Genomic DNA, 117789 nt, shown 5'->3' on the forward strand with positions numbered 1-117789 from the left:
TGAAAAGCCGCAGGCACATCTGCAGAGGAGTGGAGAGCCCACCCCTCTCTGGGTTTTGGTGGGTCAGGAAGGAGTTAAATGACAACAGAGGGAGAGGCTGTGCTATTGTTCAGGCATCCCTGGGTCCAGGGTGGCTGATCTCTATTCCCGGATCTGCCTCCGGCTTCCTGCACGACCTTGGACCGCTCACTTACCTTTTCTTTTCCTTAGCTCCCAAACTACAACATGGAAATCCTTCTCTTCCTGTGGTGCCTCGTTCCCTGCAGGTTTCAGGGGGGCTGAGGTTCTCTGGTGGGAGATGAGGAGAGGAATGCGTTTCCACTCACAAAGATTTAAGGAGAGGACAGCAATTTTGGGGGCATGTCCCTGTTCGTTCAGGTCCAGCACGGGCTGTGCATATTTGGGTGATATTTGGGGGTTTTTAGCAGCAAACCTTTGGTGAAAGGCAAATGTTGGTGCAGCTGCCCCGAGCGCTGCCAGCTGCAAGGAGCCTGTTCTTCACTAGATGGTGCTTTGATCAAAGATTTGGATAACCGCAGTTCTTTCTACACAGAATTTCCTAATTTTTCTTCCCCAGTCTCCATTCCTGCCCCTTTTTCTGAGCTTTAACACCACGGGGGACACTTAATGATGCTGGATATCGAACAAGGCTAATCTGCGGTACTGCAGGCTCCAAGCACCCACCAGTCCGCCGTGCTCCCGGGCTTTGGGGTTTGAAGTGTGGATCAGCGCTGCTGGGCTGTGGCAGAGAATTGAATTCTTTCCGTGTTTTCTATTCCCATAAGGAAAAGGCTTCAAAGAACAGGTCCCCTCCCCCTCTCTGCTGGTGAAGGGCATTTAGGAAAGCTGGGAAAGAAATCCAGCCCTGACAGACGCATTTATTTAACAAACCACTGCCTTTCCCTACCTTAGCAGAAGACTGGCTGCTTTTTAAAAAGGGGGTTGCTGCTTTTATATCCATTTTTGTATTCAGGAGATGGTTGCCTAGCCAAGGTCATTGCTGCTGCATGCCTGGATCCGAGCAGCGAGCCATCCTCTTCTTGAATGAGGACTGCTTTCAGTCCTAAGGAAAAAATAGGAATTAGGCTTAGATCTGGCCAGCGCAAGGTCCCGAGCTGCTGCCGGGCAGAGAGAGCCACAGGAACAGCGTCCCCTTTTCCAACGGCAGCAGAGGAGATGAATGAAGCTGTAATCAAACATTTCCTGTGCAGACATGCACGGGGCTGGGCCGGGCTGTGACAGCCTGTTCTCGGCACTCCAATCCGGCACGCACAGGGAGAACCAGGGGCTGGGCCCCCGCCACGTCTCCCTGAGGCTGTCGCCTCCCTGGGCATGGTCCCTGCAGCCTGGTGTCCCCAGTGCCTCGGGGCCAGGCTGCCGTGCCAGTGCCCGCGGGCATCCCGGCGGGTTCTGCCGCGCACAGCTCCCTCCCGGTGAGGTTCGGGGAGCATCAATGAACGGGCTGGGGAGCTGCTGTGACCCCGCAGCCACGCTCAGAGTGACAATCCGACACCTCGCTCCTGTCCCCGGCACCGCACCGGCCGCTGCTGCCAACGCCAGGGTCGCGGCTTCGATCCCCGGCTGGGCCATTCACGTTTGAGTTGGGCCCGGTGATCCTTGTGGGTGTCTCCCAGTTCGGAATATCCTGGGATTTTGTGGCTGCACGTGTGTGCTGGCGAGGCCGGTGCCCGCAGCATGCCGCTCCTCACATGCAAGGTGGTGTGCTCGTGGGACACAGCGATGCCGGACTGCAGTGTGACACAAAACTCCTCTCGGGACCGGGAGCTGACACGGATTTCTCTGTCATTCCCCTGTTGTCAGCGTCCCGCTGCATATGCATTTGTTCATCATTATTAAGATACTGATTCTGACTAAACCCTGACCCTGCATCACACAGATGAGAGTGAGAAGTGGGGACAGGGCATTTCCAAACATCTATTCCATCTGGAGAGCAAACCCCTCTCCCAGTCCTTCCTGGCTGACAGGGAATTGCATCACTTGCGCGTGCAAATTTTTTTTTTTTTTGTTTTCCCCCTGAAATGTGCTTGTTTTATTGTTTTCCTCCGATGGAATTTGCCAGCGTGTCCCAAATTACGTGGATCTGAAATTAAAAAGCAACATACCTGTGGGGGGGAAGAGAATGAGTGGTTTTCACTGTGCAAGCTGGCTCTTCCTTCCCTCCTCCCTTCTCCCCACATCCCCATGTGCTATGGAGCCAGCTGCTCCCGGAATAGTTTGGGAATGAAATGTCACCATTTGAAACTGGTGAGTCACACTTTTGGGAGGAGGGGAGGAGAGAATCTGAAATCTTGCCGTGTGGCAGAGCGTCTCCTGGTGAGTACAGAGAGATTTTTAAAACCACAGACTCCCTGATGATGGAGTTGAGGGGCTTTGAACAGAGGCTGTTGGGTGTGTCCACGCTGCTTCTTTTTTCAGGAGGATCTCAAAATCCTGCAAACTTGAATTTTCTTCCCCAACATGCCCACTGCAGCTGGATGCTGGTGCCTCCTCCAGCAGCACTGGGTTGTATCCGTCTGACAACACACCTACAGTGACTCTCTTAATTAAGTCTCCCGCACTGCTGCGAGGTGTGTAATTACAGCGAGACCTGACTTAAGCATCCACTCGAGGGACTAACAAAAGGAATTCTTTACCAGAGCAGGGAGGAGCAGAACTTCACTGAATAAATTTTTTAAAATATATTTCAGGGGAAGTTTATTAAACAAAGGAGGGTAATTCCAGTTTTCCTTTCTCCCAAAATTAGGATGATGCCTTTAATATACTGAACATTAACATAATCAGCTATTTTTTTTCCTACCAAAAGGCTACTTGAGAAATTCTGTCTTTTAACAGAAATCACTATAAAAAAGTGTCAATTAGTGCAAATGGTGGCAATGATCTTGCAAAATGAATTACCGTTTATCAGAAGCTCAGCAGTTTTCCTTCCCTGCCCAAGCCCAGTGAGTTTTCTTAGTGAAAGGGCAGCACTCAGGATTGCAGTTTTAGGGTGCTATAACCACCCATTTTCAGCACTCTACCTGGCAGCTTGGCCTGGCAGGTACCAAGAACGGTGTGTCTGGAGGTAGCTGTAACACTAATGGTGCCTCCCAAAGAGCTGCAGCAGTTCCAAGAGGATAGATTTTGGCTCTTGCTGCCCCAGCTCGCTGTCAGAGGTCTCAGTCCTTCCCCCGAGGTGGCAGCTGGTCTGTGCATCCCCAAAGCCCAGGGTATTAATCCAACCCAGCAAATTATTTCAGGTTCCTTTGCTATTTCAAGCACTGCAGTGACAGAGAGATGTGCCACCCATCCTGCAGCCCCAGTGATCTCCAGCTGAAAGACAGGGAGAAGCTGCAAATAGTAATATCAGAAATAACCCCCAGAGGGGCTGTCAACCCTCAAGTCCCACCTTCAGTGGCACTCTGAGTTCATGCTGTGAGTAAAAGTCCCAAATTGCTCACCAAGCTCGCAGCAAACTTGGTGGGGATTTTGCAAGCATAAGGCCCTGGAGGGTTTGATGCCATCTCTGTTTTATTTGGAAGACCGAGCTCAGAGCAAGATTTTATGAAGTGTGCATTTCTATCTCAAATTCTAGATAGCATTAACTAGAAACCCACATCCTCCATTGTCACTGAATTTGACAGAAATCATCCCTGGCTGCAGAAATTTGCTGCAGAGCCTCAGATTTTCTTTAATACAAAATAAAACAACCTCAGAGACAACCTTGAAAAGTCAAATCCGGGTGCTAGTCCATGTGCATTTTCTCAGCAGAAAAGCCTGTTTATTCTCTTAAGTGTACCACTGTTGCCCTTTTTTCTTAAGTCAGACTGTCACAGTGATTTTGCACCGTAGGGCTCCACAGAGTCCAACCAGCAACGCTGCAGGAGCTGAAAGTTGCAGCAGCAACGCAGGAGTGAGCCAAGGAGCCAGGTCAGAAAAGAGAATCCCCTCTGGGTACTGCTGCACCCTCAGGTGTGAACTTGGAGTTATTCCAAACCAGTAACTCCTAAGAGAAGGGAATGTCAGTGGATCATCAGTTCTGAGGCCTAATGACAGCATTTTAGTGCTTGATGTTGTCTTACCTCTGTTCTAGCATAGGTGTCTGCCTGGTAGCTTTAGCTCCCCAGATCCCTGATGGGATTCCTTTTATCCTGCAGATAACTCCCATGATAATTCTGGGAATAATCAGTGTAAATACTCCCTATGGAAAAGCAGCTTATTCCTCAGAATGAGGTTATTGTCCTTTCAAATAGAGTAACAAAAGACAAATTTACTGAGTATACAACTCACTGAAGTACTGCGTGTTTCAAAGATATGTGATGATTTCTTTAAAACTTGGTGGATTTTTGCCCAAGTCAAAGGATTTTGTCTCATCACCTACAGTGGGATTTCCCAGAGGACCTGAGACAACACATCCTCAGTCTCTTGGACCTTGGCTAAACTTATACATAATGTGTAGAAGTGCTCCCAGCAGGAACAAGCAACCTTGGCAGGCCAAGATTACCACTGATCTGGTTTTGGGGAGGGGGAAAAAAAAAGAAAAATACAACTGAAATGACGTTGGACATTCATTAGCAAAGCATTGTCAGAACACAATAGAAGAACAGACAAAGCCAATCCAGATTCTGTGGTATTTCCTAAAGGGCTCCCTCTGGCACATGGCTATTCCCTGCCAATCCTTCTGTATTGTTTTTGATAATGAATAGAAGCTGAACAGATGATTGTTGTATTGTCCACTAAGTGATTCATTTACATTAAATAGTGCTCCAAAAGTAGGCTTTGGGTAGACTTTTTAGTCACTTCAGTTATTTATTTATACAGTTTAATTACTGTCTTTTAACTCTCCACTGTAATAATTATTTCCTTATTGCTTCAGCTAAATTACTCCTCTCAAGTCAGTGGCCCAACAAGCCCTGACATGAGAAGCAGCATCCATGCATTTTCAAAGGTGCTTAATTTTGAATGACCACCCCTAGGGAATTGCTCCTGATTTGGGAAGGTGCTGAGATTCCTGAGCACCTGCAGGTCCCTGGTGTCCCTGGTGCCTGGCACTGAATGGAGCAGAAACTTTGCTGCATAAACCACCACAGTTCCATGAATTCCCGTGTTAACCACTCAATTCCTGCTATATCTTCACTGAGGTTCTTGATTAACCCAAGGCTTCCATTGCAATTTCAGACTTTTCTTACAGAGGTCAAAAGTTTTGGTTTGGTTTGGTTTGCAGATGTGACAGATGTCACGTGTTCAAGGGCATATTGTTGGAGGAGAACTCCAGTACGAGAAGATATTTAGCCCCAAATCCACATCTAGCGCTGCAAGACCGCTAATTTGGATGTACAAATGGGTGGAGGAGAATGACACGTACTGAAGGGCTCTTTGATGTCTGAAGAATTTTTGGAAATCAACTCTCCAGGCCTTTTCATCTCCAGTTCTCCAAGAAACTGCATGACTTTGTTGAGTGGCTGAAGTTACATCTCAAATTCCCTGATTTTGTAATTATCCTCTCCTCCCTATTCCATGCACAAGGCAGGGAAGCAGTGATGCAGAGAGAAGAAGGGAACAGTCCCAAGAGTGTTGAGTTGCCCATGTAATGTGGCCTCAGTTTAAACCTCCCAAGGCAGAGCAAGGCAGCCTTTGCAGGCTGACATTTCCTCAGTCCCCTCTCCTTCCATTTGGGAAAAACAAACTTGCCAGCCCCGTGCCAAGATCCAAAAGAAAGAACAGAGGTTTGTTTTGAAGAGTTTAGATGCCTGTACCTGCCAAAATGAGGCAAGATTGACTTTTTGCAACCAGTTCCTACCAACTCCTCAGCCAATGAACACAGAGAACAGGAACATTCTGGTTCCAGCTCCTTGCCGTTCTCTACTGCTCTGGCTACAGGAACTGGGCAGAAGCTGCTGTGTGACTACCTAAGCTTTAGGTTTCTGTTGGTGTCACATTTTTATTACCCTGCTTCAGAAACTGCCTTTATGTCGACTGTGATTAAAGCAAACTACCCAGGATCTCCCTGAGCTTCAGCCTTCTGAATCTGGGTTATGTGGCATCATCATCAACCCAGATGAGACTCAGCAGACACAGAAATAAAACCATCCCTCCCTTTGCATAAACCCACAAAGCACTGCCAGGATTTCCCCTGCTGGCTTCCACTTTAACCCTGCAGCGTTGCTCTCCCTGTGTTCCGGCTCTCCCAGGGGCCTGGATTGCTCTCTGCTCAGTGGCAGCATGGAATCAAACTGCATTAGCAGCCCCATAATAGCTGTGCTCAGTGGAACCCAGCTCCCTTCATTAATCCAGAAAATGAGAGTTGTTTTCATACATTTGAGAAGCTAATTATTTAAGTGCTGGGAATTAAGGCTCATCAGATGCTGGTGACTGAGTTTGGTTTTGCATCCCAAGGGATGGAGGGAAACCAAGGGAAGCTGGTTTTGCACAGGTGAGCAGTAATACAACTCACCAGTACAGAGTTGGTGACCTGGCTACCTGATGAATAAAAGCCCCTCTATTTGTACATCTCTGTTCTTCCAGACATATCCAACGACCCAGAGAAGTTGTGGATGCCCAGAGAAGTTTTGAATGCCCCATTTCTGGAAGTGTTCAGGGCCAGGTTGGATGGGCTTGAAGCAACCTGGTCTAGTGAAGTGTTCCTGCCCAAAGCCTGGGGCTGGAACTGGATAAACTTCAATATCTGTTCCAACCAAAACCATTCTATGATCCTGTGATTCTTCCTATTCAAATAGATTTTTTAATCACAACTAATCAAATAATTCTATATATAGGGTTTTATTTTTTTCCTACCAGGAAAACATGTGCCCCACTTGAGGTTGACCTAACCTTTATATTTTGCAATAAATCAATATTGCCTTGTCTCAGATGGGTTTTTAGACAGGGAAATGAGCTCACACCATTTGTTCTCCTATAATCAGTCGTCCTTTAGCCTTACCTTTGACCACCATACTCAGAGAAGGGTTTAGATAGAAATGCTGCTCCCTGACCTAACAAGGGACCTTCCAGTGCCTTGGGAAACGGAAGATGAACTGGGTGAAAACCCCCCTCATCTGTGAGAAACCACAGATGAGGCCAGATCTGCTGTTCTAAACAAAGTTTTTACAACAGAATGACTTGCAACAGTAGATGGGTGCTTTTGACATCCTTCCCAGAAAGTGACAGAAAATCTATTGGTGCTATTGCCAATAACTATAGGCTAAGGATCAGGGACTTGGTTCCTGGATGTCACTGGATGAATCCCCTCTTCATTACAAGCAGCTGCCAAGAACAGATGTTTCATTTTTTATGGAGATAGCCAATGTCCTGTGTTGTCTTTAGAGACTAAGGGAGTGAACTGCTCTGTGCGTTCACTTAAAGCCAGATGTTAAAGTATTGTCTGGATGTAATTGGCCTGACAAATAGCAGGAGTGACATTTTAGCTCCATTCAAGTCAGTGTCAAAATTCCTGTTGAGTTCAGCTGGAGCCAAGATTTCACCCTCTGACAGTGCTGACGGGAAATCTAACTAGTGATCTTCAGAAAAATAAGCACAGGCATTGTGCTTTTCTAGGACTATTTTCAATCCATGGGCCATGAATCCTTAGTCTTGTGCACTGCTTTGAAGAGGTCTGCAAAAGATCTCAAAGACAAGGAATTTTTGTGTCAGTACCTTTAAACTTGCTATACAGTGGGCCATGATTCCAAAGGAGAATGTCAAGAGTTGATTACCAAGTTCAAAGTCAGCTTGATCCACTGAAATCCACCTATCTGTGCAGTCCTTGGACTGACACATCTTTCTGGCAGGATCCCCTCAGCTGAACCAATCCTTTGTCACAGAATGTTGTGAATTCAATAAACCACTCTGTGTCCTATGCTAAGACTGAGCCACATGGAAACCTCTGCTCTGGCAACTACCAGGTGCCATTGCCAATGGATTAGGATGAAAACAAGGCTTTTTAGAGAAGCTGGTGTAGCTGGGACTTTACAACCCATTTGGTTTTGTAGCAAGGTCAGTACTCCATGCCCAAGATAAATAACAGGTACCAATGTTTCCCTACAGACCTTCAGGTGTCTGGGGTAACTCAGCTGAACTTGAAAAAAGGCTTGAGCTCAGGGGAAGAAAAAATTCCTGAAGATTAAAAATAAGGTCATTTTTAAGAGGTAAAAGTGTTCTTTTTAGGCTTTAAAATATTTTTCTGTGTGTGTTTTGGTAAGCAGAATTCTTTTGTAAGTTCTTTTCTTTCAGAATGTGGGAGAACTTTTTTAGAGTGCCTTAAAAAAATGCAGGAGAGGTACTGAGGAATCTTCACATATTCTGTATTGGTTATTAGCGTGGAAAGCCCTTGTGCTTGCAAGAGCAAAGCTCCTGAACATCCCCCTTCAAATCCACTTGTGGAGCCAGGGGCTTCTTGCAGGTCCAAACTAAAGCCACTCCATTTGTAATGCAGGGTTATGGGAGGAATCCTACCCAAATCCTCGATGCTGCTCACACAGCTGACTGAAGGGAAAGGTTCCTGCTTACCTGAGAACTAACCTGGACATTTTAACACATATCACAGTAAAGCATGCCCAAATCATGAGGTAACAGTTGATTTATGGCTATCCAGAGGAGCCTAGAAGTGCACCTTGGGATGGCATGGATAGAAGAGGCAGTTACTTTGCTTTCCCATGTGAAGAATGCTGCTCCTCCCCAGCTGAGCTATCATGGAACGCAGATGACTCTCTGGAGGAAGACTTTGCTGCACATTTGCAGCGTGTTTTAGCTACTATCAACATTTATATTCCACTGGCATTTGAGGGTAAGCACTAATTAGCATAATCATCAATGCTTTAAAATTAAAAATTCTTCCAAGAGACACAGGAGGAATTGAAACTGTTTCATTCCCCCAGAGGTAAATCCTTTCCTAAGCTATCTGCTGCACCAAAAGGTTTTATTCTAGAAACATTCCCAAGCTATGCCCAAGAGTAAATGAAACTACAGCAAACTTGTAAACTTGTGTGTGTATGCAGCAAGCAGGCCCTGATTTGACAATTACTACCTGACAAAATGTTGTCACTATTTTCCACTCCTATTTTGTTTTGGCTGCTGCTCTCTGCTGTTGTGTCGCCTTTTGTGTGTGGGCTGCAACAATGAAGAAGTGTCTGTAGAGTTAGAAGTTTTTATACTTCATAGGAAAGATTCTTCTGTCTTCACAGGACAGAAAGAAAAGTGTTAATGACACGTGTAGAGTTTTTCCTCAGCCCCCCCAAATCAGGAGCTGGCCTCAAAAAATCTCAAAAGCCACTGTTTTCTACAGGGTTCCAAAGTGGATTTTTACTCTGGTTCCGACTTACCACAAGAACGCCAAGTTGAATTTCTAGCGTAAATTAACCCCTTTTATGGAGAATAAGGTGCCAGGGAAAGCTTGGGGGAACTTTAAGTTTGAAAGGTAACATCTATACTTTGGAAATGTCCCCTCAGAGTTCGTTTTTAAATTTCTACATTGCTGCCTTTGGGAAATGATAGTGGGTCTTACCAGGTGTGGTCCAGGACGGGTATCCTTCATGTGGGTTCTTTGTGGCTCAGAGGATATTCCTCAGCAGGGCCAGAAATCTCCAGGACAGTAATTAACTGTAACGATTGTTCTGTAAGTGGCCAGAGAGACAGATCAGTACTTTTTCCAAAGTACTCTTTGAGAGAGAACCGCTAAAAAATGTAGGTGTTTCTTAAAACAATTGCGTTTAAACTCACAATTCTTGTTATTTCTGCAAAAGACACCACACCCTACAGGGAGCAAGCATAGGGACTCTGCAAGGCACAGAAATCTCCATGAAAATTTCAGAGTCTTCAGGACATTGAACATATGTATGGTCTCTTTGGTATCCTGTTTTTTCAGCAAGATGGACTTAAATTTCATTGGCAGAAATTCTCTCTTTTATCTTTATCTCCTGTTTTGATGTGGTAGCCATGGAGAAAAGCCTCAGATTAGTAACAGTAGGTTGGTGCAGAATAAGAATAACTTTCTGCTTGTATTTAGACTGTAGCAATATTGGGGGCTTTGTTTAATTGGAAATATTGACAGAATAATTATTAGATGCTGCTAGGACACTAATCACCCATCCCATTCCCTTCTATGCACCTTGAGCTGGCAATCCTTAACTTCCCTCTTTTCTGAGGGATGTTTAGGTGGTTTTTACAGGGGAGGGGCTGTCTCTCTCTGACTCCTCCTTTTGAAAACTGGTTAATTCTCCTGGAAGTTGGATTAACATGGGAAGGATGTGCAGCACCAATTCCTGTTCCCTTCCCAAGAGGTGTAGGCTGCACTGTGATGACTTAATAGGTCTAATAATTACATAGGGTCAAAGAGAGGGTACAGCCTCCCTCTAGATTCCACTCATGATCTTCTGAAACATTCAGTGCAATTTGTGTACACGGCAGGATAATCAGGCCCTCACATGGCTCTTGGCATCTTTTTTTCCACCTGTGGGGCAGTTCCAGGTTTATCATTTATCGCTGGAGCATAATCCCCAGACTGCATAGAAGAGGGATTTTTGGGAGAGGCTAATAAGCAGTGTGAGCCAGGAGATGCAACAATTACAGGTGTCTCACACAGAAGGACAGTGTGTCCTGCTGCTGCCTCAGCCTGAGGGCACAAACCCAGCTCTTTTCTTAACCCTACTTTGCCACCAAACCCAGGTATACACAAATCATAAGCTAAGTTTCCTACTACCTACTTTGATTTCTTTTTTAAACAGCAGCATCTCTGGAGGAAATGGAAAGTACTCACAATTTTTTTTATTTATTTCTTGCAAGCTGCAGCAGCAGGTCAGGAAACTGGACACTGTATGAAAATCTGCAAGGTGAAGATTTCAAGGTTAAAGCTTCTGAGGAATGTGATTAGCACGGACTGAAAAATGGGATTGGTGAAATGTGGTGGCACTTCACCACTTATTACCTTGTTGCATAGTGCTTGCAGTGCTTGTCTAAGAAGCGTCTGCAAAGCCTCAGGTCTCTCTCTTCAGAAACCACTGCATAGTTCCCACACTTTCCCTTTTGCCTCACTTCATTATGTAACCCTATAGTGTGTGTAGCATACAAGCTGAAAAACTATGCACAGATTCCAACATTTTTCACTGTCTTCCCATTTCCTTGTATAGGAAAAAGCTGAAATAACACCAGTGCTGGTTTTACACCGCTTTTGTTTCTTCCCTTATGGAAACAGCAGGATGCAGGCTAGCGATATAGAGGGACCATATATGGTCCTGGGAGCCCATCGGAGCGCGGCGCGGAGCTTCTCCCGGGAGCCCGGCGATCCCTCTCCCCTCAGGAGATCTCTCTCCCCTCAGGAAACCACTGAGGGAACAGCGAGAGCGGCACCAGCGGATGTGACAGCAGCGCAGGCTGCTCTGGGAGGGACCGCCCCCTCCCGGCCACCGCCAATCCGCTCTCCGCTTGCAACAGGACTGACGTCGATTCCAACCAGTGATACTGCCGCTCCCACCACATGGACCCCACCTCTTATCTCAGTTGGTCAGATAACTTGTCAATCGTCAGCGAAGTCCCGCCTCTTTCCGGCGGGGGAAATGCTAGGTAGGAAGGGTGGAGGGGGAGAGAAGAAAGGGAAAGGAGCCAATGAGACACTAGAGACGGGTAGATTGACAGATGGACGGACCAATCATCGCCCTCCTTCCCCCCGCCGCTCCTTCCCTCCCTCGCGGGCGGCGGGGCAGAGGGGGCGCTCCTCCCGCACCTTCCCCGTTGGTCTATCCCACTCCGGGCCGGGCGGGCTGGGTTGAGTGAGCGGCTCGGACCATTGCTCGCGGCGGGCGGGGGGGGCGCGGGCGAGGCGGAGGAGGAAGGAGCCGGCGAAGGAGGCGGGGGGGCGGTTTAAAGGGACAAGAGCCGTGCGGGCGCCGGCGGGGGAAGCCGGAGCGGCGGCGGGCGGGGACTCGCCTCCTTCCCCACACACGCCTGCTCGCACCGCGGCCGGGGTCGCCGCCGCCAGCGCCCCCATCCCCTCCCTTCCCCTCCACCCGCCGCTTCCACAGCGGCCTCTATGAGGTAGAAGGGAGCGGCGGCCACTCCGGGGGCGGCAGCGGCCGCTACAGCCGCCGCCTCCTCCTTCTCCTCGCCTCAGAGCGCCCCATCTTTGTGTGTGCGGGAGAAGGGCGGGAGGGAGTGCGCGCTGCCCGCCCGCCGCGCTTTGTTCGGAGCCGGGGGGCCGTGGCGGAGCCCCGGCTCTATGTGCCAGCGGCTCCCCGGCGGCGGCGGCGTGAGGGGCCGGAGCCCCTGAGGGCGGGGGGGCCCCGGCCCGTGTCGGTGCTGCGGGGCGGGGGAAGGGGCCGGCTCGCTGCCCGCCGGCCCGGCCCGTGTGCGGGCGGATTGATGTGGGGGGGTCTGACATGAGTCCGCCGGCGGCCGGGTGCTGCCATGTGACCGGCTTCAAGGTGGAGAACTGGAAGCAGAACCTGCGGGCGATTTACCAGTGCTTCGTGTGGAGCGGCTCGGCCGAGACCAGGAAGCGCAAGGTACCGGGGGCGGCTCGCATCCACCCCCCTTCCCTTCCCTTCCCTCCCTCCTTCCTTCCCTCCCTCTCCGACCCACCCGCCGCCGCCTCGGGGAGGGGACGGGTCCGGTCCCCCTCTAGCCCTCCCTCCTTCCCTCCCCACGGGGCAGGTGGGCCCGAGCTCCCGCACGCGGTTCTGGGGGGAGGGAGGAGGAAGCGCTCGGTGCCTCCGGGATGGCGACGGGGGGCACCGGGGATGGAAGAGGGAACCAGCCCCGGCGGGGCCTCCCTCGCTTGCCACCTGCCCCGGCGGCTTTTCCGCAGCGGGGCTGTTCCGCAGCGCCGCCGCTTCCTCCTCCTCCTTCTCCTCCTCCTCCCGGAGGTTTCCCGGAATACCGGGGGGAGGGGAGGCCCGGGGCACCGGGCACGTCCGGCCTGTGGCGGAGCTTTGTGGAGCCCCGCGGGGCCGCGCCCGAGCTCGGGGGGCTGCGCGGAGCACAATGGCTGGGAGCGGGTCCCGACGCCGGGGGCTGCGGCTGGCTCGGTTATATGTGTGTTTTTCCTTAAGGAAAAAAAAAAAAAAAAGCTGCTCGTGCTGATAATCCACTTGGAAAAGGGGATTCCTGCTCTGGTGGGGCGGGGGGAAGGAACTGGCTCAGCCTGGAGTACAGGGAAAGGCAGGAGGGGTTTGTTCAGGGAGCTGTTGGCGCCTGGGAAAAATTCCTGTAAGCCAGGCAAAAAGCAGGAAGAGTGCTTTTCCCTACCTATCTCCTATAATAACATCCTTGTCCACATGCATGTTTCTGGAGGGCTTCTCTCTGCACTGTGCAACTAATTACTGTTTTTCCCTAGAATCAACTAGTTTTTACTTCAAAGTGACTTGGCAGATTTCTGTCAGTCGTCGCATTGGTGACTGAGGAGGGGAAGGCAGCAGCTACACGGAGCAAAACTTGGGGTTTGGGACAGCATGGATTGTGTTTTTGTTGGAGCAACCCATTGAAAACTTTCTGATCCCCGTGCTTTGCATTAAGCTACTCAGCTTATTATTCGTAATAGAACTAGAGCATGAAGGATGGACTTAAAGGGTGAGGTGCCAAACCATTTTTCTGTGTTCAGTTCATGTTCTCAAGATAATCAAATTTCCCAAATTTTACCTAAAGAGGAAAAATTGCAATCTGAGAAGAAATACGTTGTAAATTAATTTAATTATTTGATAGCCCTGCAAAATATGGCCAGACTTGTTCTTAAATATCTTATAATTCCCTACAGGTCAGTATTATGAAGTATATTAGTCAAAATCTGGGTTTATTTAGCCTATAGCATGTTAAAATGCAAATTTGCATATAGTAGATGGTGCTTTCAACTTAAATGGAGAAAAATATTGTATATGTGCTGTTGAAGTAAAAAATGGCAAGTGAGGTATGGAGGCATCTCAGACAAATATAAAGCAAGTGCTGTGTGGAAGAATGAAAATAAAATTTCATTAGCAAAATTACCTTTTTCTAAATGTGGAGCATCCTGTGTAACCTGCATACCTCTTTTGTGCTGCAACAGCTTTTTCCTTCCGAAATCTAATCTAGGGATGTGTTCATCATTGCTTGAGAAAACAGCTGGAAATACAGAATATTCCATTGTAATCAATCTGTTCTCACTTCCTCTTTGCACAACCAGGCTCATAAAGCAGAACAGGATTATTCCAAATTGTATTGTCAGCCCAGCGAAAACATCAGTTTTCCTAATACACACTAAAAATTCCACCCCCCCCTTCTTTCTTTTAAGCAGGTTCCCAGTATGAAAACAGTTGGGTTTCTGAATCCAGTCCACCTGAATTATGTGGGTGTACATGATCAATATAGGGGAACATTTTGGATAGTTAAAATGGGATTCAATGCCCTGTCTATGTTCGTAAGGATTGAAGAACGTCTATAAATGACAGTTATGGTACTTTATTCATCCCTCATGTATGTGCTCTTGAGACCTTCTTCCATGGAATTTTAATTCACTGAAATTCTCTGTTCATATGTATGCATTACAGTTTTACATGAAAAATTAGAAAAATGGTGTTTTCTGTTTGGTGGCATATTTATAGTCTAATAACCAGAAATAAAATTACCTAGATAGTCCATATAACTGGAAAACAATCCTTTGTCCTTTAATAGTTTATATACACATACATTATGTATATGTGTGTGTATATATATATATTCTAGGAGCAAGCTGTGACTCCTTAAGAATATATTTATTGGTGAAGATTCTTCTTAATCCTAATCATCAAAATTATGAGGCTAAATTAAACGTTTATTAACAAGTGATATTCTTTTTATTGCATGATCAAGGACTGTCACATTATACGTTTATCACAGGAAACATTCCATACATATAACTGATCTTCATGGAAGGCACTGGGTAATTTAGCTGTTGTTCAGATGAAGGTAGGTGTAAAAATGCCTTGGCTGTTGGTGAGAGCCAGATGTAAATGGTTCTGGTTCTACAATGGTAACTACTATCCCTCCTAAGCCTGTCTTAAAAATCCAGGGCGCAGTGGGAACTGCAGGGGGCAGAAAGGGTCCATTCTCCTGCTGTACCTACACTGTGTTCTGCCTTGGCAGACCATTTTAGTGCTGTGCTATTTGGTTTTAATACGCACCTTTTCTGTGAATAAGCTTTTACGAGCTCCAGCTCGCGGTTCAGTTTGCTTTACAGCCAGTGCTTCGAGCAGAATGGCTCTAAAGCCTGGTTTATAGTGGGAAAGCTGTCTCCTGAACGTGTATTTCAATCCTCAGTCAGAACCAAGAGGTAATTATGTATGTCTTTGTAGGCACTGGGATTCTGGTGAAGATTTTCGGAATGTGTTTGCTCCCGAAGCATTGGCTATGCCAGGATTTGAGCTGTCATCACGGTGCATTGTTGTATCCACATGGAGGAGTGAGGCTGTGACTTGCCTCATCTCACTGCATCTTGGCCAAACTCAAGTGCAGCTCTCGTACAAGCTGTTCTAGGCACAGGGCTTGCTGTGGTGTAATTGTGTTGCTGGTGGTGAAGCCTAAGCAAAGACAAAACTGTCACGCTGGAGAGTGGAACAGAAGAGGGAGAAATCCGAAGACTGACTCTTGAAATTGTGGTTATTGTGATTAAAAGTTGGAGCTAGGTTTTAGGGCTCAAGTTGTCTGCAAAGTGACCCAGAGTTAGGGTGGACTGTCTCATTGTTGGGACTTTGACTTGTAACTCTTGATTTTTAATTTGCTGTAGTTAGAATCTGTTTAATAACCTGATGGCAAAGCTTGTGTTTCTGTAGGTCATGGACTTTACCTTGAATATTTTGATTTGAAAATTACCTCACACTTAATTAAGTAGCACTCTAGAAGAGGTCCTTAAATTTGTCACCACTACTCCCCATTCAGGAATTACGGAGATGATGCTGAAAAGTCCTGTGCCAGAACTTCATGTCAGCTTTTTCCATTTTTTCTGTAGGGTCACACTTGAAACACTTGGCTTATTCCTTTAGAATTACAGATGAGAAAAATCTGTTTTGCACTGCTGAATGTAGCTTTTGTCCCCATCAGAGAGCAATTACACATGTAGATGCATCTTTGTGTTCAGGACTTGGTAAGTAATGGTTTCATTGCTGGAAGGGCAACTGAATTTATGATTAAATTCCCTCTTCCTGGACTATACACCTTGGAGGAAAACTGTCTCATTCTGAATGGTTCTTGCTATCACTGCTCTGAAAAGGCTCTTGACGATAAAAGTAAACTGGTCATTGTGACCACAGTTGTGATATGCACAAGGTTCTGTGTGGAATTTCAGAATGTTTGTTCAGTGTTTCAGCCAATAGATCAAAGAATAATTGCCTGTCAGGGGCTGTGCACTCTCACTGACAGCAGCTGCATTCTGGCATATTTCTGCCTGTTTGAGAGCTTCTCTTGTTTTTCCCATTGTTCTCTCTTTACATGGGTCCTGCAGACCAGTTGATACCCTTTCAGATATGAAGAAACATTTGCTTTTATAGGTGATGACTTTTTGTCAGGTATCATTCTCCCCATGAACTTGTGAGTTCAGTGTGTGTCTCCTTGTAATATTTTGACAGATAATCAGTTCTTAGACTTAAAAATGAAATGACTGGTTCATTTCCTAACTTTCAAAGTAGAAAAAGCTTAAAATAACTGCCGAGTCATGTTTTCAGTAGTAAGTACTGTGGTTCACAGTCTAAATCAGTGTGTCATGTTCTTGCTAAAGTGACCTTGCAGTCTTCAGGGTAAGCTGTTGGTGGAACTTCTCATCTCGTGCCTGTTGAGGCAAGTTTTCTCCCCAAGGGCCTTGCCCCATGTACTTGTCCAGGAACAGGGAGGTGTTGCTTAGGTGATTTGCTTTGTACTGTAACAGATGGGTCAGGAACCTCACCAGGCTGTGCCACCTTCACAGGCTCGGTGTTTGGATTGCTTAAATTAATGAGGAAATCTTAGCTTGTTTTTCTTTAACGTTTTTAGCGTGTGCATCAAACTTCTGGATTGCAAATCCTGTGGAGCATTTGAAAGAGGAGTCCAGGATTCAAGAAGCATGTCTCTTTTTCAGCTGCGTTCTCTGCTTTGGCTGCCTAAGTGAGCTGTCTGATTGACTCAGGAAGGATGTTCTTCTTTGCCATGTGCTGTGGGAACTGCCTTCTCCCTGAAAGCCCATGAGAAGTGTCAAAGTCAGCTGCAAGCTTCATTGTTCAGGAGGTCTCCAGTTTCATACCTGAGCAATCTTCCTTAGTTCTTAACCACTAAGGATTAAAAAGATCCTTAGACCTGCTGAAGGTAATGTTTTCTTTCCTCTCAGTGTGAAGACACGACCTTTGGTGTGAGAGACACCCAGAAATTTTAGCTCTGTACCCAGTGGAGCATTGTGTATGTGGGACATGCCAGATTGAGAATGATCCACTGAGTTAATGTCTCTGGTGTTGAAGCACATAATACGAGACCTTCCTCTTCCTAGTGGTGCTAATCCCTATTTTGTATCCTGTACCATGTTTTTTTAAAATTATTTATTGGTTTCTGGGCCAAGAATTGGGAATTAGTTTTGCACTGTGAACTTGAAGGTAGCAATTCTTAAGTTGTGGGATCTGAACCATCAGGACTTCTCTGTTTTTTAACGTGGATGGGAGAGATAGTAAATGGAGTTTTCTCCCTGCTTGTGTTAGTTCCCTGTTATAGGAAAGAAGATGGACTGCACAAGCGGATGAAGGCAAAAATAGGGATATATTGCGCAAGAGGGCTTATTTCTTTTCTTATGTAGTCTTATCAGCAGTCAAAGGTTTGCTCATAACCAAGCTGTTTGTCAGAGTAGTTCTAGCATCTCTTTAATTTTGTGTGCAGTCAATGATTTTATTCACTTAATGCTGAAAGCTTTTAAACTGAAATGACAGCAAGTAGTGTGAAGGTGAGCAGGGTGGAATGGCATTGTATGATTTGCTGGACTATCTGTTGAGCTTTATTTTAAGCCATCAAAGCTTTAAACCCCAAACAAAGGTTAGGTGATAGCCTCATTTTTGTTTCAAGTCTTAATCTGTGTTGAGGTGAAACCAGAGCTGCAAATTGCTTGCAGACTCTCCTTTCATTTGAGGATTTTCAGTTTCAGTAACTAGTGAAACAAATTTAGAGGCAAATGTTACTTACGGACTGGTAGTGGAAGTTTTCTGCTCGTGAATTGCTGACTTCCCTTCTCCTGAATTACTGCTCTTTGAATTGAGAAAAAAAAAGTTTTCCTTTGGGATGGACTCTGGGGATCCTTCTTCCTAACAAATGCTCTTGCAGCTGTTAGTTTGATTCCCAGTGGTGGCTGATTTGTTTAAACCAGAGAAAGATTAACTTGGTTTAAAACCTTGTGTTTCTTGCATTAAGTCAAGCACCTACAATTTTTCCTGTTCTTGTGCAGATCTATGAATTCTTATGAAGAAATTGGTTTCTTTTTGTCTTTTTCCTGGTAGATATAGGGCTTTTTTAATTTTTCCTTTTCTTTTTATCAGCCACACCTTTCTGTTTCACTTGACTGACAACTACTTTAAAACAATGGGTTTGGGTTTTTTATTACTCATATTTCCACGATTCTCCAAGTATTTGTAATGGGTCTGTAACCCACAGCAGCATCCAAGGTGAGGAGATACATCTGTCTTCTTATTATACATCAGGTATAGTGGCATCAGGAGAAAGGTAGTTGGAAGGTGACCCATATGCATTTCACTGTCCTGTTCAAAACATAATTACATTTTTTCCCACACCATGCAAAGAGCCACTGTTAGAACCTTTCTAGACATGGACAGAAAGAGCTGCCTAGAGCCACTGTCTTCAGTCTCTTGTTAACCTATGGACAATGGAGCAAGTGAGTGAAATGTTATAATGACATTACAGTTTATTCTCTTATCCTGGACTTGTCAGCAAGCAGTGTTGGAGCGTAGGGAGAGCCATATGTTACCCGAGAGGCCTGAATTGGGAACCTTTCCTTAGCAGAAACAGTTCTAGAAGCTGATAGATCTGTTCTGACTGGATGAAAGCTCTGCCTTGGTAGTTGTATTCTCTTACATATTGATTTGGCAGTCCTTTATGTACACTCGGCTTAATTCAAGCTAAGAACTTTGCTGCATTAGCTGGTAATGGAATCAATGTTGTAATGAGTTACTCTTTGCAAAATTAACCTGCATTCTGTTTGTTTCAAACCACGTTTTTTTCCAAGGAATGGGACCACATAATGCAACTGGCACAGCAGCTCAAGAACGATCTGTAGTTTCCTTTAGTGCTGGAGCAGCTGCCATGGTGCTGATCTTTCTGACTGAAGAGAAAGAATCATTTTATCTGTCTCGAGACCTATTTGAGGATCTGTAAAGTGAACTGTTACCAGACACCAGTTGACTCAAAGTAACCTGAGATTCACTTTATCAGTTGATAACTGATTAGCAGAAAGCAGTCTGTCCTGTCACATTCTTTTGTGTGTGGGATACAGCAAATACCCTACTTTAGATTTTCCATTTCTCTACTTAACTAGAATGTTCTTTCGGGTTTGGTTTTATTTTTTCTAAAATCTTTCAGTGATATGTAACACTAATATAAAACCCATCATTTTTTTTTTGCTTGTCTCTGCTACTTTTAAAGTTGGTAAAGAGAACTTTTTCCCCTCCTCTTATTCTTCCTTTCCTGTGTTTAATGGAGCTTGAAATTAACGTGGTTCTTCTTGTCTACCTCTTGCACAGTATCACTGGTGATGTCAGCATATCCTTGGTGGGAAGTATATCCGTGAAGATCTACAGTGCACTAAATTTGTCATTGAATACAAAAAATGGGTATTAGACAAGGTGAAACTCGAAAAAAAGTGGATATTGGTAACAATAGTTGATTGCAACACTACTTAAAATGTAGTGCCTTCTTAAGGTAACTGTTGAGGCTAGTGCAAGTTTTCATATCCTGTCACGAATTCTGACATTAAACATGACAAATCCATTAAATATCCTCATATTCAAAGTAGTGGTGAGAGGCAGCTCAATAACTGACAGCGCTTAGTAGGAAGTCTGAAGACAGTGGGATTTCACTGAGCTTAAATGGTTTTGTCCTTGTACCATGCTGGTTTTGCCATGGTTTGAACACACAGCTGAGCTCTTCTGCATGTACACATAAGATGTGAAAATACAACTATTCATACAATCAGTGAGTTGTGTTTATGTAGAATTAAGATGCAGATATTCTTAATCTGCATTTCATTCAAGAGAACATGGGAATATCTCCTCTTTGTCATTAGTGCCTTCATCTGGAGTTCTGTGTTGCAGCTCTTCCCTAGTATATTAAACCAAGTTTCCATCCATGTATTAATACATAGTTTAAAAAGTAGTATATTCAAAAATCACCTAGTTATTAGTCCCTTTCTTTTTCTTAAACACGTAAAAAAGCCTGCAGTGTTTGAATGTAGTTTAGTGATGGAGATGATGGAGTATCAAACACCCATGTGGCACTGAGTTCCATTTGCCTCGCTTGTCACTCAGAAGTTCATGCATCCAAGTAGCCTCTTTTAAATAGGGTTTGGCTTTGGATTCATCTAACTGAATTGACTGCCAGGGCTTTTATATGTATGTTTTGCTTCTGTTTTTAAAGGGCTTTTGTTTTTGCATCAAGTACAGACTTGAATTACTTCAGTGTTTATCAGCACAAGAAGAGAAAGCAGCAATTTATAAGCTTTATTTTTGCCTACCTCCCCCTTGCCAACTTCTATTTACAAAGTATCTTTCCCTCCTTGTATCTTTGTGCAACCTGATGTTATTTCACAAAGTTTGTCTAATTACAGTTTGTGCTTGTGTCCTCTGCAATCAGCCTCGTTATTGCATTGCAAGTCAGATTTGAAGGGACCTTGTCTACAATATACTTGGTAAATAAAGGTGAGATTTATTGCACAGCAGATGTATGACAGCTCAGTAAGTGCAGACAGCTGAGATAGCTGACTGATTTCAGTACCTCGTTTGTGTTAGGTGAGCCTTTGTGACCCTCTGCCCTCCAGGGACAAATGCAAAATTTGTCTTAAGCTTTTATGTTTTTCTTTGCTGTGCTTCGTTATTTTCATATTACTGCTCAGTTTTGCTCTAAATGGATCTCTGTCCTGTTGGCAGCTGGTGACCAGGGTGAAGCTCTATTCACATTGGCTTCTGTGCATTGCTGACTTCTGCCATGTTCTCTCAGCGAGTATCCCCTCCTGACAGCTTATCATTGGATGTGTTTATCTGCATGATGTACACTTGGTTCTTTGGTCACTCATGACTACATTTTGTGTTCTTGGTTGTGGGATGATCTTGATGTGGAGAACAGGATGAGAAATGCCATGAAAATAGTTTCAAGAGTTCCTGCAGTTCTGTGCATAAAGAGGAACAAGACTCCTCTGTCATGATGAGCCTGTTCCCTAAGGAAATTTATCTTATACCATGTTCAGCATAATTTTATCTCGCTGTCCTTCGTGATGTATTTCCTTGTTGCATAGTAGTTCTGCTACTTAGAACTTTCCTTGCTATGCAAATTCCTGAGTTACCCCAATAAATTAAATTTCTTTTCTGCATCTCTTTGTAATAATTAGGTCCTTACTGAGAAGTTTTGGGGAGTAGGAGATGTTTTCTTTGTCAGTCTTAGGCTGTGTACTGCAAAAATCTGACTGTAGAAAAACAGAATTCCAATTTTGCAGTAATCTGAAGAATTACTTTATTACAATTCTTTGTAAATCAAGCAGTTTAACTCTAAGCACGTTGTACCTGTACATTGAAACTGGCGGACAAGTTGTTTTATGCAGTGGTGAAAAGGATGTTAAGGAGACGTTAGCAAATCTGACAAGTTTTGAAATCTTGAATTGAAATTTGAAAACTACTTAAAGATATGGGTTCCAATGAGACACAAATACATGGTGGTATTGGTAGATGGTTTGGGTGAGAAGAATGGTAGATTAAATATTGCCTGTCCTTTACCTCAGTGGCAGAGAAAAGCAAGAGGTGTGAAATTTGGACCTTTCTGTGCATTATCATGGAGACTGTTGAGTGAGGAACATGAAATCCAGCTCTTCAGCTGTGGGTGAGCAAGTGTCTTTCCTTAACAGTGTAAGGAAATTCCAGCTCTGGGCTGCACGTTCCTGCTATTTTACCATTGCTGTGTCATGTTTGTGTGGTTGTGCCATGAACCAGGAAGAGTGAGTAAAGATGAAAATTATTTTTTTCCTCCTCTTACTGATATTTCACCAACCTGAGTAGTGACACTGAGAGGCTGCACGTGACAGCCTGAATAATAACTGCTGCTGTGCTCTGGACTGTGCCAATGACAGACCATGTGTGCTGTGACCACCTAATGGTGGCTTCTTCTGTAAAGGTCTTCTAATTACTGACTCCATCCAAAGGAACCTCTGTTAGTGCTGCCAGTGGTGTGTTTGTACCTGCTGTTCTCACAGGTGATGCACTGGCATGTGCTGAGCCCGATACATGAAACTTGTCTTATATCTGCAATTGTTAGAACTTACTCCTGTATGCAAATGTTACCCCAGTTTCCTTGTGAAAAATAAATGAATCAGGGAGTGTAGAATGCCTGTAATCTGTGATCAGCTATTACAGCAAATCCACTTTTCATATTATGTTTAATTTAATGAAATGAATAGTGTTTTTGTCACTCTTTAAATAGGCCCATCTCTAAGTTAACATTTCTGTCTTTTATAATCAAACTCTAGTAAGCTAACCTAACTTTTTTTTTGTTGGTTTAAAGCATGTGGTCATGGGGCATGTGCCTAGATCATGCTCCCGTTGCATGTAGTTGAGGATGATGGGATAATGGGACTGTAAATTATCTCTTTATGGTGCTGGTTTTCCTCTGGCCTCCTCCCTTGTGCAGTGTAGAGCAGCCCCAAGGCTGTTCTGAGCGGTGCCAGCTGGCTGGCTGGAGCCCTGGGGGCCGCTGTGCCAGATGGAGACAGCAGCACTCCAGTGAAAGCCAAATGTGCTTCCCGGGGTCGTGGAGAGGTGCAGCCTCTGCAACCCCGCCAGGGATCCCTGGGCAAGGGCTGCCCTGGGACTCAGTTACTCCTGTACTGGTGCAGCCACAGAAAGGACTGGGCTAGGGCATCTGTTGGGCCATTTTTTTAGAGTAGATTCATAATAAAATATTCAGCTATTAAACATTTTCATTGTGTTAGCATCTCCTTTTTCCTAGTTCATGCTTCTGTACTGTATCTGTGAAATGTTCAATTCTGTAGCATGTACAGATGCTCAGTATTGAGACAGATTTTTTCAATTTGATTAAGTGTGGTGGTTCCTGATGCGCTGTCCTGGTTTTTTCCAGACTAATGAAAAATGCAGTTATCCATAAGATACTCAGACTAAAAAAAGCTTATTAATGCTTTAGCTTTATTTTTTTTTTTGTTTAATTTTTATTTTTTCATTAAAATGAAACAAAACCCCAAACCCTTCATTCCACTGTCTAAAATGACAACTTCAGATATGCTCAAAAATAAAAGCAGTTCTAATCCCTTCATTTGCCTAATGTTGGCTTTTATAGTTTTTACTGAAAAAAGTCTATTTCTTAGAATACCATTGAAATTGGTTATTGATATTACTGAGTTGTATTCAGCCCTGTTGCTTTTTGTGTAGTCCAGAACAATCTCAGTGTAGCGTAACCTCATCTGTACAAGATGTACCCACAAAACCCATATGTTTGAATATTCCCATCTTGTGGAGATGAGGACAATAAATGGGTGAAACTCTTCGAAGAATCCAGTTCCCTGGTGGCTGCTCAAACAGATTTGTTTTGTAGAGGAGCTGAGATAGACCAACCTACCCAGTGTTTCTTCACTCTCTTGACTCGGAGGGTTTTGTTCTTATTGACCCATTAATGCAGCTCACACTTCTAATCCAGCAGCCCAAAATAGCTGCCAAGCCTGGATTTTACTGTGGTGGCAATTGCTGCACAGGTAGTTTGTATAACCCACCATGCAGAATTGCAGCTGAAAACTCCCCTGAGCTGAGGCACATGAGACTATTTTTGGGCAGATATTTCAACTGTCTGATTTAAATAAGGTAATAAACTCAACTTGGATTATTGGAAGAACAATATATTTTGAGTCAATTCTCCCTGGCAGTCTCCAGAACTGTTGGATATGAGTGGGAATAGGGAAGGAAAGATGTGCCTTGTAGCTCCCTTGCCCTGATGATTGTGCTAGAGGAGTGAACTACAAGGAGAATGGACCACAGAAAGTGGTAGTTACCATATTCCAGCCTAAATAGTATTTATCTCTGCTCTTGAAGACAGAATGATGGTGTTTCTGTTATCTCTTACGAGGTTTGGGAGTGATTGTTCAGGCTGGTATTTGCAAGGCAAGTGATTTAAGGCTGAGTCTATCCTGAAGGACGCACCAGCTTGAAGTAATGAAGCAGTGGGAGGAAATGTATGGTGAGAAATAATTTAAAGGCTTTAGATGCATTTCCCTGATTTCTTTACAAAGTAGATTTTTTTCAAAGTGACCTTCAGTTGCAGGAACTGTTTCTACTCAGTGTGTGCTCTCCTTTGCTACACAATATTTTTGTTACCTTTTTATTTGGTGAAGCTTCCAATGGAGGGGAATTGGAGGTAATTTCCAAGCAAGGTTGTAAAGGACTTGTAATAGATAGCTTCCTTACAAAATTCTCAACACATACTGTTCTCTTAATTCTTTCTTTTGCAGGTGTGTTATATCTACCTAGAGGTATCTGAAATAAAGCTTTTCAAGAAAAATTGTGAAATTTTCCATTTCTCGAGCAGAAAGCTGCGTTCTATGTAAATCCTTGCTGAGTGTGATGCCTGCAAGACTGTTCCTATCAATTTAAATACTTTTATATACAGCTACTACTAATAGTGAATTAGTTTTCTTTCAAGACATTAAATCCTTTTGTCCTGCTCTTCCTCAGTGCTGAATCCCTTAACCTCACCAATTCATATGTTTCAACTCGCACTGCTTAACTTCTTAAAGTATTTCCTTCAAGTTAAGGTCTTGAAAGTAGAACACATAATATATGAAATCAACCCTTAACAGCACTAATGTACTTTTCTTCTGGTTCATGAAGCAATGTTCCATTAGAAGTGAAATCAATGATTGGTGGAATCTCCAAACTATTTACTGAAAAAAATATAGCAAACCAAATCAAAGAGCAGAAGTCATGCTTTATAGTCCTATCAATTGTACAGAGCAAAAGGTCTGAGTGTGGTTAGTATTCAAGTAGGAAAGAGATTCCACTATGTTTTCTTCAGCTTTGTGTCCTTCATTACTTTTGCAGTTTCTGGTTTAAGTACTTGTGGTAAGGAGCTTTGGTTCCAGGTTTCTTCTCTCTGTGATCAGTTAGCTGGAAAAGTGGAATGGATGACCAGGAGTTGTCTTCTTTGCAGAGATGGTTTTTGATGTAATTTCTTCTCCAGCCTTCCAGTGAGGCCAAAGCTGGTTTTGAACCTGCTCTTAACTCACAAGTTATGGTGAATTCTGCTGCAGAGCACACAAGACTGACCAACTTTGTAATGTCCTGAGTTTGACTCAGTCATCATACCAAGCTTTCAGAGCCACTTATTTCATATCAAATTGGTTTGATTGGATGTTTCAGTGGTTTTGTGTTAAGCAGGAGGAATCTGGTGCATTGTTTCCCAATTTTTATTCTGTATCTGTTCTTTGGAGCACATCCTCTGTGACTGACAGTACCTTGTTTTCAATGTCTACTTTTTTCTTTTTTCTTCCATACCGTGACTTTTCCTTCGTGTTCCTACTTCTCTGCCTTTTTCCCTAGAAATTATCTGTTTGTTTACAGTTTAGACAAATACCTACATTTCTGTGCTCCTAATTTTTTAACGTGAGCCCACCCTTTCAAGCCTCAGCATGGAGCACTACTCCTGACACAGAGTCTGAGCAGACTGTTCCTCATGCCAAGGTTGTAAGTGTTAATCTTGCTGCAGACTGGGGTGATAATTCATTGCTGTCACAGCAACACATGCTGAAAGTTGCTTCTTGCCAGATTTGTTGGCTATATGCTACACTAGAGAAAATTATTTCAAGAGTCTTATTGCATAGCCAGATGCTGCAGAACTCGTGCAATCAACCTCCCCTCCCCCCTTTTTATGGCTGTTCTGACTTCAGGGAGGAAAAGCTATTATATACTGAAACACATTCCTGTATAACACTAGTGAAGATGTGGATGAACTTCTGATTGTGGCTAAGATTTCTGATTTTTCCTGTAGTGAAGTTCTGGTTTATGTTCAGGATAAAAAGGACGGAAAGCTTTTAAGGTAGGATGAGGGGAATTTAAAAAGGAAATTATCAGTGTCTCCCTTGCTGTTTCAGTTGTGTTCTCTGCCATAGTTGGCTGCTGTGGAAATTCTGTGTTTTCTTTAAGAGCTAGTGACTAGGTTGGCTCAATTCTGAAGAGCTGAAGCCTCTGCCATCTGTATCCTTAGGATCTTCCAAAAGGAGGAGAACCTTTATGAACTCTGCATATCATTGTATATTGGCACTGGCCTAAAGATGATGTTTGGTTTAGTTACATCTGAGATGCAGAGCCCTGAAGAGGAAAATAAGTGGGTTTTTGGTACAGCATCTGAATTCCCCATAACAACGTAACATTTGTTCTTACATACATGCTGTAGAAAAATGCAAGTGACAGATTTTTTTACAAGGTATCCATTACATTTTGGGCATGGTGGGGTCTGATTACTAGGGAGGTGAGATTTGACTGTTTAGTTAGACAGAAATACACTTTTCCCAGTGTATTTCCAGCATAAATCTTATCCAGTGGCTGGGCATTGTGTTACCAATAATTTTATCCTCTCTTGTATTTTAAGAGAAGGTGCCATAGAAGTTACATTATCATGAACACGTTCCCACAGAACAAAATCCAGGTAAAAATGCAGTGTTGGAGTTTATTATTATCCACACATTGTGTGTCATGCAGCGCTCCCCTGCTTTTCATTCCTTGTGCCTCAATTCTTTGCACTTACAGATCACAGGAAACACTGCCCTGAAAATCAGAACTAGGAAGGGCTTCTTTCAGACCTGAGCAAATCACCTCTTTGCTTAGCAGGGAGAGCTTTTCAGCAATTTAAGGTACTCTGAGAAGGCCTGAGGCCTCAATGCTCTCAAATGCTTTTTTTAGCAAAAGGCCATGTATTTGTCCCCAAAACACCAACCATGTTTATAACTATGGAGACAAAGCAAGAGATCAGGACTAGAAATTTGTACTGGCTCTCATGGAATATTTTTGCTCTAATCTATCTGAGATTACTGGTGATTTGCGATTATAATACTCTCCTGAAGAATCCCTTGGTTTTGCTTCAAGCTCTTTACTGGTTTTTCAAGTGCAATATACCAAGGAAGTTCTGGCTTTTGTTCAGATAAAAGACTTTATAATTCACTTTCTCCCTCATTCCCGTGTTTCCCCTTACCCCGCCCTATCCCCAGTGTTGTGGTTTGTGTTTCAGCCTTTCATTTTTCCACGTACAGGGGCTTTAAGAGCCCTGACAGTTCCTGTTGCTGGGGTTGCCTGTGCAGCTCTGGGGAGCTGAGGGGAGAAGGGTTGAGTTCCCCGTTCTGTGGCTGGCCTCCACTGCCACATCCAAATGATGGATTGAGGCTCAATCTGTGCATTATGGATGTTGAATTTATTCCTGGTACCATTTCCGTGCAGGAACAGGAATTTGTTTAGAACAAATTGACAGATGAATTCTCTGTTCTTACCAACATTCAGATTGCACTGTGGTTATTTTTAATAGCAAATACAATGTCGTCTTTTTTTTTTTTTTTTTTTTTCTTTTTAGCAATGCCAAGCACACACAAATGTCTGCTGCTATGTTATCTTTGGTGAGGGATTTGGAGCTTTGATGAGCTGCTGTGTATCAGCTAATGTTTTCCCTAAGTGTTGGTGAGTCTGTCTGAGTTTTGGAAGCTGGGACAGGCTAGATCCATGGAAGAATGTGCAAAAATGTGTCGTAATCTGCCAAAGATGATTTGTTAGTATGATCAGGGCAATAAATAATTAAAAGTTTCTGAAAACTGTTAAGGTTTGTGTGATATGGAGAATGAGGAAAACAAATGATAAATACATTACTTCCCTCTTTCCCTGTGAGACTGCAGTATGAGATCTTCAAGTCCAGTTGTTCCCTCCTCTCAAATTCAGTTACTCAGCTGGGAGACAAGAAGTGCTAAGTTGATCTGTTTGCTTGAACTGATTGATTTCAGACTTCAGTCATTTACAGCTTTGGGGCAGAGCTTGTAGAGTCCTACCTTGTGATGATGTTTTCCTGTTGGAATGCAATGTGGTAACTCGTGAGATTGCATCAGATGGATTCCCTGTTTAGGGGGAAGCTGTGGATTCCAGCAGAGCGTTTCCATGTTCATTTGGGGAGAAAACTGAAATTGAGAAAGGAAGGCAGGACCCACAGAACCTTTGCTGCTGTCAGAACATTGGCTTATTTGGCTTTTCTGTAATTCTGTCTTCAGCTTGATAGAAATAATTGCCTTCTAACAACAAAAAAGCTTTCAGTTTCTGTATAGAAAGTAACTACATGGGAAATAATGAGAGATGGAAGCCTTGTACAACATCTCATACAAAATGAGGGAAGGTGGAAGAGTTGGAGGCAAAGCCTCTTTGGTTTGGGTGGGGAGATGATGAGGGAAGAGTTTTTTTAATATGTTAAGTTGTTGGGGAAACCCCTGAAAAGTGAGAATATGGCAGGGAATTCCCTAATAACTGCCTACTTGAGTGTGGTAGGACAACCCAGAGTTCTGTTCAGGTGTAATGATCCCTCCAGACCTTAAGGAAGAAATGGGATTTCAGGCTGATTCTGTCAAGGTGGTGTTTGGTGGTACAGCTGATTCTGCCCATCCCAGCAATGTGTTCTGAACACGATTGTTAACATGAGGCCTTGGCACAGACACTGTTGGCCAAGTTTGATTCCTTCCCTGAAGGACATTGTGAAGTCAGCAGAAATTACAGTGTAGACTCAGCTCAGAGGGAAGTTACAGCTCTTTCCTGTGGATGGACCTTCTTGCTTTTTTGTCCCTTTTTAAATGCATATATTGAAATTGAAATTTAAAACTGCATAACAAAGAAACTTTCTATCAGTCTGAAACCCAAAACCCTTTCACTTGGTGCTGTAGCAGCATGTAAGATTTCTTGATTGTACCAATACTCCTTATTCTTGGAGAGTCTTTAAGTAGCATATTGGCTGATGGGAAGCCAGTTGGAAATGAGAACTCTTTTCTTCAACTGAAGAACCAAATGAGTATATCTTTAAGTCCCTCAAAAGCACTGCTCATGGTATCTAATGTCTGTTAATCATTTCTTAGGAGAAATTATGGAAATTTTACTCAATGCACTAATTCTCTACAGTGTTTCTAATTACTCCATTGATTTTTTTGAAGCGTAGATTTGTGTAAAGGAACACTGGGGTATATTTGAACAAATACAGAGCAATAAAACTGTAATTGTAATTCATGTATGTTCAACAAACAAAGCATTAATTTTATTAGTTTTTCCAGCAGTCTGTGTGTTTGAAGTGCGTGGTTTGTTCTTAAGCCTGTGGTTCATTAAACTTTCTGCACTGTTTTGTCTCATCTATCAGGCAGTCTCACATTGATTTGGTGTTTTATATGTAGGTATTTTGTAGGTAATTATTTTAAAAAGTCAAAAAATGCATGCAAAGGCTGGATTAGTAGTTACTTGTGGTAAAGTTTTCCCCTTCTCCATGGTATTGTCTTAATCATAAAAGAAGAAAAATGTTCTTCAGGTTGTTCCAATCAGTCTGCATTCAGTGACTGAGTTCTGGTCCACTGAACAGTCGCTGCTCTGTTATATCAGAGTTAATAGTACTGTGACTTCATCTATTGTTTTACTAAAAAGGCAAATAATTTTTGTAAAAGGTTATAAAATTTCTTTCTTTCAATCACAGTGTCTCATGACAGGCTCCTATTAAACTTCATCTCATATCATGAGAGACCAGAATGTATGATGAGAAAATGTGTTTTGGTATTTAGAATCTTGTAAGAGCACTCTACTTACTTCTTTTTTGTGATGTTGTCGTTGGGTGGAGCTCAGGGTTTGTTTTGGATTTTTTTCCTATATAAATGCATTTCCAGATGTTAACTTTTGAAAGTCTCAGTTTGAATTTTGAGGTTTTAATCCTTCATTTCAATGCATGAAACCATTGCAGGGGATTTTTCCTTTAAAGTTTAATTAGGGTTTTTTGGTGTGTGCATGTATGTTAAAAACCCACACACATATAGTCACTGGTAATTTGCTTAACCTTGGGCAGGAAAAGTGGAGAATGGTAATAGGAGATGCTTCAAGGTGTGTGGTATGCATATAGAACAGAATCTGTTCTTTCTCTGCCATTTTAAGCCTTGGGGTCACTAATTTAACGATCAATTAAAGAGGCTTCAAGGTCTGCTGTGTTTTGTCAGAACAGCAGAGCTAGACCATATGCATGATGTTTTTTCCCTTTATCCTTTTTTGTAATTTCTTTGGATATGTTTGGCTGTTGGTGTTTGTTGTCTTATTCTCTGATTAAAAGATGAATTCAGTTTGCGATAGGAGTTAAAAAGCAATTTGTTTCACCGATGTGTGTTCCAGTTTTCATTAGTGTCTTTTTTCTAGTTGGGACTCTTCAGATACATGATTTTTGTTTTCCAAAGAAGTTATTTAAATCACATGATTATTATATTTATACAACTGAAGTTTTCTGTGCTCTGCTTTGCACAAAAGTGCATGTGTGCCAAGTACCCTTATACTCTTCTGATAAAATAAGCTCTAAATGATATCTGAGTAATTCTTTTTCTGAAGCTGTCTGCAGCTTTGCTGTACAGATGCCCTTTTGCTAAATGAAACACTACTTATCTTAATTATTAGTGTTAATGGACGTGCTGTGGGCTCATTATTTGCTATTGTCAGGTAGAATCTAAGTTATGTCTTTTTTCTGCTTGACAAATGTGACAGAACTGTAGTTCTGACTGTCGTGTCTGAATGAATCAGTGCCACGTGCATGAGGAGTTGCTGGCAATCACCTGGAATGCATAAACAGACTGACTTCTTTTAAGCATCTTTTGCAGGCACTGTTATTCCTGAAATGCCACGTGCTCCTAATTTGTCAGGTGCATGTGTTCCAATGATGGCATACAGTTTCTCCTTCTGCTTTTTTCTCTTCTTAAAGGTCTCTCAGCTCTTACAGAATCTGCTTCTGTCCAAGGATGCAATGTGAACTATTGAATATCCATGGCATTAATATAAGTAGATGTAAATAGATGAAAGCCTCTACAAAAAACCCATGTATTTTCCCATTATACAGGCAATTCTTGTGTTAAGGTATTATTTTTAATTGAAATTGCAGTGTGTTCCTGGTAGTTGGAGTTTGCTGAATGTTAAGAGTATATAAATTGCATTCTGAAACCATTTTTGCAGGAAATTAAGATTCAGATTCTCTTTTCTTTCTTCCAAGTAGAATGGTTACACTTTTTAACGCATTATATGTACGTGTGTGTATATGTGTATATATATATATATATACATGAATTGTATTTTCATTTGAGAAGGAAGATTAATTCTTTCCAAAATGCAGTTTCCCAAGAGCCAGTGAAGAAAAGGGAACTGAGTAGGCTGAAACAATTTTGATATAAGTTGTCACATTGACTGGAGTTCTATTTTCCCTCTTTTGTTATAGTATTCCTGACATGTCCACTATGTGGATTTTTTTCTCCTTGTTGGTTTTTAGTGTTGTCAGTTGACTTGTCTCTAGCAGAACTGCGGTGATGAATTTGCTGTGCAAACACTCGTTCAAAGGGTCATGTGGAATATTAATAGATCTGATAAGTCCTTTCTCCATGAGTTTTACCTGGGAATGGTGAACTGGAAAGTCCTAATGCAGATTTTGGGTTAAATGTGTAGATATCACTGTCCCCCTGTTTCCCCCATTAGTAACCATCACTTCATTATCTGAAATTGGATGTCAGGAAACCCTGCTCTCATTAAGTCTTTTGGCACGTTAATTTCAATTATTTCATTACTGAGGAAGAAGTGCCAGAGAATGGATTTGCAGGACTGATGTAAACCACTTGAACTTGCCTGTAAAGTTTCTGAAAAATCTCCCCTCTCTTAGAGAATCTTTTCTCTGCATCTTTAATTTCTGTGTGATTAATGAAAGAATAACTGGATTAATTTATTAACTTTGACAGGCAAATTGTCTTTTGCATCCAAGTACTGTTCTAGTTCTCTGGCAATGGACAAAATTAAGTCTCTAACAGAAACCTTAATGTCTTCACAAAAAAAGAGGTGGGAAATGTTCTGTATTATGTAGCATGTTACTTTTTCTTGCTTACAGGACACAGACACAGGGGCTTGTAGAGCACCTGGAAGGTGAAAGGTTTGTACTTGAACACTTCATTGACCTGGCTCGTGTAAGGACAGGAGTTAAACCTGCTGAAGGTGAACCCATTCGTGTTTCTTTTTAAAATCAGGTCTTTGTCACTAAGCTTTATAAGCATTTTTGGTTTGGATGTAGTTTCAATATATTTTTTGACATCTTTAAACATTTTGCTTTGCTGTCTTGTAACTTGAGTTTTCGTATTCTGGTTTAAAGAGCATTTTGTGAGAATGTGAGGCAATGTGCATATTATGAGTTCTGAAGTACTGTCAGAAAAATGCACTGTGGAATGAAGAGGTGGCATCATGTCTAAAGTGTTCTGTCTTGACGGTTCCTGTTCTGCAGAACTCTGAACAGTTTCAGGAGCTCATATAGTTTTACATTTTTTTTAAAGTTCAGATTTTCAATTATTTAGGGTTAAAGCTGTGTCCCTTTTGAAAGATCACTAACAACTGCTTGGAGCTGGCTATCAGACATAGTTCTTGGAACTCCCCAGTTGCTCAGTAGGATGAGTCTTTTATGGGGTGCAGCATTAAGGAGTTGTTCTGGTTTCTGGTTTATTTGGTTTGGGTTTTTTTTTTTTTGTACTTTTCACATACTCCTGACTACACAGGATTTGATATATTTGGTAGCATAAAGGCAGATGGATTTTTATCTCACCAGGACTGGGTAGCACTTCAACTGAAATATCTTCCATTTCCATCTTTCATATTTTAATAGAAGCTTTAGAATTTCATGCAACCTAAAAGAAACTGGTATTTACACAGACAAGTTGTCTAATGCCCACATTGTTTTCATGCTTTACATCAAGGAAGGAAGGCTTGGTTTAGTTCCTGTACTTTTTAATTGTGTTTTGACCCTTTCTTCTGCAGCTCTTCCAACCCCTTCCTTCGGAGCAGCAGAGGGTAGGTGAGACAGGCTTCTCTGTAAAACATGGCAAGTCAAATGGCAAAAAGTAGAGGTACCTTGGGTTTGATTTATTCCATCCTTCAAAGAGAAAGGAAAATAGGGAGAAAGCTCTGCTGTTGATATTATGAAATAGACTTTCACTGTAATTAACAGCCTGGGAGTTTTTCTGCATGCTTTTCTTATCCTGGTGTTGCGAAAGCTTTCTGTCCTGCTGGGATTTCTTTTTGGAATGCAGAGGTGTGTTCTAGTTAAAAGCATGTGCTTTGCCTAATAAGCTTTCCTAGCCACTGAGCCCAGCTGGCTGCTGCAGTCTGCATTTGTTTTGTCTTAACTAATTTTTAAAGCCATGCTTTAAATGAAACTAACACTTTTTACATTAAATGACAAACCACGCACAATGTCCATAAATGAAACTCAACACTATAATCTACTAATTTTTGCTTTCAATCGGCAGCATTATGTAACCAAGCAGCCTACTAAAAAGGAAGATGGAAATAATACTGGTGGGATGTGAATGGGGCTAAGCTGAAGGGATCAGCCTTTGTTGGAGGAAATGTCTATGTTGAGTTAAGGGTTTAGCACTTCCTCTCATAAATACAGAAGATGAGTGAAGAGAGTGGGGCCTGGCTGGTCAGCACAAAATGTTCTTGTCAAATCTTGGTATCTTTTGCTGTAGGTGATGATGAGTGTCATCAACATGTAGCACTTTGCTGGAGTCTCCTGATGGGTTAACTTTCAGGGTTGCTGCAGTCTTGCAGCTACCTTGAGTTGATAAAAAGTGTTCAAACACTCTGAAATTCAGCCAAATCTTTCCAATTTGATCCAAATTATGAATGAACAAATGCTGGAAGGTAAAACATGAAATAGAAAGTCTGTTTCAAAATACTCATGAATCATTGTTTACAAGTCTACAGCAGTGACACTGGAATTGTTGTGCAAGTTTGTTCTTCATGAATTTGTGGAAAATAATGTTTTTGTTCTGACTTTGTGCTGAATATGAACGTTTTTCATATAGTGCTAGTCAAATATACAAAGCTCTGGCCAATTCCTGCTTGGCTGTTAGTTTCAGTGGAGCTTTTTTAATATGATGCAGCAGCTGGTTGGAAATTAAATGAAAGAAAAAACAAACCCATAACAACAATAATAAAACCACCACCAACAAAATATCTCTGTAACCCCATTTGGATATTTATTCACAGAAATAAGGGCAGATTTTTTTCTTCTAGTGAATTCACATTGCTCAGAGCTGCTATGAGCAGGAACTTCTGTTGCTGTGAGGGTGAGTGGCATCTGACCTGCACACAAATATTCTCCTGGTCCTTGCAGGCAGCTGTGTGAGTTGGGTCCAAGTGAAGGTTTGAATCTCTTTGCTGGTTCTTTTTGCTGATTTTTGAAGAATTGCATCGCAGTGAAGCTCTAGACCTCTTTTTTTTCTTTACACAAATGTCAGTGGACATATTTAGGGCCTGGATGTCAACTCCATTCACTTACAGGTTTGCCTCATGTTTATTAAACTGTGACTGATCAGAATCATGGTAAGTTTTTTGGAGTCAGTATTACTGAGGATGACACCTCAAAAAGACACAGGTAATTGCATTTGCACTATTAAAAAAAAGTAGACTTTTTCATGTGATTTAAAAGAAAAACACACTTTTTTTTCCCTTAGTAGCACTCATTTTGGTAATTTACTGAAGAGACTAATCAAACTATCAGGATGAATTTCTGACTGCTCCATTTTAAAAATCTCAATTCAGAAATTTGTCCGTTTAGGTCGCCTGATCTAAGCAGTGGCACTAATGTATAACTAATCTATTAATGGCCTACAGGCAGCTGTGAGAAGAAAATATATGGATTTTTACTTAATACTCATGATCGGTACATTAAGAAAACAAACAAACAAAGTGTTGTTGAGTGTGTGGATATTGGTAGCTAAAAAAATCAGAGAAGATCTCTTCAGATGTAGTCAACAAACCACAGTGAGGAAAGAACCCAGAACTTGCTTCTGTGAGGTTGTCATCCTACACTCTTCCTGTAACTGAAACCTTGTTAAAATACATAATAACCAAGTGGTGTCTTAACAGTCCTGATACCAGTAGGGCACACTGGATGACATTTTCGTTGCTTCTTGGTTCCATATATGTGATTCTGAACTTCCCTGTGTGGGAAGCACCCTTTCCCCAAGCCCTCCTTAACCACAGGATGTAGAATTCCCTGTGCCCTGATCTCAAGAGGCAGTCACAGTTTATCAGCACCTTCCTCCCAATGAATTCCTTTGGGAGGAGGGTAGAATGCACATATTTTGCAAAACAAGTTAATGTTCTAAATACATCATGAAGTGTTAGAACATAGTTGGCTGTACACTCTGTGAAAAAGACAGAAGATCTTTGCTAAGAATCTATCGCCCACCTTCCTACATACTTTGTGATTAATGTTTATTATATTATTGTGGGACTGCAGCAATTTGCTAACTCTTTAAACTGATAAAGGAGTAAATCCCTGTCATGAGAATGCTGCTTTCCCAGCTGTTTTTTTCTGAAGATACTTTCATTCATCTTACCAGTTTTAATGTGAGAGATCTAAGCTCCTTTTCTCTTCCAGAACATATTTTATGCTCATATTGCTTTAATAATGTTTTTTCTATGCTGACCTGCCTGTCTGTAGAGTTCAGAATATCCATCTGTCTAAATCTTGTCTGCTAAAGGGTGAATTGCAATTCTGACTACCTCTGTCTTATCTCTGTAACTTTAGGCTTGCAAATTTGCATAAAAGTTTAGTAGTGAATGAAAGACCTCTTATTTAGCTCTAGTAACATGAATTATTGATTTGTTTTGTATTGAGGCGTGAGGAAACAGTAAGCTTCAGCTTACTGGATATCAAACATTCTGTGCAAGCACATTGAGAATTTGCTTTCATTCTTTGGCTGTTCATCAGCAGTAATGTGCAGATTGGTTTGAAGTATTCCTGAACATAAATACTCAGATGCTGACTGCTTTAAAATCATAAGTGAAAGTAGACAAGCAGAATTTCTAATTTCATATATATGTCATATATTAGAACTCAGGTCTTGACAAATCAACAATAGATGTGCGCCATTCAGTGTGGCATTGGGGATTTTAAAATCAGAACTATTTGGGTTGGAAGGGATCTTAAAGGTCAGTCAGTCACTAATAAATGCTGTCTGTCATTCTACTGCTGCTCATTTTCTACTGTTCTTTTTTTTTTTTGCTGTATTTGTCCCACAAGTAAGTCACACCATGGAGAATCTGTGCTTTAGCATCATCCCATCCATCTTTCCTACCAGCAGAATTGCTTTGACTTTGATCTGGACTAATTAAGTGCCTATATTTTTATGGCAGTTTTATAATAGATAAAGAAAAGATAGCTGGAATATGTGTACTTTTCCAAATGAGCCTGTAGGAGTTTTTAGGGCTCTGATCCTATGTATCCTCAAGTTTCTTTTTTCTTTCCTTACTGAAAGGATGCTATCTAGAGTATTTCCATCCAAGTACTGTAGCAAACTTCCCAAGAGCATTCCTGTTTTCACAAGAAGAATCCCATTTCTTAGTTTTACACAGGGCAAAATGTAATCTCTGCAGCCTGGGCAGGCTTTAATAAGACTCTGCATAGCATCAGGCAGGTTTGGCTGTTTAGCTTATTCCTTGAATTGCTTCCCCTGTCATGTGCCCACAGAAGAGATCGATACATTACCTAATAGGACATTTAAAAACATTTCCACGATTTGCTGACGTGGGGGAATGGTGAAGGAAAGGAATAAATTTTGCACTCCATCTGAGCACACACTGCTGCGGTCTTGGCGAGCCCCTTGTTCTCGTGTGGAATTTGCTGCTGCAGTGGTGCATTGCAGGAAATAGATAAAAATCAACACACAGAATGTATCTATGCAATGTGTATATCCAGGGAAAGAACCATGCATTTGAACCTGAAGAAGCTTATGTGTTTTCGCAAGGCAAATAGATTTCCCACTGTTAAAAGAATCTTACTACAGAAGGACACGTGTTTTAATTTGAATAAGGTCCATTATTTAAATGGTTTAAAAACACAGTAGGCTCTTAACTGCATCTTTTACGGAGTACTTGAGAAATCATTTAGGTTTGTAAATGCTGGTGGAGTGGATGAGCACCTACCAAAGGAGAAGCAAAGAAGCAATTTCAGCATAGTCATTTGAATTCTAGAGAATTGCTTTGTTCTTGTTGAAATAGAACTTCTTACTACTGTGACTATGTACAGGAAAAGCAGAATTACATTTTTAGAACATCCTCCTATTTTTTTGTCTAGCTCATGCTGTCTTTTAAATCACACAATTCTTCCTTTCCTCCCAAGGTTCGTTTCAACCTTGAACCTGTTGCAGAATTTTGTGTAAAATAAAAAATTGGAAAAGTTAAAAAAACTACAGAGATTCAATATCCATCTCTTGAAACGACACATCATCCAGAATAAGGACAGCAGGAGAAAAATCTGTATGTAGAATTAATGATACCTACTCAGTTCTCTGTTTTGCCCCCAGACATAATTACTAATTTCATCTGAGTTACGTAGTTGTAGGTTGATTTGCAGTGTTCTCTTGATGAGAGCCCTTGAACCAAAGTCATGTTTTTGTAACTTGGATAGACTTTGGCTACAACATGGTTCTCATTTAACAACATGTCTTCATTTCAGAGTGAATTCAGAAATATGTCTTGTATTTTGAGTATTGTCCATGCATGTAATCCCTATCAGATGAAAGGGTAAAAAGTTTCTTCAAGTTGCTTTCTAGCATGTTCAGTGCTTTCCTTTTTCTCTTCCACAGTTCTTTCAGTTACAGACAGAAGTAGGACTCACTGGAATCAGCAGCAAGCTGCTCACATGGTCATAATGGTATATTTTTATTTACACTCCATTTGAGAACTGTGATGTTATTTAACAGCTTAGGCTATTTCATCTTTAATTATAAATTGTGATACTGTTGTCTTCAAACTTCAAGCAGATGGTCAGAGCCAAGTGTCCTGTTCAGTCTGGGAGAGTTGTGTAGACATCTCCTCTCTGCCTTTTTTTTTGGTTCTGCTGCTATCTAAACAAATGTTTAGAATAACCTAATTTATGAAGTTACCTGTGATTTTCTGAGCACTTACAAAACTCAAAAATTCTGTAACTAGTTCACAGTTTTACTTGTACAAATAAAACCTTTATGGGTACCCCTCACATCAGTGGGTTTGAAAATAAAATTTACAATATTGGTGGGATGTTCTTTTAAAGACAAAATTGACATGTCTAATTGGACAATATCATAATTAAGACTTGGTTGCAGGAAGTGAGTGAACAATACTTGAGTTTTTAATTATTTAAAGCTGATGTGTCAGAGCAGTGCACTGACTCAGAGTAACTGAATCATCCTATCAGCATGTGGAGGAGTGATTTATATGCCATATCATGGAGAACTGTAGAATCAATTCCCTCTTTTTGTCTCTTCAGCTCTAAGAACATGGCTTTGAAGTTTTAATTACTTAAATTTCTGACATGTCCCAGCCCCTGTACTGGCGGCTGATGGATTTGTGACAGACTGGTGTCAGGAACACAGCACAGGGAGTCTGGGAGTAAATACAGACTAAGGAGTGACAGAATTGTCGTAAGGCAGATTTGACCCATTTTTGTTACTCTTGAGGTGCAGAGTGCTCGAGAGTAATAAATGCTCTGGGCTGTGCTTTAATACTGGCTCTGTCCTCCCACAGGGCAGAAGAAACACCACTCTTGGAATAGCCATAGGGTCTCCATCTTCAGCAAGGAGAGAAGCAGTGGTTGGTTTCATGGCCTTTTGTTATTATCTGTCCTTATTTCCTTTCAAAAAATAGGCCAAGGGAAGCACACTGTTCATCACTCAACATGAGCTGCTGTGGTTGCTTTAGATCTGGAAGAGAATTGGTTGCAAGATGAATGAATAAGAATAAAAATAAAACTCTTGTGTCTAGGCTGTGATCTAAACATAGCGAGGGGAATAGAATAGGCAAAAATTCCCGGAGAGGATTGACTGTTCCTAAAATGTGAATTTTAAGGCCTGGAACACTGAATATGTGAGGAAATGTTTAAATTTTGCTTCAGTGTCTTGATATGTGGCCCAGTGATGGTATTTGCACTTCATATAAAAAAAATTCAGTCTATGGTCTCTGACTTTTCTGGTTTGGGTTTGTTTTTTCTTCTTTCCCCTGTTCTGCTGTTAAGGTAATGAACACTGCAAACCTTAAATCAGTCTCTTCACTTTTGTTCATATGTCTGCAAAGGATTAAGAATTCAAAAAAAGCAGAGTTTTATTGCAGGAACTGTCACAGATTCCCAAGGCTCTGCACAAGTGCTGCTTTCACCTTTTTTCAAATCCTCTGAAGCACAACCTTGTAAGGAATAGTTTGGCAGAGCTGAGGTAACACTTCTGGAGCACAAACACTGCTTCTGGGGAACGAAGCAGGTTATGGTGGTAAACTTAGGCGTGGAGAATTTCCCACATGTATTCTCTAGGTAGGCATATGTAGACCTGCCCAGCAACTTAATCTGAGACTGTTCTCAGCAGACTGAGAATAAAGTTGTTTCTGAAGAAGGTTTGGACTGGAAAATTAAGTGTACCCACCAGAAACTTCCAGTAATGATCATAACATGTTAGAAATTTAAATACTTTCTCTTTCTTTCTGATGTGTCCAAACACTATATGTGTTTTACACAAGACTTACTTTAAAAGATGGGGAAATAGATTTGGTTTGGGAAGCTTTTACTTTCCTAACGCTACAAATTTGTACCTGATCCAGCATTGCAGGCATCCATAAATGGTGTTTGCTTTAAGTTTGCCTTAAGAATCTCCTTCTTTGAGTTACTTGTGTGTGACAACACCTTCCTTATGATCTTCTAACCTCGCAAGCCTCCCACTGTCTTGTTAGTATTACCTCAATCATCTTTTCCCCTGTACCTTTGTGGTGGATATGTTTTGCAGACTGTGAAAGGTAGGAGGTCTTTGGCTTATAAGCTTCTAGGGAAAAACCTCTTTTCTGAAAGTGCTTTGATATATTTAGTGTGAGCATAAGAGGCAAGACTCCTAAGTACCTCAGTGGAAAACTTATAAAAAGATGTTTTCCTCTTATCATATACAGTTAAATAGAAATTGTACTTCTAAAGCTATTTCTGAAATAGCTGCAAATACAGAAGGAGAGTTTGTGATAGCTCTTGGATCTTATTGATTTTCCTGCACTATTGGCTTTGTAGGGATAGTTTATTTCCATTTCCATTGCCATTGGTTGATTTGAGGAGCCAGTATCACATGAAGTTGAAACAGGTTTGTGGGTCACACAGAGACTGATGCTCCTGCCCTGTGTGACCTTCTTGCTTTAGGTGGAGCCTGAGCTGGCCCAGGACAGCAGAGCCAGGAGCGGGAGCTGTCAGACTGAGAAGTGCAAGGGCAGAACCTCAGTGGATGTGTTCACTTTCTCCACTGCTGTTCTGATGGTTTGATGGTAAACTAGCAATAAGCTGTTCTGACAATTTGGGAAGATTTGGAGTGTCAGCACTCTAGGTTTTGACTTAGTGATGCCTGCTTCTTTCTTTTTAAACTCATTTTGTATCATGAGCATTGAGAGCAGTGTTTTAGAGGTGCACTCTTGACTTGTCTTACAGGTGACCACAGCCAGTTCCCCTGTGTGTGTGTGATGTGCTGATGTTTGCACCTTCTTTTGCTGGCCTAAACCTCCTCTATAGAGGGTACAAAACCATGCTGGGGTCTGGACCTGTGAGTTACCCCAGCCCTGGCAGCAATACAGGACATCAGTAGAGGGTGAAACTGCAGAGGGAATTGAGATGCTGTCAGAACTATCAGTAACTCTCTCTATGTGCATACACACATATTTATATTGTGCAGGACCATTCTTTTCTATCATTTAAAAAACTGATTATAATCTTCCAGAAGGAGATTCAAGGTCTCTTCTGGTTTCTGTGTGTGGTTTGTTGGAATATCTGAGCAAAAGTAAAGGGGACAGACAGAGGTTTGGTATGGATTGAAGGAAGACTGGCTGTGGATGTGAGGACAAGGGATTGTGTATGGAGGTGAAAGATGTAGAGTGGGGTACTTGAGGGTGAGGATAATACAGGAGAGAAGCAGAAAGGGAGCAGAATAAAATGAGGAGGGAGCAGCATAATACTGGGAGAGGGTGTGAAGGAAGGGGAAAACTCTTTGTCATGGATAAGGAAGAGATGTTCCTGTATCTTGGAGGAGAAGTGATAGGTTGATTGATAGCTGAAATCCTGGTTGAGTTCCCTGAAGTATCCAGATCATAAGCAAGACCTTTGCTTTTTTAAAAAGTTGAATCCTGTTTTAAAACAAGCTGGAGACTGTATGGATCCAACTGATTCTCATTACTCATTTGCAGTATTCTGTTTCATCTTAGGCTGTAGCCTCAAGAGATACGAGCAGGGGTGGGAGTATTATGAAACAAAGTAATTTGATTATTTGGGGTGGGGTAGGAGGGTGGAAGCTTTGTTTTAACTTAGCAAATTGTTTAAAAGCACAGACAGATGAAAAGGAGACAGCTAATCTGGTTTAGAATAGCCACTATGGTTTTTGATATTGATTTCTTTCTGCATTCTGTCTCTTAACCTTGTTTTTTTACAACTTCTTGAGCTATACTGAGCATATAGGAGGATGTGGATAAAATAGCTTCCTTTCAAGACATGATTGAACTTTTCTTTCAACTTACCACTAAATTTCTTATACATTCTTCATCTCTTAATCTCCACTGCAATAAAAACTCTTTAAGATGCGAATTTTCTGCCTTTCAGCCTAAAATGACCAGCTTTTACATGCTTGTTATGTCATGTGTTTACAATACATTTAATGCTAAAAGATTTATTTTTAGCTGGCTCAGTAAAATAGCTGGTTGCTGGAGTTGTTGTCATAGCAGCAATCTTAACAGATAGGCTGATCCTATTTAGCTTTTGCAGCCAACAAGCGGCCGTTAGGCAACAGTTTGACAGTTCTGCAGCATTTTTCTAAAGATGGAAATTGTGCTGGTGGTGGTGAATTTTTTTTGGCCCAACTTTAAAATATTTCTTTCTGTAGGTGTGTGGAGTTCGATTCAACATTTTCCCCTAACAACTTATGATAACTTTGAATACACAACATGTGAGATTCAGAATTTAAGTCTTAATTTGTAGGAGCTTGAAAATAAATTACATGGTGCAACATATTGCAAGCTGTTTTGATGATTTTTTTAAAAAAGCCAAAAGTATTCTGAGAGAAAAATGCCAGACTAGAGAACAAGATTGTGCATCATTTATTCAACAGTAATTTTAAGTCATGGCAGACTGGGTAAATATTACTGAAGAATTTTGTGGGTTGTTTTTGATGAAATGCACTGCCTGGGTTAGATGGTATCTTACAATTTTAGTAATCCAAATTTTTTTTTTTTTAGTATGAAGAGAAAAGGATCCTTCTACATTGACAAGCAAAGAAATAGTATTTTCAGATTAGGCTGTAAAACCAGACATACCTCCAAGTGTTCTTTGTAGCTCTCAGCTGTTACAGAAATTCAGTTGCCCTTAGACATAGGTCTGAACGCAGTTCTGAGATGAAAAGTGAATTTAATGCAAGGAATTTCTCCTGTCTGTAACTTCCAGTCAGATGGTATTGAACCTAAATTACTTTCAATGTGGTTGGGCAAAAGACTTACTCTCAAAGCTCTCTTAGGTCTCTTATTAGACAAAGTAAATTAAAAAAAATTGAAGTCATTTAGTTTAACACTAAGACGTGGGTTTGGATGCTGTTGGCTTAGAGTGCTTCAAATATGATTGAATCAAAAAGTCTGTTTAACCTTCCAATGACTTTTTTTGGTCCTTAAGCCTCACTTGTTAAAACGTATTGCTATCATAGACTGTCATATCAGGGGTGTGTATTTATTAATTTCCAATGAATTGAGGCAACTTTCCTCAGACCTGCCCATTCTGGGTAGTTTTAGGGAATAGTTCAGCCGATTGCTCAGCTCCTGGTTCAAAGCCAGTCTCAGAATGGCAAAGGCAACTTCTGTAACTCTGGCTAGTATGGATTTGATACTGCGCCACGGTTTTGTGGACTAATGTACAAAAATATAATGAGGGAATCTGGCAGAATCTTCCAGCAGAAAAATGAAATATCATACCCCCACACATTTTAATGTTCAAGTTATATTACAGCTTTTGAGTGCATCAATGAAGTTGGTGCTGTGAAAAAGCAGAGTTCTTGCTGTGGTCCCGCCACCAAAACTCCTGCCTCTTCACCACTTAACCTCTCTGCTGGGCAGCTGCTTTCCCTGGGTTCTGGTGTTCATCTGAATCGTGAGACCTGCTTCCTGATAGGAAATCTGTTGGACAAATGGACAAGTTTTCTCTGTTATGTCCAGCTGGTGTTTTTTTCACATGAGGACAGAACATTTTCCCTGCTGTTTTGTGCTGCAGAACACCAGAGGCACCCAGTGAAAGGGAAGGGCGGCCATGAGAGCTGCACCCGGTTACCTGGGCTTGGGGACGTGTTTCTGTCACTCACAATCTCTGTCTGTTTTGCTGTTTCAGGCAAAGTCGTGCATTTGTCATATGTGTGGTGCCCACCTGAACAGACTCCACTCTTGCCTCTACTGTGTCTTCTTTGGCTGTTTTACAAAGAAACATATTCACGAGCACGCGAAGACAAAGCGACACAATTTAGGTGAGTTCTCATCCCAGTGGTCCTCATCATCCTCTGTGTTATCCCTGTTCATTCCAGGCCAGTAAAGTGATATTTTCTTGTAGTTAGCTCATTGGGCAGAGAGATAATTTTATTTGTGGTTTGGGTTAGTTTAGTGGCATTATTCTAAACTTGGTGCTTAAACTTCCGTTGCATCACTGTTAAGTTTATCTTCACAACTTAAAATTTCCTTAGTATCTTGGTATTTATGAATTAATGTCATGTATAAAAATGCGAGGAGGCAGAGTTTTGGGGTTTTTTTTCCTAAGTGTTAAAAATGGTGGGTTTGATGCCTGGAACTAGAACATTTATTTCAGTAAACATTTTTTTCAGGAGGTCATGTTCACTTCTTTTCTTGCTGAGGAAAACACCCATCATTTGTATCACAAAGAAGGCTAATCAAGTAGCAATCAGAATTATTTAAACTGCTGAAGTTTGGGGGCGGGAGAGGTTTCTTCATTTTTCTCTGTTGGCATCTTGTTTCTATTAGGGTCAGTAACCAAAGTTATAAGAAAACAGTTTAATTTATATGGAGTACCTTTCCCTCAACGGTCTCAAATAATGCTGGTTTCAAGGCCAGCCAATTCTTCTGTCAGCTTTGGTGCTATTTCATGTTCAAAACCAAAAGCCTTTGGTTTTGTTTCAAATTACCTATTGTTCAGTTCAGAACATATTTGAGTTATAATGCAAAATCCTGATCTATAGTCTATGTTGAAATTCTGTTTTAAAATGGACGGGTATCATTTTTCTCCAAATCAAAATACATTCTTGATGGAGTGATGTAAGAAACAGGAAAAAAGGCATTTTTTCATCCCATAAATTTCCTCTTGACCAACATGGCCACCATTCGTAATTTAATTTATCCTAAGTGCTTATGAAACAAACTGTCTTTATTTTCCATGAAGACAGAGAAGCTCCAGAAGGCCAACAGTGCTGTGTACTCCTGTGCTTAAGAAACGGGTGTGTAAGTTGACTATTTATGGAAAAGATGATTTAAACCAGCAGATCATTATAGTTTCTTCCTCCATATGTGTTGAAAAAGATGAGGCTCAGTAGTGGTATAGTTTAAGTTTGTAAATGTCTTGAAAAATAGAATACTGGAAAACAGTACTGAAAATTCCATCATGGTATGACTGAAAGCCCTGGGACTGCTGAGCTTACAGAAGAGGCTCAGGGAACCTCATGAGTGGGTACAAATGTCTGAAAGAGGGCTTAAAAAACACGTCTTGGGCTCTTTCCAGTGGTGTCCAAGAGGCAGGGAGGACAAAGTGAAATACAGGAGGTTCTGTCTGATTATCACCTGATTGTGAGGGTCACCGAGGACTGGAGCAAGTTGTCCTGAGAGGTTGTGGAGGGTCTGTCTGTCCCCAGATATATTCACAATCTCTGTGGACATGGCTCTGGGGAGCCTGGATGTTCTGGATGGCTCCTGCTGGAGCAGGAGCTGGACAAGGTGACCTCAGAGGTCCCTGCCAACCTCAGCCATTCTTTGAAAACTGAAAATACCAAACCAACCCTGTGTAACCTCTTTTAATTGCTTTTTGCAGAGTGTGATCTCAAAGAGTTTTTAAAGTCAGTTCATTAGCTGAAATTGTTTTGGAATATTTATCAACACAGAAGTGCAAATTATTTGAGGTAAAGTTGAAGACTTTCTGGTAAAAGAGGTGTTTGGGTGTGTATATATATATATGTATAAATATATATATATATATACAAAAACAACCTTTTGTGCTAATATAAGTTTATGGCCACACTTAAGGTTTAAAAAATACTATGCTAAATTGAGACTGTCAACAGTATTTACCTGTTTATTTGTGGACGCTTTGTAAACACTGTAATATTTATACCAGTAAACTCCCCATATATTTGAAGAAATATTAAAAAAAAAAAGCTTTATAAGCTTTAAAAGCTTTAAAAAGCTTTATAATTGCACTCGTTCTCAGCTGCTGTTTGTGTGTTTGGGAAACTTTAATTCAAGTTTCTTTTTGTGCAAGATAGAATTTGCTGTTGTCTGCTATAGTGAATTACCTTCTGTTTCCTTAAAGGAAAACCAAAACTGGATGGAGGAGGGAGATTCTTAAAGATGCTGTTGCTTAAGGACTGTTGTAGTTATTGTCCTGACACTAGACAATTAAGGCTGTGTCAGAAAAGGTACTTCCCAAAAGGAATAGCCTTCAGATAAAAAGGGCAAGAGTTAATTAAGCCAAAGCACAGAATACTTCACTGAATCATCCCCAAAAGGATTCTTCTGCAGCTAAATATAAATTACTTGGTGCACAAGTACACATAATGTGAAGACTGTGCAAGTGACTGCTCGATTTCTAGTTTTGGAGATTCCTTTCTCTTTTTTTTAATGTATGTTTTGGTGTTTAATTTCCAGCTGCATGTGAAATGAGCTTTAAAAATATTTTTGTAGTTTTACTAGTGCTTTTGGTTGCTTTTCCTGCTGCAGTTTTAGTTGGGAAAATAACATCTGATAGGCAAAAACAAGTTAAGTGCTTTGAAATTTCAAAACGAAGAGGAATTATTTTAAAGCACTTGGTGACTTTTTGCTGAGCCAACATCAGTCTCCATGGAGACAGGCAGGAGCTGCACATTTAATCACAGTTGTAAGAAATACCATGGATTTCAGCTGTAACAGCTGTCTGAGCATGGCAGGGATGTGTTTGCAGCTCTCTGCTGTGTCTTTCAGGAAGCTCCAGCATCATATTCCAGAGTGGTGTTAAATACATCCCTTGCTATCTCTGCTTCCCTGAACCATCTAAATTAGGCACTCACAATCTGACCTTACAGTGATACCTGTGCTCTTGAATCTGCCTCCCTGTTCTCAATGTATATTAATAATGCTGTACTTAACTTAATGTATTCCTTGAATTGTGGATGTGGGTGATGGGTAGGTGAGATAAGATCCAGCTATAGGAGCTGCTTTTTTTAATCTCTGTACTGCTCAGTCTCTCTCAGTCAATTTCCAGGACAGTCTGATATTCCCACTGGGCTCTGTGTGTCTTTTGTGAGGAGTTGTGAAATGGTGAGAGCAAAGTCCTTACTGATTTCTTCTGGGATTTTTTTGTATTTTTGATCCTGTCAGATGTTTCCTTTTCCCCACCTCTAGGAACCTGAACTTTCTTTAGCTTTTCTTATTGAAACTCTTGTATGATTCTCAGTATCATTATTGAACTTCACTTTTCCAGTCCTACTGTGTTAATTTCTGGTGCCAGCCCTTTGGCGCTAATAACTCTGATTCTTAGTTAATATACTTTCATGATTTCTATTTTGTATTTCTTAATCTGCTGTTCAACACAAAGCTGATGCTCTTACTTGGGAGTTAAACTCAGGGACTCCAAAACTTCTTTTCTGATTGGTGGTACTTGTCTGCCTCTTTCATGGTTGGAGTTTCACTCATGGTGCTATTGCCTATTTGCTAAGTAACTTGAAATCATTCTGGAGCCATTTTGATTATCCTAAATGAATGTGTGCCATCAACATACTTTGTCATCTTCCTAAATAATCCTTCCAAATCAGGTTCAGCACCTGGGGAATCTGCTGGTGGATTCTATCCTTGTGAAAATTGATGATCTCTTCCTTATCTTTTCTACAGCTGCTCAGTGAAGGAAAATACACAGTAACTTAGTCCCAGAGTAGCAGAAGCAGCAAGATGTCTGTGAACAGTAGCTCTAAAAGAGAAGAGAGGTTGGTACTATAAAGTTCATCTCAAAACCGTAGCAGTGATTAATTTATCAGTTTCTTGATTGGGACTGAAAAATCCTGGGGAGACACCAAATTAAGTTTTAGTATTCTTTCTGAGTGAATTTTTCTATTACATAATGTTGTTTTTCTTAATACACACACACTCTTAGCTGCAGAAAACCCCACTGGTATAGGGCTTAGGACACTGTTACAAATGGCCATTCTGTGTTAGACTAGTTAATTTATGGTATCAAAGCTCTGTGTAGAACTATTTATTTAAACTCCCTGCTGAGGAGCCAACTCGTGCATGTCCATGCTGTGCCTCTCTCTATTAGAGATGCACTTTTAACACCTGAGCAGTCTCTGAAACAGCACCTCTGATGCAGGTTTTGGATGAAGTCTTGATCTGCTCTGAGGCCTCATGCTGTCGTTCAGGAATTGACAGAGGTGCATTAGCAGGAGTGAGGTTCAGTGGCTTCAAGACTAAGCAAGAAATAGTTGGAAGACTGAACTATTACTCCATTTCTAGAGATGCTGGCAAACAGTTCATTATGGACTTGGTCCTGTTAGAGTACATTCATTATTTATTAGATCACAGACTGTTACTTGAGGAACTGTTTTCTTTAAGTATATGCTGATGTAAAATTCAGTCCAATAAATACATTTGTGGTGAGAGGAACTGGGTGGGTAAGCCTGATGATAATGCTCATAGATTAAGTTGAGAATTTTTGGTACAATTGAAAAAGCTTCTACTTCCTGTAGAAAACAAATAAATTATTTTTTTCATCTGATTCAGAGGAAACATGATAGAAAGCTCGTTTCTATACTGAAGTTGGTAAAAGGGAAAAAATGTAGTTATTGGTGTTAGTGCATTCCTGTCTGAAATTTAATATATAGAAACAGAACACTTCTGTAAAGGGATGACAGTAAAAGCTGTTTAATTTTCATTTGAGTTGGAAGATATTGACTGTAGTGTTGATTCTGCCAGTTCTTTTTTAAACAGCAAAGATTTTCATTACACCCAACGTGAAAAGGGCAATTAAAGCTGTTCCCAGCACAGTTTACTGCAGTGCTGGAGTAGCAGTTTGGTTTTTCTGTTCACATCCAGGCTCAGAAAGTTGTAGAAAACATCATCTGGGAATTTTACCAGCCTCTTGATTTTGAGTTCTAATGCTTTACTTGGTGATGGTGTGGGGAGGTCTGTTGAGGAGATGAAGGTGAATAGAAAGCAGCACACAAACAGTGTTCTGTCAGAGATGGATTGTCACATGAATGTCTTTTTTGATAATATAACTGATTTTCATAGAAAAAAGGAAATGCACTGAACCTGACTTGTCGGGAACAAGTAAAGGATTTGACATTTTGCTCCTTGGAAATTATTACTTGAGGTAGAAGTGGCAAGGATCAATATGAGAATCATGGTGCATAGCAGGCAGAAAAAAGGGAAATTGATGATGAATGAACTGAAAGCAGAGTGTGTAGGACACAGACTTAACTAGCAGAACCAGTCCTGGTTTACTGCTATTTTCTAGTAATTGAGGAGAAGGAATTTTTTGTCTGTGTATGAAATTCCTGGTGGTCACAAAGTTCAGAGGTGTTACTTGTACTGAGGAGGGCTGGGTAGCCCTGTGAATTAAATAACCTCAGTGACTCCAGCAGAAAAAAATGAGGTGAAATTTGATAACAGAAGGTACAAAATACTGTACTGACATTATTCAACATAATATCCTTGTGATGCCAGCTGGAGGATCATTGATTGGAAGAGGAGGAAAAGGAGGAAAGCATTTTGGATGCATAGGTCAGTGGCAGGATCTGGCATGAACTTCCAATATTCCCGATTGCCATTAACAATATTTGCTGCTCTGGGATGTACTGTGCAAAGTATTGCAGGGAAATCCTCATTTGCTTATGTGAGGCACATTCCAGCATGACATTCCTGGGCTTTAGCTCAAGCTTGGAGCCAGACTGGGCTCGCAAGGAGGCAGCAGGAAAGTTAATTGGAACTGTCTTCTGCTGGGAGCTGCTCTGGAAGGTGCAGGTAGTGATAAGCTCCTGCCAGCCATTCCTCAAAAGCTTCTTTTTAGTATCAGAAAGGACTCCTGAAGAGTTCTCTCTATACCTGGAATATTCTTACCCCTCAGAAAGCCAACTTGCCGATTTACCTGTGTGTTACCAGCTCTGGATATATCTGCTTGCCTCAGACCCAGCCACAAACTTCTGTCCAGTTCTGGATCTTGCTACTGCTTCTACTGAAAACAGTGTTTTTAAAATAAGTCTCCACTGTTGTTCAGATGAGAATATGCAGATGAGTAGAAACAGTTTGTATTACATCATGTGCAGCAGCTCAAAACATGGTGACTGTGCTTTGGGGATTCTTCCCCCATATTTCTGAAAAAAAACCAAACCCAGCAAGTTGAAGTAAGGGAGTGTTTAACAATTTTTCTCCTTTAAACCTGAATAATATTTTGTGCGATCAAGAAGAGGTGCTGTAGCAGGAGGATTTAATTCTTCTCAGTTTTCAAAGGTTTGCTGCAGAGAGGGGAACTGTGGAAAGTTGTAGGGTCAGAGGAGGGAAGGGAGAAGACTGACAAAAGGTAGAATATATTTTATAATCGGACAGCTTAAGTACAGGAATGCTGCAGCCTCCTGTGCAGCATATTGGGGCATGCACATACATGTAGGTACTGTGTGTGTACAATCCATGTATTTCTGAATGAGGTCAAGGAGCTAGAATTAATATTCCACTCATAACAACTTAACATAAAATGGTTTGACACACTGTGGTTCCTCTATTTTAACAGTTAAAAGCATATTTGCTGTCTAGATTCCAGAGGGATACCAGGACATTTTTTCTTCATCTTATCTTTCCTGGCTTGGATTCATATGGAGTTGTAAGATGATATTCTAAACCATCACAGAGTGTACAGCACAGAGGGCTGCCCATTTGGCTCCTGGTGTTAAGTGGTTTGCAGGGTAGTATTGGGTGCTTGCCATGTTTGGATTGCAGGCAAATCAAATTTAAACATTAAAATTTTAGATCCATATGGGTCCAATAAGCATCTTGGAGAGTTCAGAGCCACAAAAACACTTCTCACCTGTTGGCTCCTGGTGTGAAAACAGAAGAAAAAGCAGCACTTAATGGAATAGTTTAATTTTGAATATTAAGAGAAGATACTCAGTGTGAGAGGGAAGGATAATGCTTGACTATGACTGTTGTTTTTAATGGGGATGAAAAGATTTTGGCAGCAGAAGGAAGTTTGGGTTTTTGGTTTGGTTTTTGGGTTTTTTTCCCCTAACTCTAAATACCTGCAGTTCTCAATGGCTGGATCATAATTTAGCAAAAGTAGTCCCTTTTCCAACTCTTTCCATACCTTCTTATCAGTTTGGGAATTCTGACCTGTGGTGCAGATTCCAGGTGCCAGGAAACTGGGAGGAAGAAAATCAGATGCCTGCTTTGTGCTGATAGATCAGAGACAAGATCCAGTGGAGAACTGGCTGAAGTTTAACAAATCACTTCTTGGGAACCTGAGCCAATTACCTGGAATGGGTTTAATGATTAACACTCAAGGTGAAAAATCAGGGAACATGACTTATCTTTGGATATCGACTTAAAATGGCCCGAAAGAATTGCTAATTTAGCCTCCTTTGTTACAGAAGTTGAAGAAAGTGCAGGTTTCTTGCATAGAGCTCAGAGTGTGTTGATTTGAGGTTGATAATACACCAAGACTGAGTCACAGAAACTCACAATGGAATTAATTTCAGTACAGGTGAAAACTGACCTGAATTCTGAGTTGCTACGGGACTCGAGTGCACCCAGTGATCCAAGGGAGATGATACCAGAACATGATTCACAAATATCTCCTATCTGATGAATGGTATTGAGTATTATGGTGAAGTGTCCCATTCCCAGCTGTGCAAAGTCAGTTCTTTTCGACTGGATGTTTCAAAAACTGAACACCCAAGGTTTTTCACCTAGATGAGATGTGCACACTCTGGATGTGGCACACTTCCCTGCTTTTGTTGAGTTCCCATCATCTCTGGTCTCTTAAACATTTTCACAAGGACATCAGTGGATGTAGTTGGAAAAGTAAAGCACTTAGGCTTAAGTAAAACACTTTACTTGGCTCCCAGATGCAGTTTGAAAACTTTTGCTGCCAGATTTCAACTTTCACCTCAGAGCTGTTGTTTTTTAAAACTTTGTGTTCCTTGCACCAGTAGATAAAATTATTGTTGTTACTGCATGATCTTCTGTGCTGCCTCCTTGTTTTTCCAGGCTGATAGTTTTATTTTTAAATGAAAAATAAAATGTATTTTCATTCCTCTCTTGGGTTGCAGCTTCTTATAATTTTGTATGTAAAGGGGTACGAGGAGGGGAAACTTGTTGTAATCACAGAAGGTATAAAAGCAAAGAAAAATGTTATATTCCAAGAGGTCTTTTCATTCTTAAATTGCTCTGCCTGTGGATAGTAGGTATTTTGAATTCCTAAACCAGGAATCTAGATTGATCAAATTTAATAAAATGACACTGTGATTTTTTTAAATTGCTTTTGGTTCTTCCTTGTGAAAGAAAAAGGTAGATTTCTACTTAATGTATATTTTATTTTCCCAGGGTAGTAAATTCTGTGTGTGTGTATTAAGCTAAAACTGAAGTTCACTGATTTCATCCCTCTGTACTATCCTGAGAGAAGGTTTGGAGTAGTTTTAGGAAAAGCAGATCCTGGAAGTTGGGAGTAGCAGCCATTCCAGAGGAGCTCCCTAAAAGAGATGTTCATCGTGAGGAATGTGAGGCATCCTGGCAGACTTGGCAGTGGGTTAATCCAAAACACCTGGGCATTATTCCTGGGTTGGTAGTTCCCAAACTTTTTATGAATTTGAGGCCTTTTTGTTAAAATATCAATGCAAATACCAGTGGTGAAATTTGCTGCATGTGCATTCTCATGCTTTACTGTTGTGTTTTTTACAGAATTTTCTGGCCAGGTGTTGCAGTTTAGGATAGAGCTTATGGCACGTTAGTTTAAAACAAAAAAAGTTTAGTCTAACAATGAGATGAAATTTGTTTCATTTCCCCCAGTCCTTTGAGGGAGAAAGTTTTGTGTGGACTTTGTCCTTTGGGTGTGGTGTAACTTCAGTCAGTGCTATGGAGTTGTGCGCTTGGGAAGTTTGTCATTAAAACTGTCCCTTCAGCAGTTCCTCTGTTCTTCTTCACCTCAAGACAACCAGCATAAGAAAGTCTAAGTGTATTTCAGTGGAAAAAATCAAATTACATTAACCTGAAACAATTAACTTCCAAGCTTTCCTAATGGACTCTGTGCCTGAGCAGCTGTGTTCTGGCTCCATGAGAAACTCCTGCCCTTCCTCCATGCTGTGGCCAGGCCTGTGTGGCCACCTTGTCACTGGTGCTTGAGATAATTTGTCCAAAACCCCTTGCAGTCATTAAAAAGACATTGGAAGTGTTGGCAAATGTACAACTGCATTGTTCCCATAAGTGTGCTGGAGAGAGGATATTTCCTCAAGAGTCCTTAATCAGGTACTGAACAATTACAGCTTTAACTCCACCAGTGTTTCTGTGAAACTTTCTGATCCTTTACATCAGAAATTCCTCCTGCTCTGAACAAGTGGTTTGTGGAAGGTGGTCTTTTGTTAGTTTACATCTTGACACCTCTGTTTCATTGCTCAGGCATGTAAATCCAGGAAGAAAGGAAAAGTAAGGAATCCTCTGAGCACAGCTATGCCTATACATTCTGATGGTAAATTGTAACTATTAGTGCTCACAAAATCCTATTTATTCAGTATTCTGCCAGCCCTGTTCTATTCTTTGGGGGTCTGTTGGTGGGATGTTGAAAGTACGTGGAGAACAATATTTGGGTTTGTGTTTTAAGATGAATACTTTGGATTTTCAACAGCTGTTTTGTAGAAAACTGCAGAACTGGTAATGCAATAAGTAATGGAGTAAATATTGTAGAACTCCAATGCTCTGTAAGTTATGATGTACCAGCCCCCCAGCTGCATAATGTTTTATTAGTAATCCTCCGCCAGAGCTCAGTCTTGTCTCCTTTTGGGATATTCTGCTAAAGGAGTTTATTCAGTCCTCTGGGCATCATGGTGAAATATTCTGGTGTTGGGATATTACACAAGGTAATGAAAATCCTGAGTTTGTGACTTTACATGAGGTAACACAGTCCTTGTCCTCTTCCACAAACTGAGTGTCGTCCAAATAGGCAGGACAGAAGAATGGAGCACATCAGCAAGATAAAAAGACTCTTTAAAAGTAATTGGGGTTTACTGAATAGGAGAAGTAACAAGCAACTGAAGTCATCATTGAGAAAGTGATTTTTATAACAGAGGAAGGAGGGAAAAAAATATCTTGCAACGGTCTAAAGGAGAGGGACAGCAGGTTGTGAGGGGGCAGAGGCTGTGAAGGATGGAGGAGATGGGGTTAGAAAGGAACTTTACCAAAGAACCTCACCACAAGCACTGCCCCACTAACAGTGCAGCACAGAAACTTCACCTGTGTTTGCCTGCTGAGATCCATGGCAGAATTCCTGATGCATGGCATGTGGTTTGGCTTATTGAGCACTTTAGAGTAATGCAGTGCTGTTCCTCACAGGCCACCTAATGTGGTAATGGTTTCCTGTGTTTAAAACAAGTTTCCATTGCAGTAAGACTATTCTAATAATGCTAGTTATCTGGAAATAAAAGGAATTAAAAAACAAAATAAATGGAAGGTCTGCATTTGAGGGAGAAGGGTGATGTGTTTCTTCAGTGTTTGCTGCTGCAGATTGTGTTTTAGTAAGATTTGTTAGTGCCCACTGATTTTTAACTTTCCAGTGATTGTGGCTTTTTTTCATATCTATGTACTTAAAATCAGTTTACCATGATTACTTTGCACTTTTTCCATAGTATATGTTGGAGTAAACTGACATTTCTCAGCCAGGTATTCATTTTGTTTCTTGGCTTTCTTTTGCTTAAGGTTGTGCAAGAAAAATATTTTTAACATTGGTCAGTGTTCATTTGTTTGTTCTGAAAGGGTGTGTGAAATGAAAAATTGAGACAGAAGTAAACTGTGGAATAAACTACCCTGGAAAACCTTTCCCCTGGAGAAATAGTTTTGAATTTGCAGTGCTGTCTTTGTTTGAGCCTTCATTTGGATTTTAACTAGGTGCTTTCTGATTATTTTAATGGCCTCAAAGAGAAACTGCTGAAGTCTTAGGAAAAGACAGTTCAAACTCGTCACCTCTTACAGGGCTGGTTCTGTGTGCGTTGTAGTCAGTCACTGTCCTGATGCTCTTGCTAACTCAGGTGTTTTAAAGGTAAATTATGGATTACAAACAGCTTGAAGGCAACTGATGCTCTGTTGTCCTGCACAGTTTTCTTGCTGTGCCAGAAGCAACTGAATAACTCACACTGAAACTATAAAAACGTCTGGGTTTTTTGGGTTTTTCTTTTTTTTTTTTTTTTTTTTTTTCCTTCCAGATTCTAAGGTACAGATTTTTCTTCTTTTGTGGACTGCTTGGAAGAAAGAATTGCCTGTCTTAGAAGCCTGCTTTAAAATGCCTTCTGGTTTATGAACTCACATCTTTTTTTCCTCCTCCCCAACTTCCCTTCTGTTTTGCAGCCATAGACCTTTTGTATGGGGGTATATACTGCTTTATGTGTCAAGATTACATATACGACAAAGACATGGAACAAATTGCCAAAGAAGAACAACGAAAAGCTTGGAAATTACAAGGTTTGGTTTTCCTGCCTGAATTTCTTGTTTCTGTTTTTAATCATACCTGTCCCTCCCATTTGTTCAGTGGCAAAAAGACACTAAGGGGAAGAGTGAGCTCTTTAGAGAGAGTAGTGCAGGCCATGTTAGTTAGAGATGTTAGTTCTTGCTTTCCAGGAGTCAGACTGGGTTTAACACGTGCACCACACCTAATAGTAGCAAAAATATTTTGTTTTTAATTGCAATAAAAATATAGAAATATGTAACATTATTCCTGCAAAATTTGCCATAATATCAAAAGTTAGATCTGTATTAGGTAGAGAATGTAACAGTCTGCTCCTTTAGGCTTATTTACATGGTACAGGGCAATAAATCTGTTCCCCTCACATGAAATGCCACCCTTGTGTGTGATTTTTTTAAACTTTTTTTTTAAATAGAACATGCCAGCTTACTTACACACCTGTGCTTTCATGGTACACACACAGTGTCTGTGTAGAAATATTTACACACAAATATATGTACACACATTTGTTTTATTCAGTTTGCTTTCCCTAATTTTTTCTTTTTTAGCCTTCACCCCAACAGTGGTTTCTCACTACCAGTGTACAATGACAGGTAAGAGGCGTGGGCTGGCGACGCACCTCACTAACAAGCGTCCCTTTGCTGATTATCCTGCCATTTTAGACATAAATCACAGTTAAGAATGCCAGTTTTATTGTGCAAATCGTTTTCCTCTTGTTTGGATATGTTCCAATGATTGAATAATTGCAGCAGACTTGATTTCATATGCCCTTTCCTTGATAGAATTCCTCCAAAACTTTACTCTTTTTTTGTTTTGTTTTTGTTTGGAAAGGAGATCTCATTTATTCTAAGCTGAGTAGTCTGTAAGCATCAGTTTTAAAAGCTTGTCATCTTCCATTTCCAGTGGCCTCTGGGGGGTATGTTTTCTTAAAGTGGGAAAGTCTGTATTTGAAGACAGATGACTTCTGTCTAGTTATGTCTCTTCCGGAATCCATGGCATCCTGTTTCAATGTGACAGCCTTAGTCAGGGCTGATATGACTTCAAACCATTCTTAACCTCATTTCCAATTTTAAAAATAGCAGCTAACATCGTATTAACGAGAGCTTTTCTGCTGGCTCAAAAGATAGCTGCATTCACTTAGTTCCTACTACAGATCCCAGTCTGCTTCCTGCTTGTTCCCTGTTTGAGGGAACGGAGTCAGAGGAAAGAAGGATTGTGAGTCCTAGAACAATAAATACATCTTAAAATGTTTTAGCACAGAGCACTGGTTTTCAAAGCAAGACAAAATGGTAATATGTTTAAAAACCTTTCATTCAAGCTCTGCACCTCTTTTGGAAGCTCCTTCAGTCTGTGTTTGGGGCACCAAATTAATCATCTGCAACAGCATAACAGATCTACATTATGCTACAGAAGAGGAAACCTCCCCCAGTTCCTTGCTTTTAAGTATGCAGGTTTAAAGAGTAATTTCTCAGTAATGTTGTTCTTATCGATTGATAGATTTGTGCCTTGTGGACTGAGATGCAGCCACTTTGTCCTTCCTTGGACATCAGCCTGCTGTAGTTTATATTGCAGGGAGTTACAGCTACAAAATTGTTCCTCTGGTCATCATGGACCACAGAGTTGTGCAGAGAAGGCTGAAGATTCACCCAGAGGAGCTGCCAGGCAGGAAGCCTCTGTGCTGATTAACTGACTAATGAATGGCACATTAAATATGTATACACAAATGCATATTTGTATGAATATGCACATTGCATCTTCTGTCCCTGGAGAACTAATCTGTAGTGACCAGTGAAGACAGAAAATCAAGGAATAGACAACAACACTTTAAATTACTGGAGTCTGCAATGTAGACTTTTTTTTTCTTTAAAGTCATGGCATAGGTTCTTTTTTATGTCTTATTATGAATCCATGTGTTTCCTCAAAAATTTATGTAAGGAAAGAGAAATGTACATGGGAGGAATAATGGAGAATTATGTCGGGTTTTTTCCTTCTCTCTCCATTGTTCCAATCCATGTGCTCCCTCCCTCTTGTTATCTGAAAGATCCCTTCTTGCTCCAAACTGAATGTCAAGAGGAGCACAAACCCCAAACTCGGTGTCTTGGGTTTATATTGCTACCACAGAGTTAATTTACCTCAGATCTTGTTGCCAACTCAAAGAACTTCAGAAGTTAATTGAGTCTGCAGAAACTGATTGGCTTAAAAACTGAAGGGTAAATGCAGTATATTTTCAAATTGTTCTCCACAGTGCTTGAAGTGTGTTAGTTTATACTTTAATAGATGCTCACATAACAACATGATGCCTGGAGAAAGAAAAAAAAAAACAACTTTAAGAAAACCCCCAAATCATGAGATTCATTTCGTACTCCTGTAGTGTTAACTCCCAGTGTGCTGAGTTCCCCAGTCCAGCTGTAGTTCAGGGTTATCTGATGTAACTCTGAACAAGTTGCAACTTGGCCAGTAACTTTTCCTTGGGTATTGAATATTAATAACAGGGGAGGTGAGAATACACAGAGCCCTTTGTTTTAATTAATGTTTGAAGTTTTGGGAGGGGAAAAATTGGAATTTGCTGAAGTTTAGCAAAGTAAACAATGACTGAAAAATTGTGACTATTATAAACTAGAGCCTTCAATGCCTTTCCCTTCACTCACCCCTATGCCCCTGATGAATTCTCTGAGAAATGCCAATTTGAGTATTTCACCCAATAAAATAATTTCTTAGATGGAGATTTCACATGCTGACCTGAATGTCTGACTATTTTAATGCAGCATTTTAAAAATTACTAATTTTCACTTCTCTAACACTAATTTCTTTTAATTGTAAATGGTGACCTATGCATGGTTTGCAAATCTTTGTTTAAGGTAGTTTATATTGGAGTTTTTGGCATGCTTGTGAGTGTTATTAGACCTCTTTATTAAACCTCTTTCCTTCTTTGTCTCTTGGTTGTTTTTTTTGTTGTTTTGAATTTTTAAACATCCAACCATTCCTAATAAATGGCTCTGCCTTTTCCAAATTTTCAAGAGTAATATAACCTCAACATTCCTGCTAAGTTATATAGCTGGAACAGAACACATTTTAATTTCTGTGTCTGACTTAACTTGTGCTCCTTCTAATGAAAGGCTTCTGCAAGAATGTTTTCTGTCTGGTTTGCTCTGTTTGTGGCATTAATTGCACATGGTTTTTTGTTTTCTTTCATTTCTTTTTAATTGAACAAATATTTGATTCATCCAGAATCCTTGAAAGTAATCCAGTCTGTCATGTTTAACCTTACTTAGAGTTGCTCTTGTGACATGCTTTGGTCCCCATCCTCTCCAGCATTTAAACTATATAATTATATATAGATATATATAAATATATATGAATAGTGCTGCTGATATACATGGAGCTATTGCATGCCTAAAGTGCACATGTGTTTCCAGGTATGAATTTTGTTGTATTTGACTTAAACCAGGATTTAAACATATCCAAGGGGGTGTTTTTAAATTATTATCAGGGTTCATCACACTGATTTGACTGACTGTGTTTGGCCATGTTTTAACTGCAGTGAACCCAAACACAGGAATTTTCAGCTGCACAATGCAATTGCTGGTACTAACACTGTGTTACCAATGAATTTATATAAATTCCTAAGGGAGCAAATATGACCAGGGTTGCTGGAGACATCTAATGCCAAACCTGTTGGAAGCCAATGTTCCATCCTCTGTGAAGTGTCCATCTGTGCGTCTCCAAAGGGTCTCTGCAGACGTGCAGTGTGTCCAAAGCATTGCAGCTGTGTTATCTCATCAGTCTCAGTCATTCCCTGCCTTTTCTGTTTTCCTGGGTGTGTAGCTTGATGCTGAACCTTGGATAAAGGAAAGGGATTCTGGTATTGTTCCTTAAGCTCCTTCCATAATCTGTTGTTGAATCAAATAAAGTCAGAGATGGGTATATTTGTGTAAATAAGAATTTTCTAGTCCTTGAGAATCAAAAAATCAGACCTATTACTAGAACCTGGAGGGTCAGTAGTAACTATGAATTGAACATTTTTGGGAGGGTAGCTTCTGACAAGCATAGCTATTTCTGAAAATGAAGATCAAAGAGCTATTAAAATTTAATGTATATTATGCAGAATGTGTAAGCCTCCAGCTATATTTTTCTACTATCCTTTTCATATGTATGATTTATAATTTATTTTCTGTAGCAAAGCGTTGCTTCTGCTCCATGCATTCTGTGAAAAATAACTCTTAATTGACTTTAATTCTCAGTTTTAGAATAGACTGCTTGCCATCTTATAATTCTTTATTTTTAATGCCGAGATGCCTTTGTGATTCACAGTAATTGACCTTGCACAGCAATTTCTGTGCTACATAGAAAGCTGCAGCAGTATTGAGCTGGTCAGCACGTGAGTCTTCACTGTTGTATTTTTCTCATATCAGGTTTACACTGAACACAGCTCTGTGCTGATTTCAAATCTGGTCTCCATACTACTGGCCTGACTCATTTCTACTGCACTTTCCTTTGAGCAAAAGAAATCTACTGGAAATGCAATGTTAGTGGTCAAAGAGAATAATGACAGATTTTAGCTCATGAGGAAGGGTAGTTTAATGTTTGGAGAGTTTTGGCTAGTTGGTGGAGGGAGGGTGGTGTTTAAACCTACTACTAATTTAATTTTTAGATAACATTAGATACGTCAGCAAAGTGAATGTCAAAAATTAAAACTGTCTAATGGTACAAGGAAAGGTCATTCTATGTAATGGCATATCCTAAGACATGTAGCAACTATTTAGTATATTGAATTATTAAATTCTGCTGTTCTCTAAAGATTATCTGTCCATTAGGTTGGGTCAGTTTAGATTTATTTAATAACTTGTCAAGCTCATCGATGCTGGTTCTGTCATTTAACCTCCTCTGAGCACAAATAAATGGTTTTTTGTGTATTAGCAAGTTTATTCTTGTGCTGGAATTTATTTTTTTAACTGAAAGGAGGATTATAATCCAATAATGGAAAGTTTTTGCCTATCTGTTCTTTATAAATAAAGAAGTACCTTTCTTTTCTTACGTTAGTTCTTTGTTGGAAAATTTGTTGATACCTTTCCAAACCCTATTTTTTGAGAAGGGGTAAAAAGCAGTCAGTGCCCTGAAGTTGTGCATAAATTGAATCTAACCTAATGGACAGCAAGTTGAAAGTTTTGACATGAACAGAATTTTTAATCCTTTTACTAAAGAACTTCCTGAAACTTTGTTTTCATCTGCTTAGGCATTGGAGAGAAGTATTCAACATGGGAGCCGACCAAGAGAGAGTTAGAATTGCTACGACACAACCCCAAGAGAAGAAAAATAACCACAAACTGCACCATAGGTGAGTTCCAGAAATCTTTTCTGGAGTTAAATTGTCACTGATTTGTATGTTCAAAATTCTGTGTTGTTTTTTCATTGGTAATTGTAGTGGATTTTTGTAAGCTTTAAAACAAGAAAATACCTTTTTCTCTCTGTGGAAGGATCTGCGCTCTGTGACTGCAGGTACTGCTGATGACTGAGCTGTGTAAAAATGTGTAACAAAACACAGTCCTTTTTTTGACAGTATGTTTGTAATGAGAAGTCACTGAATGATCTGAACTCAGCCTTCATCAGAGATCCCGTGCAGTGATGTGAAGGGAAATCCTGTAGTTGGTGCATCCTTAACCAAAGCAGTCTATTGGTAAATCTGGTTTTAGCAGAAGCAGCACATTCCTACTTTGTGTTTTACTCTCTAAATGGGATATCTTCAATTTCATATGAGCTCTGAAAAGTGATTTTATTTCTCCAGTGGTGTCAAATAGCAGGTTTGAAATGCATCTCAAAGGTTTAATGCTTAAGAGTTCAGTGGTCTGGAGCAAAGAATTCTCTGAAATGTATGCATTGCTTCTGGCTGGACAGTATTTGGGTAAAGGTGATAAAAATTAATAGTTCTTCCAATTTTTTCCCTGCTGTTTTTAGATTGGGGTAGCAGGGAGTTAAAATTAGTTCCCTGACAAGCTCTAATTAAGATTATCAGGCATTTTCCTATGCTGTTAAATGCACAGTAACATTTTAAAGGTGAAGGTTGGAAATAATGGTTAATGGTACAAGATTGTTAATTGTAAAAGGTTGGAGGCATATCCATAGACATTGCAAGTAGGAAGCTGTTTGAATTTTTTCCACAATTTTAAAGCTCTGTACTGTTTCATGGAACATGTCATGCTTTCAGCATGTTTGTATTTGTCAAAATATACTGAACATACTTTCTAAAGCTTTCTAATGTTATGTTTCTAATACAGTAAGTCATTTAATCCAAAGTATGTGTATGTTTATTTGGAAAAAATAGACTGAGAAGCACTGAGTAAGTTGAAAATGTATATAAAATGGTAATTCTAAAGAAAGGACCTATGTTTTTGCAGTCGTGGGACAGGGAAGACAGTTGGAAAAACATCTGGACTTTGGAAACTTCAAGCAGCCTAGGAAAAACGAACTAAGCAAAGATTGCTTGCATCATGTTCACACTGGGATTTGTGTTCTGACAAGCTCCAGTATATTTTGTAAAGAATGTTACAAATTACTAAAGATAATAGAGCTGGAGAGGGGAGAAGAAGTTTGATAGAATTTTGAAGGTTACCGTGACCTGTGTGAAGAATTGAAACACGTTTCAGTGTTTCTCTTTCCAATCAGAAGGAATGCTCTGCTTGCTCTTGGAGGATTTTAAATCTTTCAGGCTGTTTAAAAAGACCATGTCTGGTTGCGTGAAATCTCATCCGCGGCTGCCTGGGCGGGGGAGCTCCAGGAACACGGGGACAAGGGAATGACTGATCTCTTCACTTCTGCAGGCCTGCTTTTAAGAGTTCTCCTACTGAGCCCTGGAGCTGCCTGTGTGCTGAGATTTAGAAAGAAAAGAAAAAAAATCAAAGCACCCAGGAACCATAATGCAGTTTTGAGCTGCAGTTAAAAGCAGAAGACTTGCTTTCTTTCACAAAAATGCATTGGGGGTTTAGCTCAAGGAAGAAAAGACCTGCCATTGTCCTTGAGCCTTTTCTCTCCACCTAACCTGGTGCTAAATATAAACCTGCTTCACAGTCTTTTTGCCTTCCCTCCCCTCATTTTGACTTGTCTATTTGCAGTTTCAGATCAGTGGAGAGCCTGTTTGCAGACTGAAATGCTGCTGTAGCTGGACCTTCTCATTTCTCTCTTTTTCTAATACTCAATTCTTTTTACATCAGGTTTTTATCAATCCCATAGCAGATATTAGTGAATCCAGTTTATCTTCTGAGGTAGGTAAATGGCTCAGAGAATAGGCATGATGTCCAGTTTTATTGGTTCTGGAAATGAAAATGATGCTGATAACCATCTCTGATAGGCACTGCACATCTGTTGAGCACTTCTGTTTACACAAGAGTCTGTTAAAACATAACCAGCTGCCTTTTATGCATAAAATGCTCTTTTCAAAGCTGTTTTAAGAGGAAGGCCAGGGGGAGGTTTGTGGCTTTCTATCCTACCCCCAGAAATCCCACGGACATCACTTGGGAGTGGAACATTTCACTGCTCTGTCATAACCTGGTATGGTGGTTATGCCAACACTTGTTTCAGCATTTGTGTAAGACAAGTGTATCAGTGTTATAACTAAAATACATGGGACAACACTGAAATCTGGGCAGGCGTGGCCTTGAAAGGATGTACATAACTTGTATGTGAAGGTTTTGCATATGATTTTGAGCCCTGACAATAAAATACATTAAATTTGATGTTCTTTGTATCTAAAACACACTGAGGTGGTACAATATGTTTGTTGCAGTTGCCAGTCACATCTGTATTATGTGCATGACACTCATTTAGGTGGATGTTTACTCTGTGGCTGAACATCCTGGGAACATGAAGGGAATTTTTTTATCCCAGATTTGTAGCAATCTCATGGTGCTTCTCAGAACAGCTGGATGTGTCTGCTGCTTTTTGAGCTGTTTGAACTTTTGTACAGCTGCAGGATCTTTTGTCTTTGATCAGCACCATGAATTAAAACTGAAGAATATTCAGACATGAGATGAATATCTTATAATGGAGACTTGAACTGGTGGTTCACTAGAGGAAATAATGTAGAAAACTCACAGCTTTTGATTTTTCTACTTGATTGACAATTTGAAACCCATTGAAGAAGGAGCTTCTTGTTCACATCTTCAGAAAAACGAGGAAAAAAACTTAACAGAAATCCATACATTTTCCTTGATTTTCTTTAAAATGCTGTGTGTTTCCATCTCATAGATAATTTTTCCAGCTAGCAAGTAGTGCAGGTAACTTGACATGAATCTCTATTTTGCCATTGAGCAGATTGCTCCTGAAATGAGAACTCAAACTGGGCACTGCTGTAGGCTTTGGGAACTGTGCTGATTCCCCTTTTGGGATGTACAGGGTTGTTCCCAATGTTGCACATAAGCACCTTCAAAGTGACTTGGAACACACTGTTAGCGAAGTGGAAACTGAGTTTTCTTACAGGCAAAAAGCCGTGATGAGAAATACTTGCAGTGTGGATTTTATGTGGGACATTGCATGTTCTGGTGTCCTGAGTTGACATTTTGATGGAGCTTCTGTATTTCAGGAGATTCAGAAGGAATGTCACGTCCACTCAGACCATAAACGTGCTCTGTGGAAGCACTGTCAGCTCAAGACATTCTCAGACCTTGTTCTACTCCAGACACTTGCATGCTGATTTTTTCACAGTGTTGCCACAGCTTTTTCCACAGATCAGGCTGAAGGGATGGCGTATTGTGGGGAACGTAGAAATTTCCCAAGTTATTTAACATTGCTCTCAGCAGCAGGACTGAGTAGTGTCCTGGACTATTCAATAGTTGTAGAAATGTTTGTCTTGATTTTGGGTTGAAACTGATGTTTCAGGCACCCCATAAACACAAAAACTTGTACATGGAAAAATTAGATAAGATTTAACAGCTAATTAATTAGATTTCAACATTGTCAAAGAAAAAATTAATTTTTTCAGTCTCCTCTTGTCTGTAAAGTGGCCTCCCTCTGCAAGGGAGGGAAGGGACAAAGCTCCACATTGACAAGCAAATTATTTGTTAGAGGGTTGAACTAGAAGTGATACAGTATCTTTTGGGAACTATTTTCTAAGCTCATCTTGCTCTGCTGTCATTAATACCCCCAGCAGATCTGTTCTCCTGGGTATATGAAATATTAGCTTGGGATCAGCTGCTCTCTGATTAGCATGTGAAGTGACTTTGTGGCTAAAGATGGGTGTATTAACAATAGGAAGAATTAGAGTCCCAATGCACATGGGTAATTAGCAGGAGCCACCCGGGATTCCCATTTGCAGTGTTGCAAAAAGGCAGAGGGGAGACAAACCTTTCCAGGAGACTGAGCAAATCCTCTTCACCAGAAGTGATGGGATGGAGAAGTGGCAAAACCAAAACTGCCTGGGAGTAGCAGGTGGGTTCTGCAGCTGCAGTGCTGAGCAGCCTGATGGGCCAGAGAGCAGCATGAGTGGAATAAATATTGCAGCAGAACTCCCGTGTGAAGGTTGCAAGGAAAGAGGAACAGTGACCTGGAAAATATTTCTGGTTCTCTACACAAGCTACCAGAAGCATTTTTGCCTCTCTAACTTGGATGTGTTGAAGGCTGCATTAGTACTTGGATGTTTTTTGTGTATATACCAGCACTTTGGTGTGTTTTTTCTCGTTGGATGGTACTTAAGGTAGCTGAAGTGGAAAAGTGGAATGAAAAATATGGTTTGGTATAGCACCACATTTTTAGCTGTGGCTTTAAATTACTGATTTGTAAGCAGTAATACTTTGATATTTGAAGTTATGACTGCACAAAGTGCATCCTGAATAGAAATCTCTGATTCTTAAATTCTTTTAGATTTGCTGCGTGATGAAGGAAAGGAAAACCATATTTAAGACTACTCAGGTGAATGTTTCCTCTTTGGCTTTATTTGTATTAACTTCATTATTAAAATTATTTTTTTTAAGAAAAATTGTTTCTTAAAATTGGTAAAATCAAAAAATGATACCGTCATATCAATAGGGAGAGCTTTCTGTTCCTGTTTGACTTTGTCACGAGTTTAGCATGTCTGACCATTGGACCCAGTTGTGTAATACATTTCTTAGGTCTAAAATTGATAAAGCTGATCCTAAAAATAAATTTAAAAAGCCCTTTCTTCTCAAAGCTCACAGGAAATTCTAAAAAATTGGAGGCTTGTGAATATTTCAAGAATACTAAAACCCAAGTAGTGATTTACTCTCTGAGGTTTGTATAGCTGTACTTTCAGAAAGTCTCATTAGACTTCCTAAACTTAGCTCTTTATCAATATAAAATCAAAGCTTTCCTCTGCAAAAGGCTTTGTGAGGAGAAATTCCAGATTGGATGCTTCAGTTGCATTTTTGTGTATGGACTGTCTGGGAACTTGTCACCTGGTTTTCCAAAGCCTGGTGCCAGAAAGCATTTGCATCACTGCAGTAATGTCACTGTGTATGGTTTATCTGCACAGCTGTTGATTGAGTTATCTGTGATTTAATTGTTCCTGGGTAAGATTAGGAACAACTGAGTTATCAGTGAAATCCCCCCAGCATTTTCCTGCTTGGAGTGAGCAAACTTTTGTTGTAACTTTTGTTAGACAAAAATCAGTCAGCATCTGAAGAGTTGACTGATGAACAGCACTTCCCTGTTGCTACCAGGCCAGCTCCAATGAAGAATGAGGAGTGTTCTGATCTTGTTACCTCAAGATTTGTTTGAATTTTAGACCCTCTTTCAGGAAGATCAGGAGCTGATGTCACTCAGCGTATGAGCTGTCCTGTTGATGTTTTCATTTTACGTCAGCTAAAACCCCCGCAGACTTTACAAAGTTAAAACTACTTGTATGTGAAATCAGCAGATTGCAGTTGGGGTTGAATTTTTCTGTTATCCTGTCTTGGAAAATTGCCATTCCTATTACTTGCATAGAAAATACTTTAATTTTGTAACTCTAGGTGGCTCTTTGAGATTGGAGGCAAAGGAAGATACTCTATATATGTTTGCACAGTGGGAAGTTCCTTAGAGGAAAAGGTTCTTGATCCAGGGCTTGGATCATGTTCCAGACTTCTAACACAGACCTGATTTTCCTGCTCTGGACTTTTTAGAAGTAGATCCGTGGTTGTTTCTGATCCAGACACATTATTTTTAGTTTAAAGACTATTTCAATTTGATTTTCTTAAACTGTGTTCTGCACTTCTTCAGGTAAAACTTCATCACTTAAATCCAACTGGATAAAAGTACCAAAAAAAGTCCTTTTTTTCCTCCCACATATATGCTGATTTCAAGTGTAAAATGCTTGCTGACTCAATTATTTGTCTTACCTCTTTCTTTAATGGTAGTTAATTTTTTTTCTGTGCTGTGTTTTCTTCACTAAGTCACTCTATAACTTCAGTATGCAGTCAAAACAACGGCCTTTCAATGAAAAATGCAGTCAGTGACAGTGACTTGGTCATCTGTTTGAATGGGTTTTTATGGAAATCTGAATTTTCTTACCGAGGAAAACCCAACAGCAGTACTTAGCCAGAATCTAATTATGGCCTTCTGAACAAGATACCTTATTTAGATGAGGTATTTGTTGTTACAGATAAGGAAGTTGAGAATTAGCCCACGGAGCTGCAGAGGTTATAGACAAGTGCCTCTTGTCTTGTCATGGGCAGAGATGTGTCCTTAGCATGAGAAGGTTCTTTTTCTTATGTTTAAAAAATCATAGAATCACAGAATGGGTTGGGTTGGAAGGGACCTTAAAGCTCATCCAGTTTCACTTCCTGCCATGGAATTTTGGACCTTCCACTATCCCAGGTTGCTCCAAACCCCATCCAGCCTGTCCTTGGATGCTTCCAGGGACAGGACATCCGTAGATCTCTCTGGCCAACAATCTGAAATAAACCTTGATTTACCACTGTATTTTCACCTGATTAACTTGGTGTCAGCACAGCAAGAGTGGCGTTTTCAACAAGGCCAGTCATCCCCATCTCAGTTTTGTTCTTTTCTGGATTGCTTTTGGATTATATTTACTCTGACCTTCCATTCTGCTCTTTCCTATCTGCTTCCAGACTTGGCTTTGTGTGGCCAGAAGGTAGATACAGTATATACTGAAAGCAGGAATATGCATAAACAGCATGTGGCATGGTTTGTGTGTTGTGGATTGTTGGATGAGCTCTGTGCCAGTTCATCAACAATAATTTGTGCATATTAATATATTTGGATGCATTTAATTTCATTGGCGCTTATCCTGCTCCTTAAGTTATTAATTTATGAAATCTGTTTGGAAGAAGGGTAAAAACTTGTAGGCAGCATATGGTGTGATATTGGGGGGAAAGGACGGCTGCGGGTGTGAATTTTATTTTGTCAGTTTGGTGGGAGTACCTCTTGTTCTTTACGGGTGCCATCTGCACAGGGCTCTCTTTGCAAGGCTTGTGCTCTGTGCAGAGCACACAAGAGCTTGCTGAGCTTTTAACTTTGGCTGCTTTGGGGGAGGGCAAAGAGAATATTTTATTCTGTGCCACCTTTTGAAGTGTTTTGTTTTGTATAAAGGCTTTCTTTTTCCAGAAGAAAACACTTGAAGGGTCTACAGCTTAACTGGCTGTTAAAGGACAGTGTCATAAAGCTCTGGATTCATCATTCAGGCGTTTTCACAAACATATTTCCTGTTCTTTGCCTGCTACTGTTACTTTTTTGATGCTAGATGTCTTCTGTCTATTCTCCTTGACCTTCCAGCAATTATGAAAATAATCATTATTTTCATGCTCTCGTTCTTAGGAAGTTCAATGTCTTGAACTTTATATGTGTCTGTGAGACAGGGCAGCTCCTGATTGCTTTGAGAGCTCCTCCATAGCTTTATCCAACTTTAAATTTGTTGAGCTTTGTATATCTGAGTATACAGTGAGCACCACAGTTGAGAAGTCTCTTGGCTTATGTAGTAAACTAAGGCATTTTGTGCAGTGCATACACTTAAATGTAACATTTTGTGTTGTACTTTGTTTTTCTGGAATAGGTGCCTTTTTGTTTCTGAAGCTCTTGTTGTGACAGGCTTCCACATCTCTAGTGGAATGTGTCCCTGCTCATGGCAGGGGGCTGGAATTAGGAGATCTTCAGGCTCTCTTCCAACCCAAACCATTCCAAGATTCTATGAATCTGTCTTTCCCCTCCAGCCAATTGATATTCATATTTTACAGGGATCAGCTGATGCTTTGATATTTAGTAATAGGTTTGATTATGTGGTTATTCCCAGTGACATGCATGAAAGATGATTTCTTCTCTTGTGTGTACATTCCCCAATGTTTGCTCAGTGCTCAGAGATCCTGACAGAGATTGGATCAGGTTGAAGCACAACAGGCAAAATTTGTTCAGTGGGTCCTGATATGCCAGGACAGGAATTCAGAGAAGTTTGATTCAAGTTCTGCTGCAGAACTTGATGTCTTTTTCAACTTTCTTCATTTCAGTTGAGAGAATCAAACAGAGAAATGGTTGCTGTGGATGATTCCATGCTGTGTACATTTCTGGGTTTGAGAACATGCTGCGTTGGTTTCTTCCTTACACCTGAGAGAGAAAAACAATTTCACAATGCAGATGGTCAATAAAAATGCTGAAATACAAAATTACAGATACAAAACTGACATTTCCCGTGGCTTTGAAAGGAAAAAAAAAGGCCTTTGTTTGCAGAGTGCTCCTAGGTCCTCATCTTGTGAGAAGACTTACCAAAAGGTTCCAGACTACTCTTGCACAAGGCAGAGATCCCTTCCTTTAACTCCCCCTTTCCCTTCTCCCACATTTACTTTAAACTTACGCTTGCTGTGGGAGACAGTAAATTCATACAGATAGAGAAAAACAGTGATAACTCAGTATCATGGACAAATTGTTTCCTCCCTCATTTTAGGAGCTTTTGTAAAGCTATTGCTGTTTGCAGCATTATATTTATTCTAACTCAGAAACCCTAGCACTAGGGGAGCTTATCTGTAGGTTTTATTGTATGTGTATCTTCCATATTAATGTTGTTGCAGTTCTTAGACTCTGACTTACTTTGTTTACAAAGATGAGACAGGAACACTTCAGAATACACGAGGCATTAGGGAATATGGCAGAGTCTCATCATTGAAGAGATTTAAGAACAATTCAGAGAAACATTTGTCAGGAATACTACAGGTACTGTTAATTCTGCATTGAGGTATAGGGACAGATCAGGTGACAGCTCAAGAACTTCTACAGCTGTTTCCTGTGATTTTAGTGGAAGTTTTAATGTACTTTTCAGTGGTTTGGTCAAAAGCCCTCACTTTATTTTGTTTTGGAAACACGTTTCTTAATTTAAATTCAGAGGGAAGAGATACTTGCAGTCCCTTGTCTTGCTTGAAACAGCTTCTCTATTTACACAGGCCATATGAAAAATTAACCTTAAGGGGTTTGTTTGTTTGTATTGCCAGATATTTTAGGAATGCTGACTCATTTTTCCACGCTGAGGGTGTGCACACAGGAGCCAATTGCCACCAAATCAGAAGGAGGAGAATGTAAAGGACATCAAGTGCTCCTGCCCTCTCTGTGTGCTTGGTCTTAATCTGGGCATGCAGCCACTGCAAAGTAGTGACAGGCTGTAACCTCACAGCCCACACCATTCAAGGAGATCACTTGCCTTGTGTGCTGTGCTCTAAGCCTGGAGAAACAGGAATAAAAACAATCTTAACTGATCAGTACCCCTCCAGAGGACCAGGAACACTGTGCTAGCACACTGCTGAATGCACACAGCAACCCCAGGAAATGAAATCACAGGGAGTGTGCCCTAAGGCAGGGAACAGGAACTTGTCTGGGCAATGGAAAGGCTCCTGTTTTGGCATCACCAGGTTGGGAATTGGCTCAAAGATATACATGTTGGAAGCAGAGTATAGAGAGTACTTTGTGTGTCTGGCACACTGTGCACGCTCAGGAGTCATTTCTGGCTCACAGGTTTCATCTATGCCATAGTAATATAAAATGATACACTTTGTGTTGGGTCATGCTCTTGATAACTTGTTTGAAGTGTTTGCTCCAACGATGTCACTTGACCTTAGATTCTTCCAACAATATGTGTCGGAGTAGAATGTGTGGAAAGGCCAAGCTGTTGCTCTGGGGAAGGATCTGTAGTAAAGCCATCTTTGGTAGTCACTGCTTAGAGATGTCATTTTCCTCCTAAATCTTGCAAAGGGCAACCTTTCTTGAATCTCATCTCCATTTGTTGCTGGTTATTTCTCTGTCAGTGCTAGAAATTCTTTGTTTAAATAAGCAACAAACACGTATCTCATCTGCTGAGCCCTGGGTGCAGTTTTGTGTCAATGTTATGCAATTGATTTTAATTGAAGGTGTAGCAGGATACAGCGACTCCATTGAGCTCCCCAGAATTGATTTTAAACCTTCTTGATAGCTGCAAACTTAAATTTTCCTTGACACACAGTAGCATGTGTGACACAAAGGTAATGAACCGAAATACCAGACCCAGGCGATCTCTTTGCATTATCCTGTGACTCTTTTTTTGCATTACTAAATGGAGAGAATGATGCACCGAGCCACAAATGCCAAAGCTCATGCACAGAATACCTATGTAGTCTAAAAATAACATTGAGGAGAGTTAGCAGCCCTCATTCCAGCAGCAGCTGTTACCTGTTCTCCATCCTTGCCTGAGTGGCAGCAGGGCAGGTAATTTTGGTTTCCAGAGCTGTGAGGTCGAGTAGGGATCCATGGATGAGAGCTGTTCACTGCTCAGCCTGTAGCTTTTAGACACCTGCCTGCCCTGGGAGTTTGTTACAGGAGAGGGGGTGAGGGCTGGCTGGTTTTGGGAGGCACTGACAGTTCCTGCATCCCTCTCTTGTTCTGGCACTGTCTGTGTGTTCTGGCCTGCTGTCAGCTGGGTGAAGCTGCTCCGAGGTCAGAGACTCATTGCTGTGTACAGGGGGTGAGTTCATCCTTTCTGTGACTTTGCAGTTGGCATCAGGTGGGCTGAGCTGTTATGTGGAAATGCCCTCACCTTCCCCTTCCTGCCAGAGCTGGTCTGTGTGCTTTATACCAGGCTGTAACATCATTCTGAATGGTTGAGCCAGCATGAGAAACAGGGAAGGGCATCAAACACCTCTCCTGAGTCAGGTACACTGGGCTGACAGAGCTGCCTTTGGAACCACTCCAACAACTCGGAGTCCCAAACTCCCCCATTGCAATGTTTTCTAACTGAGACAATTATTTTTAATATCTAATTAAATTTTACTTCTTGTGAGCTCAGTCTTTTTTTTTTTTTTATTATAGCTTTGGTAGGTCACAGGAGTTAATTACAGTCCTCATTGTAGTGGCCTGTAATATACTTGAAAATTGTCAGCCTGGCTGTTCCTCCACCAACACTATCTGGTTTTAATTAATTAACTCAACCAGTGAATTCTTCAGTTGTTTCTCCAGTCTCAAATATTAATTCCATACAAATTTTTACTCATGCTCTTGACTTTGTATAATTTCTTTTTAAAATGGGTGCTCAATTCCAGACATCATGCGGCTCTGGTTTACCTGTCACCAGAGCAGAATGACCTCCAGGCCTTCTCGTATTCCTGTGAAGTTCCAAAATGCTGTTTGTAGAAGACCTACAGCTCAAGACTAAGTTGTTGAGGCTGAGTTACTGTAGCCATTGCTCCTTATTTTGTGTTTGTCCACTTAATTTTTCCTTGTTTCCTACTTCACAATTGTTTTTATTGAATTTAATTGATTTCAGATAGTTTCTCCCCTTTAACAAGTTGCTCTTGAGTTATTGTTTTGTCTTCCAATTACATTTGCGCTGTCCTGATGTGGTTTGTCCCTTCTCTAAGTGTATATTATGTGATGTCACTGAAGCTACTGTATAAAAATAGTCAATGCAGTCAATTCCCTGTTAACTAAGAAGGGTGGGGGAAAACTAAATGCTGGAAAAGCATTATTGGTGTCTTGTTAAGTGCTGTTGTTTCCATGTGGTGTGGATGAACTAATTCCTCTTCACAGATGTACTAGAAAATATGTTAATCTCTGCTACTGGACTGCTGCAGATCTCACTGTGCTTCTATCCTGGCAATATAATGTAGGTGGGTTATTGCCATTTGGTAACTTTTCATGGGTTTATGGATATTTTAATGGAGAAAAAGAATAAAAACATTGACTTTTAAATAGCAATTCTAACACAACATAAAGAATAAATCTGGAAAGTCTCCTAGGAATGCTGAGGTCACTCCAGAACTGCCCAGTTGCACACAAATATGCTAGAAATTATCCAAAAAAAGTCTTGAAGTTGCCCTGTGAGCCTGAATAAAGTACTTGAACATACTTTTAAATGTTGGATTTAAGTCAAAACACATAAGGTGAGATTTTTCTTACAGACTGGGAAATATGAATGGCTGTGTTGTTTTATTTATTTTGAACCACTTAAAATCTGGAAGGTGGGAAATTAACTCTCTTTCAGAAAAACAAAACCACCCTTGGTCAGGAATGAGCACCTTAGGATAAGTAAGTACATGACAGAGCACCTGGTTGAGGTGCCAGCCTGCATTCAGTGCGTGGGACACATTCCCCTTTTGGGTCTGGCTTGTCAGTTGCTCAGGTAGAGTGAATTGTGTCTGGATCACTCCTTTACATGGACTAAGCCGGTTTTGCCTGGGGGTAGAGCTGTGTTAACAGAGAAACAGGTCAGTAATGAGGATGAATTCCACCAACTCTGTGCAGCAGTGACACACCAAGACTGAGAACTTTGGGGTTTGATGATTCAGCCTTATACATAGTCCTTGTCTTCTGGTGCTGCTGATACATCCAAGGAGGAATAATGACTATATTTTCTTTCTGCAGTTAATGATTTTGCAATACATGTGCTGCTCATGGCATATTCTTCTTCTCTCTGGTGTAGAAGCTTCTGCAGTTGGACTCCAGGGTTCTCAACTGGAAACAAACTCATGGACAGTTTCCTTTTGTACACATAAGCAAATTTTTTGCTATTGAGCAATCTATTACTTCAATAGCAATGGAAAAAATGCAGTGATCCGGAATCCTTTAGCTAGAAATGGGAAAGTTAAAGATGGGGTTTCATTTAAAATTCAAATATTTCTTTTTCCTATGATGATTTTTTTTTTTTTCTTTCCAGAAGACCTTTTCTGATTTATTTGCCTTTCTGCTGTAGGGGTGGCTAAACTTGTAGGTTTTCATGCAGTGCACAAGGCAGTGTATCTAAAATAGTCCTATAATTTATTTTCTCTCTTCTTACAGGAGTTATTTTTCATAATCTTATGCTGACTGCTTCTGGACTCAGTGTCTTCTGTACTATCAGGGCTTTTAGATGAAGGGGCTGGTTTTTATTAGTTTCCTGTCAGTGACAAATGAAAATACTTACTTACAGTTAAAACACGAAAAAGAAATCCAGTTTTTTATAACAATGTTATCCAAATACTGTCATCCTCTCAGCCTCCCAAAACTGTAGGATTCAACATGGTCTATGGATCTTGATGTGTACAAACATATATTTGATATTCAAGAGATATTTTTAGATAATGGAGTGATACAGTGAGATATACTCATGTATAGACTATAACATATATAGAAAAGAATTGAAAAAATGTATTTCAGATCTCATTTTCCAAATTAAGATGTATTGCTCTAGAACTGTATTCTGATTTGTGATTTAAAAGACTTAGCTTAAAGGTTGGGTAGAGCAGAAGAGTGAGTGAAGCTCTGCAGGTTGTGCCTGTTGGTGATGGAATAGCTCAGGGGAGGAGGTGGGTGGTGCTGGTGATACAGCTCAGGGAAGGTGGTTTGTTTCCAAAGGGATTTACAGTGATTCAAACTGAGCAGTGACTGACCTGGCGGCCCTGAATAGCTGGAGAAGAGGAGTCAAGTCAGAAAAAATAAAAAAGAGGGAGCATGAGCATGTTTTCACCTGGTTCAGCAGTAACCCAGCAAGGGAAGATTATTTTATTGCCCTGAGGGCTCATCTTCACTTCTTTGATCTGTGGTGTAATCCCTTGCTTGGTGTTGCTGTCAAAACTACTCTATTGAAAAAAGATCTACTGATGAACCAATGTGAACCAATGAATCACAAATCTTCTTCCTCTTTTCCCTCCCAAGATTATTTTTTTCTTTCAGGGTCGATTGATTGTATGTTCTGTGTTTGCTGGAGGTAGTTGAATTTAAGATCACGTGGTTGAAATTCCTTCATTTAATGTGACTGTGGCAAAAGTTTCTGTGGCTTTTTCTTAAATAGTTGTCAGAACAACTTAATACCCAAATGTGTTATTGGTATGTTTGTAAAAAATGTTCTGTTAAAATCTCTGAAGAAAAAGTTTGAATTCATTTGACTCAGTGTTCCTGCTTCTGTAGTTAATGTGGGCTTCAGTCCCTGAGAAAGGATGCTTAGCTGAAGTGTTGGGGAGTAAATTCACCAAAACTGCATGGTTGGGGTTTTTTTGATCGCTCACGTGATCATTGGTGTCACAGAATGTGATGAGTTTTCCTGTGTAGACTTGTAATTTCACATATCTGTATACTGCTGCTTTCTGAAATGAGTATTTTTGTGTTAACATTTCAAAAGGGATTAGCTTTGGAGAATAATTGCTGTCACTAACCCCATTAGCCAAACCTTCCACTCCTGGCACACAGGTGGAACAGCAGCTCTGGGTCTGACTGGGCCAGTGTTTGTGGCAGCTCCATTCAGGTCATGTGTGATATATTCTACACCTGAAACTTGAGAGCTGAGAGAGAATTTGGGTGTAGTTTTAGGTACTAGGGCAGTCCTCTCTTGAAATATTTTCAGAATGTTGTTGCCAGTTCCTGTTGGACGAACATAGGACGAAGACGCAAAATTATTCTAGAAATCTTCACTGCTGTGCTACACTGTTTGTGTGATGTTGAACTGTCTTTAAATATTTCAGTGAGCTCTTCCTCAGCTTGCACTGGCTTGTGACACCGTCTGATGGAGCTGCAGGGAAGCATCAGCACCAGATGGGGGACTGGGGGTGGGGGACAAAGATTGCTCTAAGGTGTCATCAACTTGTGCTTTGTGTAGAAAGGATCTCAGGCTGGCTGTGCTTTGGTGCATCTGAATGATCTCCTGACTGTCTCACCGCGGTACATTGTCCAGTGACTGCTGCTCTTCCTTCCAGAACCTTCATTTCACTAAATCCCAGGTTTCTGCATGGGAACATTTGTTCAGACTGGTTTGTTTGCTGTCTTTCCAGTCCCAGCCCAAAGCCTGGGTTTAGAGGCAAACAGAACCTCCTCCATGAGGGCAAGATTGGTTTTTCTGTATTTTCTATTCATGTGTGGTCCTCTCATTTCCCTGCTTCCCCACCTCTAATAGCTGTAGAGTTGCATTTCACGGAGAAGTGGAATTTCCTTATCTTGTCTTGGAGTTTTCATCTCCCCTGCGTGGGTGGACTGGCAGAACTAGTGTTCTGGATCTCCCTGCATCCCAACAATCCTTCTTGCCCAGTGTTGCAGATCTGCTGCTTTGAGCATTAGAAAAACAGACCCCATTCCTGGAAGAAGATGGAAGAACTGAAGCTGACAAAGGTAAGCCAGCCAGAACTCAGTCTTGAGACCAAATGTACAAAGAATTTCCCAGATGGGTTTCCCTGTGTGCTCAGGGCATTGAAAAAGTAGATTTCTTGCCTTTGCTTGTGCCTTGCCTGCCCAGCTTGTGGCAGAATGAGAGCAGTGATGGTATTCCATGCATGATGATTAAAGAATATTTGTTTCTGTTATGATTATACCATACATGACAATTTTGTCTTGACAGCAACATTAATTTATTCCAATATTTACAATTGTATCAGCAAGGTTCAGAGCTAAAACTGCTTTTCTGTGAAGTACATTTACCACAACAGCACACATCCGTGTGTGGAAAATATTAAGTATCTCACAGGTTGTCCTTGCTTATTTCAGAAGCAATTCATAAGAAACAAAAATAAAGACAATGTTATGAAGCACAGCAGAAGTTTGCAAAGTACCAGAGCTTTATTATTAGTCGAGGTTAGAGCCTGCTGGCAATCCTTAGACTCTGACACTGTGCTCTGATTAGAGCCTGGTGGAGATCACTGTTGGTGCTCTAGCACAAATGGACTGCTGCATGTGAGGTTTTGGCACATTATTTTTCTATTAATTTATGACCCACATGTTGCAATGTTTGACTGCTCCAGCAAAACCTTGCCAGACTTTATTAAAGGGGAGGGAATAGGTGTGGCAGGCACAAAGCTTTTACATTCTCAATATGTTATTGACCAGAGTGCTGTACGGGCTCTAATTTTTAGCTGTTTTTCTTTCCAGCAAAACTCATTATTCCCCATAAAAGTTAAGCACGGGAGGATGTGTTGTTCTGAGTTCTGTCAGCTCTTTAGTTTACTTACATCCAATTCTGATGTTTTTCAGTGTGCTGCAATTACTTAGGCAGTACCTGAGCTATAGTTCCTCATACCTGTTCCATTTCAAACACCAGTTTAAGAGTCTCTACAGCAGCTGCAGTCATTGCTCCCACAAGGATAAGATTGCTGTGTGCTCCTTTGCTTTTTCCCTTTTCAACTGAGTTAGTTCTCGGGTTTTGATACAAATCACCAATTTCTGATTTTTATTGGGGTTTGGAGTATTCACGTTTCAGACTTGTCTGTTTTGCAGGTTGCTTTGTCTTGGTTCAGTCAAGTGAAGACCCAGCACATGAATCGCTCCATTTAGGGCCATGAAAAACTGACACCAAAGACCAAGGAAGCAGAGTAAACCAAGAGCCTTCTGAATTTGATGTCTGTAACTGTCTCCTGGTGGCAACTTTGAGGAAGATTTGATTCCTGTGGTCACAGGGAAAGACGGTCCAGCCACAGGCATGTAATAAATGATGCTTAATAAATGATTCCAAAAAGCTGCCTTTATGTGTTTGCTTTTGTGAGTGCTCTATTAGACACCAAAAAGTGCTAGGGGGAATCTCTAGATTTACTAGTGGTTTTCCTCTAGTTTTCTGTGCTGAACAGACTGACTTTGAAATCTGGTGCTAACCAGGGGGAGAAATAGGGAGAGACTCTTCTGCTTCTCAAAATACCCTGCATGTCAGGGAGCCTTCCAGCCTCCTGTGAGCACAGCCTGTGATTTAAATAAACCCAGTCAATTTTAAATGGCAGAAAATGAGGGGAGAGGTAAGCAAGAGGTACCAAAACATTTCTCTACTTGCACAGCACGAATTCCCTCCTGTTGTGACATTGTTTGCAGAGACACAGACTGGGAATTGAAATAGGTTTTGTGGACCAAGCTGAAGCATCACACAGTATTTCAAGCTGCTCCAACAAATTAACTATTTAACACTCTGCTAATGTTGTGCACACACTTTATTGCCTCCCAGCATGAAAATCGAGCAAATAATTGCAACAAGCTTCTGCCCAGTAGAAGTCACTGTAATATAATGAGAAATTTTGTCCTGTGAGTAAACAGAAGGAACAGGAAGCTGTTGGAAGCAGGTCGATGTTGCTTTAGATACAGGAAAAAAAATTTAGGAGTGCTCTGTGTCCGTGCCATCCGCTCCAGGTGCAGTTCAAGCTGGTGTGGTGCTGGTTCTCCTCGGTAATGTAGCAACTGGACCACACCCCCTCCTGCTGCAGGATGCTAAAGAGCCCTTGGAGCACTATCTGCTGTACTGCACAGAAACTGCACCACTTCTAATTACCACACCACTGCCAGCTGAGAGGGTTTTTTCATCCCATTGAATGACAAGGAAATTGTTCTTTCTCTGTCCAGTAATCTTATGTGTTCTTTCAATGTTTCTGTAGTAATCCTATTTTTATTGCAGAAGAGGACTATGTTAATTTTAAATCAATACCAGAATTGTATCTTGTCGGTGCATTTTATCTTGTTTCAAAGTAAGTTGTTGATTAAAAATAAGCATTCTTGGCCACTTGATGCTCTTCTTGTTTACTGCTCCTGTATGGTGGTATTATGTTAACATTTTGGAAGAATACTCAAGGATTTGAGCATGTTTTTCTTCTCACTTAGACTTTGCAAATGACTGAAAAGCTTTCCCCACTCCTAACCTCTCTTCTGTTGTGCAACAAAAGAGCTTTCCTTTAAGCATCTTGGTTTCCAAGCACAAGGAATCGTCTCTGGGCATTACTGAACGTTTGACTTAAGGTGTGATGAATCCTCTTATGCCAAGTTGAATATTTTGATGTATGCTGTAGATTAATGTTTAATTTACCTAAAACGAGTGTGGAATTAGTGTTTTTCAGAGTTTGTTTTTTAAAGTTATTCTGTTCAGATCTTGGGTTTTATACAAAATCTCCTGAGTCTGCATTGGATGTCACAGCCTGACTTGGTTTGTCAGGGCTGTTTCCTTTGCTGCCTGTCTTAGAAAGATGATGATTATAATAGTACAAAAACCTTTTTCTGGCTTCATGACCTGCATGGGGGAAAGCTTTTTAAATAATCTGAAAATTTACTCACCAATTTCTTTAAATGTGTTGGTTTCATACTGTACTGACTTAGCAGTTGTTGTCATTGCACTTTGGTATCAGTCTTGGGAGGGATGTGTTTTGGTGACATGTGGCACTACAGCCATTGCAAAATAATGGTATTGGTGTTGCTGAACTTCTAGGTTTTCTTAGAATTTAAGAAATCCTAGTGTAGTTCAGAAAGCTTCTACAGCTTCTTGTGACTTGAGTACAAAAATACCAATAGCCTCCCTAAACCAGTGTAAAACTGTATTTGGAGCTGTGCATGTAATAGAATAAATCCATGGCAATAATATGAAAAATATGTAAAAATGCAAATCTACCATTTTTTTAGCTTGATAATGCTTATGATCCCCTCCCCCTTTCTGTCTTTATAGGTCTACGAGGGCTAATCAATCTTGGGAACACATGTTTTATGAACTGTATTGTCCAGGCACTTACCCACACTCCACTGCTGCGAGATTTCTTCCTCTCCGACAGGCACAAATGTGAAATGCAAAGCCCCAGCTCATGTCTGGTCTGTGAAATGTCTACTCTCTTTCAGGAGGTGAGTGCTGTTTGCTACAAAGCATCACCTTGCCACAGACGCTGTTTCTTACCCTGGAAGGAATTGCATTCTGATTGCAAAGGGAATGCAAGTCATGTTTCCCCTCAAAGTGCAGTAAAACAAAGCAGCAAAGATTGAGATCTCACTGTCAAAAATACCCAGCTGCTGAAAAGAAAACTAATGGCTTTTAAGTCCTGTTGTGAAGTCACCCTTGTTTAGGCAAAGCTGGTATTGGAAATAATTACAGTGCTGCCTGTTCTAAGACTGATCTGGGAGTCCTTAGTCTGAAAGCTGAATGTGTGCTTTAATTAAAGGTGCAAGTTGTAACTGGAAAATATGTCATGAGCTCTTTGGGTGATCATGGGAGTGAGAATAAAGCAGTAGTATACATCCTTGTGGTTTAAGGTACTGGATTATGTAGGTCTGTATGAATATTTTAAAGATCTCCATTCAGTGCTTGTTCACCAGCAGAAACATCTTTTCTGTCATCTCTTACGTGCAAACCCAGTAAGGGCCAGGAAGGAGAATAAAGAGAACTAAATGTGTTGCTACAGTTTGTGTCTTCCCTGTGCAAGCCACAGTTCTTTCCCACTCAGGAATCTGCTTTGCAGTGTGTCTTTACTGTAGGTCTGGTCCATGCTGTGTGGACAGGCACAGGCTTTTCCTTAATAAATAGTTAAAGAGCTTTATTAACTATCTTAATTCCACATCAGTAATGTAAGGACTTTGGGTAGACATGGGCTCCTAGTTTTAAAATGTCTTTTAAAACAAACCCAGTTCTGTGCCTTTCCCTCACTGGTGGATCTGCTTTCTTGGTAAGTAAAATAAAACCAACCAAAAGACCAAAAAGAGCTGTAGTGTATGTGCTGTCATGGAGCATTTAAAAATGCTGGAGATGTCTGTACACAGAGCAGGTTTTCTGTGCATGTCCTGTCATGAAAGTTCATTCTGACAGGGACTAATCTAAAAGAGCTTTACCTTTATCTTGTGGTTTTCAATTTGATTTTACTTCTCTGCCTTTTTCACCAGAGATGATTCTTTTTGCTCACTGCAGGTGAGTTAAACATACATAGAAGAAGGTAAAGCCCCCTTAGTTGTTCCAGTACAAAGTTGTTTTCTGCTCATGCTCAAGACTTCTCAGGATTTGCAACATTTCATGCTGCTTATCAATCATTAGCTGTATGTTACATTTCTTATTTTTGTTCTATTTTTCAATTGTTCCCAGGTCTGTCAGGAAAGGAGGGAAAAACAAAAGGCAGGCAGACCAATAGGTAGCAGCTGTAAGATTATTGAAACCAGATGTGCAGTTAAGTGAGGAAATACCACAATGCCTAGATGAAAAAAGTCAGTCATGGTATAGAAATACCAGTTTCTGTACACTGTTAATACAGAAACCTATTTGCTTATTTAAAAATAAGGAACCATTATATCCTTGATATGCTTTCATCAAATAGTGATATAAGATCTCATACTGATGAACATCACCATACTCTATTTGCACATGCATTTTTTAAAAAAAATCCCTTGGGAAAGGGGAAATGAGTGTTACATTACAGATTGAGAGGCTGCAGGAAAGATCAAGACTCTCTAGGTAATGATTTTTGTTTCCATTTTTGTATGTGGAGCCCTGTTGATGGCTCAGGATGCCTTTTGCTCTATTCTAAGCATGGAAAAAGAACAGGCTGTTATCCAAAATGGGGCTTAAATGCAGCATTTGTGTTAGTTTCAATCATAATAAAGTTTAATTTCATACACAATTTTGGGAACTCAGCCTTCATTTTCAAACCAAAATTCATGCCTGCACTTGCATTAGTTCTATTAATTAAATGTTCTGCAACACAAGGGTGTATGGATGAGGGAACATATCTGTGACACCAGACTGTGCAGACTGCAATAGTCCCTGTCCTTATTTCACATTAAATACTGCAGCCATGTGCTGTAGGAGGACACAGAAAGTGACTCAACCTCCTTGAAGTAAAACTGGAGCTTAATCCTCCTAAGCAAAGCTGTTGGGTCTGTAACCAACTTGGTGTATTTTAACTCACAAGCAGTAAATACCTTACTGCTTTTATGGCACCCCTTGTACAGTTCTGTTCCCAGTGAGTTTTAATTTCTCTGAATTTGGAATTAAAATGAAAATCTTGCGTTTTCTGGAGCAGACTGGATATGTTTCATGTCCCAGCTCTATCCAGTGGTTGCAGTGAAAACTCTGTCTCTGCTTTTGCAGAGCTGAGGTCTGAGTGAAGGAGGGCAAACCAGGAGATCTCAGTGCTCTGGTTAAGAATTCCTTTGTAATTGAATTACCAGGGAAACTTTGATTCAGGTTCTGTCTTGTTTCTACATAGCTTTCCCACTGGGATTAACTGGTGTGGTTATCCCAAAGCATCTTACCCAGGGACAAACAATCAGGGCAAGGGTTAATTTCATCTCCCCTCCACCCATCTCTTCTGAAGGTGTGATCTTAGGCAAATGGAATGCCAGGGGATCTGGTGAGTGCCTGAGTGGGAGCTCTCCAGGAGAAAAAGCAAGACTGTTTTGAACATTAAATAAAACTTACTATATAAAAATAAGCAAGTTTTGCTCTTTTGCCTCTTAAACAGAAGTTACCCATCCCACTTTATTTCTTTTTTTGTTTAAGATCATGTAGTTATATAGGTTGAGTGATTTCTTTGTGATAAATAGGAAGCTAAAAGTTCTTCCACCTTGAAGTAGGTTGGTGGTGAGTAATGACTATCAGATGGTTCTCAGGACTGAGGTGGTTTTTTCCTGGTAGCTTTTCTGGCAGACACACCAAGCATTGAGCTCTGTTTGTTTTAAAAATATCTGACTGCATCAATTAACATTCTCATTTGTGCTACATGCAACCTATTTCTCAATAGAATCATGACATGACTTACTGCTTAAGAAAAAGAATGAAAAGGATTTGGGAGTAACAGATAGTGGTGAAGCTGGATGGAGGGAAGATAGAACACAGAATCCATTCATTGAGCCTTTTGGCTGAAAGGGTTGGTGCACTCTTTTTTACCTACTGGTGTTTGTGTTGTAGTTTTGCTTCACCAATGAAAATGAATTTCAGGATGGTCCACACCCAGAAGTTTATCCAAATCCTTTCCTGAATGACCACTCAGGAAGGTAGGATTAGAAGATCTGTGTCTCATGCTCTCTGTGACTGGAATAGTAAGAATACCTGGGAGCTGAGCAGAATGCAGTGCATCTACTCAGAGATGGAAGGAACAAAACCTTCCTTTTTCCCATCATTACTCATCCTTGTGAGCCTATCACAGTGCACAGCACAAGCATGGGAAGAGTTGAGAAGTGAGGACCAAGAGGGAAAAGGAAGAGATGATTTATGGCTTTGATATTTGAGGATGCTACTGTTGAAGTGACTTAGGTATAAAATAAGTTACAACACAGAGTTGTAACCCCCAAAAGAGGGGGGCGGGAAATGTATTTAAGGCTCTTTATATAGACAGAAGCCTTGCCTTTTGTCATGGAAAATACAGACTTTGTGTTGATTTAGTAAAACCTTTTCCTTGAAATAAGTGTAGAACATACAGAGTTCATGCAAGCAAAATGTATTTTGTGATTCTTTGAACCATTGTTCTTTGGGAAACCTCTAGAAGGTGTTCTCTTGTATGTGTTCCATGTGTTGCCCACTCCTTTCATGCATTGTAAATTGCCAGAAAATTTAAAGTCTTTACTGAGAACCAATTTCCAAGAGGAGTTTTTGACTTCTCAAATTGGACTTGAACCTGGTGCAAGATTTCTGCCTATAAACTTGTAATTACAAAGCTCAGAGACTGTTTAGTGGATACATGTGCAGGATAAATCAAATTTATCTGTTTACTCACATAATTGAGAAACTTCTGTTTTTGGCAGGAGGAGGAGAAAGAAGTATGTATGTGTACGGTGGGGTTTTGTTTTGTTTTAAAACCTCACTGGTGTCTGTATACTTTTGGTAACAATGATGCAAATTACAAAGCCTATGGTATTGTAAATGCCCCTAGATTCTTTCTAGAATGCAACAGCAAGTGTTTTAAGTGGAAAAACAAAATTACTTTTGCTTGCGCTGTGTGTGAGAATGAAAGCTTTAAATCCTGGTTGGTTTATTCCTTTCTGCCCCCCTTCCCTTTTTTTTTCCTGGAACAGCAATTAAGCAGTGTATTACCCAGCACTTAGAAATTGCTGAAACTAGTTGTCTCCAAGATAAACAACTGATACTGCTGAATTGAAAACAAATTTAAACAAAAAAAAGTTTAAATCATTTTCAGAACAGTTGTGCCATTGAAGTGTTTTAAAGGTGACTTGCAAATACATCATTGTTTATATTTGCACACTTCAGTGAGAAGGTTGGAATAAGACTTTACATGGACTCTTTCCCTTTTTGTGGGTTGGAACAGCTCTGATAGGCTGCTCTTCCCAGCAGCAAGGAAATGACAGAGATGGGATGAATGTTTTATACATTCCAGTTAAAATATTGTTATTGAATGTGCTCAGATTATTTGTTTTATTTAATATTTATTTGAGCAGTGAAGCTTTTCCCCCACCCCACATTCTTACCAGGCAGGTTGCTCTTTTTTTTGTGTGATAATAGTTAATGATTTGCTAAAGCTTCATGTCAGATCCTTCTCATCCTACTGAGGCAGCAGAGAATGTAAAATCTGCTGGCAGGTCTTGTGTCTGCAGTGAAGTAATTACATGGAGTGCTGGTGGTTAAAATGACCGGAGAGCTCTGGGACTAATTGTAAGGAGTGACAGAACAGGGAAGTTTTATTGCTGCAGTTCCCTGAATTATGTTGAGCAGCAGCTGCATCAGCAGATTTCAATTACCACACTCCTGCTCCAGTCCCTCGGTGTCATCCTTGTTGGCATCAGAGTTAACTATTGATCTTTATATTTATAGGAGCATTTTGTGGTGTTTGGCTGCAGAGGTGCAGCTTCTTGTTTGGGAAAAGCAGAGCTTGTGAGGAAGAAATTTCTGTGGGAGGAAATACACTAAAATCATGTAGAAAGCCCTACCAATATGAGGACTAGATGAAGACTGTGCTGCCTTTTGCCAACCTGTTCCTTAAAATGCAGTGTTTTCTCTCAGCAGGTTTGTAGCACAGTGCCTGTGCTTGGACTTCCTTAAAATGCTCAGAGACTGTCCAGGGAGATACTCAGGGCTGGGGAAGGAAGCTCACATTTCCAATGAGGATGAGAGTTGTATACTGCTGGGGGTTTAAATCTTGTTTTTGTTCTGTGTATTTGCCACTGTCTGTCTTCTGTTTGGGAAGAGTAACTGAAAAGAAACTGCCATGGATTTGATAGGATCTTGGGAAAACAATTGTGGTGTTGCAGGCAGCATTTACTGGCAGATACATTTGCCAAAGGTGAGGGAAGGCATAATTTCTCATAAATGTTACTCTGTCAAGTGAATAAACTCTTCTGGGCCTTTTCTGACTCCTGCAGGATCACCACAAGCATTTCTGCTTTGCTTTTGGATGTGGTATCACTGTGCAGGATAAAGGAAGGGCTGAACCTCAACCCAGGGAAACACAGACCCATAGCATGGGTGGTTTTTTGGCATGTTTTTTTGGGGTGGGTTGGTTGTTTGGGGTTTTTGTTTGTTTGTTTGGGTTTTTTCGAGTGGGATCTGGCTGGATTTTAATTTAAAAATGTTTCTGTGGGTAGTGTCCTCCTGCCCTGTGCTGATTTCCCTCCCCAGCTGTGTTACCCCCCAGCAGCAGCAGCAGTGTTTCACATCAGGCTGTGCTGACTGAATAATTCATCTGTGCACACTCTTAATGTGCTTCTGGCAAAATCACCTGGGGCAGTTTTAGTCACTCCAGAGCCAGCTCATCAGATTTTGACTGAAGCAGATGAAGGAGCAGATGCAAGAGCTGGTCCAGCACCAGATTCCCAGGCAGGGACACCAGGGGCAGCTGGCTTTGGGGATCGCTGCTGAATGGGGACCTTCAGCTCTGCAAAAACAGCTGGCTCAATAAAGTTGTTTTTGAAGTCTTCTACAGTGAAAGGCCAGTACTGGCATGAGGCTGCTGCCCTGCTTGGAAATTTTTTCCATCAAATTGGACTGCACAGCATTTGGGTGCAGAGTTGCCATGGGTCAGGGCTGGCTGACATTCAGCATCTAATATTCTCATCTTCAGTGTTTGTTCTGATATGGAAGGGTGGGGGGAGGCATTTCATTCACATAATTTGTGAATGAAATTGCTGATCATTTTCAAATGTAGGATTTTTTTTCCTTTCTTTCCTCCTCAGGCTATTTTAATAAAAGCCAGTGGTATCAGTAAGCAAATTGTGAGTGATGTTTGTGTCTGTCTACCCCACTCCCTGCACCCCCACATGTTTCAGGCTAATCCATCACAAATTGGTGGAATTTCAGGGGAGAAAACTGAGCTACTCAGTTCTGAGATCACTTCTCCAGTAGTCTGTGACAAAAGCTTTCTCTCTCCTTTATTATTAAGGCCATCAGAATTAAACAGTTTAAATTGATTTGACTAATTGCGCTCATTTAACTTTTTAATAATGAAATGCTCTGAGCCTGTGTAAGTTGTTAACAGTCATGTCCTTCTCTTTGCTTTGAGCAGTTTTACTCTGGGCACCGATCTCCTCACATTCCATATAGGTTATTGCACCTGGTATGGACTCACGCACGGCATTTAGCAGGGTACGAGCAACAAGATGCACACGAGTTCCTCATTGCTGCATTAGATGTGCTACACAGACACTGCAAAGGTAAGGTTTGTTCTGTGGCTGCAATCAACAAGGATTATTGCATCAAAAAGAGGTAGAACCATATTTTCTTAAACCAAGTCTAGTGCCAGTACAGCACTCTTAGCAAATTCCTTTAAAATTGTTCGGTAGACTTCAAATATTTATAAAAATATAAACCATTCCCATTGTCAAAAAATACCAAGAATTAGAAGGAGACAAGCCTTTATATTGGTTTCAGTCACTATCATGATGTTCTCTTATTGGTTGTGAGTCACTGTCTTTTCTTTTAAATTGCCATTTTAATTCTATTTTTACTTGAAGTAGTTAGAACTCTTACTCAGTGTGTCATGGGACTGATGAAAATAACATAGGGGAGAGGCTATGTCTTAATACTATTATTCTACTTAAATATGATTCTACTGTATTTCTGATACCAAATTGCTTACAGAAATGTGAATAAGAAAGAGCAATGGGTGGCTATGGTATCTTGTTTTATTAGTCTGTATAGAACAATACGTAATTGTACAATTCAGTAAAAATATTCAGTGCCATGCTTTTTGATTTGAAGTATCTAAGTCTTGATTTTCTAATATCATATGAAATTATGTGCTTTCTGTTCATTAGCTGAACTAAAGCTGAACTGAAAATTTCCTAATCTGCCAAATGTTTGTTCTAGCTTGATTCACTTACTGCAGCGACAAAATTTTTACTATTCATCCAAGGGAAAAGTAGTAGGGTTGATATTAACAGAACAAATAAAAAGTCCTTGGTTATCAAAAAGAAGATTTAAGCACTCAACTTTGCTCAAATTTTGCTTAGGAAAAGCACTTAGGGTTTAATTTTTTGGTTTATCAGAGGACTATCAAAAAGGAAGGCTGCTGCTGCTTCTCTGAACCATTGTGAGCCTTGCTCTTGTCTCTGAGGTAGCCCTGCATGGCAGCACATGGGCTTGTTCACATCTGTAATTGGTGCCTCCAAAAGAGTTTTCTCCAAAGAAAGTATTGCTAAGGACAGGAGTACACAGAGCAGTTCCTTTTTAGTTACTAATATCTGTCATTTGACAACCACTAACTGGATTTCAGTAATCCAAATTAAAGTGGTGTGGAAGTCCAGTAAGGAGCAAAATCTACCCAAATATTGACTTCTCACTTTTTAACACTGAATAAATTCACCTGCAAACAGAAGCACTTCTTTGTTCCTGTTAAATTTCTGAACCATTGATCTAACAAATCTTGAAGCTTTTTTCATCATCTCTGATAAAATGCAATGCTCATATTTCTTCTACACATCCTCATTAATTAATGAAGCAGTATTTGTGTCTCAGAATGGTAAAGAGAAAAACTTGCAACAATAAAAGTCCCTGAGGTCTTCTCAAACTGATAAAGACTCTGAAAAGACTTTAGAAAAAAATGTGGTTTGACTTTAAATGAAGAATCTCTCTGCAGCCAGGTTTTCAAAATTTCTGTTTCTGAAGAAATAGAGAGGCTTTTATTAAATCATAATAAATAATCTATACCACATCAAGGTAATTTAAAAGAAGTGGTTGAGAAGTTGTGTGGGAACCAAACAAGTTAATCTAAACCAGAATTTCAAGTATAGTCATGCAAAACCACATTTGGAACGAACTAGTTTTCAGTTTAATGAGAAAGTTTTCCCACTTGTGTATCCACACAGACACACTTGCATGGGAAGTGTGCAGATGTAAAAATATTATTACTAATAGTGAGAATGTCCTACAGCTACAATAAGCAAATAATACCTCCCCTGCCAATATTAAATATTTATTTTAATCAACGGAAAAAGCTTTTAAAGCTTCCAGTCAATAGTAATGAAGTTTTGCAATTAACACACAGTGAAATAAAATAAAGTCATGGGGGAAATTTTGCTCTAGTTTTTGGACATTCTTCATGATCAGCAAGGCTTTAGGCACCAAAGTAAATGAAAGTGTTCCTTATGTATAAATATCCAGTGATGTTTGTTTGGCTGTCATTAGTCATTTATCCCTTTTCCATTCCACATACTCAGTTGTCTAGGAAGTGTCTTAATGCAAGTAAAGACAAAGCTGTGAATATTTGTTGTTGTTCTGTCACTACCTAAATTAAGAAGAATACGTGGTTTTGATGTCCATGTAAAGATAAGTTTTGTGATCTTATAACTGCCCTGAGATGATTATGTGGCAGGATGGCCCAGGTAATTTTGTTTTGATTTGATTAGTGTTTTAAATACTGGTTGAGTCTATACTTTGTTTTAGTGGCATCTGTGGAGTTTTGGAAGTCCAGGATACCTGTCTGATCTCCTTGAAAATCCTGTCTGAGGGGTGATAGATGCACTGGTACTGTTGGGATGAGCTGTGGCATCTGGGCATATTCTGAACCCTCAATAGGGCTTCTCTGTGCTGCTGAAGTAATAGAAAATATTTCTGAATAAAAGGGGTCAAGTGTGTCTTGCCTGTGCATCATTTTCATTTCAACAGCTGGAGGCTGGTGATCTAACTGGAAAGTAGTATTTTGGTGAAAAAAATAGTGTAAAAAATCAGTATTTCTGTCCAAGTTGTAAAGCATTAAGTCAGCTTTTAGTCAACATGGCAGATGCATCTTTATCCCCAATGCTCTGGGATAAATTCAGGGTTCTAATCTGCAAACTTCCACACCAGTGAGGTTCCAAACATACAGACACTTTTTAGTTTCCCACCTTTGTCTCAGACATCTTCAGTTTCGGGGAAAATTAGACCAGAATTACTGTTCTCTTAAAAGGATCAAGACTCCAAGTAAAAAATTATTTTTCTGTCCAGTGGCATCACTGGCTGTGGGGGTTTCTGTACTTAGTGCAAGAGCAACAGCAGTCAAGTGGCAGAGATGGGCACTGGTATACAAAGGTTCAAAAAGCAAGATAAAAACATAGAAGTAATCCAGTGTTTTTATCCCAAACTTTATTCATTACTCTAAAAAAAAGGAAGACTAGTACTTTAAAGCTGATTATTCCTCATTTATTTGGATTTCTTGAATCATTTTGCATTCGCCTTTAACAAGGGGTGCTGCAAAACAAATCTGAAGCTAGAAAAATAATGGTGTGCTGAGATTTGGGAGGAAAACAGTGCCCTGCTCTGTGAATTCTGTATGATATTCTTAGGAATTGATAGAGCATATGCTTGTGAAACATGTCATCTGCTCTGATCCATATAGATTTGTGTGTACACTGCTTTGTCAGAAATAACAATCACTTGTTCAGAACACCAGGGACCAAAGCAAAGCAGAAATATTAACATTAATGTCTTGTTTTGATAAAGACCCCTTTTAAAATCTGACAATTCTTGACTTTGCTTTTCTCATTTAAAATACAGAATAGAAGGTTGAGAAAAAACTTTTATTTTTATATCAAAACTGAAAGCAATCTTAACAAATTGTCTATAGCTCTTCTTACTGTTGCTGTGTATTATTTTCCTTTAGTGGTATATTAAATGTCTAATTTGAACACAGATTAACATGCTTAGTTATTGCACAGACACAGTAGTAACCTGTGGGGGTTTTTTGAGAGTTGCATTTAATTTGAATCCAAACTCCTAAACTCAATTTTCAGCCATTCTCATAACCACATTAATGTGTATATCCATGTATTTTTAAGTTTGCTTTTAGTCTCATTCTGACCATTCTTAAAAGCTGCTGATTTCCCTGGACTGGATTTAAACCCCAAAAAATGTCTGAAATTAAAACCTCATTTGGGAGATAGAAATGTTGAAGGGAACCTTAACTTAAGCACAACAATCTAGCAGCTTCTAGTTCTCAGCTGCATAATATACCTCCCCTCAGCATCTGTTCCATATTGACAAGTGTGTGTAGGTGGTAATCTTACTCTTTTTTCCCTCCTCTCCAACCAAATGTCATGGGAAATAATGTTGAGTGGGTAATACCCTTCTGTTTTGCTGGGAACAAGCTTGCAGGATATTCATTTGAGACCCTCTCATCACTGATCCTAATTGACTTGTGTAATTGAAAAGGGAGAGCTCAGTTCTCTCTGTGGGAGGAAATGACTGTCTGCTGAAGGTGTCCAGCTGGGATGGTACCTGTGGTCCAGGGAAAAGCTCTCAGCACTGCTTTTTTCCTTCTGCCCCCTCAAAACAAAGCAGAGACAGCATTTGAAATGGGGAGATTACATGGATGTGGTAGTTGCATGTGGATTCTTTAAAAAGGAAAAGTGGAGTTTTAACTAAAACCCAGTTAATTCCATTTTGAATTTTTTTTTCTTTAGTGCCTGTGAATATAAGTGAAGCTTTTTCTGTAGGTGAAGGATGCGTTGCACAGTCTCTATCCTGTATGCCCTCCTCATTAGCTTAGCATAATTGAGCCCTTTAAAAGCTCTTACATTCAGTAAGATTTAGCTGAAATTCCTATCAAGAAATGCCTCAGACCGGCTGTGATAACCCCCAGCTTGAACCTCATACACTTGAAATCTAATTTTAGAGTATTTTCTTCAAGAGTCTTTTTAAGGAAACAATGTGCTTTTCTTGGCAATTCAGACAAAAGTTTGTAAAGCCTAAATCCGGCAGCTGAGGGAGAACTTTCCTGAGGCATTTAGAATCTAATTAACTCGAGTGGCCCACTGCAGCTTAGTAGGCATCACCTGTGACTGCTTTTCCCACTTAGAATCCGGTGGAACCTTTGCCAGATTATTATATAACACTTTTCAACATAATTCTAAAAGCTTCACTGGAAGAAAAAATATAACTCTATCTGTTCCTACTACAAGAAAACTCCAGCTAGAGCACCTTAGACACATGAAAATGGTCTATTGCCCTACTTTAAGAAACTTTTTATTTCTTCAGGTGTTTTTTTGAACATTCTTGTAGAAAATAATTGGTTTTGAGAAATAGCTGAGATTTGAGGAGTATTTCAGTATTTCAATCTTAGCATTTCAGTTTCAGAAATCAAATACTTCCCAGGAAGTTGAAGACACTGGGAAATCTGTCCAAACTGTTGTAGCAGTTGCTGTTGATGGAGATGGGAAAACATCTTGAGATGCATTTTAAAAAATAATTATCTGTGTAGTAGTTGGTGTGTGCATCTCTGATGGCAAAGCAAGCCCAGCTGCATCTGTCTTACCCGAGGAAAATAAGCAGTGGACAGTCTGAAAATCCAAGGAAAAGGGTATATTTCCTACCTCACCTGTGAGAAATGGAGGGAGAAGGTTTTGAAGCTGAGAACTGTGTGAAGAAGTTTTTGGTTATTTAATACTCTGGTTATTGTGAGAAAGTTGAATTGGTCTAATGTCAGCACTCAAGTCCTAAAAATGACACTTTACTCCTGGGACCTGCAGTGACAGTGTGTGATGCCTAAAAGATGGGAATGTGTTCACTGTGCCTCTGGAGAAGCTGGAGGAGGACACAGCATTACCTCCTCACTTCAGATATCTTTCATTTTCCCACTGATGAAAACCTGCATGGAAGGTGCACATTGATGCTGAAAGGCTGGGATGGAGGCAGTGGGCTGGGGATGAATGGTTCTTAACAAACCCTCTTCCCTCATCTGCTCGCAGAAGTTGACTGGAATAGAAGTAAAAAGTAGCATTTGCTAAAGTTTCTTTCCTCTTTGAAGTTTAAACATTGATTTTCATGAACCACCTTGGCAGCTCCTTTGTCTTAGGAGCTGATCTTTATGCCAGGCAGTGCAAAGCAAGCCTCTGTAAAGGGAGATACCCTGAGCAAGGGTTTGGCTAAGAGCTGCTATGGCTTAAAGCTTCACCTCTACCTTTAGTCACTTCTTGGTTTTCTTCTATATTTTTCAAGGAATTCTGATCTTGTTTCCTTGTTTTCTTCAATGCATAACTTTTGCAGGGTTCTGTATTATCCTTGTGAACTTGCAGTATAAATTTGAGTTAGAGTTACTGGAGACACAGTCCCAAGAAAAACCACTGCTTCTTCAGAGAATTTTTGACTTCTGAGCCTGTGTTTGCATTCCTGCAGGTGATGATAATGGGAAGAAGGCCAACAACCCCAACCACTGTAACTGCATCATAGACCAAATCTTCACAGGCGGACTGCAGTCGGATGTTACCTGTCAAGTCTGCCAGTAAGTCACTTTTCCTGACCCTGGGCTCTGATGGGAATCTGCACCCCCTCCAGTGCAGTGCACTGAACCTTTCCTCTCTTGAATACCAATAAATACTGGCAAAACTCCAGAAAGATTTCCCAGAGAAGCTTTGGCTGCCCCATCCCTGGAAGTGTTCAGTGCCAGGCTGGATGAAGCTCTGAGCAGCGTGGTCGAGTGGAAGGTCTCCCTGCCCATGGCAAGAGCTGGAATGAGATGATGTTTAAGGTCTCTTCCAACCAAACTGTCCTGGGACTCTGTAATTCTGTCATCTAAATGAAATCAATTACCAGTTAAGTGTCATATATTAAGACATACCTAAAAAGCTGCCTGGGAATTACTACAGGCTTGTGCACACAAATCTTTTACCAGTCTGGAAAAGGTGGTTGTTTTCCAAGATCATAAGGAAAAGGCTTCCAAGATCTCTTTGGATTTCAAAATACATAATTGCAACTACATTTGAAGAAAATTCGGATACAGAATCACATTTTCCTTCAGTCAGGAACCTTGTGTATCATCAGGAGAGGTTTCAAAGAGGCTGATGCCTAAAGTAATCTCAGGTACCAGAAAAAAAGCCTTTACAAGAGTAGGGGGAAAGTATTTATTGTTCTACCCTGTACTGGAGCAAGTTGACTTCTCTTTGGAGACATTTGGTGTTGCTGTAGTGCAGAAGTCAGAGTTCTTGTTTTTTGTTCTGCCTTGCATTCTTGCTGTCCTGCACAAGGGCTGGGCTTGTTTGAATCTGCTTTTATTCTCAGTTTCCTGGAGGGATTTGCAAAAGATTTACTGTAAGGAAAACATAGGAAATTTTGTTCTTTGCCTGGTAGAGCCACAGAATCCTTATGTGATAATGCAAAGCTTGATTTGTTATGACAGAATATTAACATTGATGAAACTTTGACAAAAGGAGTTTTCTTTTGAAAATTGACAACTTTTGCACAAATGAAGCAGAGGGAAAAGGCAGAATATTGAAGGCTTAATGAGATTGCAGAATGAAAGACACTAGTTTTAGGGGAAGAGAAAATTCAAAAAACAAACATAACAAGGAGCTTAGACCCTTAAAGTTCTCTTAAAAATGTGGATACTGGAAAAAATATTTGAGTCAATAGCAGTTAAAATTTGAGCAGCTTTTTCCACAGTCTGGCTCTTGGCTTGTCTTCAGCTGTCTTTAGAGAACTCTGATGGAGAACTCGAGCTACTACTTGGTGTAGTTATTCTTTGGCCTCTCAAATCCCAAAGGTTGTAGGACATGGTGAGAGGAATTGCAAAGCTGAATTTATTGCATTGCTGGACAGCAGAAGTATTTAAAAGGCCTTCTCTTTTTTGAGGTAGCCATGTCTAGAGCAGACAACACCAGCTTCTAAACTACTTGGATTGTCACAGATGTTAACTGGTTTATACTGGTCAGTGGTGCCTCTGTCTCAGAGGAGCTCTGCTTTGAGTCTCAGGGCTCCAGTGAGTGGGAGAATGTCCTAAATACTTTTATTTTGCATTTAATACGTCCACATACATTTTCCCCAAACACACAGCTTTTAAATATGCAGGGAAACTATCAATTGTGGGAAAATATCTGGAGCAGCTCTATTTTCTGTCATCTCTGAGTGCCCTCTAGGGGTGATGGAGATCCCAAAGTCCTTAAAATAAAGTAGCTGCAGTGCACCCCAAAGCGAGAGAGAAACTGTTCATTTGGCTTCCTTTAAAGGTGTATGGAACCATTCTCTTTCCCACAGTGGCGTTTCCACGACGATAGACCCGTTCTGGGACATCAGTTTGGATCTGCCAGGCTCTTCCACCCCGTTCTGGCCGCTGAGTCCGGGCAGCGATGGCAGCGTCGTGAATGGGGAAAGCCACGTGTCAGGCACCACCACCCTCACAGACTGCTTGCGAAGGTATGGCCTGCCACAAACACAGCTTGGGCTTGGAGGAAGGCAATTTGGCTTCATCTTGTTCTCTGAAAACTGGCACTGAGTGATGCTTTGTCACAGCTCTGTCCCCAAGCAGCATTTTTACACATGTTTTTGTTGTTTGTGTGTGAGAAAGTAAGAAGGCTCAGAGCAACAATAAGCACTCAAAGCCTTTTGCGGCATGATGTAAGAAGAAAATAAATTTTGTGTTGGCTACTGCCAGGTATTGGGGTTTTACATGATCAAAATCACTAATGTCTGTCTCCATGTTCTTGGTTCTGGTGGCTGAGGAGGCATATGAAAAGAGTTAACATTGCATTTAATATTTATCTAAATTCTAACACCAAGTAGGAAATCAGATTTTGCTCTAAGCACAACTGAGAGTCAGCTACTGCCAGCTTAGTTGCAGGGATGCCATTAAGGATTAAAGGAATGGAGCTTTCAAAAAGAAAAGGTAATTCTGAGGCTGACACTTAGGCATCTTGGAAACAGGTACCTGGGGAGAAGGTTATGGCTTTGTGTACAGTTCACTTGGATCTTTCAGCAGATCTGAAAGTCATTCTCTTGTGGCAAATGCAGATATTTGCCTGAGGAAGAGGTTACCTGGAGCCTGGGGCAAAGCTAATCCTCCTGAAATAAAAATTCACTGTCTCTAAGATCTGATTTCTAATCTGCTTGACACCATTGAGATCAATAATTTTAAGGAAATGAGGGAATTAGTACAAATGAAAAATTGCTGATGCAGGAATACATCAAGAGGCAAAACCAACTGTATTTTGGTAATTTTCTTCAGCATAGAGATCAGTAGAATCAAAGTTGATAATAGGGAAGGAAAAACATCTAGGTTCAAAGATACTTTGAAGTAAGTATGGATTTTGGAAAGAATTTGAACTCTAATGGATAAAGAGGATGGGTCTATGTTTTAATCAAAAAGTTAGCAATAAGAAAGGTGTGTAATTTCATGTCAGTGTGGCCATGCAGCTGAAGCTGACCTAAAGAAGGAAGGATTGAGCAGGAATGACACAAAAATGGAAAGATAAGGGCATTCCAAACAACTATCAGTGTAAGTTTATAAGCCTTTTTAGAGACTTCAGGGAAAACAAATACAAAGCAAAAAAAAAAACAAAAAAAAAATAGAGAATGATGACAAATAAGCCAGGTAAAGGAAATTTTGTTAATTAATCAGGAAGCTGTGATGTCATTTAGTGCTAGAGGCTGCTTTGGCCATAGTCAGAATGAGGGTGAGGGACAAACTGACAACATGTTGCCCTCACATTCTTCATGTGCATTAATGAAAAATTTTTAACTTTATTTCAAAATATTTAATCTCAAAAATCCTAGTTACAAGGCAGCCTCTGGGAGAATGGTTGATTTGCCCTTTGGAAATCTAAACTTGGAGGAAAGGACTGAGAATGGGAAGTCCATAGTCCTGGCCTTTCTGTGCTGAGTTTCTGGAAAAGAGGGATTTTGCTTTAGTTTGTAGCAAGAACATTGAGGTAGTCCATTTTCTGTGAACACTTCCCTGTTCCCTAATGGTCTCTTCCCATGGCTCCTTTGAGCAGTTCTGTCTGAAAATTTTGAAAGAGATTTTTCTAGTTGTCAACAAAGGGTTTTAGAAGGGTATCTGTATTTTGAAAAGAACTTTGTGTTTACAGGCCCTTCCATCTCAGAGCTTTGATCCCAGCCCTGGAGGGCTACAAGGTAGAATAGTGTGTTGCAGAAGAGTGTCTTCCATAGCAATGTTTTTGGGTTTGAAAACAAAAGATCTTTCTTTGCTTCCTTTATGAAAATGGGCTGCTCTGCTGTAGGAGATGAACTAACACTGAGCTCATTTCTCAGCCACTGATTCACTTCAGTGCAAGTTAAAGAAATGATCCATGTCACATTTTGATATCTAAGCCATAGCACTTTACATTTATTATGGTTTTATTGTAGGTTTTTCCAAAATTACTTAGAACTCACTGACTCTTGTCTTTTATGGTGCCAGTGACCCACAAGTAAAAGCATTTTCAGCACATGTCAAAAACCATCTGATTGTTTTGTGCATTCCTTTGCTTTTCAATATTTTTTTAGGTTTACAAGGCCAGAACATCTAGGAAGCAGTGCCAAAATCAAATGTAGTGGTTGCCATAGCTACCAAGAATCTACCAAACAACTCACTATGAAGAAGTTACCCATTGTGGCCTGTTTTCATCTCAAAGTAAGTTCACAGGGGGCCAACAGAGCAGAGGATATGATTTCCTCTCTGAGAGGATGGGTTGAATTCTTGGATATGTCTTCTGGCTTTCACTGACTAAACTTTTATGATATAAATTAATATAAAAAACATCTTGTCTTGCTCAGCTAGATTTTCTGTTAAGATAGTGTTTCATTATTTCTGATATAGCTTTGCAGTGTGTTTGGGAGAGCTTAACCAGTTTGAATGAAAGGCTGGTCCAAAACCTGAACCAGCACAGAAAACAATCTCAAGTTACACTCCCTCATCCTACATGGTACAATTTTTACACTTTCACTGAAAGATTGCCACTGTATTGAAGGAAAAGCATGGAAAAGTTCTGATATCAATGGAGAAACATTATTGAATCTTCCCAAATGTAATGAAGTTTTAAACATTTTAAATATTTCCAAAGCAGATGTCACGTGAAATTATGACAGACAATGTCACAGTTGGGGCCCTTGGATAGTTTAGTCCTATACAATTTCTGTCTGAAATGCAGTGTAAAGTGAGCAGCTGTCACAGCAGGTGAAGGTCATCCTCTGTCAAGATGGATCCACATCCTAGAAGAAGGTGTTACAGGTGGAAAGACTTCCCCCTCTAATTCACAGGCCTGCAGGTGTTCATCCCCACCAGCTTCTTCAGCTGCATCTTGAGCATTGACCATGAGGATGTGCAATGTCACATGCCAAAGATGTTATAGCCTGACTGGACTGGGTAGAAGCACAGTTCCTTTGTTTTGATTTGGTTGTTTCTGATCTTCCTGAAGGATATTGTTTCATCACTGAGTTGAGGTTTCAGGAGTGCTTGACTTTTGGAGGCAGTTTTGGGCTTTTGTTTTTATTGCTATGGAGTAGTTGACAAGATAGACCTTCATGGTTCTGCTCTTTAGGCAACTCAAAGTCAAGGTGGATGTGCTCCACTCCTTTCCTATACATAGTTCAGTATTTGTGTCATCCCAAATGGCTGAAGATTTTTTGGAAAATAAATTACTTTTCCTAAGTGATTGTGTTGTCCTGTCTACGCAAAATGCAAATTTCATTTTGTGTGTTAATGCAAGAGAGAAACACAAAAGGTAAGAATTACAGAAGTCTCAGCTTTTCACATCTGGATCTGTTGCTAGGGAATTGTTACAGCATCACAATTGGAAAATAATTAACTTGAAGTGTAAATAGAGCAGAATTTCTGAGAAATTGAGAGGGAAGCTGCCTTTAAATAGAAACTCATTCATCTCTGGTATTTGTTCCTGTTTCCATTTAATGTTCAATGAAGGAGACGAGGAGAGGATGGTGGGTATTGCAGGCCCCTTTTGGCTGAGGGACAAGGCTTTTTTTGTTAGCATAATCCATTTTTTGCCATAATTTGAATGGGTATTCCTGTGTAGGTTTGACTCCTGTCACTTGAGATGATTGGATGGGTGGATTCAGAATATGAATCCAAAGACAAACTCTGTTATCATGGGTTCTGTGAGCCAGGGTAGGCAGCAGCCATGGGTTTGTACAGCCCTAGTGCCAATGAACACTGCTTTGGGTAAAGGCTGTCTGTGCTCTCCCTGTTTAATGTATTTTTTTCTTTGATGTCAGATGAGAGTAAATTTGTATGCATAGATGTTAAGGTAAATAATCTAATTAATAGTGTATCAACACAAATGTTTATTTTCCTGGGAGAAATATGTTGTTATTTACTTCGACATTCCCAGAGAGCTGGTGGAAAAAATATGGGGCTGTCCCTGCAATGTCCTGCTAATGTGCTTTCATGTTATTGTTTCTAAGCTGAGGACAAAAAGACATAAAATTTAACTTTTCTCTAAAGAAAAAACCTCTTGCCTTTGCCTGCAGCGGTTTGAACACTCAGCCAAACTGAGGCGGAAGATCACTACGTATGTCTCGTTTCCACTGGAGCTGGACATGACACCTTTCATGGCTTCCAGGTGGGTTCCAAGTCCAAAACCCTCCACAGACCTGAGCAGAACTGGTTCCCAGTTCATACCTGTGCAGCACAAAACAAGGAGCGTACTTGAGGGTACAGAACAGTGTCTGTGGTGGTACTTCTGCCATGAGCATCTCTGTGGAAGGTGTAGCTTGTCTAAACCCATTTTTAGATAAACTGTTTCGTTTCATGTGCCTGAAAAGGATTTATATTTAAACATTGTGGTGGGATTCTTTAATTAATGTGTGTTATGTTTCTGGTTGCCTGTTAAATTTATAGACCCAGATCCATCCTGCCTTCAGATCCCTGCTTTGGTCCCATCCCCTCAGTGCCCACCCACCTGCCATCCTGTGCAGTTGGCCAGAACAGAGACAACTTAATCCCTAACAAGTATTCCTGAAGTTATAAAAATCCTTCCTCTTTATTCCTGCACATACGTGAATCTGGGGGTTTTTGTTTAGTACCTTCAACTTCTGTTTAGAGAATGCTGCAAGAAGCAAAAACATAGTCCAAATTAAAATAGAAACAGCAAGACTTCTTCCACCTCCCAGGTTTGTGGAAGATGTGGCATTTATATAAATGCACCTTTATGAAAGGAATTTAATCAGCTTAATTAAAAAGTCTTTGTCAGGTATTCATGCAAATATGCAAGAGGATATTCAGATTTAATTTATATCTGAAGCACTGCAGAAAGCCCCAAACCATGGTATCTCTTAACAGAGAGACTCTTTTTGATGCTGAGATTTTACTTACAATTTCAAGCTTTGCCTGCGCTCCTCATTTCCCAGGAAAAAAAGTAGATGCATCTACCAAGAGATAAAGGAGAGCCCTGAAGCTCTGTTAAATACTGTTATATTAAGAATATATGGTTTATTCCAATATATTCTGCAGATTTTGAGACTTCCTTGTTCCTCTGTGGCAAATTCTCCCTGGATAGAGCAGGCTCTGCTGATGAAAGTATCAAGCATAATGGAATGGAGATGGGATAATCAGCAGGCATAACTCAGTAGTCTGAATTTCACCAGCTAGGAAATCAACAGCATAATCCTATTGCTGCTGTCAAAACACAAAATGAATTTACAAGTCAGAGCCAGGATGACTGACCCATCACAAGATAAAGGATTGATGTAATTAGATAATTTCCTGGGTTTCAAATACAAATCTTTTCTTAACCTGTTTTTAAGCTTTTTGGATAAAACATTTGACATAAACAGATGTGTATTTGCAGCATTGAAGCCTTGACCAGGAGGAGAAATGGTATTTGTGATGTAGCACTGCTGTGAGAGCAAATAAAGCATCTTTAGCATCCTAATCAGCCCTTTGCTGCTCAGCTGGAATAAGGACCTGGATTCAGCACACGGGCTGTGTGTCATATCAGAGCAATTTCCTGGGTTTGGGAAGCCACTGCTTTAAGTGACTGGATTTTTGTGTGTGTGTGTGTTGCAGTAAAGAGAGCAGAATGAACGGGCAGTACCAGCAGCCGACGGATAGTCTAAACAATGATAATAAGTAAGTGGTACATTCCATGACTCCTATTGTGAAAGGTAGTTGCCTTCCAGAAGGAGATGGTGTTGCTTTATATCCTGCAGTGCATTACCATATCTGACAGCACAATAAGTCTGAAATGTTGCAAAATAAAGCTTCACTCACTGCAGTTCCTGCCCTTCCGTGGGGCTGTGGCAGCTGTTCCAGAGCTGAGGGTGATGCCCCCAGCAAATGGTCTGGGGGCAAAATTAAATGCTGTGGTCACCATATTTATTACAAGGGATGGGTGTTTCCTTGAAATACTCCTCTTCCCATTCCAATGGCAAAGGGAGTTCCAGAGGACCAAAGAAAGCTAATAGAACACTGACACTCAAAGTCAGGAGTAAATGATCCCAGTAATCCCGTGGTCTATTGGTCAGGTATTGATTCCAGTTGGAAAAAATGATGGACTGGTGTGGGATTTGCTCAAGAATGTAAAGGGGCTGTAATTGAAACTAATATCCATTGTTTTATGGGACTAGAAATGGTCACACAAACCCTACCTCTTCAGTTACATAAAGTTAGAAGTTCCATGGCTGCTGCTGTGTATTTAAATTCAAGGCACTTGGTTTGCTACTAAAAGTTTCAGTAAGAAACCGGAATCACACAAAGATGTAAAACCAAACAATCCAGATCTTAATGCAGGTGTTGTGTGGGCCTACAACTTGAATCATTAGATGTGGGGTGTTCACTAGTGTTAGAAAAGGTCTGAAGGTAACACAGCTGATCACTTTGGAGGTTTGCACATGCCTTAACTTGGAGAAATTGTTAAAAATTAATCAGATTTAGGTAATGAGAGCAAAGACATTTGGATTCCTGAGGGATCTGGGTGCCAGGGAACAGCTGGGGCAATGTCAGAAGGCTCCAGCTGTGGCTGAAGGGTGCAGTCCATCCTAGTTGGATTCAAGGACTCCCCTAGAGAGGATGGCTCTAAATCAGTGGCTCTGTAGGCAGTCAGTGAATAGGTGCCTTGTTGTGGCACTGCTGTGTCAAAAGAGTTCTGTGAATTTTGAATTTGAGTAGGACAATATCAAGTGAGATTAGGGAGATTGTTTTACCATTGTGTAGCTGTGCTTGTGTCACAAAGTGTGAGAGCAGCATTTTATGAAAGAGTTAAAAGAGAGTGGAAAATACTTGAAAAAGAGCCACTAGTGTATTTAAGACTGGAAACAAAATCTTACCTTAGAACAAAAGAGCCAAAGACTTCAGTCTTGCACTTTTAAAAAAATAAAAGGGAAAAGAAAATGAGAGCAACTTGATTATCAGTATCTTTTTTGGAACTGCAGACATGGGCCTGCAGGTTTTCAGGCAAATGCACAGCAGCACCTGAGAGCTGGAAGCTGAGGCTGAATATATTCACATTTCAAAATAAGTATAGGCTTTGCAGATTAAGGACAGTTAATCAGTTCAGCAGTTTATCATTAGAAATATCTAAGATTACCCCCTTCACCATACCTCAAATGCATTTTTTCTGGTTCACTAGAGTAAATCAGGGAAGTAGAAGGTCAGACTGGATAATCAGTGGTCCTGTTCAGGAATGCACCAATATTGATCTATTTTAGAAGTAAATTTGATAGCCAATATTGGTAAAGCTGACAGTGGTCACCAGACTGGAGAGTTGCAAAAATAGCAAGACAGGAAAAGAAAAATGTTTCTTTTTTTCCCCTGAGCAAGGCCACTCTCTTCCCAGCTAGTTTTAAAGCTGGTGTTTTACTGATGGATCAGTTCCTTTACCATTACTATGTGTGCTTATGAACAAAAGCTTCTGCCTGTGTGAAATGTCTGTTGTTTTCCCCCTTTTGATGCACGTATTCATGATGTGTTTTCTGTCCCAGGTATTCCTTGTTTGCAGTAGTTAATCACCAGGGAACCTTGGAGAGCGGGCACTATACCAGCTTCATCCGGCAGCACAAGGACCAGTGGTTCAAGTGTGATGATGCCATTATCACCAAGGCAAGCATTAAGGATGTGCTAGACAGTGAAGGGTAAGTGGTCACCTGGGAAGGGGAAAGGAAGGCAAACTTTAACCTTTGTTGTGTTTTCCTTACTTTAAAAAACTCATTTTAATCATAGAGAAGGATAATTTCTCTCTTGAATATCTCTCGTTATGCTCAATGCTTCAGCATGGAGACTGGACAATTATATTTATACATAATTGCTTTATAACCCTGGATTTGCTGAAGGAAAGGGAGGGGACATCAGATGACACTGCAATGTCTGGAACTGGTGCTCATGTCCAAATTCCTGCTAATGGAAGGGATTCTGAAAACCAGAGTGATGTGATCACCTAGTGCAGGAGCAGTGCTTAACTCTGGGACACAATCCAGTCTGTGCCTGCAGAACCTTTGGATTATTATGAATGTAAAAGATTTGAAGAAAAGCCATTAAGGAAGTGCTGTGACCCAGAATAGCAAGGCTCTATGGGAGGCAGGTAGAGAACATGAGCTGTTTCTAAGCTTGTGGCTTTAAATTAATCTCAGATTGACATTATGGCTTCTGATATTTGTATTACACAAGTTTTGGGAGGACAGAGCCCTATTTTTCAGGGGAAGCACTGTGGTGTTCCTCATTTTAGGGAAGCACTGAGGACTGGTGTATGATCCAAGAAAAAAGCAACTTAAGGTTTTAAGTCTTCATTTTGCATTTTTGTCTGTGGACTTGGTGCTGCAGAGATAAGTCTTTACCATTTTTGTTTTAATTATTCATGACATTTTCAAGGATTGCTGCAGGCACAATGTTCAGGTTGTAATTTTTTTAATAGATTTTCCTTATTTTCCTTTTTTTAAACTTCAATTGGGAAGTTAAAACAGAAATCTATAATACCTGAATTTTAGTGTTAAATGACTTGACAGGGAACTTCTGCTTTGAGGTGAGCAGAGAAACGAGTTTGTTGTAATTTAGTAACACATGCCTGGTGCTCAGATGGGGTTATGCCCATGGAAGAACCTGCCAGAGGCAAGGAGGAGAGGATGTACAACACAACTATTGCCCATAAAGGCTGCTTTGAGCTTTGATGCATTTCCCTGGTTCAGATGAAGGCTGACATGGTAGCTCTGTGTCGTGTGAGGGAATCCATAGGACTTGGATGGAATTAAAACAATTGGAACATCTCACAAGTGCTCTGAGGACTCAGCAGTGGCTGTGTCAGTGTGGGAACAGGGTTGTGTGGGGATCAGTCCCCTTCTTCTGTGTGACTGCTCAGGGGCTGGGCTCCCTTCTGTACCAGTACACACCCAGTAATTAGGGACAGGAAAGATTTCATCCTTTAAAACACCAGATTTGAGTGCACATTGACGCATCAGATATTTGACTGGGACATGAGTGTTCACACACGTGGCTGCTGCTTCATTTTGCTTCTGTTCTACTAAATGGGAGGCAGTTTGCAGTAATCCTGGTCTGAGCTCTGGTAGTGCAACTCTAAAGCTACAGCTGCATCTTAAAGCACCTTTATTTTGTGTCACATTAGTGTTAAATGGTTGCTGACTGACTGGGCCCCTACAGAATCCAATCTTCCAGAGTTTTCAGTTCCTGAGTAGATTTTAGAAGGTTTGACTCTTTCATAGGATCATAGAATGGCCTGGCTAAGAGAAGACCTTAAATCTCATTTCACTCCAACCCCATGCCATGGGCAGGAACACCTTTCACTATCCCAGGTTACTCCACGTCCTGTCCCTGGCCTTGAACACTTACTTACAGAGATGGGGCATCCATGGGGCTCCTCTTTGATGTATGGCTGTTCAGTTCCCTGAGTTGCTGGTAAAATTATGTCAGCTGTCTTCCCTCCTCTCTCTGTCCCTGGAATCGCCTCAAATTGAAAAGAAAACCAGAATTAACAGCCCTTATGTCTTATGGTTGCATCAATGGAAACTCATCTGCTTCAGCACAGAACTGACACTGTCCCTCTGCTTTCTTCCAGATATTTGCTGTTCTATCACAAACAGTTCCTGGAGTATGAATAGCCTTATCCAGCAGCTTGTCAGATGTAAACAAGGAAGAAACAACGCAAGCCTTCTGAATCGACACACAAACCTACCTGAAATGAAAAGACCCATTACAAACCAACTCGCACTGAGCTGTAACAGGACCTACTTGACACTGACTCACAGCCTGGAGAGTGAGAAATGAACAATGTCCAACGTGTGTGCAGTCCCATGAGGACAGAAAGGGGGAAAAGAGGCTGCAGTCAGTCACTTAACAGAGGAAATATAAAATGAAAGGAATGCTCTGGGTGGGGGAAATGGGAGCAGAGGAGTCCGGGCACTGGTACATCTCCTGTGTTCCTCCAAAATGTGTGTGGGAAGGCAAAGGATTCTACCCTCATCTCCATAAAGCATCTTCTCCATTTGGTGCTTCAGCTCCAACGACCAATCATATAACAGTTAAAATTTAAAAATCCAAACCCATTTTTTTATGCATATGGGTCTGAAAGCAGTAGAGTGGAGGAGGAGGGGATGAGACAACTAAAGGACTTTGCAAGTATCTTTTTATTTGTGAATTTTAGTTATTAAATAAATACAGTATGAAACTATTAGGCTCTTTTTTTTCCAACAACCACAAAAGAAATCCTGGATTGTGGAACTGAAGCTGCAGTACTCAGACAGGTTTTCAAGCATGCCTGCTTGCACAGGTAATGTTCAATGCCATTGGACTGCTCATCCAAAAGCATCAGCACAGATTCTGTTGTTTGAGCCCTTTTTTGTTTTGTTTTCTATAAATAGCTATTTTCTTAATTTTTTTTCCTTTTATTCCCTTTTTTCACGAGAATGAAATTCATAAATGCAACCATCAGTAAAAATGAATGAATTGGCGTGTTTATACTGTAAGAGTGGTCTTGGTTCTTTTTGAGTTTTTTTTGTTTGTTTTTTTTAATCTTGTGAATAAGTTTGGTATTTCTCAAAGGCGCTTGTTTTATTGTTGCTGGTTTTGGTTTGTTTTATTTTTTCCCTTGCTGCCTTCCAAAGGTGGATTTATATATATATATATATATACATATATATATATATCTGACACTTGAGAGAACCTCAGTCGTGAAAAATGTACCATCTGTTGGGAACGATCGCTGCCCGGGCAGCTTTGAGCGATGGATCTGCTGCTATTGAGCCCTTCTGCAGTGCTCTAAGTAAACAACACATTTTCCTGGTATGTGCTAGGCTGGTATTGGTTCCTTGTATCCTCCCACATGGATTAACTCTTCACGTGCTCTTCTCCTCTTGCAGTGCCACAGCCTGTGTGTTGGTGTTCTCAGCTCGCAGCTCTGGGGCCTTTCCTCCCCCTCCATCGCTCTGGGGAGCTGCTCGTGCTGGATCTTGGCTCTCAGGAGCTTGGGCTGGGGGTGGAATCACAGCCTGGGCGAGGAAGCCTTCAGAACAGAGCTGGAAGGGCAAAAATAGCTTTGTTCTCCCTTGTGGAGAGGGTGAAGTGTCAGTTGGGCACTGGGTAAATTGGTGTCGCACCAAAAGTCACACAGTGGTTTGGATCGGACTTTGAGGATCATCTTGTTCCAGCCCTTGCCACAGGCAGGGACACTTTCCACTATCCGAGGCTGCTCCAAGCCCTGTCCAACCTGGCTTTGGGCACTTCCAGGGATTATGGGGCAGCCACAGCTTCTCTGATTTTTAACCTCTGCATAAAACCCCAGCCAGCCATTCCTTGGCTTTGCCAGTGTGGAAAGGCAGGGAGGGATCTAAGCCTTTATTTCTGTGCTCTAGGAATGAGGTACGGCTGTCTAACCCACCTGAGACACAGCCTGATAAACAGGAAAATAAGGGAATTGAGTGTGTTTGGTTTTTAAATGACCACCTTACAAGAGCAGCTGAGCAGAAGGACGATGGAATTCTTTCGATTTGCACACAGCCTGGAACAGTACGAGGAGGTTTTGTACGTCTGTGACAGGGCAAGGAGGAGGAAAGGATGAGTTGAAGCATCTCGAGTCAGACGCAGGAGGTTGGGTGTGGTGTGGGTAGTGCTGCCGAGGCCATCGCGTTCCCTGCCTGTGGAACAGCACATCGCGCCGGGTTAATTCCATTTCCATCGGTACTCGGTGGCGCACGGCTGAACCGGAGCGTTCCTGCGGTGGAGCCCGGCTGGGGAGCGGCAGCCGCGGCCCCTCCTTCCCCCGGGCCGGGCACGGGATCGTGCGGATGTTCCGCTGCTCTCGATAATGCAGCAGCCTTGCGGAGGAAGGCAGGACCCAGCCCCTCGTCATTCCCGGCTGCTGCATTGGCATTCCCGCCTGGATGAGGACTGCCACCGCCCGGTGAGGATGAGGATGGCTCCGCTGGTGCCTTCCCTTTGTAGCGCCGATGTCTGAGCCTTTGGCTGCCCTTCTAATGAATTCTGTTTTCCACAGCACACGCTCAGCCGGCGGAGCTGCTGCAGCCGGCTTTGTTAAGCCTTTAGGAACAAATTGTTTAGGGACGAGGCAGCCGTATAAATCACCCTTAATTTTTCCTCCCCGCCCATCTGGTGGAGAGGGTTCTGCTCTGTGCGGCTGCACATGGTTCTCGGGGGGAGCTTTCAAGGGTCTCTCTGGTTTCAAAAGCGGAATTCTTGGGGTATTATAAGGTCTATTATTCTTTTCTTTCCCCTCTGACCCGCCTGCCACCCCAGCCCCCGTGTCCGAATCACACCAGGTTCTATTTCCAGCAGCAGTAAATCCATGCCGGTTCTGAGAGGAGCGGACGGCATTTTCCCTTTTCCTATAAAAATAGAAAAGCAGCTGCTGCCGTACGAGCAGCGCTACCCCTCATGTTGCTTTCTCTCAAACACAGCCTTCTCTCCCTCTTCATCCCTCCAGCAGCAGCCAGGCAGCTCCTGCACTGAATTATTCCCGGCAGAGCCGGGAGGTTCCTCCGTGGAGCTCCCTCAACATCACCTGGAGGAAAACGCCGGCCACGGAACAGGCGAAGGGAGGGTCCCTGATGTGCTGACAGTGAGCAGTGACAGCTCCTCGTCCGGGGAAGCAGTTTGGGCTTGACTTGTTTATTTTGAGGTTCATTTTCTCTCGGCACAGCTGGATCTGTTGGGAGGAGGCATTTGCAGAAATGACTGGAAACAAAGACTGGTGCAGCGATGCAGGCTCACGGTGGGGTGTGTTCTGTTACCTGCCTGCAGTGAGCACAGCTCTACAGGGGACACAAAACAGCTAGAAAAGTGCCTTTAGCTACATTTTTATGTCCCTCAGCCACTGGAGTAGAGATAAAGCTTTGCCTGATGGAGAAAGCAGAAATGTGAGAACTGGTTAAACCCTGGGCAGGAGCTCTTGCTCAGAATCAGTGTCCTTAATTCCACTTGGTTTAACTCATCCCATCTGGAATTGCTGCTGTCCTGTACACAGTGTCCCTCTAATATTGGAACTGATGTCTCCCTTTGGAGCTGCTGGCCAGTGGCTGTAGAATGTGATGCCAAACCATTGATTCCTCTTGGTTCTCCAGCTAAGGGTGTTCATTTTTTTCCTGCTAATTTGTTCAAGTTGCTCTGTGTTACCTTTTCTCTGCTGATAATTGTAGTTACATTCCCACAAGGAGGGGAGGGTGAGGAATGTTTCTCTCTTGTATCTGGGAAGGACTTGGCTTCTGATGAGTGTTTTCCCCAATTTTTGAGACACCACATGGTGACAGGAGGAGCAGCCCTGTCCCAACTCTGGCTTTGCCTGGGTGTGAGGTGAGTGGCCTCCTGAGCCTGCTGGGGCAGGAGCTGCTGGTGCCCCACAGGGTCAGCTCCTGCTCTCACTGGCACAGGCATGGCCCTAAAATCCTTCTCATTTGAATAATTGATGCCTCTTGATCCTCCAGGGATGCTCTAACTGCAACACTGGTGCCACGTGTTCACTTAATTCTGTCCTGTTTTTAAATAAGGCTCTGAATCTCTTTGTATAAATACCATGACCAGGGGTTCCTGGAGGTGACACTTGAAGGTCTGTAGGGCACCAGAGCTGGACTGGATCCACGTGTCCCCAGGAACTCCCTGCTGGAAAGGGGCAGCCTGGTGAGGCACCAGCTGCTGCTGAGGGTTCTTCTTTCTCCTGAATTCCCTGTCCTGACTGGGAAGTGCCTGGGCAGAGGGGGCACGGAGCTGGGGGCGTTCCCAGCCCTGGTGTCAGGGGAAGATGTGCTGGTGCTGCCCCAAGGTAAGTGCAAAACCCTTCATGTGGAGCACTGATTCCAGCTCTGGAGCCCCTGACATAAACAGGATGTGGAACTGTGGAGAGTCCAGAGAGCTGCTCTGAGGGCTGGAGCTCCTCTGCCATGGAGCCAGGCTGGGACAGCTGGGGATGCTCACCTGGAGAAGAGAAGGCTCCAGGAGAGCTGGAGAGGGACTGGGGACAAGAGCAAAGGGTAACAGGACAAGAGGGAATGGCTTCCCAGTGCCTGGGGGCAGGGTTAGATGGGAAATTGGGAAAAAAATCCTCCCTGTGAGGGTGGGGAAGCCCTGGCAGAGGTTGCCCCGAAAAGTTGTGGCTGCCCCTGGATCCCTGGAAGTGTCCAAGGCCAGGCTGGATGGGGCTTGGAGCCACCTGGGACAGTGGAAGGTGTCCCTGCCCATGGCAGGAGTGGAATGGGATCATCTCGAAGATTCCTTCCAACCCAAACCATCCTGGGATTCTCCCTGCAGAGTCTGGGAAGGGAAACCCAGAGGAGGAAGAGATGTGGGGCTGTCGGTGCTGGGGGGCCCCAGGGAGGGTGGGGGATGTGGTGCTGCAGGAAGGGAGCAGGAGCAAGGGGTGAGGAGAAGACAAGTCTTTGGAGGTCTGAGCACAAGCAGGAACCTGAGGAGAACCAAGAGGGAGACTGAAGGATGTAGGAGAGAACGGCAGAGCAGGAGATGATGGGAGGGCAAGAAAGAGGCTGAGCTGCAACAGGACCCAAGAGCCTGGGGGCTGAGGGAGAGATTAATCCATGCCAGGGTGCAGAATGAGGGAGAGCTGAGGCTGAGCAAGGGTTGGAGGCCAAGGGGACTTCTGGGGCTGAAGATTTTGGAGTCCTAGAGGAATCAGGTTGCTATTGATGCCAGAGGATTTGGGGCCGTGGTGTAGGAGATTGTGGGGCAGGAAAGCACAGGTCTGGGGATCACAGGAACTGACAGCAGGAGAGCTGAGGGCACTGGAACGGATTCCACAGGAGGGAGCTGAGGCTGTGGAGGTGGAGGGGAAGGTGCTGATGAGAGAAGAGAGGCCAAGGGGGTCTCCAGGTTTGCTGGGACATAGAGAAGGTCTGGAGGTTGGGAGGCCATGGACTGTGGGTGCCAAGAGAGTGGGAGGTGACCAGAGTGAGAGGCTCGACCTCCCAGGCAATGCCTTTTTTGATGATCAGAAAGTCTTTACATTTAAAGGAATGTATAATATAGAGGGGATAGAAGCCATTATAACTCTGCTCATGTCTGCTGTCTGCTTTCCCAGCACCAATTTGTGCAGATATTGAATTACATTTATTCCTTCAAGTTTAAAGCTCTAGTTTGAGACAGTGGAGGGGATAGGCTCCTACCAAGAGGGATTCCTCACCAAACAAGAACTTCCTACAGTCTCCTTCAGTGGAAATGTGAACTTCAAGTTGCACATTGAAACCCCTATTTTTCCTTGGTAGCTTTCAAAGCCAGGTTAGATAAAAAATATTCTCTCAAAGCAGCTTTATCTCCAGCTGATTCCTCACTTTTACCAGCTCTTCAGAATAACCCAGGCCAGACATACATAAATCCAGTTTTGTAGAAAGATCTCAGCCTTGGATGAATTTTCATATTTAAACCAAATTCCACTGAGGATTTTGGTGCCTGTCCCAGCTCCTCATGTTCAGCATCGTGTCCTGGTCATGAGGCAAAGGCCACACTGACTCCTTAGAAATTTCACCAGTAAATCCTTGGATCCAATTCCACATTTGAGACATTTACAGCTGTGTTGAAAATTGTTCTGATACATGAAGGAATCTCCAAGCAGGGAGAGGTGAGCTCTCCATGGGGACCAGTGGGCACCACCTGATCCTTTGCAGAGATGCTGGTGGTGGAACCAGGATGAAAAGCCCCCATGAGATGTCCCCAATGGCCAGGATGCACCCAGGGCAAGCTGGAGGATGAAGTCAGATGCTGCTACATGGGAAGTGACTTCTTTCACTGGGAGTGCTCAGGAATAAAGGGAATTCAGTTTCCTGAGTGGAAGCAAACAGCTCTGTGCAACCTCCAATCCCGTGTGTATCCTACAGCCCTTGGCACAGCCTGGGCTGGGTAGAGGCTGTTCTGGTCACTGGCAACAGAGAAGCAGCTTTGATTTGGGGGCAGAGGGAGCATCCCTCCGTTCTGATCCCGTGCTGGAACATCCACTGTGCTCACACCATAGGTGTCTTCTCTTGGGAAGGAGAACAGATGATTTTGAAGTGGCCGTCGTCAGGGCTGGGAATGGCCCCGGCGCTTCCCGTGCTGCAGATCCCAGAGAAGGAGGGAGCAGCTCTTTCCCCAGGGTGACAGGAGCTGCTGTGACAGGATTTGGTCTCTTGTACCGCAGAGCCATGTCCAGGGAAGCAGAAGCCACAGGTTTCCACTGGCTCTGGGATTCTGATGCTGGTGAATCCATCACCAACGCTGCCAGCTTCCACCAGCCGATCTGCAAATAAACTCTGCATCAGCCGAGGGGGTTTAGGAGCAGTTTTACCTGAGAATGCTCTGAAGTGCTGCACTAGAGCCTGTGAAAAGCTGCTCCTGGAACTGGAGAGGACACCCAGCTCCCAGCATGGATTCACTGCATCACCTGAAACACCCAGAAAATCTCTCCAAACCTGCTGGCTTATCTTAAAAATGACCCCTTGATCCCTGTGTCCTTCAGCAAAGCAGACAGGAATGGCTTGAGGGACAGTCCTTAGAGTGACTCCAGGTGTCACATTGGCTCATGGGGTCTTCCTCTGTGATTTTTGACATTCATGGCTTTGAGGTGGATTTATGTAAACATGGATGTGTGTGATGTGTGTGCAGAAATAGGTAAGTAGGCAATTTTTCTTTGGAAAGGCAGGAGAGAAGAAAAGAAGGAAGAATAAAAACACCTTCTCCATGTTGAATTGTTCCGCATTGTCTTTTGTGCTTTTCTCCCTAACAGAAGGACTTTGTGAAGCCCCTCTGGCTGCAGAACTGAAACTGGGTTTTTCTGGGATAGGTGTTTGTTTTGGAAGAGTGTTGGCTTTTCTCCCCTCAGCCTCTGGATGGAGACTGGAGAGGTCCATGGAGCTATGGAGCAGCTCCAAGAGGGAAGCTGTGCCTGGGGCTTTGCTGAGTGCCTGAGGGGTTACAGAATCGGGCACAGGGGTCCACTCTGCTCCTCTTCCAGGCTCACACTGGTTGTCTTTGCTTTTTCTGCCTCCCCAGGCTTTGAGCCTGCCCCCCACAAGCTCCCCAGCCTCTCCCAGTGCCCGCAGCGCTGCAGCACCCACCTTTGGCAGGGTCCTCCCGGCGGTGGCAGGTCCCAGCGCTGGCCTGGCAGGAGACCCCCTGTCCCTTCCTGCGCAGGTGGGTCCAGCCCAGGAGCAGGGAGCAGATGAGGGAGCAGAGGCAGAGCCCCAGCAGCAGGTACAGCACCAGCCACGGCTCCTGCTCCGCACACGCCTTCTGCTCCAGCCCTGCCGCCGGCCCTGCGGGTGTGGCTGTGGGGCAGGAGAGAAGGGGCAGCTCAGACACCCTGGGGTGGCTTTCTGACAGGGAAAGAGCTGAAAGCACCTGTGCCCTCCACTGGGAAGGAATTTTAGAGCGGCTCTGTGTCACCTCTGTTGGCTGGTGTCTCCATGCCATGGTGAGGCAGAGGAGATCCCTTCCCACACCCCGTTCACACCCTCCCTCATCTCCAGGGATCGTCTCAGCCCCAGGGCAGGACTTGGAGATGTTGGAGATCTCCCCGAGCCCTCCTGCTCGCCCTCCCCGAGGGCTGGGGCAGCTCAGCCGGGTGGGATCCACAGCTGCTGTAAAACACCAGCACGCGACAGGGAAAAAACCCTGTAGGATGGAGAAAATGGGAAAGATGCCCTGGCTGCTTTTCCCCAGCCCCAGTGAAATGGAAGCCCCCAGAAGTGCAGTCCCCTAGGACAAAGTGGGGGTGTTTTGGTGCCCCTTCCCCAACTCACGGTCGCAGGACAGGGCACATTCCTTGGGGTGCTGCCCGCACACCGAGCTGCACTCGATGCAGTTCTTCACAAGGTCGTCGTAGTAAAATCCAGGTCTCTTGTTGCAGTCCATGGACTCTGGAGGAGGGCAGGGAGATGGTCACGGTGTCCTCAGCCCATCCCCACCACCCCAATGCCCGGCCTGGTGAGAGGATGAGCCCAGCTCACTGCTGGGGTGAGACCTGCCCAGTGCCCGAAGCACTGACAGCCTCTGCAGGGCTGCCAGGGTGACAGATCCATGGATTTGGGGTGGTGTTGGGCTGGAGAGCCGGGACAGGCGTCTGCTGGCAGCTGCTCAGGCTGGGGATGGTCTCAGCCAGGCAGAGGCAGCTGTGCTCACCTGGGAGCTCCTGGCTGCTGCTCTCAGAGCTGCTGCTGCCGTCCCAGGGCTTGCACGGCTTTTTGGGACACACTAAAACCTGCCTCAGCGCTGGCTCAGGATGCCAGGAACGGCATCTCCTGTCCTCAACGAGGAGATTTTAATTTGTGGCTCCTGAATGAGCCCTGGGAGGGGCTGAAGCCACCTCAGCCTGTGACTCAAGGATGGGCGCTGGTGCAGGGTTGGGGTGCAAAGTTTCTCCCTTTTCCTCCTCCTCGCCTGTTTTTCAAGACAGCTCAGTGCCTGTCCCAGGTTGGGGGTTTATCACTATCCACTGATCCTGGTGGCTCCCCAGCCCTGCCTTTGGAGGGTGGGGTGGCCCTGATAGGGGACACGAGTGTTGATGCAGCCTTGTGACCCCAGAGGGGAGCAGAGGTGCAGGCACTTGCTCCTGGCCTTGCTCCGGAGCTGTTTCCAGCCCCAGCTCATCCAAGGGAAGCTGTCACATCCCCCAGTGGTTTTGGCTGGAAGCTTTGCAAATCTGAGCCAGCTCAGAGCCTGCCCTGGGTTCATCCTGGAGTCTGATCCTCCCTCCCAGCTTTGCCCCATCCCTGACTCTTCCATCCAGAGTCACCCCAGCACTCACCACACACAGCATCACACCTCCTGGCCGGGGACTGCCTGCAGGCGAGGCTGCAGGGGATGCACTGGGAAACAAGGGTGTCCCAGTACTCCAGGTCAGTGCAGTTCTTCATGGCATCCTGCCCCACACGTGTCCCATCCATGGCTGCAAAACAGACACACAGGTGGGTATGGGGTGGCCACCACTGGCCTGCTCTGCAGCCACCTTGTCCCTTTCTAGGGCTGGGACCCCTAGCAGGGAGGTCCTGGTGTCCCTCAGCCCTCTCTGGTCCCAGGTTTGAGCAAGAGCAGCCAAATCTGCTTTTCAAGCTGTGTGTGTGTCCTGTGCCAGCCCCAGGGGACACACACAGAGCCCACCCTGGCTTAGAGGTGGCCCCGTGCTGTGCCCCGAGGGTCTGGGGACCCCTGCACCTGCCAGTGGAGCACAAGCACTGTGATCATTCCTGTCTTTACAGGCTTTTCTGAAAATACCAGAAACATGACCTTGTGTGTCATTCCTGCCCTTTCTCTTGAGTGTTCTGGTGTCATAGTGAAACCCAGGCTGATGTGTAAGACATGTCAGAGCAGAAGAAGGAGGAAAATCTCCCCAGGAGACTTTAGGCACTGTTGAACCAGTGCCAGCTGGAGGTGGACGTGCTCTTGTCCCTGTCACAGGCTGCTTGTCCCATCTTCCCCGTGGGCTCCCCGTGCCCTTGTGCCCTGGATGTGATGCCAGAGGCACAGGAGCAGTTCTCAGCAGCATAAAAATCTGCTCAAAACTTTGCATTCTGAAGAATGAGCTGGCTGCTAAAAGCTCCTGTGTTGTGCCACATGCGGGGTCTGCAGCCAGCAGGACGGAGCAGCTGCAGGAAGCTCTAACCCAGCACGAGGTGGCCGTGGTGGAAATGTGCCTTTTGCTGCCTGGGAAGGCTCCCAGGAGCCACATCCCTCCCCAGAGCCGTGCCTGGAGCCGCAGCTGTTTCCTGCAGGGGTGGGAGATGCTGGTGCTGACGGGGCCCAAAGGTTTAAAACTTCCCCGAAGCCACAGCATCAGCCTCTGCGTGCCCTGAGTGTGAGCCTCTGCTTTGGCAAAGCCAAACTTTTGATTTTTGTACAGAAAATCCTCTGCACTCTGCCAGGATTTCTCCTCTCTCTCCAGGACTCGGGAGTGTGCAGAGATTGGGCACTTTGCATGTCCTGCACCTTCGCTACAGCGGGGCTGAGGATGGGCTGGGTCCTGCCTGGGGCAGCACGTGTGAAACCCTCCCATTCCCAGGGAAAAATCCTCTCTGCACTGGGATGCTGGCCTGACACTCCCATTTGTTCAATTAACATTGCTATAAAATTAAATAATGACTTTCTGTCGAGCTGACTGGAGACATTGCCAGGGCAGAGCGAGGCTCAGGCCATTGCTGTCCTGGGATGCTCTTGGAAGAATCTTTGTACCCAGAGAAGCCACAGGACTGGGGGTTAGTGCAAGCCCTGGGGATGGCAGGGAGCTGAGCCATCCTTGACCTAGGTGGGATTTCCCATGGGACAATTAATGGGAAGCGGATTTGGGGCTGTGTTAAAGCTGAGGGGCTGCAGGCTCGGACCCTCCCCCCCAGATGCTACGAGGACACGTCCAAGGGGATGTTTGGCCTCATCTTTCCCCCCTCAGAGTCCCAAGGTACATTCTCAGCCATGGGTTTTCCAGCAGAGCTAGGTGAGTCTTTCCCTCTCAACCACCAGGAAGCTCTGAATTCCCCACGGACCCCTCATACCAAGCTTTAAGAAACCACAGGACAAGGGGGGATGGCCTTAAGCTGAAGGAAAGTAGATTTAGATTAGTTATCAGGAAAAAATTCTTCCCTGTGAGGGTGGGCAGGCCCTGGCACAGGTTACCCAGAAAAGCTGTGACTGCCCCTGCATCCCTGGAAGTGTCCAAGGCCAGGTTGGACAGGGCTTGGAGCAAGCTGGGATGGTGGAAGGTGTCCCTGCCCATGGCAGGGGCTGGATGAGAATTAAGCTCCCCACCAGCTCAAAGCATTCTGCAATTCCCTCTCCAGCCCCACTGCACTGACCACCTTCAGCAAGGTGGGAGCTCTGAGCAGACCCTCCACTCCCTGCTGGCACTGGCAGCACGATAAAACCCAAGCCCTGGCACAGAGAAACCCCTCACCCCATCCCCCCGCAGCCCCCCACGGGGTAACTCACATCTGCCTCTCCAGCCGTGGCTACTCCCCCTCGGCTCCTGCCATGGCCCCACGAGCTGCAGCCCCGAGCCCCTGCATGGCTCAGGGGTTTATTATTAGAGAGATTTGATTAATGCCTGGGCTGTGCATTTCCTGGGGTTTCCCCTTGTCCCTTCCATGCAAATTGGCTGCACACTCAGCGCCTTGCATTGGCTCGTGGGGTCCCTGGGCTGCTGGGGACAGGGTGGGGGGACACTGCGGGGTGATGTGTCACTGGGACCAGGGTCAGGTGTCCTGGGCCAGGTGGCCACATTTCAGAGGGCCTTGGTGGAGTGGGAGCTCTGCAGCACCTGCTCTTGCACCACAGGACTGCAGCAGAATCCCAGAATCATAAAAAGGTTGGAAAAGCCCTCAAAGATCATCAAGTCCAAGCATCCCCCCAGCACTGCCGCATTCACAGATGAGCCACATCCCCAAGTGCCACACTTAAACACCTCTTAAATCCCTCCAGGGATGGTGATTCCACCACTGTCCTCGGCAGCCTGTGCCAGTGGGATGTTTTCTTCAGAGAAAGGTGTTTCACTCTGTACAAGAGGCAATTGCCAGAAGCAGGCATCGCTCACAGCATCCATCTTTTCCACGTCCTCACGATGCTCAGCCCAAGCTACCATCCTGTCTCCTGCTCACAGCTCTCAGAAGGTCTCTGGAGCCCAGTGAGGTGTCTCAAACTCTGACTTTCTCTGTCAGGCATGTCTGGGAGGCAGGAGGGCTCTGCTATGCCCTGCATGGGCAGCTGAGTCCAGGCTGGGCTCAGGGCACAGAGCATTAATAACACACTAATAGCACATTAATAACACGTTAATAGCACATTAATTATATTAATAAGAGCACAGTAATAACACAGCTTGTTTTCACAGGGGGAAAGAGCCACCTCCACACTGCTGGCAGCATGCAGAGGTTGGTCCCTGCTTCCTGCAGAGATGCTGGGCATGGTTCTGGCAGTGGTGCCAGGAGGAGGCACGAGGTGCTGGGAGCGTGGCAGAACAGTGACTCAGCTCAGCCCAGAGGGACCTTTCTGCAGAAACAGCTGAAGGAGGAAGGAAGCAGCAATACCTGTTACTAAAAACATTAGTGGAGCAGCATCAAAGGTTTTTCTGTCTGGTTCAAAAACTCCTATCCTTGCCATGTGGAGCTGGAACGGAGAGGCTAGAGGATGTTTTGTTACTGTGTCCATTGCAGGGCATTGGAGGCTGATCCTGCTCGTGGGGAGCAGAGCCCAAGGCAGAGGAGCCCAGCATCTTGTGTTTGGATGTGGCTCCATCACACCCCAGATCCTGAAGGAGGGTGGGAAGCAGCACTGGCACCATCCAGTGAACCTCAGGGCTTGGAGCAAGGATGAAGAGAGGAGAAACCACAGCCCCGGGGACACTGCAACACTGCCACATGCCACACGTCGTGTACCTGGTGAAAAGGATGAGATCATTGCTGTGCTTGAGTCTCCCACTGGGAGGGGGATCATGATTCCGGCATTGCCTGAGCTGGCTGAGTGTGGCCGAGCAGGGAGAGACGGCCCCAGGCTCTCGGGGTTCTGCAGGGGAAACTCACCTCTGTAAATAGCACCAGAGACTTGCAGTTTCCACCCCGGTGAGCGCTCAAGAGGGAAGTGAGAAGCACTTGGGGGTGGTTTGTCCCTCCTCGCTGAGCAGGGATCAGGCAGTGTGCTTTCAGCTGTAGAATTCTGGGGCTGTGTGGATGGAGCCCCGTTTCTTCAGCCGTGTGCCCCAAACCTCATCACCCCTGTCCTACAGCCTCTGAGGATGATCCATGGCTCTCCAACACCTCCAGACATGGTCCCCATGAGCTCCTGTCTCACAGCCAAGGCAGTGGCTGCCACCCTGCCCTGCCTGGGCTGTTCCTGTGGTTTGGGCAGCCATCACCAGCCCTCCGCTCTGGATTTCTGGATTAAACCCTTCCTTTGTTGTGTTCACTGCTTCCCCAGAGCATCATCCAGCTGCTCCCTGTGCATCCTCCAGTGCAATGCACCCCTCTACATGGCTTTGTATCCATCTGCATCCCCCCTGCATCCCCCCACGTCGTTTTGCATCCTTCAGTGTCCATCTGCGCCTGCCTCTGGAGGTGCCACGCTCTCTTTGGGGTGACGGAGCCCAGTTTTGTCCTGACAACAAAAGCTGTTTTTCTGCTGGGCTCTTGCCCCAGGGGTCGTGCTGCAAGGAGAGCTGCAGGTAACAGCAGACAGGCAGGGTGGATAATGTTTGGCTCTGAAAACTTTTAGGGGGTTGAGCAGCTTTGCTGGGTGATTTTCTCCCTTCAGCCCATCTGCTTTCAGCGGTCCCGAGCCCTGGCCAGGATGTTTGCTCACACACGTGCCCCCTTCAGGACCTGAAGAAAAGGAGCTGTGGGGGAAGAAGGGGAAGAGAAAACTGCTTTGGAATAAAATACTTTTGGGTCGAAACTGCCAGCTTTGGAGCCGGGCTGAGCGCAGACGGCTCCGAGGGCTCATTTCTGTCACCCCAATTCCCTGTGGACGCGCTGGGGCCGGGATGTCCCCTGGGCATCCCCCCTGTCCTGCCACTGTCACCTCGTGGCACAGCACAGAGCCTCGGCTGCTGCCACCAGCCCGTGGGGACACCGTGGCCATGCCCAGGGACACCTCCGTGTGCCGGGGCCGGGCTGTCCCCCTCGGGGTGCGGCTCCTGTCGGCGCTGTGCGGATCTGTCCCCAGGAGATGGCACCCTTGGCCAGCCCAGCCCGGCTCCCCCTGGCTC

At 42.2% G+C, this 117789-nt stretch overlaps 2 protein-coding genes and 1 long non-coding RNA gene across 6 annotated transcripts; 1 reads left to right on the plus strand and 2 right to left on the minus strand.

Moving 5' to 3' along the window:
* Nucleotides 1–913: 913 nt before the first annotated feature.
* LOC148182939 (uncharacterized) lies at nucleotides 914–11329 on the minus strand. Of its 2 annotated transcripts, none has more exons than XR_015774110.1 (4): nucleotides 10916–11329; nucleotides 10748–10813; nucleotides 9497–9605; nucleotides 914–1063 (listed from the first exon to the last, which is right to left on the minus strand). It is a non-coding gene; the product is annotated as an uncharacterized LOC148182939 (long non-coding RNA). The 2 variants fall into 2 exon arrangements; XR_015774109.1 differs by lacking the exon at nucleotides 914–1063 and adding an exon at nucleotides 3719–4003.
* Nucleotides 11330–12268: 939 nt separating this feature from the next.
* USP22 (ubiquitin specific peptidase 22) lies at nucleotides 12269–104584 on the plus strand. Of its 3 annotated transcripts, none has more exons than XM_005523042.3 (14): nucleotides 12272–12488; nucleotides 43843–43975; nucleotides 55296–55409; nucleotides 55959–56003; nucleotides 60644–60745; nucleotides 79223–79392; nucleotides 85983–86130; nucleotides 92066–92171; nucleotides 93920–94078; nucleotides 96167–96293; nucleotides 98147–98238; nucleotides 99684–99746; nucleotides 101597–101746; nucleotides 103678–104584. In XM_005523042.3, the coding sequence occupies exons 1-14, from the start codon at nucleotides 12363–12365 to the stop codon at nucleotides 103718–103720; spliced, it is 1578 nt and encodes a 525-aa protein (XP_005523099.1). In that variant the 5' UTR covers nucleotides 12272–12362; the 3' UTR covers nucleotides 103721–104584. The 3 variants fall into 3 exon arrangements, with proteins under 3 accessions (XP_087920278.1, XP_005523099.1, XP_087920280.1); XM_088064154.1 differs by lacking the exon at nucleotides 12272–12488 and adding an exon at nucleotides 17049–17262; XM_088064152.1 differs by lacking the exon at nucleotides 55959–56003 and having other exon boundaries at nucleotides 12269–12488.
* Nucleotides 104585–106718: 2134 nt separating this feature from the next.
* Nucleotides 106719–115120, minus strand: TNFRSF13B (TNF receptor superfamily member 13B). The gene is made up of 5 exons (XM_088064073.1): nucleotides 115026–115120; nucleotides 112855–112995; nucleotides 111851–111967; nucleotides 111167–111376; nucleotides 106719–110349 (listed from the first exon to the last, which is right to left on the minus strand). The coding sequence occupies exons 2-5, from the start codon at nucleotides 112991–112993 to the stop codon at nucleotides 110075–110077; spliced, it is 741 nt and encodes a 246-aa protein (XP_087920199.1). The 5' UTR covers nucleotides 112994–112995; nucleotides 115026–115120; the 3' UTR covers nucleotides 106719–110074.
* Between the last annotated feature and the right edge of the window lie 2669 nt (nucleotides 115121–117789).

This window comes from Pseudopodoces humilis, chromosome 18 (assembly GCF_049639895.1).
Source record: "Pseudopodoces humilis isolate 2021_Gansu_Grassland_sample_001 chromosome 18, ASM4963989v1, whole genome shotgun sequence".
Taxonomy (NCBI): Eukaryota; Metazoa; Chordata; class Aves; order Passeriformes; family Paridae; genus Pseudopodoces; species Pseudopodoces humilis.

What these genes read in the sequence shown, in the direction of transcription:
- TNFRSF13B (XM_088064073.1), bottom strand. Translation starts at nt 112,993, where the DNA reads ATGGATGGGACACGTGTGGGGCAGGATGCCATGAAGAACTGCACTGAC. An exon ending in GAGGTGTGATGCTGTGTGTG is followed by an intron (nt 111,968 to 112,854) that starts GTGAGTGCTGGG and finishes GCCCTCCTCCAG; the next exon opens with AGTCCATGGACTGCAACAAG. An exon ending in CCGGGAGGACCCTGCCAAAG is followed by an intron (nt 110,350 to 111,166) that starts GTGGGTGCTGCA and finishes GTTTATTTGCAG; the next exon opens with ATCGGCTGGTGGAAGCTGGC.
- USP22 (XM_005523042.3), top strand. Translation starts at nt 12,363, where the DNA reads ATGAGTCCGCCGGCGGCCGGGTGCTGCCATGTGACCGGCTTCAAGGTG. An exon ending in AACCACAAACTGCACCATAG is followed by an intron (nt 60,746 to 79,222) that starts GTGAGTTCCAGA and finishes CTGTCTTTATAG; the next exon opens with GTCTACGAGGGCTAATCAAT. An exon ending in TGGCCTGTTTTCATCTCAAA is followed by an intron (nt 96,294 to 98,146) that starts GTAAGTTCACAG and finishes CTTTGCCTGCAG; the next exon opens with CGGTTTGAACACTCAGCCAA.